This window comes from Anser brachyrhynchus, assembly GCF_964034855.1.
Source record: "Anser brachyrhynchus genome assembly, chromosome: 1".
In the NCBI taxonomy this organism is placed as follows: Eukaryota; Metazoa; Chordata; class Aves; order Anseriformes; family Anatidae; genus Anser; species Anser brachyrhynchus.
In genome coordinates, this window is record NC_137694.1 from 55,565,123 (window position 1) to 55,705,085 (window position 139,963).

The 139,963-nt window shown below is 50.5% G+C and overlaps 4 protein-coding genes and 1 long non-coding RNA gene across 10 annotated transcripts; 4 read left to right on the top strand and 1 right to left on the bottom strand.

Annotated features, from left to right (window-relative positions):
- Positions 1-267: 267 nt before the first annotated feature.
- Positions 268-43,163, top strand: LOC308188132. The gene is made up of 3 exons (XR_013945176.1): positions 268-741; positions 13,525-13,705; positions 42,935-43,163. It is a non-coding gene; the product is annotated as an uncharacterized lncRNA (long non-coding RNA).
- Positions 43,164-43,209: 46 nt separating this feature from the next.
- On the top strand, positions 43,210-51,861 carry ELFN2 (extracellular leucine rich repeat and fibronectin type III domain containing 2). Its single transcript, XM_080557867.1, has one exon. The coding sequence runs from the start codon at positions 43,594-43,596 to the stop codon at positions 46,018-46,020; it is 2,427 nt and encodes an 808-aa protein (XP_080413993.1). The 5' UTR covers positions 43,210-43,593; the 3' UTR covers positions 46,021-51,861.
- A 39,053-nt stretch (positions 51,862-90,914) lies between these two features.
- On the bottom strand, positions 90,915-110,522 carry CYTH4 (cytohesin 4). 3 transcript variants are annotated; one of them, XR_013945159.1, is made up of 14 exons: positions 110,069-110,514; positions 104,882-104,964; positions 102,510-102,607; positions 102,189-102,255; positions 99,735-99,853; positions 99,266-99,346; positions 98,532-98,644; positions 97,821-97,969; positions 95,831-95,942; positions 95,298-95,374; positions 94,870-94,941; positions 94,114-94,268; positions 93,613-93,800; positions 90,915-92,296 (listed from the first exon to the last, which is right to left on the bottom strand). XR_013945159.1 is itself a non-coding variant. In XM_080576771.1 (14 exons), exons 3-14 carry the CDS (start codon positions 104,217-104,219, stop codon positions 93,728-93,730), a joined length of 1,176 nt encoding a protein of 391 aa, XP_080432897.1. In that variant the 5' UTR covers positions 104,220-104,380; positions 104,882-104,964; positions 110,069-110,522; the 3' UTR covers positions 92,669-93,727. The 3 variants fall into 3 exon arrangements, 2 of the variants coding, with proteins under 2 accessions (XP_080432897.1, XP_080432896.1); XM_080576771.1 differs by lacking the exon at positions 90,915-92,296 and adding an exon at positions 104,160-104,380 and having other exon boundaries at positions 92,669-93,800; positions 110,069-110,522; XM_080576770.1 differs by lacking the exon at positions 90,915-92,296 and having other exon boundaries at positions 92,669-93,800; positions 110,069-110,512.
- Positions 110,523-119,808: 9,286 nt separating this feature from the next.
- On the top strand, positions 119,809-129,234 carry RAC2 (Rac family small GTPase 2). 2 transcript variants are annotated; one of them, XM_080593710.1, is made up of 7 exons: positions 119,809-120,023; positions 122,821-122,892; positions 124,522-124,639; positions 126,093-126,155; positions 126,698-126,857; positions 128,117-128,251; positions 128,980-129,234. In XM_080593710.1, the coding sequence occupies exons 1-6, from the start codon at positions 119,989-119,991 to the stop codon at positions 128,245-128,247; spliced, it is 579 nt and encodes a 192-aa protein (XP_080449836.1). In that variant the 5' UTR covers positions 119,809-119,988; the 3' UTR covers positions 128,248-128,251; positions 128,980-129,234. The 2 variants fall into 2 exon arrangements, with proteins under 2 accessions (XP_080449836.1, XP_080449837.1); XM_080593711.1 differs by lacking the exon at positions 128,980-129,234 and adding an exon at positions 128,702-128,838 and having other exon boundaries at positions 119,816-120,023.
- A 2,636-nt stretch (positions 129,235-131,870) lies between these two features.
- On the top strand, positions 131,871-137,291 carry SSTR3 (somatostatin receptor 3). Of its 3 annotated transcripts, none has more exons than XM_080593730.1 (3): positions 131,871-132,425; positions 134,168-134,380; positions 135,135-137,291. In XM_080593730.1, the coding sequence occupies exon 3, from the start codon at positions 135,190-135,192 to the stop codon at positions 136,393-136,395; it is 1,206 nt and encodes a 401-aa protein (XP_080449856.1). In that variant the 5' UTR covers positions 131,871-132,425; positions 134,168-134,380; positions 135,135-135,189; the 3' UTR covers positions 136,396-137,291. The 3 variants fall into 3 exon arrangements, with proteins under 3 accessions (XP_080449856.1, XP_080449858.1, XP_080449857.1); XM_080593732.1 differs by having other exon boundaries at positions 132,134-132,425; positions 134,290-134,380; XM_080593731.1 differs by having other exon boundaries at positions 132,234-132,425; positions 134,176-134,380.
- The last annotated feature ends 2,672 nt before the right edge of the window (positions 137,292-139,963 follow it).

The following is a 139,963-nucleotide window of genomic DNA, read 5'->3' on the forward strand; positions in this document are numbered from 1 at the left end:
CCGCGGGATCCCGTGGCTGCTGCACGCAGCTGCGTGTGCGGTGCCTCCCGGAGCTGTTGCATTTAACCCCCCCCGCCCCCCCCCCCGAGTTCAACCGGCCCCGGCAGCTGTTGCATCTCCCCGCAGCTCGCCCCGGGAGCTGCACGGCGCGGGGTGCGCGCGGCTCCCCACGGCCGCTGCTTGCGGGCGCGCTCCCGGCCGGCCGCTGCCTCGCGTGTGCGCGCCTGTGCGGGGGCGCGCAGCCCCCCTCCCCCCCCCCCCGGCGGCCGTGCCATGCCCGCCCGTGCCCCGCGGGCAGCCCCCCCGTTTCCCTCCCGCACCGGAGCGGGGCTGAGCCGGCGAGCGATGGAGAGCGGAGCGAACCCAGCGCTCGGCTTTTAAACGCCGATCCGGCCCTTTTTTCCTTTTTCGCCCTTTTTTTTTTTTTTTTTCCTTCCCCCCCCCCCCCCCCCCCCCCCCAGTGATGCGGTTGCGGAGAAAGCAGCAAATCCCCCGGCTGTGCGCGCCCTGCCCGGGATGCTCCATCCCCGCCTGTGCCGCCCGGGTGCCTGCGCGGCTGGGAGCGCTGCCTAGGGGCGGCGGGGCAGGGGAAAACACGGCTTGAGAGGGGGTGGCACGGGCCTGGGGGGGTGCCACCTCCGAGGGGCTGCAGGTGGCTTCGAGGCAGGGCTTTGGGGCTCCTGCCGCCTCGTGGGGCATGGCACGCGTGGGAGCCGGGAGCGCTCGCCCCTGCGGGAGCAGGTAGGTGCGTGTGCGTGTGCGTGTGCCACGTTTGGGGCGTGCGGCTGGCTGGCGTGTCCCCTGCTGTCGCCCTCTCCGAGAGCTCGGAGGGGGAGCAGAGAGAGAAGGGGGGAAGGACAGCTTTCTCCCCCCTGCCCGTGCCCCACGGCGGGGCGGACGCCTCCCACCCGAGGATGAAGGCGAGGGGTGAGTGCGAGGAGGTGGGGAGGAGAAGCGGCCGGGGGAAAAAAGCCCACATGGGGAGATGGGAAGGGAGAAAGGTGCTCCCCTTCAGTGTGTGTGTCTCTGCGTGTGTGTGTGTGTGCAGTGCTGGGGCTCGGGGTGCTGAACAGGTCCAGGGCTTGCAGCTGGGTTTGAGTGCTCTGCTTCTGTTCAGACTCTGCAAGAGGAGGGGATACATGCGTGTGATGGATGTACGTATGTGTGTGTCTGCATGTGTGTATACATCTGTATGCACAAATATATCCATAGGTACATGCGTATCCCCCGTATATATAGCTATGGATACGCAGACACCTATGGATATCGCTCACAGTTATGGTGGGGAGAAAAAGACAGCCTCGTCCCACAGCCCCCTGCCTCCTTGCAAACTTTGTCGGGGAGCCTTTGCAGCCGGTGATGTTCCCATGTGTGTGTGTGTGCGCGCGCGCTGCGTGAACGTCTGCCTGGTTTGGATGCAGGGGAGTGAGTAAATCTCTGCTCTGCTCTTACACCGCTCTGCTGGGAGGCTGGCTGGCTGCAGAAAAGTCATTGCGTGGCGTCTGGCGAGTGCGTGTGCGTGGCGGTGGTGGTGGGATCTGGCTGTTTGCGTAGGGGCCCAGGACAGCTACTCGGGTGCATACGTATGTGCATATGCATTGCTTGCAGGGTGTCTGCGTGCCCGGTTATTCCGCCAGGGAAAGCGTGCCCACATTTTTATGCATAAGGATCCTCCTGCTTTGGGGCACGGGATGGGGGGGAGGAGAAGCTGAATGAATGAATGGGAGCAAGAGGAGGGGGAAGGAGGAGGCGTGGGGGTGGGGGAGAAAGGCGAACAGACGCATCCTATTCTCATCCTAGGACAGGCAGGAGTGCACAGCTGCTGCTGTTCCCATTCCAGAGCTTGGATCTGGTTGGGGAAAGGCAGCATAAATCTGCTAATGCTGCAGCAGGCAGCGTATTCGGGAGCTGCTCTGCGTAATGCCCTCTTGTGTGTGTGCTGCCGTGGCTCCCCCCTACCCCTGTACGCATGCATGCATGCCAGCACACGTGTGTGCACGTGTGTACGTGTGCAGGGGCGGCGGGAAGCAGGCTGTGCACGAGCAAAATATGCCTGCAAACATCCTGATGAGCATCTGGAGAAGGAGGTGGTGGGGAGCAGAGCACCGCTCGGGCGCTGCGGTCGCAGGCATCTTGCAGCCGTGGTCCGTTTGCACCCTCACGCAGGCGCCTGCTGCTGCCGGGGGCCGGTGCGTACACAAAAAGTGGGTGCACATGTGCAAGGCCAGGCTTAGGAGCTGCTTCCTCTCCTTTTTCCCCAGAAGGCTGGAGAGCACAAGCCTTCTGCCCACCTTGGAGGTAGAGAGCTATGAAGCAGGGACGGGGAGAGTGCTGCTGATGCTGGAGGAGGAGGGCGATGGTGATGTGCAGGGGAAGGGAGTGTGCGTGGATGTGTAGGGGGGGCCCGCGTCCCTGGAGGGGGCCTGGGGGACCAGGGAGCCTGCATTGCCTGCTGCGAGCCAAGGTATTTGTCATGCACGGGGAGGTGGGAGGAAGAGGGAGTGTGTGATGTGGGGGTGCCGGGTGGAGGGGGTGGATTGGTGCTGTGCCGGGGTATGGGGGGATTGGGGGTGACCCCCTCCCTCCTGCCCCCACCCCGTCCCCGTGCACCCTGCCACTCCTGGCTCTGGGCACACACAGCCCAGCAGCATCACTAATGCAATATTCCAAGAAAGGCTCATTTGCATGGAGCATGCATTATTAATTTATTTAAATACAGCCCCCCTCCCGCCTCACCCCCCCCCCCCCCAGTGCAGACTGTACCAGCAGCGGTGAGGGAACTGCAGGGACCGGAGGGCTTCCGCCGCGGTGCCGGGGGTGAGAAACAGCCACTCCAACCCCACTGATTTCCCCAGCCTAAAAACCTTCCCCTCCAGCCCCTTCCCCACCCGCCACCCTCCTCGCTCCATTATTTCCCCCCCCCGCTACGTGCTCGCCTTTCAGGGCACCAAGCCCAGCAGCGGGCAGGTTTGCTGGGATGCGGGGAGCTGCCTTCATTGCTCTCCCCCCCATCAAAAACCATGCCAGCAGCCGCGGATGCGTGGCCTTTCCCTCTCTTCACCCAGCTCCGGGAGAAGCGGGTGTCTGGGGATGCGTTGTCTGATCTGGTGCAAAGCCACGCCGTGGAGCAGGGGCCGCTTGCAGGGTAGAGAGGGCGTTTGGGGCAGCGGGGGGGACACTGCGAGGTGTTGTGTTGGCTGTGGGGCAGCCTGCGGTTAAAATCCGAAAGGTAAAACCGCAGGCAGGGAGGAGGGAGGGCAGCAGAGCCGTGATGGTGGTCGTTCCTCCCTGGGTCGTGTCCGGAGCCAGCTGCAGCTCCGGGCAGGGCGCAGCTGCCTCGCCTGACCCCGCTGGCGCGTGGCGGAGCGTGCTGCCCACCTGGGAGCGGGGCTCGTGGTCACATCGGGGCCTGCCAGAGCCTCCCGGTGCCGTCAGCAGCTGTGGCAGAAAATATCACTACATTTGCTGAGACAGAGAGACCTGGCTGCTCTCTCTCTTAGCCCAAATATATGTATATTATATATATATTTGCCTCACGTTAGCAGAGCTGCGTCCATGTCCTGGCTTCCCTGTGCTCCCCACCCGGCGTGGCAGCTTTGTGTCCTGTTTGTCGGCCCATGGCCTCCCCTTTAATAGAGCAGACCCCACGGCAGGCTTTGGGTCTCCTGGCAGCTCGGAGGTACCCAGCCGTTGCCCCAGATGAACTGCTTTGTTCGTGGGTAGGACCGACCAAATAATTTGCTGTTGCTGAGGAGAAATGACCTCATTTGCTCAGCACTGACAAGCCAAGAGGAAGCCCAGTTCCAGCCGACCAGCTGAGGTACAGAAGGAGGGGAGGGCGGTTGTCACTCTCTCCCCGGCGTTATGAGGGGCTGGAAACAAGCTGTTAGGAGCCAGGTGAGTGACCAGAAGGGTCTGTGAAGGTCAGGCTCGTCCAGGCGGTGGTGAGCGACCTGAAGGGTCTGTGAAGGTCAGGCCCGTCCACCCTCCTGCACTGCCCCAAGCGAGGTGCCGGGGCTAGGCCTTCCCGTCTGCAGCCACGCCACGAGCACATCTCCAGCCTTTTGGCACATAATTTAGTTCCATGCAATGCTTTATGGAGCTGATGGTGCCACGTGAAGTCTCCAGAGGTGAGATGGGGTGTCCGGGGTCAAGAACCCACGTTCTTCTCTAGACAGAGGCACCCACTCTAGAAGTTAACACCTGTCTGAGCTGGTATGCCGAAGGGGAAGTACTCTTTGCAAGAAGCGGGTAGTTTTGACTCCTGTAGGTGTCAGTTATTCTGATAGCACAGAGATGGAGCAGATACTTTTGTAAGGAAGGGCCACCAGTAATGTGACATGTGGGTAAAGGGTCCCAGCGCATCAGGAAGGATCCCTCGCTCTGCCACAGCTGGCCTGTGGGGAAATCCCTTCCCCTCTGTGCTCCTCAGCACCCACATCACTTTTGAAAGGTGTTGGTGATAAGCTAATCACCACTGAAGGCACTACAGACATGCAGGCTGTGTCCCAGGATGATGTACAGGCTACCAGTTGCCTTAAGGCAAGGTGTCATATGTTTGTCTTCATTCTTTCCATGGCTCATGAGCTCAGTCTGTGGACCAGATGGGTCAGAGCTGCCTGTGTATTATAGGTTACTACGAGGGCTCTGTGAGCTATCCTTTCTCTGGGAACATCAGCATATGCATGAGAACATGTATGTGTGAGCAGGAAGAGAAGTAGTTCTTTCTGCTAGACGGTCTGTCCTACCTTCTTGCATGCACAGGTTATGTGTGTATGCAAAAAGTCTGCATGTGGCCATCTGTCATTCCCTTCTTTATAGCTTCATCCATATTATCCACATATATGAATGCCTGTGTGCATTTGTGTAAGTGCCTCTGGTAATTGTATGTGCATTTATTTCTGATATGAGTATGTGTGTAATGCACCTTTTCCATGTCTTGGACTTGATCGCTCTTCTCGAGGTTTGTGAGTGTGTAAGTGTTTGTAGCTGTGTGCCATATTCAGCTGGATGCCATCCATCCTCCCTGCCCATATATCTTCTTCTCCCCCTGTCCTTAACGAAGCTGCTTCTTCAGCTCCCCAGGGAGAGGTCCTGTGCTTTTGGAGATAGTCCTGAGTTGTATTCCCTGGTGCCACATGTATGAAGCGAGCTAGCCTTTCTGACATCTGTATGCTCAGGTACATCCAGAAACATCAAGCCTTGAAGCACGAGGCAGGCCTGATTCATGTTATTTCCAAGGCTGTAGTGAGACCAGACTGGAACACCTGGCATTCAAACCTGGGTGCTATTCTAGCTGAAGGAGGGTGATAAATTGGAGGGAGTTCAGAGAAGAGAAACAAAAAATGATGAAAGGCCTTGAGGGACTTATGAGGAGAGATTAAAAGGACTAAATATGTAGAGCTTGGCTAGATGATGACACGACAGTAGTTCACGTGTTTTTGAGGACTGTAAATACCGAGGAAAGGAAGAGATTATTTTGGGGGGCAAAGGATGGGCAGAAGTGTGAGATGAGGCTGAGCAAGGGGAAGAACCTTTGGAGAATGTGCAGATAGTGTTGTTGAGGGAGCACAGAGGTGGTACGGGGGGAATGAGTAAACAGAGTCTGATGAGCCCATCCTTTCTGGCTGGAGAGGTAGTCTAGGAAGCAATCCTGTGGGAAATGCCTTGGGTGAAAAGGGGATTTGCCACAACAGCTTTCTAAAAGAGTACAGGCTAAACTTCCCAGAATTAATGGTTCCCTCTTTCCAGGCAAAGATGGTTTGGCATGGGGACAGTGGGGTCAGGAGGATCAGGCTTCTCTCCTCTGACTCCCTAGTCACAGATGGCCCAGAATTGGGACAACAAGGTCAGGAGGATTAACACCCCTCCTTTTTTTTTCCCCCATTGCAGTCACAAGCCAGGAAAATTGAGTCAGATCATAATAAAAGGATTAGTGTAGAGAGGCTGCCGTGAATAGTGTGATAGACAGGTCAGGAAAATGGAAGGGAGTTCAAGGGGGGTTGGCCCCGTTACAGATGGTCTGCTGAAAGGGCTCTGTGTTTATCAGCAGGGAAAGGGGATTTGGTCTCACAAAGTTTGGAACAACACATCGAGGGGACTAGGCACAGATGTTATCCCCAGCAAGGATCTGTACTAGGATGAGTGGTTGAAATGACCTCAGACCTCCTTCCAGCTTTAGGGCAGGGAGAAAAAGCCCTTCCTGGAAGAGGGTCTGTTTGTTCTGTTGTCCATCCATCTCCAGGAAGACCTCATGCACCAACATGATATTGGTACTCATAGCTCCTACTTGCCCTTGGCCTCTTGGTCAGTCTTGGAAAGCCATGGGAATGTAGGAAGGATCTTCTGATCCAGGCTGGAGGTCCTTCCAGTCCAGTCCAGTATCTCCAACAGTGGCTAACACAGGATGACCAGAGGGAAGAGCATACGGACAGGAACGCTTCCTCTGACCTCCCTTTTAGCCTCTAGTGATGTGTGGCTGAAGTCTTGTGCTAGAAGATCTGCTGTACACCTCTTAGATCTCTATGGATTTTTTTCTTCCATGACTTTGTACCACCAATTTTTGAAGTCAATTCAAGTTTTAACATCAACAGAAACTTAGAGCAGGAAGCTCCACAGCTTAAAAATGCAGAGTGAAACAGCTTCTGCTTGTCTTGTGCCTGTTACATTCTTGTTTGATTTCCCGACCCTTAATTCTTGGGTGGGAAGAGACGGTCAATACCTGTCCCGTCTAACCTTCCTGTGTGGGTTTTATAGATCTCTCTTGAGTTGCAGTCTCTTATCATCTCTTTTCCAGGTCCCACAGAGGTGAATGTTTTCGAGTCAGCTGCAGGGCACGATGTGGAGGAGGGGAAGAAGCTGGGCAAGGGCTCTGAACCAGCTAAGGGTGCCTTGGGCCATAAAGACGGGACTGGGCAGAGCTCTAGGAGGCTTGGAAAAAATAGGAAGGAAAGTGTTGAAGTGGACCTCAAGATGCAGGGATGGCTTATGTGGGCAGGAGCTGTGGTGTTCAGCACAGACAGGAGCTAGGACTGGCCAGTGTGGAGCAGGTGAGGGGATTGACAGGCCAGAGGTGATGGAGATCTGGTTAGGACTCTGATCTGAACATGAGTAGGTGCTGTTCAGATCAGTGGAGAGGAAAGGGATGACTGATGAAGGGTCAGCCTGCAGACACAAATGTCTTGGGAAAATACAGGTTGGACATCCTGCTGGTGAGATGCTCGGTGAAGGAGAGTGGGAAGAGAGGGTAAGAGGATGTGGACTACATCTGAGAAAGCTCTCAAACTTAAGCACAGCACAGGGAGATCTTGACCCATTTGGAAGAGATGCCCAAGAGTCATCTCCCAAGTCAGCACTAGGCTTTTCTAAAGCAGACTGAGAGATTCAGTAACAAAACCCTCGCTGAAATTAAGATTTTCTCAGCCAGCTGATGGAAGAAAGATGAATGAAAATGGAACACCAGCCATCTTGTGGTCATTCTTCAAAGAAAATAGGTTCAGAGGGAGGAAATGGACTTATGCCAGGATGAAAAAGGGTCTGGGAGAGGGTGAAAAAACCTTTTGGACTGGAGGGTTCAGGGAAAGAAGAAGGTACCTTCTGTAGCCTTTAGGACATCTGCCGAGGAAAGCTGTTCCGAGTAAGCTTTGAATTCAGGGCTGTGGGGGACTGAGGTGAGTGATGGGAAGCCTGCTCAGATGCTGTCGGATGGGAGCTGGGCCAGGGGTGGCAGCGGGGAGACTGAGGGATGGTAATGCCAGCAAGGGGTGAGGATGAGGGGAGAGGTTTGATGTGAAGGAAGGGGCAAGAGATGAAGGCAGAGAGGCTTGAGTAGCATCGGGAGGAGAGGCAGCAGCGAGAGGCTGGGGACAGAGCAGGGCTGATCCCTGTAGCAGCCACTGATGTCCTGAGATTTCGGTCTCTGTTCCCTGCGGAGCACCTCTCGTGGGGCAGGGAGCTCGTCTCCAACTCCATCAGCCTGCTCCCTGCCCGCTGACACCACGGGGCAGTGCAGCAGCCTCACTCTTCCTCACAGACACACTGCACCAATCCAGGTGTGTGTAAGGCTCTCATACCAGTAGCCGAGAGTGGGAATGGCAAGGGAGAAGGCATTTCCCTTCTTAACTTCACTTTCTTCTGCCTGATACCCCATGCTGTTGTAACCTTACATTCCTTTCCTGCCTGCTCACTTAACACCGGCTGCACCCCGTGCCTCTGTTTGCTTTCCTTTAATCCACGGGATGGATCAGTGACAGACCCCCACTGTAATTTTTTAAATCAAAGCCCTTTATCTTGAATTGAGCAAGGTCGGGGGAAGCATCTTAAGGCATCAGCCGCATTTTCTATCTCTGCCTGAGAGCAACTTAAAGGATGGCTCAACAGGATTAGTAGAAAACGCAAGATTGGACAAATGGATTTGGCAGGGGCTGGCTGGTGGGCCCGAGGGAGCGGGAGCTTGCTGTACTGGGAAATGGGAAGGCCGGGCTCTGCTCAGGGCCCTGCTCATCCCACTCCATCCCCAGCCTGCCCGGCACTGCTGGAGGTGTGAATTAGCAGGCTGGGGGCACGGAAAACAGCCTGTCATTAGAGCCTTCTTCCTTGGCTTGGCTTCTTCTCCCTCGTTTCCTCTCCACGGCCCTCCTGCGCCAGCCTGGCCTCGTGTCCTGGGGTTCTTTGTCAGCAGAGAGCACCCCAGCCCGTGCGTGCTGCCCATGGGGGATGCTCCCGCAGTTCCTGCACAGAAAAGGATTTGCATGCATGGTGGGGGAGAGCCGGCCTGGCCTGTTTATTCTTAACGCTCTGCATTATCTCCATTAATAATGCCACCTCTGCCTCACATGCTAATTAAGACTCAAGATTGTTAATGTAATAGGGAATTTGGGCAGAGACCACACAAGAGTGGCTGGATTAAGTTAACCTTATGGACTGTTAATGGATCTCCTGGAGGGGCATTTCTGCCTAATGAGTATCCAGCTTGAATGGTAATCAGGGTCTTGCTCTGCCTGCTCAGCAGGCACCTTCAGCTGGAGGATGGGGAAAGGCATGGGCAGGAGCTGCTCACAGGGAAAGGGGGGAGGATGAGGAGGGGAGAAAGGAGCTCAGGGCTGGGGGAGAGACCTTAGGGTGAGGGAAGAGCTGAGGCAAATGGTGGAGGAGCTCTAAGCTGAGAGAGGAGCAGAAATGATGGTTTTGCTGCACTTGGGGAGCCCCAAGTGGCTGCTGTGGCTGGCCCGCACTGGTTGTGTTAAATTTTAACACAAAGCGCTGTTTTTCCTGGTCGTGATTGCCAGCAGTGAAAAGGTCACCCAAACTGCCTCAGCTACGTGCAGGGATCCTCTCTGAGAAAACCAAAAACAACAACAAAAACCACCTGGGGAGATCCTGGCCTGGCTCCCAGACACCTGCACCATGGGTCTGGAGAATCAACGAGCTGGACCTTCTCTTGTACGGTGTGGAGAAAACATTGGGGAATGGATGGGATGTGCCACCGAGCTCTCTTATTTATAAGGAATTCATTGTCTTGCTGGTGAGCAACAAGGTGAAAGGCTGGGTCTCTGTTCAGAGGAAACCTGGGGACAAAGTAAAGGAGACAGAATTGAGTTTGGAGGCTTTCAGCATACAGTGTTGGGTGAAATTTGGGGATATCAGTTTGGCGGATGGATTTTCACATCTGGCTCCTGTGTGCTAGTTTTGTTCTCCACAGGGGATGGGAGCAGAATGGGACATGGGGCAAAGGCAAAGCCCGAAATGGAGGCCGATCACTTGTAGTTTAATTTGGGGAATTATTTAGATCATCCCTCGAACAAATATATATAGCTCAGGGTATGGTGTTTGGGAGGAAGGTAGTGATCTGCAGAACTGGTTAAAGGAATAAAGAAATGGCTTATTTATTATTTACTTATTTTATTTATTTATTTTTTCTTGATAAAGCCCATTGCCCCAGGACGTCCTCCCAGTGGGCAGGCTCCGTGCTTTGGATCCCAGCTGGGAGGTTGCTCAGTGCATCTGGGATCTGGCCCTAGGTTTAGCCTTATGAAGTGGGAGCAGTGGCAGAGCAGCCAAGACATGTCCCTTTGGCTCTGGAGGCATGAACTTGAGCTGGGCTGATTGCAGTTGGCGCAAAATGTTTCCTGCACCAATCCCAGCTGTGGGTGATGCTGGCTGGGGAATTGAAAATCAGTCAGGTATGACTGCAGGAGTCACTTTATATTCTCAGATACAGGGACTGCTGTCTCCTGACTGTACCTTGGGCTGTCTTACCTGAGCTGTCTCAGCTTTAGATGGCCCAGGGACTGGATGTGAACCTCGAGTCTGCTTTGTGGTGGAAATTCAGGGTTTGGGTGAAGGCTCGCGATGCAGTTCCTGGGGGCTGGAAATGGGTGCCAAGGACGTGGAAAGGGAATGGGTTCAGTTCAGGTTGCCCAGCGAGGTTTTCCTTCCTTTTCTGGCTCTTGGTATGGGAAGATACCGGGGAACTGCAAGGAAGGGAGTTCCCTTGCTGTGTGTTGCTGTGTGGGAGTCGGTTCCCGGGGCAGAGTACGCTGCTGCCAGTGAGCGAGGGGAACCGAGGGAAGGCGAGAAAGGAGAAGCAGAGACCCGGAGGAGGGGCAGCGCAGGAGCCAGACAGACTCTTCCACCCAGAGAGGGATCCCTTCTCTGCGGACATGAGCACACCCAAGGGGGCACGTGGCACAGTTCTGTGTGCACTCGTAGCATCACAGGGATGCTCAAGCTGCAGATGTACACTAACACGGTTAGTGTATAGATGCTGCCTGCAGGAAATGCTCACGCACACAGGCACAAACATGGTCACACCACTCCCCATGATTCCTGCACACCCACGTGCACGCGTGGAACCACGTTGTCCCTCTTGTCCCCTTCCAGCATTGGCTCACACTCATGGAAACAGTGACTGAGGCACATTTTTGCATCTTCCAGGTCTCCTTGCTCGCCAGCACAAAGCAGGTATGTGAGGATGAGGCAAAACAAATCCTTTAGAGACGAACAAGACGAACACCATGCAGATGTACATGTGCAAACACTCATGCACATCCCCCTTGCTCCTGTTCACCCTGCTCCCTCTTTCCCTTGCTGCTTGTTCAGCCCATCGTGGTGCTGCTTTCATGCCCCTGAAGCGCAGGAGCAGATGGTTTGGAGGCCAGTTTAGGACGATGGTTCCCTTTTCCACCAACAGCTCTCTTCAGCTGCTTAGCCCAGTGCTAAGTATCTCAGCGATGAAGATCCTCCTTGCCTACCCACACACGACACCTCCGTGTCACCTCCCAGCTCCTATCAGAAACCCTGAGGCCGAAGCCCTCTTTAAATCACCCTCCTGACAGCGCTTTAACCCAAGAGGCACTTAAGGCCGCGGTGGCTTTTCCACCTTCAGCAGCACATGTTAGCTCTGACAAAATGAGGCAGCTCCTGCTCCGCTCCGCTCTGTACACGTGCCTTGCTGAGGCCCAAAAGGCTCTCGCTTGTCCCCTTTCAGCCTGCATTATTCATCTCCTGTAATGCACAATTGATGTTTGTGGGCAGAGGCAAGCAGGTACGGCTGAGCACAACGGAGAGGAAACGCCAGCCCTTGCAGGCAGAGATTGCCCAGCTGCATGGGCCAAGTTGAGACGAGGGAGAGGAAATACTCACCCTTTTGCAGGCACTTCTGAAAGGTAAATGGTGGTGGCGGAAGAGGGTCGTGCTGGAGGGGTCGAGGCAGTGCTGGGGGCTTCCCCACAGCTTTTTTTTTCCTGGCTCCTCGTGCGCTGCCGCCCGCAGGTGTGAGCAGTGCGTGTGGTGCGTGCGTGGGAAGGTGGGAACGCGCCCGGGGAGGTGTGAAGTAGGTGGCTCTGGGCAGCGTGCGTGGCTGAGTAACGTTGGGGAGGGTGCGTTTGCATGTGGTGGTGGGGAGGCTGGGGGGTGTTTTGTGAAGAGACATGGAAACCGGTGCGTGTGTGTGTGTGTGTGAGGGCAGGTAGCGGGCATCAGTCAATTTCAGAGCACTCGGGGCTGGTGGGACCTCGCACTCTTCTTTGCACACAAATTACGCACATCAGAAGAAAGGAGGAAGGGAGAAGGGATGAGCATTTCACAAGCTCTCTGCTCCACCGACTTTGCCCCAAGGAGCTGCAGCCCATGTCAGTGGACAGACACTTGGGCTTTGCTGGGAGGTGGTGGAGCAGGAAGAACTAGAGAAAGCGCAGAAAAAGGAAGATTTGGGGGATGGAGGCAGTAGGTGTGCGTGTGTGCACGCGTGCAGGTGCACAGCACGATGCAGCTGTCTCCAAAGTGAGTTCCAGCTTCCCAACTTCCAAGGATGTTATTATTTTTTTTGGTGAGTGGTGCCGGCTGTCTGCGTTTCGTGTGCAGTTTGTGTTTGCCTGCCTGTGCTGGATGTTGATGAGTATTTGTGTTTTCCATGTGACAGAATATGGCTGGTATTTGATGATGCTGGGGCTAGCGTTTAGGATCCAGAAGGATGGTTTGCCACTGTGTGGGCTGAGTTAGGTAGGTAACAGTGTCTGATGCTATCAGCCTGTGTGCTGCAGGCAATTTGTAAGCATAGTATACCCGTGTGTGATATGCAGCCAGCGGTGCTTGCTTGACTTATGTTCCTAAATGTGTCGGGATGTTTTATGTGCTTTTGTTTTCATATTGATGGGTGCGCTGTGATATACTGGTGCGCCGCTTGCTGCGATGTAGATGTGTGTGTGTGTGTAGATGGCAGTATTTCTGGTATTGGTACAGAGGTGGGTTTATTAAGTGACGTGTTTCTGTGCGGTGAAAATTATGGATAAGTGGTCAGGGGGTTTTGTGTGGTATAGATATGTTCAGGAATTCAGCGTGCAGGGGCCAGCGTTCACTCTGCCACGCAGAAAGGCTGCTGCTGCGTGCTCCGGAGCGGCGGCACAGGCTGCGTGTGGCTGATGTGGCTGCGTGGTGGTTGTCTGAAAGGTCAGAGGCATGCCCAAACAGCTGTGCAGCCCCGTCGGTGTGGCACACGTGAAGGAGAGAAGCCAACACCTTGCTCTTGGGGGGGGGGGCTGAGTTGGTGGGGGATCCGTGCAAGGTGGCGTGGCAGGGGTGGGATGCTGGGGGGTGCGAGTGGCAGCACTTTGAGCGTGAGGAGAGCCCGCGGGGGGCACCTCGGGTGGGAGGCTGTGTGTCTGCCAGCCTGGCCCCTGGGGATGCAGGCTGCCCTGTCTCCATCCTCCAAACCCCTTTCCGTCGGTCTGTCTGCCTGCTCTGCCGCCCGTGTCCAGCTGCCTGCTCCCACACCGTCTCCTCCGCCCCGGCTCGCTCGCACCCCACGCTGCCTGTGGACTCAGCAGCTGTGCATCTCTCCGTCCCTCCCACACACGCACATTCGCACACACACACACACCCTGGATCTTCATCTGTGGTATATTCAGTTGCCATTGGAAACCTAAGAAAGAAGTGAATCTACCCTCCAAGTCTTAAGCTGGTGTTTTTTTCTTTCTTTCTTTTTTTTTTTTTTTTCCTCCCTTTTCTCCTCTCCTCTCCTCGCAGAAGGCGAAGTCTTTCGCGATGAATCCCCGGCAGCTTCGATCGAGCGGTGAGCTGGAGCACCTACCCGCAGGCCACTCCTCGATGTGACTGCACGGAGGCCTTCGCCAGCGCTCGGAGAGGCGAGCAGAGCTGTGGATTTACCTCCCGCGCACCCACGTCCCCCCAGCACGGGCACTGCCAGGTAAGCGAGCCCTGGCTCGGCTGCCTGCATCCATCTCCCCCCTGCTTGTTCCCCAGAGGTGCGAGGGAGGGGAGAGGCAGGGGATTCTGCCACACCACGGCTGAAGCCCCAGCGTCCCACGGCCGCCCCGCAGCGAGGAGCTGCTCTCCCCCCCTCCGGCCCCCTTTTCCCCCGCATGCATCTGCGGGGAGGGGAGGCTCGCGATGGAAACGCTGCGGGGTCGCTGCGTGGGGTCCTGAGCCTCTTCCCCTCCTTCCTCACCCTTCTCTTTGCGCACACACCTGTCTGCTCCTCTCCCCGTGACATTTTTCCTCCTGGTTTCTGGGGAGAACGGGCAGCCGGGCTGATGCTGCAGAGAGGCGGCGGAGGAGGAGGCTGCTCCAACCCAGAACGGCCGGGCTCTGCCAGCAGGGCCTGGGTCCCCTCGGGGGCTCATCCTGCCACAGGGCATCACGCTGCCGGCTGTGGGGCAGGCGGGGGGGGGCCCTCCCTCCTTGGCTCACGGGTATTTTGGGTATTTTGGGCATCCCCGTTCCCCGCGGAGGGCGCTGGCCTCCATTTCCCTGCCTGGTACCTCCTCTGGTACCCGGCCCAGCCTGGCACTGCTTTTGGATGCTCTCTGTCCCTGCTTATCTGCTGTCCCCTGGTGCTCCTGCCTGGCTGCAAGGGATGTTTTCCTGCCGGAGCCTGCGTGTTTCATAAGCCGGCAACGCCACCTGCCCTGCACAGGCAGCAAAGGGGCCCTGTGCCCAGCCTGACCCAGTTTGGGGTGCAAAGCTTGGGGGGGGGCTGCACCTGAGCAGGCCGCCCACTGCCAGGACAGCCCTTGGTGCCCCCTACCACCGGTGAAGGCAGGATGATCAGCTGTGCTATTTCCACGCAGTATTTCTGTGCTGTGGCATGAGGAAGGGAAGGGAGTGAGGAGCAGCTCTTTCTCCCCCTGCCTGGGCAGGCCCAGGAGGGGAGGTTTGGGGGTTTTGGAGGGGAGGTTTGGGGGTTCACACCTGGCAGGCTGCGGTGTCAGGCTCTGCGCAGATGTTCCTCATTTTTCTGAGTCAGATTTTGGGGCTGCACCGTTTTTCCTTGGGGAAGGGGCCACTAGCCCCCCACAGATGCCCGTTGACGGTGCCCCCTCTCTGGCCACCCCGTCACCTCCCTCTCCACTCCCATCCGGTGGCGCTGGCTGTTCCTCTTCCTCTTTTCGGGTACCTCCGTGCTGCCTGTCCCTTCTTCAGCATCACCCCTTCTTCCCTCCCTCTCCACTCCTCTTCCTCCCTCGTGACCGCGCGGTTGCGCTCGGCGTCGTTACTGGGGGGTTTGCAGAAAGCAGGCTCCTCCCGGATGGAGCCTTTTTGGCGTTGGTTAAATCCCTCAGCCCTCTCAGGGCATGGCTTTGGCATGGACTCGGGGCGGACGAGACAATAAATCCAGCTCTAGGGAGCTCGGTATCAGGTCAAAAGTGCTGCGGCTACGTGGTGGAAAATGCTGATCCAATATGAACTCACTCCGCCGGTTCAGATTTGTTTAGAAAACAAAGTTGGCTTAACCGTGTGCTGGCAAGGTTTGCGTTGCGTTGGGCGTTATACGTCTGCACCGCTCTGGCTTGATGCTGGCTCCGGTGTTTTTTGTCCTTCCACACCTGGCACGCGCTCCAGACAGTGTGTGCGCACTGGAGGATTTGACAGATGCAATGGCACATGGCAGCCAGCCCGCTCCAGTCCCTCCTGTCGGGAGAGGTGGCTGGAAAAGGGGCTGAACTGCAGCGTTAGCAGCGAGCAAGCCCCGTCCCACCCCGAGAACCTGATTCCTCAACACCCCACCACGGCCCACGCCTGGGGCTGGAGTGGCAGCATCGTTCCTCAGGAGCATGGTGGCAGAAAAATGGGTCACACCATGGGCAGGACAGCCCCACAGGGGACAGGTGCTTGCTTGGGACAGTGCGGGCGCAAACCTTTACTGCTGCGTTGCGGGGGCTTTTTGCAGACCTGCCACTTGGGGGCTTAGTTGCTGAGGGTTAGTTTTGTTTGCAGGTGATGAGTGGTTCACCTGGTGCTTGTGCGTGGATGTGTTCAATCTAGTGACAAGGAGTATTTACCGACCAGGTTTTGCAGCATGCTTTCCTCTAAAGCCCAGCAGGATGAGCTACTGGGGGGCTCCTGAAATCCTGATCCCAGCGAGATTGCCGTGATGTGCCTCAGTTTCCCCTACCATTAAGTGGGGAAACCATTTCAGGCTGCAGGGAAGGATGCTGTGGGGAAAGGGAGATGCAGCCCTTCATGGGGGGCTGGATGCTGGAGGAGAATCTGTAATGCCCGGGGTGCCGTGTGCCAGGGCCGAGGCGGTGATGCACTCAAGCCTCCGTTTGTCTTGGAGGAGAAAGGGAGCTTGTGGCTCGTCACTGTGGAAACAGAGTGGGGATTCAGCGGCGGAGGGCAGGCTCCTCGGCCGGGCCCCCCCGAGCAGCCACGCCGTGCGTCGGCCTGGGTGCCACGGGAGCCAAGGGGACCCTGGTACCGGCTGTGACAGGCGGGTGGCCGTGCCCAGCCCCACGCCTCGCCCCACACACCCCACGGACACTGCTGGGCCTATCCGAGGACGGCCGATGGTGCACACGTGTGACAGAGGAGCTGGGGACTTGTGCTGGGCGGTGGAAGGTGGCCTATCCGGGATACATGTCTTCAGACCGCTTCTGAGAAATATTTATGGCCAAATTACCTCACACAGGCAGTGTCCGCAAGAAGTGAATTCACCAGCTGCAGGAGGCTGAGCTTTCTCCTTAGTTGCCCCATCAGCATCTCCCTTAAGAACGGAATAGCTGCAAGTAAAGAAGAGGAGGTTTAGGGAAGCTTCTTCTCCTCCTTTGCAGAATATTCCTGAGTACACGTGCGTCAGGTAGGGCATGTATACCAGCTCTAACACAGAGTGTGGGCAGGTTTCCTACAGATAATCCGAAAGTGATTTCTGGTGTGAGCCTGGCAGTCTGCAGAAGGCTTCCAGAAACTGCACCGCCCATCTTGGTTTGCAGACAGGCTTGCAGGTGAAATGCGTGAACATGTGCCCCCAGCTGGGCACACGTTCATCGTGGTGGATCTGGGACACAGACGTGTAGGTGCTGGTTGCCTGTTTTGAGCTTCTTCCCTGTCCCTGTGCTGTAGGATCCATGGGTCGTGTGGCCTGAAGTCAGCGGTGTCAGGGCCATCGGGCTGTGCCCTGATCTGAACTGCCATGCCTTTTAAAGCCAGCCAGCATGGGGAGAGCTATCGAGAACCAGCCCGGCACAAAGAGAGAAACACTCATGTAATGGGGCTACTTATTTGAGTTCCCCAGCATTTCCCATTGCGTTTCATGTCTTGGGGCTTATTCACAGTTGAAAGGCAATCAATGGAGCTAACAGCCCGGCATTGTTCTGCTCACCTTCTGATTTACTTCCTTTCATCCTTGCTGGGTTTCATCTCCTCCCAGGTTCATGCATCCCCCAGCACTGAGGTCGCTTTCTTTTTATCACACCTTGGGCTCTGTATAATCAAGCTAGCTCTGCTCTTGCCCTGAATCTTCTGGGGTCAAGGTGGAAATCACTATTCAGCAAGAGACCCAAACAAATGAGCAAAACTAGCCTGGTCGGTCGGAACAGGGTGGAAGTTATCCAAGAAATCTCACACTGATCAATTCCAGTCACCTCCTGTGTTTAAAGTGACTCAGTATCTCCAATTTTAGGATGTTGCTGGGGAGCTGAATTCTCTTATGATTTCTCTTATATCAGTCGTTCCTACCAACAGTGTTTGTGAGATTCTTTTCCCATATCTGCTTAGATAAGGAACTGTTGGAAACCATGCTGGCAGAATAAAGGGTGCTGGGACAAAGCCAATCATAAAAAAAAATAACAACAAAAAGCCCTCCCACAAAACCTCCCCCGCTTCCCTGAACAATAAGTTATCAAGTCCAGATGGTTAAATCTGAGAGTTTGGAAGGAGCTTAAGTGATTGAGCTGCTAACAAAAATATGCAATCTCTTGTGGGAAAAAAAAAAAAAAAAAGCTACTGATTCGGGGAATTGCAGAAGACCAAATGTTGTACCTATATTTAAAAAAAAGACTCCAGTGATGATCTGGGGAATTATAGATCAGTAAGCTTTGCATCTGTATCTGGTAAACTGGTGGGGACGATAATTAAAAAACAACACAGAAGACATCTGGAAGACTGTGGTCTGATAGGGCCTAACCAGTGCGGGTTTCAGCAGAGGCAAACTGCGTCTTGCTAATCTCCTACAACTCTTTGAATGTGTCGATAAAGTGATGGATAAAGGAGGACCGATTGATATAATGTGTTTAGACTTCCAAAAGGCTTTTGAAAGATCCTACACAAGAGCTACTGAAGAAGCTAAGCAGTCAGTGAGAGACAAAATATTGACATAGATCAAAAAACTGAGTAGGAGACTGAAAGAATGAGGGGATTAAACAGCCAAGTTTCACCGTGGCAAGAGGTTAATGTGGCCTCCAGGTTCCCTTCCAAATCCCATGTGATTTAGTGCATTGTTTAATGACTTGGAAAGGTGGGAGGAGAGAGACGCTGTGTGAAAATCTGCACATGAGACCAAGTTATTAAGTTAGCTGTGGCCAGGAAGGGTTGTGGGGAACAGCAGGGAAAGAGCTACGTTAAATGGATGTGCTGCTCTCTGGCGAACAAAATGCAGTGATGATACGATCAAAGTCATGGGTGGTGCAGGGCAGACTCTCAACCCCTTCAGACACCCCGAAAGGTCCTGAATGAAGTGTGTGCATACGTGGGCATATGTCAGGGAGCTCACTGCAGAGCTCTGCCCCACGTTCTCCTGCCCTTGAGCAGGTGAAGTAGCAGTTGGCTGCAGAGGTGGTGGGTAGAGAGTGCTTGGTGAGATGGAAAGCCTGTAGACACCCCTGAGTGAAGAGATGGGGAGAAGGGGGTTAGACAGCAGGCTGGGAGTGGCTGTTGTACGAATAAAAGAGAGATCTGTGAGTACTCTCATCACACCTGAGCGAGGCAATGCACAGTGAAATCACATTGCATGGCATTGAGGTTCACGGAGTTGGTCTATGGAGCTCTGTGTCATGAAATATTGCCAGGACCATGAATTTAACAAGGCCCATAGTTGGCTTGTATATTTTTGTAGAGAGCAGGGATACACAAATGAATTTTAATGAAGGACAAGCCCAGCCTGAACCTTCACGTTCAATCTTCAGAGCCTACATTAACCTGTAATTCCTAGCAGCCGATGGGAAAATGAAAATAGGAGCACATTGTCCTTCAATTGTCTGCCTTGATTTTTTCCACCTTTTTCCACCTAAAAAAAACCTGGTGATGACTTCCATCAGACTCAGTGTGGGTATCTCTGATCTGGAATGGTTGTTCCCCGGTGTACACCTTACCTTAAGAATACTCACTGGGATGTGAGTAGGGAGCTTCTTCTTATGTCCTGACTCTTCCTACCATCACTTGTGTTTGGGAGCATCCCCAGGCTCAGAGAAGAATGGGGTCACATTCTCTCTTCACCTAAACTGGCGTAATCCTGCCAAAGTCAATAGTAAAACAGAGTTTTCAGCCTCGGAGTTTAAACTCAGTTGAAAACCAGACAACACACACACAAATGCAACAACCGCATCAATACTTGAAATCGCTTGAGGTCACAGACCTAAGCTGGAAAGTTTCCAGACATTCCTGGCAGGTTGCCTGTGCTTCCACATCCCGCCTGAGCTGTGGCTGCGGGAAGCACAGCACCAGCATAACCAGGTATTGCAGACTTTCCGTTTGCCAGGCCCAGCAGTCAAATTCTGCTGAGGGTGAGGGGAGGAGGAGGAGAGAAATCTCTGAGCGTATAGGAACTCTGAAGCCTTACCTGATTATTTCCTCTCCCCTTCCGTGCAAAGAGGTGAGTCTGTAAGCACCTTCTCCCTGTCCTACAGAGCTGCCTGCCCAGGAGCACGGTCCCAGTTGTAGAGGTTTGTTACTGAACACTCGATACAGGATGTTGAAGTCACTCACGGCTTGGCTAGCTGAGCCTATTCACACACAGAGTTTGGTTTCTAGCTCTTTGTGTGCAGCACACACGAATCTCAGGCTCCTCATTAGTATTTCTCCTTCCTGGGCAGCCCACGAGGTGTGAGTGGAGTGACTCCTTGTGCTGGGAAATGTTTTTAAGCCAGGAAAACAAACACTGAGGATCAGCTCCGTGTGCCGCTCTTGGCTGGATCTCTGCGATCTCTTGTATTCTTAGAGCTGTGATTTTTTTTTTGGGGTAGGTAGCTGAAAGCTACACCCACTGCATCTGATACAGATAGAGTGGGGGCAGCCAGGCTCACATCCCGGTGCCGAGGAAGCTGGGGTCACTGTCACACCTTTCCATGGGGACAAAACCTCCTGCACTGCCAGGGGGAACTCTGGCGGCGTTTCGAAGCCGACATCATCCCAGCCCCTGCGAACCTCTGGGGCTGGAGCGACATCTCCAGCACCTCTCCTGCAATCCAGGAGCTCGGGGCTGCGGGGGCTGCGAGACAACTGACGTCACCTCTGCTGCGTGCCAGCAACCCCACGGCTCGAGAGACGGCTTGATCACCGCTACTCCATTACGGCACCTAAAAAGACCTCTGGGATCGGGAGATGATTGCATCTCTCTGCTCCGTTACAGCAGCCGATGAACCTCCGGGGCCAAGGGATAAATGCACCCTCTCTGGAGCGTTACAGCACTCAGAAACCTCGCTCGCTGACTCACAGCTGCCTGCCCACCCCCCCCCCCCTCCACCACCTTAACTTGTCTTTGGCACCCAGCCGCCGTCGCCGCTGAGGTGTAGCTGGATAATCCCGGCACTTTTGCAGTCCCTGCCTGCCTGCAGCGCCGGGATGAGACCCCGATACCTCCTCGCTTGTTGTGGCACAGGCGAACGTCGGTGCGGTGACGCATGTGCTACCCTTTTGTTCTGCCAGAGCAGCAAGGGACCACTGCAGTAAACAACTCCGCTCTTCATACAGCATCTGTGAACCTCTGGTACTGCTCTGCAATGGCAGATGATCTCCTCTTGTATTTTACAGGGTGGGGACTCTTCTCACACTGTTACGGATGCTTCAGGAGCCAGTTCAGCACCTGGGAATGGCCATGTCATATCAGCAACTGGAGCTTACTGACAGGAAGGGGAATACACTGAGCGTCTGGTCAGTGATACCGGCATTTAGGAAGAACAAATTAATTTCTCACACGCCCTAGAGAGGTGGAGTTCTGTCATGTTACAAACCTGACTCGTAGATTCTGGGGAAAATCCTAAAAGCTTTTGGTAATAGAGGTTTTAGTGAGTTTAATGCCGATGGAATTAAAAGTCTCTAGGCGCTCGTCGTGAATGGATTTACATCAGGGAGATTAGAAAAAGGAAAACATTATTGGTGTCCAGGAAACTCAGGAGAGCAGCTGTCAGCTGGTTCAGATGGAAGGCTCCCCAGCGGACAGCCCCGCTGGCCATCGCGCAGCACACACGCACACAACCGGAGGGTCGGCTCACATCCTCGCAGGCTGGGGACGTGTCCGATGAGTCACTTCTCACATGAGCTCTCACAGCAGGATGGGATGGGATGGTTGCACCAGCCAGCTTGTATGGACTCATCGAACGTGAGCAAGTGTAGTGATGGACTCCCCATTTTGGCCAGCATGCTCTTATTGCAGACCTATATGCCTCAGCCAAGGGCTGCTGCCTTTCCGAGGTGTTCGTCACCTTGAAGGTGTTCATCGCCTTTCATTCCTGCAGAGGACTGTGGAGGAGGACTGTGTGGCCTCCTCCCTGCACATGGGGACACGCCACATGGGAAGGACTGGGGTCTTTTTCTGCCCCCTTTCTCCTACCAGCAATATAGCTGGTGTTAAAGCTATAAACCCTACCTAAAAAGTGCAGTTAAAGGGGAGCCTGAGCAAGAACCTTACAGAAGATTTTTTTGAGGCTTAGTAAATTCAGAGGGACTGCATCCAGCTCAGGAAATCCTCAGGTTTCAACTTATCAGAGTCTGGAAGAGTGTCATGGGGAGGCATCATTGTACATTGCCAGGTTCTGCTCCTTTTTCCAAGACGTCAGTGTACGTCACTGGCATGGAGCATCCTGGGGCCAGACGGCCCTCATCTGTGCTCTTAGATAAGAAAGGTGTGATCCTTGAGGGCCTGGCCTTTCTTGGACTTCTCTGCTGGGGCTGTGGTGCTGATGCTGTGCTCTTTGCTGGGAGATGACAGAGGCAATAGAAGAAAAGACACAAAGAGACCAACAGGGAGAGTGAGAAGGGTTTTGGCCTTAAGTACATCAGCTGGTTATGCTCCTCTCGGGGCAGCTCTGAGAGCTGATTTGTGTGCTGTCCCTCTTCTTATTTCTCTCCAAAGTCCTCACCACTTGTTGGCGCGTTTTGCTGAGAGCAGAGATGAGGGTTAATTCACCCTGGTTTTCTCCTTAAGTGGGACATCATCAAGCTGAGGAGTCAATTCAAATCCCGCTTCAAGGATCTTTATCCCCTTGCAGCCTAGGAGAGCTGAGAGATGAGGATCTGGTAAAACAGAGAGCTCCCTGCCCTGGTGGGGATGGGCAGGAGAGAGAGCAGGGGCCTCACCAGGGCAGGGAGCTGAGCCGGGACAGGCAGGGAGGGAAAGGAAGGATTTGGGCCCTTGGCAGTGATATGCCCCCCGACAGCTACATCCCAGGCAGTAGCATGCCTTGTCTGTGGTGGACTTGATCAGCCAAGTGCTCACAAGCACCACCTCTGTCACACCGAGGGCAGAGTTACCCTGGCTTTTGGGTGAAGATAATGTCGTCTCCACAGCACGGAGCTGGGGTTCATCCCATCCCTCTTCTTCCTACACACCGCGGGTGGCTGCCTGCTGGCTTCAGGGGGGTGGGAGGGAAGGAAGAGCTCATGGAGTGGGTGACAGTGGCCTCAAAGCCAGGCGTCAGGTATTGTGTACCAGGGAAAGAGCAGGCTGGATGTCTCTGGTGTCCCTCCCAGTGCGTGGGTAGATGCCCTCAGGAGGTCCTCAGAGGGGGAGGAAGAGGCGGGAGAGTGGAAGGAGGGTGAGCAGTCTCAGTGCCTCCCCAGGGGGCCCTGTTGCGTGGCAGCAGGAGCCAGAGAGGGAGGGCAGGGAGGTGGGATGCTCTGCTGCAGGCTGGCACCCCACAAAGCAGCGGGGAGCCAGTGGGCATTGTGGCAGACAGCCCTTTTCCCTGGGTGCGGAGGCTCCCCTTCATCAGCTGGGAACAGAAAAAAAAAAGTCTCTTTCAAATAAAGCACAGGATTTAGAAACAAAAATGTTAATATGGTGACTGGGGACATAGCAGTGGGCACCGAGTGATCAGCACTGACATCTGGGCAGGAACTGGAGCTATCCCTGGAGGTCCAGGCCTACTCTGCAGTGGGGACATGAGGAAATCTGTTGGGGTGAGGGCTTGTCCCAGGAAGGTGTCCGACCTGGCACTGCTGAGGATATGTTTGTCCTGCAAACACATCTGAGCTGCTGGGCACGCAGGCGCCTGCCTTCGGATGGGTACACAGCAAGCTTGGGGCACACTTCTGCGCGGTCTGCATCGGCAGCGACAGCAGCTGTGCATCTCAGCAAGGGGAGCCTCTCCGGAAAGGGGTTTGCAACCTTTTCATCCTTCCTGCACCCAGATGAAAGAGTTTCCATGCTACCAATGACCTTCTTGAGGCACCTTGCTTTCCGTCTGTCTGTCCACGCAGAGAATATCAGCGCAGGTGCCCCCACTCCTGCAAGACAGCCGCGCTGGCCGCTGTAATAAGCTCATTCAGGCGGGACGCGTTCCCCCCTGTAAACAGCAGGCGACGTGCATTCCCAGGCAGAACACCGCTTCTGGAGGACATCTAGCACAGCTAACTCGTCGTGACAACCAGCAGCAACTCCGGGCTGCTTTCGCAGAGCTGTTTGTGGAATCACCCCAGCCCTTTAGCACAAGATGCGCACACACGGACAGGAAGCCCTTCCACCACAGAAGAGAAAGGTTTCTACTTTTCGGAGACTAATGTGTCCCTGGCAAGTGCTGGTCCAATAATCATAATCGTAACAATCATGAGCTGTGTTAAGGGGTGTGAGAGGGGAGAAAGGAGTTCTTCAGCTCAGTGAGACCGCTGAGAGCACACGGGCTTGGCAGCTGTAAGGACATCACGAAGCTGTCAGCTGCAGAAGTGAGCGATGGGGTGCGCTCACCTCTTTTGTGGAGGTGGGAAAAGTTATTTGAGGGCAGCCCATAGGATTTTTAGGACCTGTCAGTTGCTTTCTGGCACTGAGGAAATCTGACATCTCCCTGTTAGGAGTGACTAACATAGATTCAGAGTTCCCTCGCTTGCATAATTAGCAGTGTTCATGCTCATCATTTTTCCAGGGACTGCCCAGTGCATGAAGCTTTTTGATTGACTGTAAGATTATGGCATTGCCTGCAAAATCCATGTCAATGGTTTGCCTGAAAATCCATGTGGATGGTTTGTATTATCTGCACCATGGTGGCACCTTACATTCTCACAACATGCGAGAGGATGAGAAGGGGCAGACTTTTCATGAGGAGCCGCCTTTGGGCACTGCTAATTTTGCTTCATTTTTGGGGCTGGTGAGCCCGGTTGTGTTGCAGGGTGACATGGATGAGGAAACCTGACACTGAGCTGGAGGACCCTTGAGGCCGTATCATGATGTAGCCAACAAAGTGAGCTGCTTGTTGTTGCTTTGATGTGATCATATGACAGCTTGATGCTTTATTCAAAGCACTGGGTACAACTTCCTTACTCTCCTTTCCCAAGCACTTTGAGGCCAACCGATGTATTAATAAATTAGAGGGATTAAAATAAACAGTGCTTTGAAAATCATTAGGCATCCCAAATGCCTGGAAACAAACAGCAGTTGAAATAAAAATACAAAATGCAAATGGGCTAAGAACTGGGCCATAAAATGGTGTAGCCTAGCCCTGGGACCGCTCTGGAAAGGTAAAATGTGTTCATTCTCTTGACTCTCCGGGTTGGACCAGATGAAATAGTACTGGGGTGCAGCAAATGGGGAAGAGTCCCTGCCCCAGTTCCTGCCGTGGTACAGAGCCAGCCCCACCAGTGCCTTTACTGGCTGCAGAACAAGGCTGTGGGGAGATGAGGCCACAAGCACCAGCCACAGGGCTGGAGCTGAGGCAGGATCTGAAGGCTGCAGACTGGAGACCATCTGGGTGAGCAGCTGTCCCAGGCAGCTCCTTCTGCTGCTCTTGGTCCTGACCCTCACCCTCCAGGCACTGTACACCCAATTCTCTCCTCCTCTCAGCTCACTGCCTTTCCCACTCTTATTCCTTCTCCTCCTTCCCTCTCTGGAGATCTGGGGACTGACACAGTCAATCTGCACAGCATCCATTTCATTTTCTCTGAGTGCTACCAAGACTTGTTCCCCAAGTCCTTGGTGGCCACGTCAGCAGAGATGCTGGCTGCTGCCAGGGCGATGAGAGAACCTGTTCCTCAATGACCCTTCCTCTTTCTGCATCCTGGCCTGGGTGATGCATTTATTCTTGTGACCTGCCTTTTGTTGGCTGGCTATACTAGCTCACAGAAACACCCTAACAGCACCAGCCCAATGAAGGATCACAGTCCGCAGGGACATCATGTTGGGTATGAGTAGTGGATGAGCGTGTGGCTGGCAACATGATTGCTGTGGTGTTTTGAATGGTGCTTACAAGAGGAGTTACTTGAAACAGAGATGTTTGGGAAGTGCATTAGAGTAACACATACATCTTTAATGCGTGCAAAAACCAGTGGGGTCCTGCTAAAGAAGTGAAAGCAATGAGGGCAATCAGTCTCGGCCACGTGGCTGCAGGATGATTTCAGACCAGAGAAGCATGAAAGAATCATGACTGGCCGATGCTGCCAGCCCAGCAGGGAAAGGGGATATCCAGTTTTCCAGGCAGTTGTTAGAGATCCTGTGTTCGTGAAGGAGATACTCACCACCTGCTGACTGAGCATCCTGTCGGTACTTGGAGAAGACCGTGTACTGCTGAGGAGGAGGGGGGCAGCCGCGAGAAGCCCGCCTGATTCAGGAATTGCCTGGACCATCTTGAGTTCCTCTTGCGTGACAGACTTATCAGGCATCACTGGCCAGGGAGAAAGCCGTCAGACAACAGGAGAAAGCTGGCCTAGGAAAAGGCAGAGCCTGGCTGATAATTGAATACCTCTCCCTGCCTGGCCGGCATGCTGTGAGTGGAAGGCATCATGAGGCCAAGTGCTTGCCACTGCCAAGGGACTTTTCTCCTCCATGCAGCCACTGGGATTTCTAATCCAGGCTGGGTAGGACAATGCTGTCATGTTAGTAATAGTATAACTCTCTTAGCAGTCTACCGGTGTGACAGAGCCACAAAGAGAACAGTGTAGGCTGAATATGCACTCATGCTTGCTAAGCCTGTAATCCCAGCTTTGATTCTCTCTCCCTCTCTTTCGATTTTTTTTTTTTTTTAATAATCAGTTCAAACTTAATAAGAGTGATTCACTAGTTGCCTGTTTATCTTTCCTCAGCATGGCATCCAATTTGGATATCACAGGGGAGGAGGATGGGGGGGAGGTGGGGAGAAGGGAGAAATGGGAGAGGAAAGGGGAGCCTGGAGGGTGTCCCTGTTTCCTCTCTCCAAAGAAAAAAAGGCTGCTATCTTTCTGCGAACCTGAAATCCCAGCTGTTATTTCAACCTGTCGTCAGAAGAGGTTGGTGATCAGCCCTGTTCTCCCATTCGATTTAGACCTTTTGTAGCTTTCTTACTAAAGGTTCAGCATCTGCAGGCATCTGATGAGAGTGTTTAGTGGTCTGTGGGATGGAAGGACACAGGACACATGAGTTCCCTGGACCTGTCTGGACTGTGCCATGTTTGCTGCATTCACATGAGACAAGGCAGTGATGGGGCTAAGCCTTTCCAAGACTGTGACTGTGTCTGTACCTCCTGGAGGCTGACCTCTTCTCAGCAGATCCTAGCAGACCCTGGGATGTTCCCCAGCCCAGGCAGCTGCAAGACCTGTTCTGGGGTTGATTCCAACACCATAATGTGTTTCTGTTTTTGACTCTGGCTTCTTGGAATCTTGAACACATCTCAGAAATCACTTGGACTGGGCAGGAACACTTATAGCTGGGCTGTACTAGGCAGGTAGACAGGTAAACGCTGGATATGCTTGTGAAGTCTCTTGCCCAAGAGCTGATGTTAAGAACCATCCTGCACTGCTCTCCTTGCCCTGGGCATTTGCTGGCCTAAGTAAACCTCTGCTTGTCTCACCCCAGGTGCTCCTCCAGAGCCTCCTCCCTCCTTGTCTCCAGGGTCTGGAACAGCTCTGCTGTTCTGCTCAGGGCTGCTGGCGGCCGTGCTTTTGGCCGGGTGACACTGAACACTGGAGACATGAAGCAAGTCATTTGGAACAAGCAGTTAAGTGTTGGTTGGTACATGGGAGAACAGAGAACAGGAGAGGGCAGAAAGGTCAGAAAAACTACAGGTCTGGACAATTGTGGAGGATCACTGGAGGATTTACTGAGTTCAGCTGGCCTTTTGCTTCACCTCGGTTAAATATCATGTAACCGTGGCTCACTGGGACAAGACTGGTCCTGACTCCCAAACAGCCATGCCCAGGTGAGCCCTGCATGGTGCCGAGAGCCCGGTGAGGAGGATTCAGCTCCCTCTGAGCCATGGGGCAGTGGCAGCATGTGGGCCACCCTCTAGGGGGATGAGTGGTGGTGGGAGCATGCGAAACGCAGCTCCTCTATCAGTCTGCTTCTGCTGCTGTCTGTGAGTCTCTTCTCACTGCTTACTCTTCCTCACGTGCTCATATCCCCTCTCTTTTCTCTCCCTCACTTTCTGTGCTTGATGCATGGCCCAGTGAATAGAATCCGTGCATAACCCTCCGTTCTCTTTTCCCTTCCTCACTGCTTTTCTCACTCATTCTTTCTTCCCGTCTCTCACTAACTCTCTGTTGCTCTCTCTGCCAATTTATTCTTCTCTTTCCTCCCACACTCTGTCCCCGTTTAATCAATCTTAGCACAGGCCTGTTTTCCACCAGAGCTGCTGTTTCATGCTTACCCTCGTGGAGGGAGGGTGGGCAGGTGTGTGCAGGGAGCAGGAGGGCTGAGATGAGGCTGGTGGTCATGGCTGAGTCACATCACCCAGCCCAGGGCTTGGTTCTCTCCATCCAACAGAGGAATGTAGCAGCTATAAGTGAGTCTGCAGCACACAGAGGTTGTAAGACCAAGGCCCGTGAAGCTCTTGGAAGTGGGTTAGAGCTCTTTGGGTGCTTGTTTCTCTTTGGTACCTGGCTATGCCCAGAGCCTTGTGCCCAGACTGACACACGGGAGGCACATCTTCTGCCCTTCCTATTCAAAACGTTTGCACCATCCAGTCTGTGATGAGAAATAACCCCATGGGGTATGGCTGCCATGACTCAGTCATGGTGTGGCTGCACATCCCTGCAGACTAAGGGCAGCTCCTGTTCCTGTAGGCGTTACCTTTGCCAACCGACGACACCGATCCATGGCCTCTTGCCTTCCAGCTCTTTCTCTTGTTCTGCCTTGCCCCATGTCCTCCTTCTCCTCTTTCCAGCATGGTGTCCGCCACTCCCTCTGGGTGCTTTGTGCTCCCCATGGCAGCACACGCGTGGCGCCGGGGCCTGCACGGCCTACTGACTGCCGAGGGCTGGCAGGAGCCGCCAGATGCTTGCACCTCCTCGGCTCTCATGGGTAGGAGTTGCCATGGGAGACAGGGAGAGAAGGAAAGTGCCTTCCCCAGCAGCACCCGGAGCCAGAAGTCTTCCATTGAGTGGAGAACACCCCCCTCTTGTGTTCCTTCCTCCCCTCAGCCCCCCTTTAGAGAGCACGCCGCAGAAAGCTGCCTTTGAAGCCCCTTAATTAGTGTCCCGCGTGTCCTGAACGGAGCCCTTCATTACCACCAGCGAGAGGCACAAATTGGCGTGTGTTTCAGGCTTGGGCTCGGTGCCAGAATTTTGTTCCAGTCCCCTCCCTCGAAACCTCTCCAGCTTCCCCCCCCCCCCCCTTGGCACACACGCATGCACACACACTCCCACCGAAAAACACACATACACAAGGGATCCTGCCAAAAAAAGACCCCCCCCCTTCTTCCTTCCAGCATCTCAGATTTGAGGGAGAAAACAGAAAAATACAACCAACTAAACAGAAAAATTAAAGGCAAAGGTCACTGCTCCCTGCCTCGTCCAGGCTTGCTCTTGGCTCTCCTGACCCTCCAGCATATGTGAGTGCAGGTTGGGGGTCATTATCAACCCCAGAGTGTCTCTTGCAGCCTGTGGATGTGCTCTGAGGGTGCTAATTAGTGAGAGGAAGGCTGATTAGGTTAGAAATTAAGTGCTTATTTTCTCTCTCTCTTTTTTTTTTTGATGTATGTGTGTAAAAAATCATGAAGCCAGCTGGAGCCTCAGGAACAATGGGAGAAAAGGCAAGCAGGAAGCAGGAGTCAACGGAGGGGGTCAATGTCCCACCTCACCTGTCCTGCACACACGGGCCCTGGGCACCCAGGCAATCTGTGAGCTCACAGATCTCGTTTTACCCTTTTTATTTTTTTTTTCCCCAATGTCTTTCAAGTGTCTCGGGCCCCATGTGCACTGCCTCCATCGAGGCATCCCACCTCAGATGGTCTTGCGCTGCCAGGCTGAGGAAATTCAGTCTGTTTCCACCATGGACTTTGCCTCTCTGTTCCAAAAGTTGCAGCACAGGTGTTTGATTTCTAGGAACACCAAGGCCTGTGTGCCTGGGCAGGCAAAACCTGTTCCTGCCCTAACATCGGGCCTTGTGAGATTTTTCTCCTCTGTGCCCTTGCTAGCCTCAGTCTGTCATGGTGAGTGGGCTGTGGGATAAGGAAGAACAGATCAGGATGTGACTGAAGAGCAACCTGTCCTTGCTATAAGACTATTCTGTGCTTCCAGTTCTCTAGGCAGCAGCTCAGAGCTGGTGAGGGGCAACAGAAAAGTCATCTCCTTCCTTCCACTTGATCTGAAGGATACCTCTGGGACCAGTGCTTTGGATACGCTGGACCTTGAGCTATGCTAGACCTTGAGCTTTTCTCCAAAGGCCACAGTTGCAGTTGGGAATACTCAGGTCCCAGCTGGCTGGAGGGTAGAGAGGGAAGGAAGCAATGCCTAACACAGCTTTACAGCTTCCTTTCTGGAGTGGGAATTGTGCTGCCAGACCCACAAGGTGGTGGCATCAGGTTGGAGGGTGGTATCTGCAGCCAGCCAATTTATATGACCCGAGGCCTTGCTATGATGCTGGCAGTGGATGTCATCCATCCCAGCTGGGGACATGGCTGTCGAGACAAGGCTAAGTTTCATTTTGCAGTGGGGAATATTTTCCCAGCAGGGGTTTGTGACCCTTTAGCATCATAGCTAACTAGGGTGTATGGATCAAAAGGCAGAGGAAAGCTTTGCTGACAAAAGCTGGTGGGCCACAGACCCTTTGTTGTGCGTCAGAGCCCTGTGTGTGGGGCACAGGGGCTTTGTATCTGCAAAACAAGAAGTCTGGCTTCTTGGGACAGTGGGAGAGCAGCCAGGGGACCCCTGTGTACACACGGTGGGAGGAGAGTGCGTGTGTATGTGCTCATATTCCTTGGGCTGAGTGCCATGAATGTGAGTGCAGGCATGTTTTGGTGCTGCACAAAGGGAGGGCATATTTGTCTGGGTACAATTCAGGCCCCATTCCCTTTTCATCGCGCCGGTGTTTTTATACCATGTGCCTCCTGCAAACAGCCGAACAAACAAACAAACAAACACATGGGAACCCAAACTCCCTATTACCACCACACTGCAGATGCAGCCTGGTTTGGCCTGTATTTCTCCCGTTGCCACAGCAACGGTAAGCCAGGGAGTAAATCAAAATATCCTCTCCAGTGCTCAACACCCCCATATGGCAAAATAATAGTGACAGTGCGGAAAGCCTGGTCTGCCTCCCTTGCTTCTCCTTCCCAACCCCAGTTCAGCAGAGGCTTTCCGGAGACCTGTCACATGCCTGTCAGAGCCCCGAGGAGATGACAGGCCTCCTCTACAGGGAGCGAGGGAACACCATCTTCGCCGTGACCAGCAATCACCCTTATTCCCTGCTCTGGTTGCTCTGTCTCCCACAGGGGGGTGTTTAGGTCTGATCAATGTTCAGCCTTTGTGGTCTCAGCTCAGCTGGCTTTTAACAAAATGAGGCCCGTCAGCTCCACTAGAGACCAAACAGCATCCAAACCAGGCTTAGCAACCTGCTTCTTGCTTCAGCAAGCTCTGCTTACAGCTGGGAGAGACAGAGCCTTCAGAGAGGAGCAAAGCAATCAGAGCGCATTTAGGACTAGGACTCCTGTCCAGCTGAGCTCAGAAATATGCTCGCTGGGACAGCTGCCAAAAGGGCTCCACCAGCGACACTTTGCGTTGGCCTTGGGCACTTCCAAAGTCGGCGATGTGCTTAGGAGAGGAGATCTGTCTGCCCAGAAAGAAGAGGCCTTGAGGGGAGAGGAAGGCTTGCTGCCCCTGGAATGGGTTTATCAGCCCTCTGGAAGCAGGGGCAAGCCAAACTTGCATTTTCTACAGCAGACAACCAAGGTCTGGGTGCTATTACAGCCCTGGAGGATGACCTGCATACCCTTCTCTGCCAGCAGGCAATTAGACTGGATCCATCACTTGTGCCCCACTCAGCTCTGGCCTCCAGCAGCTTCATTAGGAACCTCTGTGTTCCTTGGCTGATTTTCCCCCAAGAGTCCGATTTTAAGGCTCCCCGGTGACCGCTAATGTGTAAATACAGTGTGCTTCAACATGGCGATGTGATTGCCCAAGTGGATTGGAGCTGTTTACTCTTCAGCAGCTAAAGAGCATCCCCACCTCTCTGTGTTGTGACAGCCACTTCTTGCACAGGGAGATGGCTGGTGGCAGCCCAGCCTGGCTCCGGGCATGCTCACAGATCCATGTGGATGGGTGGACTCAGAGTCCTTCTCGTCTTTCTGTGGAAGGGAGGAGAAGAGGCAGGAGTGGCCCATGGAATATGCAAAGAGGGCCATTTGATGATTAAATGCTAGAGCACAGCAGCAGTGTAAAAATATACATATATCACAAGCTTTAATTAACACAAGCGAAGGGAAAAGGAGGAAAAAGAGCCACTTTTTAAAGGTTTCACAGAGACTATAAACTGGCAGCAGAGAAAAAAATGTAATACATGCAAATTAATGGCATAAATTTAGGGTTACTTAACTTCACAAATGTTAACAAGCTCATAAAAAAAAAGTTATTCTTTCCCAGTTTCCTGTCGCTGTTTGTTTAATTCTTTTTTTTTCCTTTTTTTTTTTTTTTTTTTCCCCCGTTGAGAAGATTATGTTTTCAGTATATTCCTCCTAAATTAATTCTGGCTCTCTCTCTTCCTTCTCCCTTCCCTCCCCGCCTCCCTCCCTCCTTCGTCTCTGTCTCTTTCTCAGTGTCTGCCTCTGTCTGTTTGCCTTCCTTTCCTGCCTATCTATCATACCCTTAATGTCCCCATCATCATAGTATCTAGCCTTGGATACAATACCCTCTCATTTCTCTTCCTTTCTTCTTCCCTAGCTCCCACCCCACCCTTCTTCTCCCCTGCTTGCCGTCTTCTCCCTTTTTCTCCTGTATTTTTTCCTTAGCAGTCAGTATAACTCCAGCCTGGTAATGCTACACGCAGCACCACCAATTTCCAAACATGCATTGTTCCCTGCCACCATCGGCAGACAAAAGAAGGCAAGGAGCAAATTGAGCGGACTCCAGCTGAACTGCTCGTTTATCAGCCACCTAAATGGCTGGTTGCTGCTGCAGGCTGGATAGCTAGGGACATAGGTGAGGGTGTGTGGGCAGCCCATGTCAGTACAGCGTGGTCCTGCCACCGTTCCCCTTGCACCGTCCCCTTTTTTTCCAGCCTCTGCCTCCGTGCGATGGTGGATAACAAAGGGCACAGCCGCTCCTTGCTGAGCCCAGGGAGTCACGAGCCCCCGAGGTCATGGTCTCTCCGCTTCCCGCGTGTTTCTCGCTTTGCTTATGGATAAAACCAAGTTTCAAAAAGTCGGGAGATAGTCTGTTTAGCTCTGCCAAAACTCATTTCTCTGGAAGGAGGACGTGTGCCTTTTGTTCTGCTTCTTTTAAAACCACCAAGGACACCCCCAGTTGCATTATCCGTGACGTAACTCATCCTGCCTGTGATGCTACAGCACTCTGTTCTTAGGCTGCTGTTCTCGTTGCTTGAAGGGAGAGTGGTTAAAAAAATCTCATTTTGACTTATGGACCAGACTGAGTCATAGGAAGACATCATTAAAAAAAAAAAAAAAAAAAGAGGGGGTGGATATCATCATTTTTGGCTACAAGCCATCCCTGGAGCTTTCAAAGTAGCCTGTGAACATTACTGCCAGCTCTGTTTCAGTATCACAGACAGCAGCCCTGGCCAATTGCTTTTCTCCTCAACACCCATTCGGCATTTCAGAATACTGGAGAGCAGACGGGGAAGTCAGCCTTTTATTCAACACAGCAGTCTTGGGAAAAGGGAGGTGAAATTACAAGCTGGCGTCCCTGGGCAGCAGTGAAAATGAGAAAATCCAAACAAGCAAAAGGGAAAAAAAAAAAGGAAAAGTCTCAATTTCTCAAAGTGAGAGAAAGGATGTTGGTGGGTGTGTAACAAAGAGGCTAGGAAGAGGAAGCACAGAAGGAGAATCTGTTATGTTTGGAAGATGTGGGAACCATCAACACAGATGTTGCAGAAGAAAGTGATTGAGAAGCTGAATGGGACTCGCCTAGGTTTACAGTTGGGTGCAGGCTTAAGCACATCACTGAAGAGAGACCTGGATGCAGGAAAAGGGAGCAAGAAATAACTGTGCGGGAGTCCCCGTGCAGCATCAGTCTCTGTCCCGAGTGACATCACAGGCTTTCCCACTGACAGAAATCACTGCTTTTCCTGGGTAGGAAATGAGTCAGGGTGACTACAGATTTTAGGGCTTGGCCTATGCAGATTAAGAAGAGTAGTAAGGAATAAATAAAACATGGCATATGCAAGGGTGACTAAGGGCTGGAAGAGAAGCAAAGAACAGCATGGGGGAAGGAATAAGGGCTATGGTAAGGAATGAGGAGGGGCTCCCGATGAATTGCTGACTAGGGCTATCTGATGAAGCCTCTGGAGAGAGATTTAGGGGGATATGACTTCACACCGTGGTCACAGAGCATGCCCTACCAGGGTTAGTGGGGAGGACACTCTTGTGCCCCTGGTAGCTGAGTTATGTTACTTTTTTTTTTTTTCCTGTCCTTTCAGCTTGGAAACAGTCTGGAACAAAGTTCATTTCTCACTCAATGTGTTGACAGCACCTAGCAAACCAGAGGTCCAGTACCAGTTGCAGCCTCTGTGCACCCTGCTATTAACAGCATCAGAAGAGGCAGAGCAGGGAATAAGGGGAAAAAAAAATGATTGAAAACTGAACTGAGTGAGAACAAAGAAAAAGGTGGGGTCTTTTTAAAATCAGATCATTCCCTATTTTTGATTGCTTCATAGCTTGATTTAGCTTTGGCCTACATAACTAAAATGGAGGATGACAAGGTAGCAGCAAAGACAGGCATTATGGGGGGTTTGCACGGATCATCTGTTTGCTGCACGGCTGCTGTAGGAAATGCAATGCCACGAGTCGACATATATAATTGTAGAGAGGGGGAATGAATAAACGTGTTTCAAAGAACAAGGAGAATTCTAAATGTCAGCAAGGGGGTATATGACTCACTCATTGGGAAAATACTATTATTGGATACGTAAGTAGGACTGTACAAAGCACTAAGGGGAGGGATGCTACTAGAAAAGAAAAAAAAAGTATTAATAAGTATAGGTAGCATTTGGATAAGTGACAGTGAATGAATGAGGAGATGTGCCATGAGCCAACACAGGGCTTGGAGCGAAAGCAAAGGGAGAAGGCAGGGTGAGGGTGGTGAAGGATGAAAAGAGAGCGATCATGGAAGGCAAGGAGTAGCATTGCTGGAGTCTGCTGAGATACAATGGGATGGATGAGGGTTTGTTAAAAGACTCAACTTGGCTTTTGGCAGAATAATGGTGACAAAACGTTTCTGTTCTACTGAGTCGGGATTAAGGAAATAAATGAGGCGGAACTTGATGGGGAGAGAGGAAATGACTGTGCTGAGGAGGCAGGAGGAGGCCCGGGACTCAGCTGGAGCTGGCCTCTGCAGAGGTGGGTGAGGTCAGAAGGCTGGGTTGGATGAAAGGTGTGGAGGAATACCTCCCTGTGCACACAGCCAGCTTTTCAAGAGGCAGAGGCAGCCTTTAATTATAACAGCCGGTGTTGTATAGATTACGGACATTGTTGAAATGAGCAGCGCAGGATTGAGGCATTTTGTGTGAGTTCAAGCCAGGCATTGAGAATAATTGACTAGTGCCCCCGGTACATTCGCCGGCAAAGTTGTGGGTTTCTGGAGCCCAGACCACGTTTAACTCAAAACCATTTGGTCGCCAAATACAGGGCACCATACCAATGGACCAGTCCCGTAGGGCAACCCAGCAGCCTGAGGTGCTTTGCCAAGAAGCTTGCAGCAGGGGCTGGGGGAACTCCAGTCCTGGAGGAGGAGGTCTTGAGAAGTTTGGGTCCAGCTGGGAGCAGCACCAGTCCATATTTTGGTTGCAAACCCCCCCCAGTTTCCAGTGATCTGCTTTTTTGGCTGGCTTGGGTTGATTAAGTCTGTAGAGAGACAGATGTAGGTGGATAATGGGGAGAGGGGGTGGTGAGTGGCAGAACTATTGCCTTAGCGAGAGGGAAGGATGCCGTGTAAGTACTGCCAGTCCCCATTCAGTGAGCAAGTGGTGAGTCAGGGGCAGGTACTGAGTCAGCAAGAAGGCGGCGGGGCGGGCGGGTAGGTAGAGCACCCCAGCCGACTCGGCACACGCTGCTTGGCCATGCCAAGTTCATCTCCCCACAATCCAGGCAGCTGCATCCCTCTTTGTCCCCTTCCCATGCAATTCCTGCAGCTGCCTCTCCAAGCCACCGTGGCTGTGGAGATGGCCTTCGGCGGGACAAAAGCACATTTTCTCCTGGTGTGTTCGCCATCCTGCTTGCAAATGGTGCCTCTCTGCGAGGGGTGGTGGTGAAAGAGGAAGAAAGAAAACAGCTGATGGAGGTAGAGAGAGCCCTTCAGCCTGCCTCAACCCAAAGAAACCGCTCATGCAGGCAGGGAAATGGTGAAAGGTGGGAGGAGGGAGAGAGGAAAGAACGAAAGGAAAAAAGAAATGAGGTGGAAACGAGAGTGAGAGAGAGAAAATATTTGAGAGATGAAAAGAAATTACCATACGGCAGGATCCTGTTATTCAACCTAATTTTCAAAGGACCGCAGCTGTCGCACTGAGATAATCTGTTAATTATAACAGTCATTGTGTTTTGGCAATGGAAGAAAAAAACAGGCTCTAAACAAGGCAAGGTAGTGGTGAAAAGAGAGGGGAGGCACGGCTGTGTCAAAATGCGTGTCACTTGTTAGCTTGAAGTATAGGTGGGCGAGCTGGCCAGGAGAAGGGTCCCTCCCCGTGGGGCTGAGCTGTGCCATTGCCTGGGGGTGGAGGAAGGAGGGGAGGTGGAAGCAGCCGAGTGGAAACGTAACGTCCTGTCCAGCGTGGTGCTACTGGAGCTAGGCATGAGCAGAGGAAGAGCTCAGAGGGGCTGCGGTGTCCCCACTGGCATGTGCTGCCACAGCATTTCACTCTCGGGTCATCAGAAGGAGCTTCTCCGTGTCACCCCACGCCTGTCCTCAATGCAGCAGTGGCTCAGTCTCTGGACTTCTCCTGTTGGAGTTGTACCGGGGTGGCTGCTTGTCCTACTTGGAGAGAGGTGTCACTGCTGGCGAGGGAGCCTCTCTGATTCTCGCTCAGGGGAAGGCTGGCTGGATGCCGAGAGCATGTTGAAGGATGCTGGAATGCCAATGCCCAGTGAGAGTCTGTTGGTCTGAAGGTATTCTCCACAGGAAGACTGGCTGCCCATGCACCTTGCAAAGTGATTTCAGCCCTCGGCCAGCCCAGGACTTTTGTGATTCCTTATGCTCTGAATCCCTTCCAGCAAGAGACAGCGGTGAGCTGTAATGTAAGCTCTGCCCTTCCCTGCCACACCTGCAGGGTAGCATGTTTGGGGGCACTCCAATCTGGCATCAGGGTGGCTGGAGACATATTTAGCATCCAGAAACACCGGAGGGATGTTTGACTTGAATGAGGGCATCTCTCAAATTACTCGTGAACCTGCCATTCACAGCCAGCCCAGTGAAAACCAGGAGCTGCAGCTGCATGATACAGGGCAGCAAAGCCAGTGCAGGACAGCAGAGGAGCCAAGGTGACCCTGAGGGGATGGGGACCTTCTCAGGGGCATCCCATACAGCCGTGAATTTCTCCTGGCCTCATACAGGACCTGCTGCCCTCCCCTGTAGCCATGCCCCGCACACAGAGCCAGTGCTCCCAGCCTGCTCCCTACAGCAGCTCCCTCCCACATACATGTGCACGGTGCCATCCCCTGCAGGGATTCACATCAGGACACACATCCAGAACTTGCGCTTCCCTCCCTTTTCCTGCAGCGTTTCTGCCATGTACTCGCTCACACAACAATGCTCGTCCCCCGTGATCCACGCACACCCACGCGCGCCCCGCGCTCCCAGCCCGCTCCTCGCGGCGCTTTACGCACAGCCAGCACTCCCACCCCCTTCTCGCCGGTGCCTGCTTCATGCAAACACACGCACATGCACAGACCCTCCCGAGCAGCGCTTTGCCTGGTTCCCCATGGCAATTCCTCCCCCCAGCAGCCAGCACTCACTCTCGGCTTCATAAAGCGATTAGCCCACGTACACACCCAGCCTGCACACCCACCTGAGCACCTACAGCGACTCCTCCACATGCAGCCCCCATCCGCCTCGCACCCCGCAGCCGACAATGCCACCGTCTCACGCAGTGACTCACACACAGGCACACGGATGCACTAGCACATGCACACACACACACACACATACGGCCTGTCTTGCTCCCCGTGACAGATCCGCACGGACAGAAACACGGAGCCCACGCTCCCTGCCCATTGCCAGCAGGAATTATTCCTACGCCCTTCCACCGCCTGGTGTCTGGGCTCGTTGAATGGCACCAAGGGGAGTGATGTTTCCCATGTCCCCTCTCCCCTGGAGCGAGAGCAGTAGAGGGTGGCTTCATTGCTGCTAATATTTTTATGGAATTTATAATCTCCTGATGTCCTCTTATTGCTTGGAGAAGGCTGTTCCCCGAGCCTAACCCCATGCATGTGCTTGCACGGGTTGCTGCTGTAGGCTGTCTGGGTGGCACTGGCTTGATGCAAATCCCCCTTAATCTTCAATAATCATATTAATATAAAAGGTAACCATCTCCCTTTGGAAAACAAAGGTGGCTCTCTGGCCTGCCAGGCAGGAAGCAATGGCATATGAAAGACCTTTCTGCCAGTGTTTATCGCTCTAAAATAAGATTTACGCTTCTAAAGCTCTCTCTTTTCTTTCATGCTTCTGAGCTGCTTCATTTTCCTCCCCTGAGCTTTCCTATTCTCTCTTTCTTGCTGCCTAACAAATTAGGCATCTAATCGCCGCTGGGAGGGCGCGATGGGAGCGCAGGGAGGTCTCTCTCCAGCATCGTGCTGATGTGTTCATGGTTAGCTTTTAAGCTGTTTGGCCTAGCAAAGATTTGGGATTGGTGGCTTCGGTTTGCTTGAGCCTGGTTGCATGCGTATGGTGGACGTAGCTTTGGGTTGCCCAAACTCTTCCTGTGCCCCAAACTGGCCAAAGGACGGGAGGGATGAGCAGCATGTCCTTGGCAGTCCTCTGCCCTTCCTTCATGCAGCCTAGATGGTGTGTGGTTTTGTGGGCTTCCTTCCCTCAGTGTCTTGCTGGGCTCCCAGTGCTTTGGGCTTCCTCATATCATGGGGACAGCTGGAGTCTGGGAGCTTCCTCCGACTCACGGCAGGGACAACCCGGCTTTCGGAGGGATTATTTTTCTCCCAGCAGGGACTGCGGGTTTGTATGGTGAGATGAACCAGCCTGGAGTGGAACCACAAGATTTCTCTTGCAGCAGCACTCTGCTAAAAGTCGCAGAGATTCTAGCACTGAGTGACCACCATTCAGCAGGACCCATTGATACAAGTCCAGACCCTGTAAGAGGTGATGGCTTTGCTCAGTGATGTGAAAATGCCTTTTAATGCACAAGTTTCCATTGTGGCTCAGTAGCCTTTTTTTTTTTTTCTTTTTGTGCTTTTGCCTAAATCTGCTCATCTGTCCTCTAGACTTTTTGAACCTATAGGGCCAATTTCAAACAAATGTGATGGTGGTATGGATCTCAGAGAAGCTGAGAACTCATGTGTTTTGTGAAAATAGTGGGATAAAATAGATAAGAGGGAAAGTCTCTCTTCTTTTCTCTTCATAGGCCAGGTTGGATAGGGCTTTGAGCAACCTGATCTAGTGGAAGGTGTCCCTGCCCATGGCAGCAGGGCTGGAGCTAAATGATCTTTAAGGTCCCTTCCAACCCAAACCATTCTATGATTCTATGATTTTATAAAGTGAGAAAGAAACCTTCACAGAGCCCCACTAAAAAAAGAAAAAATAGGAGTGCTGTGTGAGCTCAACCCTTGGTGGACATCAGAAAAGCTACAGTGGAAGATGTTTTTTCTCTCCCTCTCCCTCTCTCTCACAAATGTCTTCCATTTGGATTTATCACAAATCCACAGGCCGTCAGGCTTCCCGCTCCCACTTCTCTTAGTTCCAACCTTCTCGGGGCTTCTGGGGTGCCTCCAGGCAAAGCCACAGCTTTGTTGCCAGGTAATTTGATGGTAACTCCTGCAATAAATGGGATCATCCCTTCTACTGCTTTTGCTAGAGCCAGGGGCAAAAGCAAGGACCACCTCTGGCCATGCTGATGGGAGGACAGAAATTTGAAGCAGCTGCAGTGACGCCAGCAGGGCAGCAGGTATTACAGGAATTATCTGGCAGCCGTGGAGAATTCCTTCAAGTGAAGCAACAAACCCCAAGCACACTGGGAAAGGCGGCTTCCCTTTTCTGGAAAGCGGTTAGAGAAATCTCAGAAGGGCTCTGAAGCCAACACAGGAGAGCATTTTAAAGGCGGCATTTGCACCCCGAGGCCTCCCGGCAGCAGGCAGCATGCTGAGCTGGGAGGGCTGATTCCCAGCTTCAGCACAAAGTGGAGGAAAGCAGCAGGAGCCTTGGCCTGGTTTCGGGGTGTCCCCAGGGGAGCCAAGAGTGTTTGGCAGGTTTTTAATGCATGCATTTCTAATGTGAGGCTCTTAGCACCGTTTAAGCAATGGTAGAATTAAGTGCTGGCTTTTTCAGTGCACTGGGCCCCAGGAGGACAAGGTTGGCAAGGTCAGGATTGCAGGCCCAAACTGCTGCTGTGTGTGGCTTTTCTGGTTGCCTTTTCACACCGTGCCCCCTTGACCTCATATCCTAGACCCCATACCCTCATATCCTCATATCCTCCCTCAGTCATGGCCTATCCAACCCCTGCACCCCTCCCCGGCCCCCAAGTTGTCCTCATTCCCCACACCATCCCTGTTCACAGTTTCAGTGTTTGTATTTGAACCTATCCTCGTCCCCGGCTATCTAACTAGTGTCTGTACTCCCATGTCACTCCCTGTGCCACCTGGATACCTGAGAATTGCAGGGGCAGGGACTGCAGGCCCCAGGCTGAGCTGAAATGGGGTCCTGGCCCACGGGAGCCACCAGGGAGGCCCCAGTTTGGGTTGGTATCAGGGCCCTTAAAATCTGTGCAATAGCGGGGAGACAGGAGCTGCTGGGGGAATGGTAAGGGCTTGCATGTTTCTTGTATGACACTCTCCATTGGGGCCTAAAAGGATTGCAGAATCTGACTTAAGGAACATTTTGGCCCTTTCTTTGGCCTGCAGCAGAGGCAAGGTTGCAGAGGTGGGAGGTGGATGGGAAGCAGGACTTCTCTGCATGGTCCCTACGTTTTTGGCACATAGCAAGGATAAACACCACTTTCATTTCCTTCCACCCCCGAACCCAGCGACCTCTTTCCTTTCCAGGCTTCTAGAACATTTCTCCTTCCAAGCCTTCTCTGTGCTACCTGATCAGGATGGGGATGTGTCTCAGAGATTGCTGGGGCTGCTGCAGAGGATTGTGGTCATGGCCTCAGTGTTGCTCCCTGTGCACCACAAGCAAGCCACGGCAGGCAATAACAACTTTAGTACAGCATTTAGAACAGCCTGTGCTGCCAGATGGAGTCAAAGCAAATGGACTGGGACCTTTCTGTATGTAGCTGGATATTGGTTTGGGGGGGTTGGAGAGGATAAAGCCAAAGGGTAATGCTCAGAGAAGGATGCTAGCAAGAGAAACCCAGGCTAAATTTTTCACTACTTGCTCAGGGGTTGCCCCTGGCCTCTCCTGGGGTGGACATACTTTGGGTACCGATGTGCCAAAAGAACGGTAGTATCTGCTGCTCATTTATTCTGCAGAGAAGACTGGGCAAGGTGGAGGAATATTATAGGAAGGCAAAGGGGCAAAGATGGTTGGGGAAAAGGTGGGACAAGGGAGGGGACTAACCCTGAGGGATGGCAGAGCTCTGTGGGTGCCAGCCTGTGGAGAGCCAGCTGTGCCTCCTGTCTGATGCATCTGTGGAGGCAGTGTCAGGAAATTGTTTCTCATTGGATTATAAGGCTGAGAAACAAAGCAACAGACTAAAAACCTCTGCCTTCTGCTTCAGTGATGGCTGATGCAAAGCTGAACACGAGGCAGCAGCTGGAGGCCGTCATATGACAATCACAACCGGCCTGAGTTTGGTGGCCTCAGACGACAAGCCGTGGGGAACAGAGACTTTATCTTTTCCATTGGTCTAGCTCTTCTTCCCCTCCCCTTCTCTGTCTTGGCTTTCCTTTTTAGATTATTGAATATTTAAGTGTTTCTCTGTGACACTATCTCTGATCCCTTAATCCAGCTGGCCTGGTAATTCCACAGACCCAAATCAGCTCAGATTTCTCCACAGACATAAGCCTTGTTCCTCAAGGGTTCACTCACTCCTCCTCCATTTATCTTCCTTCATTTTACTTCTGCCCTTTGTGTCTCTATGCTAGAAATTGGTTCAGCTTTTGTGGCAAAAGCTTCAGCAGTATCTTTAGTGAGCAGCCTCCCCTCCCCCAAAAAAAGGCGCTAGAGGGGATCTTTATTCTTCACAACTAAGAATCCCTTTTTTTTTTTTTTAATAAAATTATTTTCTATGAAAGTTAAAACAAAAAAGTCCAGTGCCCACATATTTTCTTTGCTGTATGAAATGATTTTCTCCACGCTGCTTGAGGGCGCTTCTGCCAGGTTCCTGTCTCAGCACACTGGGAGAAGGGTTGAAGCCATGGCCAGAGGGAAGGGTGCTCCAAGCTGCCCTTCCCAGTCAGGACCAGGAGCTTGCCCAGATCCCAGAGATGCATTAAGGCAAATGTCACTTTGGTGGGGTAGGTGGGCGACGTCCTTCAGCTCGGTACTGCTGGGATTGCTGGGTGGGAGAACTGGGGGCTGGTATTTGATACGCTGCCTACATCCTGCTCCCCTGCATGCTCCAACCAGGCTGGCTCACCTCAACAGCCTTGTCCCTGCACCAAGAGGCAGGAAAAATGTTTAGAGCACAAGTGGTTACACGTGGCTTGAATTATTTATCCCTCTTGCATCAAGGAGGGGAGGAAACAAATTAAAAAGTGCTTTGCTTTGTTTTTAATTTTGTTGGGGGGGGGGTGGAGGCACGTTTGCATTTTCATTGCTTCATGCATTCTGTGTACATGGTTTTCAGGCAGCTGAAAATCCTTGGCTTTGGCTGTGTTTGGGGCTTGCCTTTGTTTACACTAGCAGTTTTGAGCTGAGCGCAACAGCAGCCATTTGTTTCCCAGCCTCTCTTCCCTTCCCCTCCTGCCCCCACTCCGCTGCCTTCTCCCGTGTCCCTGGCTGTGATTACATTGCATAACGGAGCTCAGGTACACTTCTGCGTACCCCCAGTAGAAAATTATATGTCGTGAGGGTTCCCTTCTCAAAGGCTTATCAGCAAGGCAGCTGGTCCCACTCCTCCTTTGCCTGCACCCCCCCCCCCCCCAGTGCTGTCTCTTCTCCATCTCCCTCTTCTCATGAAACCTCATCATCTACACTCTTATCGCAAAGATCCCCCAACTGATGCCTCTTCTTGTCTCCCGTGTGCTTTCTTTTCCAGATTCCAGTGACAGATGGATCTCTCTCATGTGCGCTTGCTCTTTCCCTCTCTGTATTTTTGTTTTCGACATGTTTGATCTGAAGCTCTGAAGCTTCTCAGAGGGAACCCAGGAGAGAAGGAAGAGGAGGAGGAGGAGGAACTCAGGGAGCGTGAGCGACAGAGGAGGCAGCCCTGCCTTATTCTCCAAATCACACCGTGGAGGGGCAGGGGAAGACTAGAGGGGGGAGGGCTTGGGTTTGTTTTGGGGTGGGTTTGGTGTGGGTGGGGGGTGGGTGGGTGGGAGGACAGTGGAAGAAATGGGACAGTCGCTCATGAGCATCAAAGAAGATTCTCTGTCCTCAGTCTGAATTTCTGTTTAGAAAAGAAGCACAAAGTGTTCCCTTCCAGACCACTCATCCTTGGTGGCAGCTTTTGGGTGTGCTGGAAGCAAACTGCATGTATCCTCCCTGCTCCGTGCTCCTGGCTTGACCCAGAGGGCAAGAAGAAATGATGGCATTGACACCCAATAGGACTGGGGTGCTCATGCACTTCTGTTGCTAAACCCCTATTTACTACCCCCCTTTCTCTTTCCTCTGCCCCTAATTTTCCTTTTGCTGTGGTCCTGGAATTTGTATTTTTTGTTGCTTTTTTTTTCTTTTTTTCTTTTTTTTTTTGGCCTGATGAGGGCACCACTGCAGACCATGATGTGCCTGGGGTTGTGGGCAGCTGCCTTGCTCTGCTTGTTTTCCCCCGGCACTGTGCGAGCTGACTGCTGGCTGATCGAGGGGGACAAAGGTTATGTGTGGCTGGCCATCTGCAGCCAGAACCAGCCCCCATACGAGACCATCCCCCAGCACATCAACAGCACGGTGCATGACTTGCGTCTGAACGAGAATAAGCTCAAAGTGGTGCTGTACTCCTCCCTCAACCGCTTCGGCAACCTGACCGACCTGAACCTGACCAAGAACGAGATCTCCTATATTGAGGATGGGGCTTTCATGGGCCAGACAAACCTCCAGGTCTTGCAGCTGGGCTACAACAAACTCACAAATTTGACAGAGGGCATGTTGAGGGGCATGGCCCGGCTCCAGTTCCTATTCGTGCAGCACAACCTGATAGAGTTGGTCACCCCTACTGCCTTCTCTGAGTGCCCCAGCCTGATTAGCATCGACCTGTCGTCGAATCGTCTCAGCCGCCTGGAAGGCAACACTTTCACCAGCTTGAGCAATCTGATGGTGTGTGAGCTGGCGGGCAACCCCTTCAACTGTGACTGTAGCCTCTACAGCTTTCTTAACTGGCTGGCTCTCTTCAACAACGTCACCAAGAACTATGACCGGCTCCAGTGTGAGACGCCGCGGGAGTTTGCCGGGTACCCGCTCCTGGTACCTCGGCCTCACCACAACCGCAATGCCATCACCATCTTCCAGTCCATGTGCAGAGGTGGCACCATCCCCTCCCTCTCCAGGGTTAACCCCACCCCTTATACCCCCGACTCCCAGCGAGACTTGGATGAGGGCTCAGCCATCAGCCCCGGGGACTTCCTCTCCGTCAAGCCTCCAGCCTCCTCCACCACCGACTCCTCCTTCAGTCCCAGCATCAAGCTCCACGATGTCACCATCACCTCAGCCATCCTGATGGTAACCATCCCCATGCCCTACAGTAAGATGTATGTGCTGGTCCAATACAACAACAGCTACGTTTCTGACATTGCGACACTGAAGAGCAAGAAGGAATACGTCACTGTCAACAAGTTGAAGGCCCACACAGATTACACTTTCTGTGTGGCCTCCATCCGCAACAACAGGCGCTACAACCACACTTGCCTGACCTTTGCAACCAGGAGCAAAGGCAGGGAGGACCCCATTTCCAGTACTTCCACCACCACACACTATATCATGACCACCCTGGGTTGCCTCTTTGGGATGGTCATTGTCCTGGGGGTGGTGTACTACTGCCTGCGGAAGCGGAGGATGCAGGAAGAGAAACAGAAGTCCCTCAATGTCAAAAAGACCATCCTGGAAATGCGTTATGGGTCAGATATTGATACCAGTACCATGGTCCATCCTTCCCAGAAACTGGGTGAGCCACCAGTGATCCCTGTCTCACGGATGTCCTCCATCCCTTCCATGATTGGGGAGAAGTTGCCCCCACCAAAGTCAATGGAGGCTGGTATGGAGACCCCCAAAGTCACCACTAAAGGCAACTACATTGAGGTGCGGACTGGTGGTGGGGATGGTCTGGAACGGACCCAGCGGGATGAGGACCTGAGGGAGCTTGACAATGGGCAAGGCTCAGCTGCTGAGATCTCTACTATTGCCAAGGAGGTAGACAAGGTCAACCAGATCATCAACAACTGTATTGATGCCCTCAAGCTGGACACGGCCTCTTTCCTGGGTGGTGGGACTGGCGTAGACTCAGACATGGCCTTTGAGTGCCAGTCCATACCTGCCAGTTCCTCGGGTGGGCTAGAGCGGCCCAGCTTTCTTTCCCCACCCTACAAGGAAAGCTCCCACCACCCTTTGCAGCGCCAGCTCAGTGCTGATGCTGCCGTGGCCAGAAAGACCTGCAGCGTCTCCTCCAGTGGCTCCATCAAGAGCGCCAAGGTCTTCAGCCTGGATGTGCCTGACCACCCACCACTGAGCAAGTCTGACTCCAAATACATTGAGAAGGGCAGCCCACTCAACAGCCCTTTGGATCGTCTTCCCTTGGTGTCCCCGGGCGCCATCCACCACTTGGAGGTCAAGCCTTCGTACCACTGCAGTGAGCACCGACACTCCTTCCCGGCCCTGTACTACGAGGAAAGTGCTGACACCTTGAGCCAGCGCGTGTCGTTCCTCAAGCCACTCTCCCGCTCCAAGCGAGACTCCACGTATTCCCAGCTCTCCCCCAGACACTACTTCTCGGGTTACTCCTCCAGCCCTGAGTACTCATCGGAGAGCACCCACAAGATCTGGGAGCGATTCCGGCCTTACAAGAAGCACCACAGGGAGGAGGTTTACATGGCGGCTGGGCATGCCCTGCGGAAGAAAGTTCAGTTTGCCAAGGACGAGGATCTGCATGACATCCTGGATTACTGGAAAGGAGTCTCTGCTCAGCAGAAGCTGTGACTCTCCCCTATTCTTTCCAAGGAAACAATACAAAACAAGACCCCCCCCCCCCAACAACCAGAAAAAAAAATGCCACTTGACTGTGAAAAAATAAACCAACAACAAAATACTCCCGACAAATACAAAACTGACAGAATTGTTTCTTAAAGTTTACAACAACAGAAAAACTCTCACACACACAGACACACACACATATGCCGAATTGTCTCTACTGTGTTACGGGGACCATTGTTCTGCCTGCAGATGGTTGGGAAGAGAGTCCTGCTCTGACACTGTGGTAACAACACTGGAGTGCGGGTGGGTGGCACTGGGAGGGGGTGGCAGTGGTGGCAGGGGATGGGCAGGGACGAACACTCACCGGGCATGGAACTCAGCTGTGAACTATTGCTCTTTCTGTTCCTCTTGCTGCTTGAGAGATGATTTTTCATTTTAGTGGGAGGGGAGAACTTCGGTTTAGAGAGCTTCTCTGCCCACTTCTTACACCTACTTTTCCAAATTTTCTGTCACCTTAGTTCCCCCCCCCCCCCATCCTTTGGCAGTCAAGGCTTTTCTCTCTCTTCTGTCCCCTTCCAAGTTAGGTGGGATTTGTTGGAAGAAGTTCTCTCACTCCTTTTCCTTTTCCTCTTCCCTACCCATCTCCCTAGGCTTGCACTTTTTGTCTAGATATTTCAGGAACCTCCATCATCCTCAGAGGAAGGAGAGTGTGATGGACAGGAGGTAGACTTGCCATACAACAGGCTCTGTGACCTTGTTGCTCTCCCCTCTCCCCTTCTCCCACCATGCTATTGTTGTTGAACATCAGTGATCCTGGAGTGATAGGCCTGCTTAGAGCCAGTTATCTGCCAGTCACTGAGGGGGTATGTCTGTGCTCTTTTGCACATCAAGTCAGGTCCTCAAGGAAATGTAGATGAGGAGTCATGAAGGTCCAGTCTTTCAGAGGTGCAAAGGGTTCCCATGTCTTCATGGGTGTCAGTCATAGGTCATGGGTCCTACCATTTCCCACCACGCACACCCATGCTGAGGCTGACCTGAGGAGTAGGTTTGGTACACTGTTTTACCTCCCTTACTATGAGGAAGGGACCTGGAAAGGAGCTAAGCAGAACAACTTGTATGTGAAGCTTCTGCAGTTCTTCCCAGCTGACTTGCATCATGTTGGGAGAAGGGTAGAAGAACATCAGACATCCTCCTTGCTTTCCTCAGGAGAGTTGAGTGCAAAAATAGGGTTTCTATTGCTTAGAAAGCACTGGGTTCATAGAAAAGACACCGAGAGGCTTCCACTTGCATAGGCCATGGATACTTTGGCATGAATAGGAGATAGCGTAGGGTGAAGGCAAAAGCACAGGAAATAAAAGGGATGTGAGAGTGGGCCTGGGAGCAGCACAGGAGGGTTGGTTCCAAGAGAAGCTCCCTTTGTGTGTGCAGCCATATGGTGTGCTGGGATAGAGGATGCTAGCCTCTGGATAGCAGTGTTCTTCTGAATACTTAAGAGGCCCTTAATACTTAAGAGTCAGAACAAACTTACCACCTCCTAAATCCTCCACCTCCTCACAGTTAGCTGTGACAGACTTTTCTTAGGGACTCTTTAACATCTTGTCAAAAAAAACCACAAGTTTTCCTTGCTAGGTCCCAGCCTCTCTCCCTTGGATAGAAGAGCTGCCACAGTGTTGGGAATGAGCATATTGCCCTCTCCACTTCATCCTGTTTCTGAGCAGCCCAACAAAGCACAATCGTGGCACCCTCTCTCCCAGAGTTTCCTTGTCAGGCAGGGGTGGCTGCCTGCTGAGTGCATCTTTAGTGCATTTTTTATGCAGCACTGTGGGCTTCCTCTCCATGAGCTGCACACCCCAATCGCTCTTGGCTATCGTTCACACCTACCAGGATGAGAGTGAGGGCCTGTGTTGTGTTGGCCTTTCCCAAGTGGCTATTTCCTTTCTGAGGTGCTCCTCTGGAGCGCCAATGTGTTTGGGGGCCCTGGGAAAAGGACGAGTGTGAAGTACCTTCTCTGGGAGTTGTTTATGTGCTGCCTGCACATTATCAGTCAGGTAATAGTGTTGCCAGCTCTGACAGCTGGTTTCAGCGCTGGAGGTAACATAGCTTCATCTTCTAAAAGTGAGGAGAAGCAGTAGGCAGAGCCTGGTGTGCAAAAATCAGAGTGATACACCTCAAGGTCTAAGCTTGTGAAGATCCTTAGCATCCCTTCCTTGTAGGGATGCTGAGAGTAACAATCCTAAGCCAGCTCTGGATCCCATAGCCGCAGCCTCCTTCACTGTCAGCCACATTCCCCACAGCCAGAGCATCATCTTGCTTTGAGTCCAGAGGTATCTGTGGTACTGACTCCACCCTGTAAGAGTCAGTGCAACGCAGCAGAAGGGGTGTGTGTGTGCAGAATGATGAAGGACATCGCTGCTGCTGGGTTTTCCTCCATGTTGGGGCAATGCAGCAAAGCAAGGCGGGCAAATGCTGTGAGAGGTGCTTAGGCACAGCAGAGACCTCTCCAGCTGCCATGTGGAACAGGCCCAGTGGTCTTCCAGAGTGGCGGCTGTCCGAACTGGAAAGACTAATGGCTGGGGCACAGAATTGGATGGGAAAAGGAGGATGTCAGGCACAGGGGGATGGAGTCCTGTTCCGCTCCCCACCTCTTCCCTCCCTGTGCTTCTCCTCTGCTTTATGGTCTTGTAATGAGTTCTGCTCATATAGGTTTTTGGGGGAAGCCTTAACCTGTAATGGTTTCTGCTCCCTCTGCTCATCACCCCAGCAAGGCAGAGTGGTCAGGAATACAAGTGTCATCAAGCCCTTCTTTTGCCTGTGGTAGGGTAAGGCTGGGTGCGGGGGATAAGCCATTTCTCTCCCCATTGTAGCCCCCCACTCCAAACCAGTGGGTGAAGTTTGCACAAGATGGACTGTTCTGTGGGAGGAAGAGGGCAAGGAAGGGGAACAGTGTCCCACCTTCCTTCCTCCTCCCTTCTTCCTTGTCCTGCTCCTTCCCCAGGGATGAGGGCTCACGAAGTGATGCCAGCCCTGTTGGAGGAAAGCAGATTTAACGTTATATTTGCATGATGATTTTACTGTATTTTTCTGAGCAAACACCTGTTGTATATGTGCCAGTTTGTTGGAATTTAACCTCCTCCCCAAAGTCTCACCCATCCTTGTCCCTGTTTTCCGTGCTCCTTTCCTTCATCCCCGATGTGATTTTATGAGAGACTCCTACCAGTTTGGGAGGGAACACAACCGCAAGAGATCCCAACCTAATCAGCCTCATAAAAAACTCCCCCTCCTCTTTTCAGTGCCCCTTCCCCTTGCCCTGTATGTGGTCTCTTAGCTGCTTTTCAGGGTTGCGTGTATGAAGGGGGATGTGTTATATACCAAAGGCCTGTTCTTTCTAGTGGTCATCATTTCTCCTAATTATTTAGAAAAAGGAGTGAGGTCCATGGAGACAGATCTCATAAGAGAAATGGGCATCCATCTGCCCTGGTTTCACCTTCCCCAGATCTTCAAGCAAGGCCATTCTTGGGGGAGCAAGGACTACCTCACCTGAAGAGAAACCTCTGTCACAGTAAAAGCTTGATTTGGAGCCTGGTGCAGTTGCTGGAAGACCTCCCACCACCTTCCTCTCATTGGTTGCAGGAGGCTCTGGGTTAGGTCTGTCCTACTCCTCCTCTCCTGCGGGTGGCCCTGGCAGAGGGCAGGGCCTGATGACAACTCTAAGACCTCCATGGTGGGAAAAGGCCCAAAGAGAAGCCTGAAGTTTCTAAGCCCTCTATGGCAGGCTCACCCCTGCCTTCTCCCAAGGCAAAGTGAATCCATGGGGCAGAACCAGGATCAGCCCCCTTCACATTTTATTACTGGGTTGGTGACTCCCAAAAGGGAAAATCAAGGGTTTAGTTTGCCTCACTGAGAAGAGCGGAGGGTGAGGAATGAGAAGGGATGCTGACCTGCCCTTTCCCCCAAGAACAGGCCCAGGGGAGCTGTGCTAGATTCCCACACCCATAATAATGAACGTGAGACCCTAGGTGTGCTGTTCCTGTGGTGCAGAGCCCTTCCCCACCCCTGCGGGTGCTGCCCCAGCTCCTGCTCCAGTGCCACGTTCCCCTCGCCCGCTCCCCACTCTTCCGTGCTGAATAAATCCCTCCTGAGGCAGGTGTGAAATATTCATGACTGACAAATGAAGATTTATGTCAGGCTGAGGAGGCTTCTGTGTGTTTGCAATGCTAATCAGCCTGCCTTCCTGGAGGAGGCTCTGCCAGGAAGGCTTGGGGGAAGGAGGGGGAGATGCAGGAGGGAAAAAGGAGCCAAGGAAGAGAAAGAAGGGGCAGAGACAGCAGGGATGAGGAGGGTCTGCTGTACTGAAGGGACCAAGGGATGGGGAGGGCGCTAGGAGGAAACAGGGAGAGGGAGGGGACAGAGAAGAGGGTTAGGATGGAAGGAACAGGGGAAGAGATGGACGCACAGGAAAGAATAAGAAAGAAAGGACCAGTGAGAGGAAGGACTGAATGCATAGGGGGAGAGGAGGTGGGGAGTAAGTCAATGCCTGAAGAGAAAAGCTGGACAGACTTCATGATGAGCTGTGGCCCCTCTCTGTAGGGCAGAGCTCAGCGCTACAGGTCGGGCAGCTGCCACACGGGCAGGAGCTGGAGCCACGGCCCCGAAAGCACATTTGCCATGCTTGTTGCTGACTGGAGAGCTCGGCTGCGTCTGGAAGCACACACGGCCTCCGGGAACCTGGAGAACTCCCCTCTTCCACAGCCACCACCTCCTTCAGCACAAGCTGCACTCATGGAGCCACGTCCTCCTGCAGGAGCCAGCCTGCTGCTGATGTCCCACCGCCTGAGCCGGAGGGAGCATCTTCGGGGTGACTCAGTGTGGGACAGACACTGAGCGCCACCCTCCACCGGGCTGCCGGGGTCTCTCGTAGGGCTGGAGGAGCCTGCCCCACCTCAGCTGCCTCTCCCCTACCCTGGATCAGGCAGGTGTTTGGGTTTTTTTCCCCAAAGAAGGGGCAGGGGGGGGGTCTGTTGCCTCCCCCATACACACACACGCACCCTGTCCCTCCAGTCACTTTGCTCTTGTGCTGTGAGGGGCTTTCTTGATCTGCCTCCCCATTTCTTCCCCTGCCTCGTGCTGTGGGAAGCTCTCCCTATACCTCTCCCCATGCAGCTCTGCCATGGCAGCTCTAACCCACCCCGTTCAACCCTTCTCCTCTTTCCCCCTCTCACGGGTCCCCTTTCGTCCACCCCATCCTCACGCGTTTGGCTTGGCCTTCGCCTCCCCGTTACCACCACCGCCACTGTGAGGCCTTGCTCTTCGGTGGTCTGCTCCCACCGCCTGCTCTCCCCCTGTCCCTGGGGGGAAGGAGGAGCCGGCTGGGTCAGGCAAGGTCCACCGGGGCTGGTACGGCTGGTCCATCCACAAGCACAGCACCTGGGGCGAGGGGGTGGGAAGGGGTGGGCAGCTGCGGGGGCAAAGAGCCAAGGGGGGGGCTCCCCTTGAATGTAAAGAAGGGCCTCGGAGGCAGCTGCTGGGACTGGCTCCTTGTGGCCTCTTTGGTGTTCCTCTTTCCGCGACAACCCTGTGACCCCCCCCGGTTGTGTATGGACACATTTGAGTTGGAGTTATGTTCTTTTCTCTGTTCTTTTATTTTTTTCTTTGCTTCTTTTGGATTTCTCTTTCTTTCTCTTCCTTTTCTTTCTCTCTCTCTTTTCTTTTTCTTCTTTCTTTTCCTGTTTTAAAACTGAATGGCACGAAATCGTTTTTCCTCAACTCGGAGATTCCTGTATGGAGAAAATCAATTTCTATATTTGCAATAAATTTCTTATTTAAAAAAAAGCAACAAAAAATCCAAAAAAAAAAACAAACAAAAAATATGAAAAGCTGCTTCTGAGTCCGTTTGTCCCAGCCTTGTCTTGCACAGGAAGTGGGATGGGATGGGAGGGAACGGGGTAAGGGGGAAACTGAGAAAGCTGGGTGAGGGTGTGGGAGAAGGATTCTGGACATCTGCTCCCCACTAATACACTTTTCTCTGCACTTGAAAGTTGCCTTATTGTGGAGCACCGTTTGGATGCATCCTCAGTTTTGCTGAGTCCTCAGTTCTCTCATGATGCTGGTCCTCTACTGCTCAGCACCCAGTTCACATCCCATCCCAGGCATGCATACACCACTGCCTGGGTGTAGGACAGAGCTTCCTCACCCATCAACAACACCACAAATCCTCAGCTGGTGGTAAGAGGCATCCTCTGCCAAGCTCCAGAGCTGTCCAGAGAAACTCACTCCAAGCCAGGTGATTTGGCCATGGGTAGTGACTAAGCAATCTGTAACCTAATCCACCAGCAGATATCCTGATCTCAGCTCTTCCTAAGCATCAATATTTCAAGGCAAGAATGCAGCTAGCAAATCTGTGTGTATTGGTGCATTTATACACATAATTAGGCCAATTTGTTCATGGTGACATAGCAGCTATTCTCTTAAATGTCTTCTCTCTTCTCCAGCTCCTGATTTTTTCTCATTTCTAGTCTCTCCAAGAGTGGTAGTGCTGTCTGGCTCAGAGATTTATGTCTTTTGCCCTTGCATGTCCAGCTTCGATCAAACAGGTCTAACAGTGGCTTTTGAGCTTCCTTCCTGGAGGCAGCTGCTAGGACTAGCTGTTCACAGCCTCTGTTCCTGGAGTAGAAAAGGGCAGAAATAAGCAGTCGGGGGTGGGGAGGTGAATGTGAATATGGACACAACAGTGACTTTCAGCTCCTGGATATATATGCCGCAGAAGCTGGCAACTCTTATTAATGCTTGAATTGATTTTAGAGCAGCCTTGGGGGCAGCTGCCTACTACAGGCAGATGCTTTACAGTCTAATGTGTTCTTCCTTGGTCCTGGGAAGGATGACTGAGTGTAGGAAGGAATGGTTCTGGGCTCTGCGTCTCTAGGGGATGGACAATAATGCATAACAAAGAGGAGCTCTGCTGGGGTTAATCAGAATTTCAAGTGCTTGGTGGAAAGTTGGATCTTTGGGTCAAAGAGGAATTCCTGACACCTGCATCTCTGCAGTGGAGGGATATGGGCCGTCAGAAACAGGGAATCTCAAACCTTGAGAGGAATTAATACACAACTTTTAAACTGGTGTAATCTAATCAGTACAGTGCCCCCATGCTGTTTGTTTTGTTGCTAAATTCAATTTTGTCTCCACAGTCCCTGCATTTCGTCTGGGTGCTCTGCCACAGGGATGAGAAAGGACAAGATGTATTTGCAGCTGCTGTGTGGGGGGAGCAGAAAGCTTTGGGAAGGAAAGACTGTCAGGGCTGGAGAAGTCACGAATGTCCTGCAGCCAGGCAGAGATTGTTACATCTCTGTGTTGGGGGGGCACATTGAAGGACAGTAGTCAGCCCTCTGGGTCAAAAGGAAAGAGTTAAGCAGTACTGGTATTTAAGTAGCCTTTGGCTGACTCCAGAGACCCTGGGATTCCTCTGCTCTCCACAGGGCTGTGTGAGTCTGTGTGCCTCTGGGAAAGGGACGAGGTGTCAGCAGCTTCTGAGAGTCTGCGTTGTTCTCCCAAGTGCCTCTGAATACGACTGTGTCCAACTGATGCAGTCCCTGCAGCAAACCACGGTGACCTCTGCCTCCTGAATCCGCTTGGTGCACCACGGCAGCTGCATCAAGGGGTGGGAGAAAGGCCCAAGTGCTGTGTTGGGAGCAGTGAAGTGGCTGCAGGAGACTGTGATGGACAAAGTCAGCTGGGTGGCCAGTGTGAGCTCACTGAGAAGAACATTGCAGCTTCATAAACCCATGTTCTAGGCTGGCTGCAGACTCAGGAAAAACATACTGAGTTGTCTTGTGCTTGGTTCCTGCTGTCTCAGTTCTTTATCATCCCCATGAAGTTCAGTAACTTATCCAAGCAATCATTTGCTGCAGCACACGAAGGGCTAACTTAGCCACAGAAGCTTTTGCTGGAAATCATATCAAACAGCTGGGATCCCTTTGTGTACATGTGTGCGTACACATGTGCATATGTGTTGTGAAATGTATAGGCATGTGGGCAATATTGCCCTCTCCTGGACTGACTGTCTGGACTGGAAGAGCACCACTGGTGGTACTGCAGCCTGACAGATGAATTCTGTTTCCCTGCAAGGGTAACGTCCTCTGTGAGCCTTGATTTCCTATCCACATCCTGCAGGCTGTTATAGCCAGGTCAGGTTGGGGACTAACTGTTCTCTGGAGCTCCAGCACCTGGGCACCCTGAGCAATCATGGCTCCTCAGGGTCAGGTAAGGTCTAAGGGAGCATGATGAGGAACCTGCCCCCTCCAAACAATGTCATCTCCAGTGGAACCCGAAACCAACAGCTCTGAAGGGCAGTGAGGAAACAGATGAGGGTATGAGGGTCACGCTGCTGCTATTTGTCCCACTGCTGATGTATTGTCTCCTCAGAGGGAGGAGAGCATTGCAGTCTGGGGAACAGTCAGGCCCACATCTCTCCCCAGGTCTTGGGTGTGCTCTTAATTAACACACAAAGCCGTGGGTCTTGTAGAGCTGGAGGACAGAGTGAGATCTGTATAGAGCCCAAAGGGATTTTGGAGGGTAATTGCACAGGCCATGCCCACCCTTATCAGGGGAACAGAGGGTGTCACTGAACAACCTGTACATCTCCTTCCTCATCTGTGGAAGAAGCACAAAGAGAGAGAAAGCAAACATGAACAATATGAGTGAAAGATTTAGGAGTGAAGGGATAAGGAGGATGGAAGGAGCACTTGAATACCCAAGCTTCACGTACATATTTACAATGATGCTCCATTCCTTGGCTTCCCAAGTACAAAACAAGAGGCTGTGTCCTCCCTTCCCTCATCGAGCTCCCTGGGACAGGGTCTGTCTCTCACAACATGGTTGTATGATGCCTGTTATAGTAGAATTGCCAGACTAGTCAGGGACTGATAGCACACATCTTCAAAGGAGGAAGGAGCATCACTGAAAGTGAGTCCGAGGACCTGTGACTCTTGCTGAGCAAGGCAGAAGTAAGCAGGGGCCCAGCCAACATTACTGTGGAAAATGGATCAAAAGCCTCATCATTTTTTAAATAAGAAACACTTAAAAAAGAAAAGCATTCAGCTCCATCTCTCTGTATATGTCGCCAGAAAGGGCATCATTAAGAATTCATTGCAAATTCTGAACCCAATTTTCCGGCCCAGTGCCTTGTCCCGCTTGTCTTGCTCCAGCTCCAAAGACAGCGGAGGCACTGCCATAAGTACCGAGGGACAAATGGGAACTGAATAACAAGATGGAGCTTGGAGAAAGGACAGGGGGAACTGAGGACCTCTGGTGTGAAGTGGCTGAAGGAAGGAGAAGCACAGCTAGGCAGGAAGAATGAGGAAGAGCCAGGGTTGCCCACAGACCTGTGAGCAAACAGGCATGAGCCAGCCCCAGCTGCTGGCTGTCATCTGCTTGCACAGGCAGGGGGATTTCCTTAGACTTTATTTTTCCCTACTCAAATGGCTGGAGTTTATCCAGAGGTGGCTCTAAGGGTGTGACTGGGGATTCCTAACAGCTGGAAATGGCCCACGCGCTGTCCCGCCAAGGTCTTGAGCTGCAGGACAGGGATGCAGCTGCCCAACAAAAATGGCCAAGCCAAGCCAAGCTATGTCATAAGGTGAATTCATCAGGGCAAGGAGGTGCTAAGTCTAGCAGGTTAAAGCTATAAAGGCTGAAAAGGCTGTACATGTATTTGAAGGACTTCAGTTGAAGGAAAATGGCTGCTTATTCCCATACTATCTGGAGGAAAACAGGCTTCATGCAGGGCTTTGCTCAGATTGGGCACTGGTCCAGAAGATGCATGAGATCCCAGCTTCTCACCCCCTCCTCGTAAGGTGGGCAAAGATCTGTTGCCTCAGTTTCCCTGCAATACATTTTCTCTCTCTGTCATTGTAATCCACCAGGCTTCCTGCCTGTGACACCCATTTCTCCTTCTCTCTGCTTCTCAAGTGGCAGCCAGGGAGATAATTGGTATTTTTGACACTGTCTGTTGAGCACTTTGTGGCAGGAGCTGCCAGGATGAAGTGGTGAATTAGATAATTAGGGTTAATTAGAGGCTTTACAGGGCTTTGTTACCATACTCCATGAGAATGATGCAGTCCTTTCAGGGCCGTTACATGGAATGGTGCCATCGGGGCAGAGGGGAGAAGTGAGGAGCTGCCAAAGGCATTGGCGGTGGCAATAGGAAAAGGGCAGTCCTGCTTCTTAGTGGCATTGGAGGTGCTGTGGTGGAGCAAGCTGCTCAGAAAAGTGAGAAGCAAGGCTGGACACAGAGCACATATAAACAGAGGCCTGAGTGACCTTCACTAGGCCCTGAAATGCACCTGGTCACCCACTACTGCTGGTGGCAGCTGTGCTCTGTCACGCAGATCCCACTTCTGTAAGAAGAAGTCACGGGCCCTTCCTGACCCTCTGAGAAAATCAGTCTACCTGGGGCTGAAGGTATGGTGGAAAAGGACACCAGGCTGGTGGTGGAGTGTGACAGGGATTGTCATTGTTATCCCAGAGCTGTGCTGTCTGCACCTCTCCTTCTCTGCCACTGTTTCTCTCTGTGGATGGTGGAGACACTGCTCTCTCACCCCCACCCAGATCCCTGATGGAAAATGGGGCAATGCTTTCTTCAGCCCTGTTGTGCCAGCCTGGGAAGGAGGTTTAGATGACAGCTCTCCAACTTGCAACTGTTGGTATGCAGGGGACCTCTGAAGAGGTCACCTTTGCCAGCTCGACCTCTCTACACACCTGTACCCTCTCAGAGGAATATGCAATTGGTCTTGTTGCTAGCAGGCTTTGGAGTGATCAGTCCAGCATATTAGGGAGTCTTTCCACAGGAGAGTATAAATTTCAAGGTCACTACTTTGCTGCCGAAATTACCCCAGTTGTGACACTTCTAGTAATGGCCTTGATTGTACAGTAGGGGAGGCAGGGGCAGGCCACTTCTATCATGGTGGCATCCCATCGGAACCAGGAAGCTTCCCTGGAAAATACTTCCATGAGGGATTAGGTGCTTCTCCCTGCAGACAGTCCTATCAAGTGCCCAGGTCTCTCCTGTTTCCTTACTGAATTCTCTCAACTGTAACCAGCTTCTTCCATGCTTTGGTCCTAAAGACAACCTACTGCAGTGTCTGGGCAAGACCCACAGGCTGGAATTTCTTTACAAAGGGCACAACATGGAGGAAGTCCAACAGACTTGAGCAGAGGCATCACCTCAGAATTGACCGAAGCAGAGGAAATAATTCTTGCAAGCAGGGGTCAGACTCAGCACCTATAGTCTCTAGTGAAGGGCAGAGAAGAATTTGACTCCACACATAATAGCTCAGTTGGAGAGTAGCTTTGGGCAGAGAAAGAAAATCTCAATGACTCCCTCAGACTCTTGTGTTGCAGTGATCTATTAAACAAACAAACACATCTCTGCATAGAGCTTAATCCCATGTGATTCTGGTATTTTTAGCAGCTTGTTCATGGATAGGTTAACCAGGACTTTTTCTTGCTTCACTTGCAGGAGCCCTGAAGCCAGACTCCAAAGATTCCAGTGGTGACCACTAAGTACGATGGCATGAATGTAACCTAATGTACTGTTATAACAACTGAATTAGGCCAGCACAAAAGTATAACTAGTCCAGTATCTTGTCTTGCACAGAAAGAAGGAACTGAGGCTAAGGGTATTTGAATATTAGAATAGGGCAAAGATGTGGTTGCACTTTTTTAATAGGCTGCCCATTGAATTATATCCAAGTTAGAAAGATGTATTTGAAAGTGTAATGTCTTTATATCTTTCTTTCTTTTTCTCTTTCTTTCTTTCTTTCTTTCTTTCTTTCTTTCTTTCTTTCTGTCTTTCTGTCTTTCTGTCTTTCTGTCTTTGTCTCTTTGTCTGTCTTTCTTTCTTTCTTTCTTTCTTTCTTTCTTTCTTTCTTTCTTTCTTTCTCTCTCTCTCTTTCTCTCTTTCTTTCTTTCTCTCTCTTTCTCTCTCTCTCTTTCTTTCTCTCTTTCTCTCTTTCTCTCTTTCTCTCTTTCTCTCTTTCTCTCTCTCTTTCTCTCTCTCTTTCTTTCTCTTTCTCTTTCTCTCTCTTTCTCTCTTTCTCTCTTTCTTTCTCTCTCTCTCTTTCTCTCTCTCTTTCTCTTTCTTTCTCTCCTTCTCTCTCTCTCTCTTTCTCTCTTTTTCCTGTGAATTTATTCAATTGGCATTTTAACCAGATGTCTGGAAGTCTTTAAACTGATGATAACCAGAATCAGGGAAAATAAAACAGGGAAGGCTCATGCCCTGTTCATCAGAGACAGAACGCTGCGACAAATATACCTTCATGCTGATCCAATACATTCATTTTTCTACATTTCTACACATCTTGTTCAACATCTGGCAGCCTTGTATCAAGGTCTATCCAGCAAGGCTGCTGCAGCAGTCTGAAATGCTAGATAACTCTTAGCCTGATGCTAAGATCATCTGACAGACCTGATGGAAAAACAGCTGCATCTGAAGCTTCCCAGCATTGCAGCAGTGAGACTCATGGTTTCAGAACAGGGCTTCTGCAGCTGCTGTTGACAGTTCTCCCAGGACACAGCAAGTGCTTGAATAAAACTCTGGCCTTGCAACTACTTGGCATGGACTGAAAGGGCAAGTGGGATGCTCTGATAGAAAACAAACAAACAAACAAAAAACTTAAATGTACATGGCAGCAATCAAATGAATGGGAAAGAGAGCTGCATGTAGCTTGGGCTTCTTGTCAATAAAGCCATATAAGTCAGGACAGTCCTGGAGACCTTGGGCACCAGAGGATTCACGATTACCGTCACCAGAACCTTGCCAGGTGTTGTGACCGAGGCCAGGTATGCCAGATCGTATGAGAGAGGGAGAGCCACGGCACTGGGGCAGGGGAATTCTCCTAGCAGCAACATTTGCCTTGTGATGTCAGTGACTGCTGACAATGAAAGACACTGGTGTATGTGGGTGGAGTGGAAAGATAAGGAAATCAGGATTTTTTTTGTGTGTGAAAATAGATCAACAAGAAGAAGATGAAACGCATGTCCATGACCTAAAGCCCTTTCTGAACCAAGATTGGTCTTAAGCCAGGAAAGTTCCTGTGGAATTGATCCTGGGAGATGAAGATCTATGATAGATGTGCTAACGACTTTGTTTGCAGTCAGCTTCTCATCCTTTCTTGAGCATATGGTAGGTGTGCTCTGTACTACTTGCCTATGGGACACAGTGCTGAATATCTCTGGGTAAGCCTCCAGGTGTATTCTCCATGGCTGTCCAAAACCTTAAAACTGACAAAAATATACAAAAGTATATGTGGTAAAAGGAATACTTGTGAAAATGTGGGCTGAATGTGGAATGTGCTTTGGTGATATAGGACATGGAAAAGGCTGAGATACTGAACGCCTTTTTCATCTCAGTCTTTGCAAGCAAGACTGGCCTTCAGAAATGCCAGACCCTGGAGACCAAGGGGACAATATGGAGCAAGGAAGACGTAACTCAAGTGTAAGAGGATCAGGTTAGAGAATATTTAAGCAAACTGAACGCTGAGAAGTCCATGGGCCCTGACGGGATGCACACAGGAGAGCAAAAGGAGCTGGCTGATGTCTTTTTGAGGTCACTCCTGATAACCTTTAAACAATCACAGTGACTGGGAGAAGTGCTTGGGGACTGGAAGAAAGCAAACATTACTCCTATCCTCAAGAAGGGCAAAAAGGAGGACCCAGGGAACTACAGGTCAATCAGCCTGCCTTCAGTCCCTGGGAAGGTGATGGAGCAGATAATCCTGGGAAGCATTTTCAGGCACATGAGGGACAAGAAGTGCCACTAAGATGAAGGGACTGAAGCACCTTTCCTGTGAGGAGAGGCTGAGAGAGCTGGGACTGTTCAACCTGGAGAAGAGAAGCTCGAGGGGGATCTCATCAGTGTGTATAAGTTGAAGGATGCTACCCAAGAGGATGGAGCCAGGCTCTTCTCGGTGGTGCCCAGTGCCAGGACAAGGGGCAATGTGTGCAAACCAGAACGTAGGAGGTTCTGTCACTTAGAACAGCTCTACCGTTAAAATGTAAATTCTTATTTTCACAGAGACCTGGCTGTAGAAACGATAACATACCCTATGCTGACTGGTGAGCTGGAAGGAAAAGGAACCAGAAGACTAAGGAATTGTTTTGATGATCCATTTGCGTATGGGTACCCATTGTGATAATCCACACCTGGAGTAAGGAGGAAGAGGGTTATTTCTTCTACCAGGTAGCTGAACTGCAGTTTGACACTTGGTTTTCAGAGCTGTTCTTTGCTACATGTACTTTGTTTTCACATTAGGTTAACCTGGCATTCAGGCTGAAGCATGTGAACCTGGCACGTGCTGTGAGCATCGCTTTCTGATACAGCCAAACAGACCTGGCTCTAAAGCAAAACCCTCATGCACCTGCAAATGAAGGCATGTCTGGTGAATCCTAGGAACTGAGACGTGTTTCTTGCTAAGCCATAAGAGTTCGTGTTGCTCCTTGAGGGGAGGGAACTGAGCCCTAAACAAAGGAAGTAGTAGTAATACATCAAAACAAATGGTACAGACTAGCAGGGAGTGAGATACTGTGAACAGAGGGAATAAGACACAGCCTTGTTCCTTCAAACTCCCACCAATGCCAGAAAGAAGACGAGGCAGTAGAAATAGAGGTGCATGCAGGCATGGGTGTGAGGGAGAGAGACAGCGTGTGTGAGACACTGTGAAGGAGCAGGTTCCTATACAATGTGTGAGAGACATATATCCTATATCTTTTGTGTTTGTGTTAGAGGTGTGTGCTTGAGAGACTGACTGTGTGAGAGAGCCCAAGACAGCTACAGCATGCATGTGAGAGGGAGCATGAGAGGCAGACAGAAGGAGGGAGGTGAGCTGGAGTGCTGCTTTCAGGATCCTCCTCTGCACGGCCAAATGGCCAGCACAGCACAGCCAGGTCCTGCAGCTGGCCAGGCCCAGCCTTGTTTCACCACAAACTCCTGGTGTTTGGGAGATGGGAGCATCATGTTCCTTTCCAGCACGTGCTGGGCTGGAGCACATCATCTGTCCTGCTCCTGTTGCCTCTGCAGAGATGATTGCCTGCCGTCCATTTGGGCCTGTTCTTTTCCCCAGTCAAATTGCACTACTTATAAGGATGAGGTTAGGAATTATTGCACGTGGTATTCAGGGTGTTGAGGGCCAGTCTTTCAGTGCTAAGCCCAGAAATCTGTCCCACCTAAGTTTGCTTTTTACAGTGGCTAGCAGAAACGTGATCCTTACATTGTCTTTTGCATGAGGCATCCCAGACCCTATGGGAGCAGAGCAGGCAGAAATCAGAGGAGAGGGGGGGAGATGAAAGGATTGCTCCTCAAGCCTCTGAGCATAACAGCTGTTTGCCTTGGACCACCCACCGATGTGGAGGGAGAAAACCTTTTTGGGGAGAAGCTGGAGACAAATGGCAGGCATTTGATGCAGCCTGTGGAGTGAGTTAGTGGTGTGTTGGCAGCTGTGTTCACCTTCCCAGCGCAGTGCTTCCCCAGTGTGTATGATGCAAAGACAGAAGTTCTCAGGGACTCAGAGGTGATAGAGAGAGGGAAGATGATGGACAGAGGTCACACTCAGGTCATGGCTCTGGTCCCTCTTTCTCTGCCAGTGCTGACAGCTCATGGAGGTTTAAGGATTCAAGTCTGGTGCTCAGGGACTCATTCATTTTGGCCAGGGCTCAGCAACAGATCCCTCCCAAACCCTGCAAGGGCAAGGGAAACTAAAGCGTGGTGACAAAACAATGGTTTCTGCAGTGCTCATGCACTGTGAAATGCAGCTCAGCTCACTGCCAGCTGGAGGAACAGCAGCACGAGCCAGGTGGTGGGAACAACCCTCCACATTTGAATGGTTGTCCTCAGAAGAGAAGAAAAACTGAAGGAAAGGCATCCCAGCAAGGCTCTGTAGATGGCAGACAGCACCTTTGCTGCAAGCCGCAGGGAGATGGAGGGTGAGATTCTGGCTCCCAGGTCCATTTTTAGTGCCCTGCGTTATCTGAAACATTTGCTCAGGGTTGGCAAATGCCACGCAAGACCTGTGGGAGATATTCTGAAGGAGAAACCGAAGCCAGGTAGGTGACCTTGCACCGAACACCAGTTTTGGGGCCTCTGACTCACTCCTTGACTGACATCATTTCTGCTAACCCTTTAAACCAGGGCCAGCATCAGCACTGCAGATTTGCAGAGGCACCATGTGACATCATCCCAAAAAGCTCTTCAGAGCCTGGCTGATGTCATCACTGCAAAGTCCTGGTGCAGGGCTGACGAGCCCGTTCTTTCCTGGGGACAGAACAGGTCTTTCCAACGCTTTTTTAGCTGGTCACAAATTCACACGTATCTTATCACTGCACAGCAATAACGCAAGGTGAAAACATCACGTGGCTTTTGGGTCTGGTCGGGAGTATGGTTTGTGAGCTGTATCTTCGATTTGAGACTGTGATGACACGTGCAAAGACTCTGGTTTGTGCAAGAGGCATCTCCTGTGTTGCCCAGGTGCAGGTCTTTTGAGGGTGCCACATTTCTGTAATATGTCCCAGGCACATGAGCACTTGCAGGTCATACCCAGCCTATGGGCTTTAGAAAAAAAAAAAAACAAAAACACAACAAAATGAGGTCATGTGTGGCAGCCCTAAGGGTGGCTGAAAGACAGACCATCAGCATGAGCTTTCTAAGGAAAAGAAAGACAACATCATACCTTCAATCTGCAGTAAGAGATTCCAAGAAGCAACTTTTAATAAAAGGCAGCCACATCACCCATGTGAGCCTCCAGAGACGCTGAATGATGTCACCGACTTGCAGTCAATTGCAAGGTCAGAGCTAGAGACCAAAGACTGGTGATCCACTTGAGCACAGTGTAATGCCCAGCTGACCACTCTGAATAAGGATGATGGCACTAATGAACACGTTATGATTACTGAAGCAGAGCTAGCTGGGGAATTTGAGCTCCTGCCTTCCCGTTGTACTGCAGGGCAAGTGTCTGAATGCAGCTACCAGCAGGAGTGCCTCGAGAGAGAGATGTGGTCCTAGATAAATGCCTGTTTCTATGCCTTCCAGAAATCATTGGTTTATGCAAGATCCACGTTGCTGTACCTCACACCCAGAGAGACAGATGTCCCTGGGTTATAACTCTTCCATCCAAACACGCATGTTGCTGCTGTCCATGGGGTGAAGGAATTTTTTCTCATCACTGCTGCCGCAAGAGAGGAACAGTATCAGTACCTGTCAGGCTGGGCTGTGGGTTAATTCAGCAGGGCTGAGATTTTGATGGACTTCTAGGGATATGCAGAAGTGCCCCTGGAGCAAAAGCTGTACCCAAACAAAAAATCAGACTAGCTGTCTGTATTCAGCTCTGCATAGCATGCGTGTGTGCAGAGGGAGGTAAGGTGCTCCTCTCACAGCCCCCACACTCTCCCTGGGGTGCTTGCTGCAGTAACTTGCCCTTTACAGCAGCTCCTCTCCTTGGAGCCAAAACGTGTGTCGTGGTCTTGAATGTTCCCACCGTGCACTTGCTCTCTGGTGCCCTGCTCCACTACTTCTCCCTCAGTCTGGTGCCTCCTCCCTGGTCACATTCCCGTGCCCGTGACCTCCATCAGTATTACCTGTCCATCCCCATCAGCCTCCGAGCACAGAGACAACAAACTGACAGGCACGAGCCAGCCCTGATGGGAGAGAGAAGATAGTTCCCACCACTCTCTCATCAAGAGGCCCCTCTAAAACCGCCCTAATGAGATTCTCCTTGCGGCCCCTGTCAGCTCTGCCTTTCTTTGCTGGCTCCTTTGACAGATGGATGTCAGTTCGGGGAGAGCTGTTTGATGTTCTTCGTCTTAATGAAACTGATCCTTGGGCAGGCGCTGTCTCCTCTGCCTCTAGGTACCTGTGGTCTAGCGGTGTCAGGCTACTCCGTGCTTTGTCATACTGGCTCCTAATTAGTGGCTGGCTCCCGCTGCCACTGAAGTCAACAGGGAAAACATCCCTCTGGGTCCAGTGGAGCAGGAGGTGGCAGATAGGAAAGTCGGTGCACAGAGAAATGGCAAGGGTCTGTCTGATCTTCCCATCCCTTCCAAATATTACAGTCATCTCCTTCTTTCTCTCTGATCATCCAAAATACTGGGATGGATACGTAGGCAGCTCTGTGTCTGCTCCCTGGCTGCTGCTGACCTGTTGTGCACACACTGTGCTGTGGGGGAGAGAGAAAGAGCAGAGCTCCCCCCGGCCACTGACCTGGGGCTAGCTAAGAGCTGAGAAGAGATGAAAGTAGGGGATAGACAAACAGAATGGGAAGGAATGCCGAAGGAGGACAAGGGCAGGTGGAGGACAGACACAAGTACCAAGATGCTGCCTTTATGCTCCGGGAAGGAGGAGCCAGTTCCCTGTCTTTAGAAACCCTTGAGCAGAGCTCACAACTTTGATATTTCTCATTCCCTGCCAGCAGCACATATTTTTGTTTTGTAAACAATTCCTTGCCAGATTCAGCTGAAATCTTGGTCTGTTATTATTAGCATTTGTTATTACACAAATATGGGGAAATGTAGATGACCTGAGCTATACAGGTGGTCAAGATAAATCAGGGTCCACAATTTTTATGCTGCAATTGGCACGATAAAAGTTACAAGAAGTAGCCCACATTTGATAATGATGGGTGTCATCGCTGGCACCAGCAGCTCCCAGCTCCTTGTTGAACGCCCACTTTTTGGATGTATCTGCAATCCCACTGATGGGAGATGTGTGGTAAGGTGAGCAGACATACATCACAGGGTCCCTGCTCTAGACTTATGCCCAGAGACTGTGCTGCATCTTTTTCAGTTAAGTTGTTGGCTGAAGTTCAAGCTCCTGTATGTTGTTTTCCGCTAAGGAGACAAATTAATTATGGATCTAGAAAGTTCTCTGGGGATAGCCTCTGCTTCCCAAGGAAGCACAAACTGCTCCTTTGATAAGCCAAAATCTAGGAGGCAATTTCTTTGCTTAGAACTCCAAGTTGATGCCAGCCACTGTGATGCCCCCTCAAATTTCTTCAGGCTGTTCTTAGTGCCGTTTTGCTTGATGTCTTTCTTCTCTTCTTTTTATCAGGATGCATTTCCGCTGTTTGAATGCTTTCTCATACTCTTCTTTCACATACATCTTTGTTTTGGGCAGTGATGTATGCCTGTGTGTAGGTGATGGCCACCATTGCCTCATAGAGGAGGTTAATAGCATCCCGGAGCTACCTAAAACGACAGCATCTAAATCTACATGATTAAAGGACATTCGATCAGATCGTAGCAGAACTTATTCAAAATCCAGTCAGATCATCCATCTTTATCCATAAACAAATGCAGGCTCCTTAGTAATCCTTAAACCTGCAGCATCTTTTTTATTCATCCCTGGTAGACATGCACAGCCCCGTCCTGGATTCCACCCTGCCTTTCCAGTAGGGATGCACCCACTGAAGCACGTGGCACCACAAATACTGGGGTATAATGGAAGGTCTTTGGGTTCATGCAACTGAGCAATGCTTATCATAATGAATTTTAAATGATAGTTAGATTACTTGGTGCTTTTTGTCTTTGAGCTTTGTTTGTATACAGGCTTCTTATTGCCAAACTTTTCACAGCCACAATTTTTCTTTTTGTTTTACAGAAGTACATATGCTCTTAAATATACTTCTCAAGAGCTCAGCGTTGTCCCCTCTTCATCTGACACAAGGAATTGGTTCTTTAAAGGAGAACAGCCATTGAGAGACTTGGAAACAAAGTATAAAGCTCGGCACAAGCCATAGAGAAGGGAAGGGTAGAGATTACAAAACAATATCCATAGCTGCTGTTTGGAGAGGTGGAGCAGAGCAGGAGAGGGGAGGCAGAGGGAAATGGTTATCCTTGAAGCAGAGAGCTGCTGGCCCCTCTCGGGAGGGCTCTGCTTGGCTGGGCAGCTTATTAACTGAAATGGAGAGAAAATAGGGAATATTCAGGACAGAGCAGCAGATAGAGGGGCAAAGGAAGGCCTGATTGATGAGGGAAGATTAAACACTAAATATGTTTAGCTCTACTAAGTGATGACTAAGAGGATGTGTGATAACCATCCTTCCCAACTGAGAGACGTGAATAATCATGTGCAAGTGTGTGTGTATGTGTGTGTGTGCATATGTATGCTTAAGGAGAGTGATAAGGACAGGGCATTGCTTAAGAGAGAGACTGCACTGGCTACTTTGCCCCTGTGCAGGCTCCAGACAAGCAGAATCACCCCACAGCATCAAAGCAGAGACCAGTCCTGCTGGGAACCAGAGGAGATGGGGGGGGGTGGGTTTGCGTTCTGTCTCCAGATACAGTTCTCTCCTTTGTCACTCTGCCCCTCTGTTTTTCGTGTTGTCTTTTACTCTTCTGGGTTTAGTTGCTCTGCCTCATTTAGTCTCCAAATACCAGTCTCTTTGTCCTGCCACCCACCCTTCCCTGCATATCCTGTCTTCATTCTTGGTTGCTTTGTTCATGATCTCTTCTCTCTGTTTCATATGCCCCTCTTCTCCTTGCTTTTCCCTTCTCTTGCCTCTCTCTCTCTCTCTCTCAGCAGGTGGATCTGCATCTGTGATTGAAGGTTCATTTTCCTTTCATTGTGTGGGTGACAAATTCTGACTTGGATAATCACTTATGAAAAATCAAGAGAGAAACAAACAGCTCCAGTGGCACAGAAACTGGCTGTGATGTGCATGAGTGGAGGGGTGGGAGAGGGCGCGGGGTGGGAGGGTGCTGGGCAGGGTGGGAAGATGTTTCAGTTCTCAGTATGGGAGGTGGGGGTCAGGGATGCCGAACAGATTTGGGGCAAATAGGAAATCTCTTCCTTGGCAGCTTTGACCCAAGTGAGCAGAGTGGAATGTGTTTTCTGAGCTCTGGCTTCCCAGAGAAAAACTGGGTTCCAATCTTCAAACTAAGAGTGAAGTAAGCTATACTGGTAGAGCTATGTAGAAGTTTGACCACACTGAGGTGCAAGGCTGGCTCTATTTATCCATATTTCTAGCTCTAGCTTGATTTAATAACCCCACAGAGTGCTTAGGCAAAACCCCACTCTGTGTGTTGCTGTTACACCATGTTACAGCAAGCATTTGGACAGGTCCCACTGCATCCAAGCTGTGTGACCACGGGCCTGTTAAGGCACCACCAGGCAGGTTCATTCCTTCCCCAGGGCTCCAGCAATCCCTCAGCACTTGTGAGAGTGGTTCTGATGCGGACAGGATGTGCCTTGTTCCTGTTCACGGGACTTTGGCAAGGTTGACTGCCCACAGAGTGCATCTCTATGTAGTAGTATGATCCATCCTTCTACCTTGTAGGAGCTGAGTCAGTGCTGCTCACACAAAGGGGGAAATCTCCGTGTCTCCTGGCACGGTGGTGCTCAAAGAAGCAGAGTCGTGATGATGGCACAGCCACTCTCTGATGCTCTCCTCTCCCCAGGGATGACTAGTGTCAGACAGAAGATCCAGGCCTGATAGTATGCCACTGTGAGCCTCAGCACTATCAAATGGAAATACTTACTTCGCTACACACGTAGCTGATTTGGATTCACTGGAAAGCCACAAAGTTCTCAGTGTGAATAAACCTGCTGCAGTAAAGTGCTCTTGTTTCTCTCACAGTGCCTCCCTTTTGCTTTAAGATTGTGGGACTTTCAAAGTCAAAGGTTCACCATCTTGTTGGTGAGCAAGAACAGTCAGGGCTGGGGTATTAGGAGACCATGGCAGATCCAGACAAAGTGAGGCCACTGATCCACTCATCTATCTTTCTGCACAGTCCTTAGAGACCCCAACCTGCAGGCCCCAATGCCAGGGCAACACCTATACCCTCAGAACTGGTATTTGTCTGAGAAGACATTCCCCCATGCTCTGAAGGATTCTTTCTTCCTGGGACACAGGGGAATGAGGTGATTGTGGGACTTGGGCTGGTGGGTGTGTGGAGCTGTGTCTGGCCAGGGCACTTGGGCAAGGAGAAAACAGAATTAAACAATACGTGAGCACGAGCAAGGCACAATGGCAAAAGTTAGGGGAGTTAGAGACCACTGTCCTGCAAGGGAGACCACAGCACCTTTGACTTAAGAGGTCATGCCCTTGAATCCTCTCATTTCATCTCACCTTAACCTTCTCGGATACAGCTGCTTGACCAGGCTCTCAGACCAGATGGGTGGAAGGAGCAACTATGTTGTTACGGGATGCATGTGTGCGTTAGCAACTGGGGCTGTAACAGCCCCATGTTTGATGGGTTCCTGGAGTCTCAGTGGAGTTCCACTGAGAGATGCCAATACACAAAACAGATCCTGTAAGGGGCAGAGGCTGGGGTAGGGGTTGGTGGGCTGTCCAGACAGTGATCAGCGAGGAAGAGAGAGTGGGAGAGGGTAAAAGGTGAGCGAGAAACTGGAAAAAATGGAGAAACTGGAAAAAATGGCTGTGTGTCTTTGTTCATTCTCTTTATTGGTTTATTAGTAACAAACTAATGACTTGGTGCCCCCTCTCCCTCCCCACTCCACTGGCTGCCTAGTCCCCAACTCTAGTAGGACAAAGCTACTGAGGGTGCCTAGGGAGGTGTCAGATGGGCTGCCCTGGCCGTATTGCTTTCCTTCACTCCTCCAGCCGCCCTGTTTCACTCACCAATATGGCATTGATCTGGCTCAGTGAGAACTCCCATTTATATTTCAGCCTTGCCTGCGACACCATCCCCAAGTCCCTGCAGCTCCGACGTGTGCTCGCCCGCTCTGCTTTGCTCAGCCCCTCCTCCTCCTCCTCCTCCTCCTCAGCCCTTTCCTTCCCTCTCACACAGTCCTCCCCTCTCCCCCGACTGTCTCTGCATGCCGCCGTCTGCCGTCTGCTCGCTCAGCCACTCCATCTTCCCCCGACATGGCTCGGCCCCTCTCCCTCTGCTCCCAATTAGCAGGGCTGCCAGGTTTAGCGGGGCAGCTGGCGCGCCCGCGTCTGCACGGTGAGAAGATGGGGACCGTCGCTTCCGAGCAGAGCTGCGCACGGGCTCGGTGGTACCTGGGACTGCTCTCACGAATGCAGAGCAGTCTTTGGTCTCACAGTGAACAAACCCTAGCCCAGGCTCCTAAGGAATCCAGGCTCTCCAAAAAGCAGAGTGACCCCCACCTCCCTGGTCACGTCTCCCCAAAGGCCTGCCCTGCTCAGCTACAAGCTGACACATCGGGTGTCGCTTGCTAGGGCACAGACCATGAAACAACCTGGGAAGGGTTAGTAGGACAACCTGAGCATCACGCCCTGAACACCCCAAGATTTGGGGCCAGAGGGACCTTTGAGTTTTGCAAGCCTCTTGCACAAATAGCAGCTCATGCAACATCCTGTTGCAGTGGCTCACCCTCCGCACCCAAAACCGTCCTCCAGTGGTGTCTGTCTGTCCTTCCACTCCGTCAGTGTGCTCCTGTAACTGGGGAATGTTGCTCAGGGATTCAAATGAGGCTGGGAAGCAGGTGCTGCCCTCATTGGAAAAGAAAATATAGTACAGAGAGAGAGAGAGGAGGAGATGAAAGGAGCAGGGAGATGGAAGCCAAATGTTCTTGCTGCTGTCAGGGAAAATGATCTTGGTTTTGGAAAGGGCTGGGATCTTCCCATCCCACCTCTCTCTTCATCAGGATCAGAGCAGTGAACAGAACAGGCAGGCAGAACCCTGAGATAAAGAGGAGTGAATCGGGCTGTGCCATCTGAGCGTGGGGCTGATTACACGCAGCCGAAGGGGAAGGGGAGGCACTGACTTGGAAGGACGCAGAGATCCCGCCTGCCACAGCACATGGGGAGGAAGGGAAGGCAGCTCTGACACACACACTGGCTGTCCGGGCTGTCCCTCCCTGGTAGCACTGCCACCCCACAACGCACAGAGATCCAGCAGTCCTGCCCTGTCCCTCACACACACCGAGGCACTGCTCCCACCCCTCTCTGCACCGCAGGAGCGAGGAACCATCTGAGGAGCCCCTGGGCAAGGCAGATGATGCATCAGGAGACTGTAGGAGTCCCTTGCTGCTTGCAGAACAGATGGGGCTCTTGTTGGTGTAAGGGAGGGTGGCTATCCAGTGAAAACAGAGCAAAAGGGAGGACACTGGGGCCCAAAACCTTAGGACAGCCCCGCTACCTGCAGGAACCATGTCAGCGTCTTCTTTCTGGCTCTGCCTCTACCTGCTGTCCCATCCTCCAAAGCAGCCACTGAAACAGAGGAGATTGGAGGCTGCAGCATTTCTAAGTCACTCTCTCTTCCTCCTGTCCCAAAGCATGGTGCTCCCTCCCTCTCCCATGGCCAAACTCAGCACGGCAGCCCTGCTCATCCGCACAGCCAGCATTTAGAAAATGCCATAGCTGAAATTATCCTGTCCTCGGGTCCCTCCACGGGAGGGCTGATGTCACTGTGCCTGCCAGCAGCCAAGCAGAGAAGCCAAGCAGCCGTCCTCCCCAGGCACTCCTTCCTCCTTTTTCCCTGCTTCAGCCCTCCTCCCTCTGCCATTCACATCTAGCACAGCTCCTTGCTCTATTCAGCCTTCCTGCTGTGAGCTCTCGAGGAGCCTTACATGTCGCCTGTTGCTGCTATTTCACCAGATCTCCCCTGAAGCACCTGCAGGATAATTCAGCGCTTCTCCCCCTCTCCACCCCACATTGGGAAACCCTCATGGCTGCGTGCCGGGGGCTGTGCAGGGCAGCAGTTCTGGGAGCTGCGTGTTAGAGATGCTGAACTCTGACTCTGCGTTGTCCACAGAGAGCAAAAGAGGGAGGAGGAATATCCACTCAAAGCTTTTGTTACACTGGACAGGGATGAGCCAGAGGCTGGAAGTAACGTTAAATTCCTACCACTCTACCTGAAGAGTTCACCCTGCATCCTCACCCCAACTCCCTGACACTTCAGCAAAGAGCGTGTCTGAAAAATGCCAAAGGTGCAGAGAGAATTTGTGAGATTAAAGTTGGAGAGCAGGTGACTGTCACACGCGGTGTCTCCTACTGGGGCACTGGAGTGGGTGGGATTTCTCCAGCTCAGTCCTCAGTTAAAGCTTGGTCTGGCTGCAATCCCTGTGTTCTTCCTGCCTGCCTGGGCTGAGAGCTGGACAGGCGAGCTACACTGACCTTTTGGGTGCCCCCAAAATCTTGTATCCCCAGCCACCACGAGGGAAGCATACTTAATGCTCTCGGTAATTAATGAGTCCTGCAAACTGCAGGAACAATGATGCAAAGAACAGAAGGGGGTTTCCTTGAGGAACATCAGGAGAAAAAATACAGTGGGAGCAAACTGGGAAAAATACAGCAGAGGAATCTGAGAGGGGTGGAAATGAAGGTAAAGAGGAAGGCAGACATTGAGGAGCGGTGGCACAGCAGGGGATGGGGTTCTGGGAGTGAAAGGAGAGGAGCATGACGCAAGGGGTAAGAGTGGAAGAGAGAGGGTCAAAATAACAGGACTAGTGAGGCAACTCAAAGGTTGCACACTTGGTGCTGTGCAGGCACAGGTGACAGAGCAGAGTCTGCATGCCAAAGTGTCCGATCCCAGAATGGAAGTTAAAAAAAAAAAAGGATTTTCATAGTATTGTGGGATGTTCTGCCATCATTTTGCACTTAGATCGCTTTGGGGTAGGAAACACCACCAAGCCAGGCAGATACCTCCCGCAACATTTCTCCCTTAGATCAGCAAACAAGACTGAGAAGGGATGAAGCCAGGGATTCAGAGAAAGCTTCTGAGAAAGGCTTAGCCTGCTCCCAGCAATGCAACCTCCAGCACTGGGTGGTCCTTTCCCTTCTTTTGTCCTCCCCTGCTTGAAGAGTTTCCAAGCCGAGCATTGATGCTTCCAGGTCTCCCCGAGGAGCATCTCTGAATGTTGCAGGCGGTAACCCGGAGAGCAGTTACTTTCTGATTAAAGAGATGAGGCTCCATTAGTGGAGAGAGGGAGCAGAATGTGAACGAGAGAGGGAGCTTGCCATTGGCAGAGTCCCCAGCCAGTGCTTTAGGCTGTCCCCATTTTTGGTGCCATTCATCAATTTAACCCAATAATATGCTGTGGTTTTAAGTGACTCCAGCACTAGAAACTCTGACAGGCATGAGATTTATGGGGTGATGTGCAACAAAGCTGCTCTCTCTGCCAAGTCACGCATTGTGCTCTTTTCCTTGTCTTTCTTTTCCAGCCTTTGTGGAGCTGGGAAGCTGGGGCCTCACCAGCTCCTCCAACTGGTCTCTGAGACAGGAGAAAAGACCAGCATTCCTGCACTGGACTGAAGGAAAAGAAAGATACTGCATAAAAAAATGATCAGTATGGGACATAAGTGGGGCAGAAAGACATGAAGCAGACTTAGGATGGTTTTCAGGAGAAAACCAGAGCATTAGGCTTTCTCTGCCTGCTCTCAAGCCCTCCTCCCTGTTACCTCTACCTATCCACAAGAATGGGCTTTATGCTGAGGTATCGTAGCACCTTTGGATCTCCTCAGTAGGCTCAGAGCTGTTATTGTTTCCTCCCTTATTCATAACATGAGGCTCACCAGTGCTGTCAGGAGACCATTGGGAAGCAGAGACCAAGCATTTTTTTTTTTTTGTGATAACTGGCAAACTGCCCAGCTCTGGGGCTCCCAGAGTGGCTAAGGCCAGGGGTGCTGAACAAAGTGCAGCAACAGTAGGGGAATCGCTGTAGTCCCCTCTCAGATTTCCCAGCCAAATGGCAACCCAAGGAGCAGTCCAAGCCACACCAGAGGCTCTTGCTTTGACAGTATCCTGAGTGGGTGCTCAGTGAGGCTGTGGTACTTGGGAAAAGGCAAGATGGATGTGATGGAGGTGGGGAGGAAGAGCTGAATTAGTAGAAGGTAGAAGGGAAGAAGGGTCCTGGGAAAAGAAGCAAGCATGAGAGAAGAGTACTGTTTATCAGTAGGGCATGAACCAGAAAGTGTGCACTTCTTGAGTGCTTTGCTTTCCTGATGCTCTTCTGACTAATGCACTCTGTGCTTATCCCCTTAGATCCCATTGCTGTTGGATTTAGCAGCGGCCCTATTAGCCTCATGCTAGGTAACCAGTTTGTGGTGAAAATAAGAAGAGAGAAGCCCTCAACCACCTCTGGCAGAGCAGCTGTCACAGTGCATTGGCTTCCAGCCCCTTGCCAGCTGCCCCCAGCACCGTCTGTCCGTGCGAGTTAAGAGCCTTCTCCTGAGCTGCTGAGAACTGCCACAGCTCGCCTGTATCATTCACAGCATCCATGAGCACAGAGCTGCTGTCCGGACATCATATGCCCTGCAGGTCCCCGGGCACTCAGCTGGTACAGAAGAAAAGCAGCGTGTATTTGCACGCACGCACACACTTAGCTGCACTAGTGTGCAACGGCAGCCTGGCCCAGCGCCTTGCAGGCACAAACCCAAGCTGCCACCTGGGCTTGCATCAGACTTGCACTGAGCAGCTGGATACACAGGGTGGGTAAACATGTGCATGCACACATGTGTGCGTGCACGCAGCCTGAACACGTGGGCAATGAGGTCTGTATGTGTAGGTGCACGTGGCACGAGGGCACAAAGCAGTATATGCACACACAATGCACAAGCATGCGTAGGCACATCACAAAGTGTCTTCCTTACCATTCTTATCCAAGGGCTGGAAATGGAGTTTGTTTTCTGTTGTATGACACTGCATCTCCCCCCTGCCACGTCATGGATTTTGTCACCCATTCACTCAGCTTTATGAAATGGCATGATTTGGTCTTCTCACACCAAAACCTCCTGTCACCTGCATATGGCTCCTCCATTTGTCTTATGTTCTCCTCCAACCCAGTCCTCTCGCCCTCAGCCAGGTATAAATCTGTGGATGCCAAGGCCCAGCTCCCCAGACCTATAGTGGGATTGCTCACCCTGTGTCGAATAAAAGCCTTGCTCCTGAATTCATCTAAAAGGGTCAGAAATACTTGTGTGCTCCACTCCTCCCCAACCAATCCCCCACATTTTTCATGGGGCCTGGCTGCTTCTCTTTGCTTTGAAGGCATCATTACCATTACAAGAAGGGCTGTCACTTCACAATAACCAGGTGAAAAACAAAGTCACTGCAATTAGGAATTTATTAGAAAAAGTACCCATAGAGTGATGGAGAAGCAGTGTGCTGCCCTTACTGCCCTGCCTTCCTTTCCTTGCCTCTCTTCTCCTTCTCTCCCTCTTCTTCCATTTGTTTCTCTACCCTCCTCTCTTTTCCTTCCCTGTCTGTTTGCCTCCCTGCCATGGCACTGCCTGCACATTACCTGGGTCCTGCACAGCCCTGTGGATGAATGCTGCTGTCAGCTGCAGCATGGCTCCCGCCTCCCCCAGCTCCACACACACAGGCTCCTGCTTCCTCCCCATCCCCTGCTAAACGGAGCTGTCAGGAGATCGTTTATCCATAATGGCCCTCTGGGAGAAATAAAGAGAAGGAAAAAAGAAAAGAAGATGGCCCTATTGAGGTAGAAATACCAGCTCTATACCACGTTGGGTGATGGCTGTGGGGAATACCGTTGGGTGTACAGGCATGAGAGTCAGAGTGGATGAAACACAGGAAAGGCCCAAAGGTTGATGTGCTGTGCTAATCCTTGACTTCCTTTGCCAGGGAATCCTTTTCCCACTCTGGATTGGTCCAGACACCTTACAGCTTGGCAAATCTGTTACCCCGCTGGGATTTCGCAGTTGTTCCTGCACAACAAGCAGTAGCACAACTGCTCACACGATTTCACAGTGGCGACAAAGCTGGTGCTCATGCCCTCTTCCCCTGGAAGGGCCTATGGGGACAAAAGAAACAATCTTTTAGGTTGAATTTGAGCTTTAGTGCTCCAGAACAGTTCTGGCAGCAGCTATGGCCGCTGCTCTGCAATGCAGCCTTGTCCTGTACTAAGACCACATGCACTGGGACCATGCCATCCGTGCCTACCTGATGTGGCAGGGCAGGAAGGCAGAGCCATGGCACGCTACAGACAGGGCTCCCTGGCTTCACAGATATAGGAGGAGAATAGCAGGGTATGCTGCAACCTGTGTTTTATACCAGTCTATACCAAGCCTGTGCAGGAGCACAGCTGAGCCTCGCAGAGGAGGCAGCCCGGAGCCTGCAGCAAAGGCTGGTGATGCACAAAGAGCATGTCTGCGGATGGAAGGGGTCCTATTCCTGCCATCACACTAAACCTTTACGTGTCGTAAGCTGGACTCACCATAAATGACTTTATTTAGTGCAAGTGGGGCTGTAAGTATGATCCCCTAAGTATAACAAAGAGATAGGCATGACCTAGCAAAATTACGCAGGAGCACAACTTCTCTCTAGGGTTAGCAGACCCTCCTTTGTGCCCTTCGCGCGCCTCAGCCCCCATTCATCTACCAACACGGACCAGTTCTCTTTTTAACATCTCCATCCCTTCCTTCCATGGCTCCCTGCCTTCTCACGCTCCCTGCCTGCCCATACCATGTTTTTCACATGAAGCAAGCTGTGCTCTGGCACCCTCCCCTCCCTGCTGCCCTGCCCTGGATAGCCATTCATTACTGGCTGAGGACACCGGTCCCCAGAGCACAGGAGTGCTTCCTCCTCGTGAAATATTGACACAACCCTTTGCCTTTCCATGCCCATTAACTCCCCTCTCCCTGCCTCTCCTCACGCTGGCTCTGTTTGTCAATCCTCTCTTCATCTGGCCTTCCTTTTCAAAAATTCTTTTTCATCTCTCGGAAGCTTTTTATGTTTCCTTTTCTTCCCGGGGAGGGGAGCAGGGCAAGATGGCATGCAGGGAGGGCACTACCCCAGCCGCTTTTAGAAATACAAAGGCAGATTGTGCATTGCACAGCTCTTAATTGGCTGCATTCTGGCATTTCGGGGCCCGTCCTTGCTGATGAAACAGAGATGAGCAGTTCCCTTGCAGCAGAAAACATTGCAAGGGAAGAGATTCCTGTTCAGTGCGGGAGAAGCAAGGTCAGATGCAATTTGTCCAGAGTGACCCCAACCAATGTGAGTCCCCCTCTCCTCCTCCTGCTCCAGTGGAGCCAGCTGTTTGCCTTCCTGGGGCTTTTCCCTCCACCCCGTGCATCCGATGAGAGCTCCCAGCAGGCATCGTCATTAAATGCCAATGCGGAATGACGATGAGAGCCGTTAATTGGCTTGCTTGTTGTATAAACAGCCCGGCTTGAGCTGGCGGGGCTGTTTGGGCAGCGCATCTCGAGTGCCCAGCACTGGCTTTTTGGTGAAGGTTTTTGGGGAGCGGGTCTGTGAGGCCCTATGTGAGATACATCACTAGAGGGAGTCAAAGACCTGCCTTGTGCTGCAGCTCGGTGTCACCCAGAAGCCTGCGGTGAGGGACAGGACCGCTCAGCTGCTGGTATATGCTGTATGGTACCCCCACGGCGGGCACAGAGCTGTGGTGCTAAGGCTCCCCGTCCCTGCCATAGGACCTGGAAAAGGACACTCCTGACAGTTTAAACTGTGTGTTAGGGAATAGATATAGACCCCACTTGGCTGTGACACAGGGCACCAGAGGGTTATGATGACTTCCTTCCTGCCTGTGACAGCCTGAGTTTCCCCTCACTCACATGGATCCCGTTTGGTCTGCTATCCCAAATTCCAGCCAGGAATTCATTGTAGGGGAGAAGAAGAGGCAAAATACCTTCAGTTCCTCGGCCCTTCCCTTTCACAGCACATGCTACCTGGTGGGTACTCTATCCATGGCCCCAGACCTGGCAGCTCCTCCATCCACCATGCCGCTTCCCCAAATGTTTTAGCAAATGCTTTTCAAGGAGCTAGGAAACAAAGCGCTCTTTTGGGTCAGCTGAAACAGAAAAATGACCATCGTGAAGTGTGAGGAGTGCTCGCCAGCTGAGGAAAGGGAGGAGACACCTTGTGGGGTATGGTCTCCCAAGGACCATGAAATATGGCAAGGTGGGAGGGGGATTTGTGGGGGTGGGAGGGGATGCCTCAGGAAGAGTTAGCAGGGATCTGTGAAAAAATAAAAAAAAAAAAAAAGGGGGGGTTCAAAAAAGCAGGTGGGACTTCACGCCTTGTAGGACCTAGGCTGGGGTGTTTATATCAGCTCGCCTCGCCTGGATTTTTATTCCGCCGGTGAACGTGTTCTGAAAACAAACAGAGCATCGAGGAGGAAACTTGTGGAGTGAATGTGACTGCTTTTTTGGTTGCTAAGCCATCTGTTCTGCTCCGGCAGCTCACGAAGGGCCCTGCCACCCCTTCTGTGTCTGCACGCGTGTGTTTCTGCGTGGGCGCCTGGCGCTGGCTGGCGTGGCGAGAGGGAGTACCGGGGCGGAGGGGGGGATGTATGTATGCTGGGGAAGCCGGTTGTTTCGAGCAAATTTGCTGGGGAAGGGAGGAGGGAATCTGGCTGTGGCAATGTGTGCAAACAGAAGCAGCGGAGGGCAAGGCTGGGTGTGTGTGTGTGTGGGGCTGTGCTTTTCTGTGGGACTGGGGAGGGTGTGTGCACACGTGTTGGGAGCTAGGATTGCAGGATTGGGGTATGTGTGTGATCAGTGCAAAGGACCGCATCTCCACGGCTCTGCAGCTGCAGGGCTGTGTGTGTGTGGCAGGGCTGGGCAGTGCACTGTGAGGCTGCCTGCAGGTGGGGGCCAAGACGTGTGTCTGTGCACACCAAGGAGGAGCACTGCTGTGGAGATCTATCCTCACACCCTTTCATGTCCCAGTCTCATCCTTTCTTGCTCCTTGCCAGACGAGGCAGGTTTCCATAGCAGCTGACAACATCCCTGTCTCACCTCTCAGGGGAACAGGCCACAGCAGTTAAAAAAAAAAGATAGGTTGTAGGGAAGAAACTACAGGGAACAGCAACTGGAATTCATGTGGTGGCCTTCTGAGGCTGGTGGTGGTCCCCTCGGAGTTCAGAGCATCCAGGTACTGTTTTGAGGGAGAGCTGCCAGCGTCATTCTGCTGAACGTCATTTCTGTCTACTCTAAGCAGCACCACTTAGGGAACTGACTTGAATGGTACCAGTAAGAGGGCTGGTGCTGCTTTGTGCAACAGCTGGTGTCCTCTGACAAAATGATGGTCTGTCCTGGGAATAATATTACCCTGTTTTTAAGCAATCTTTTCTTAGGATGGGATTCTGGATGTTTGATCCATCCCTAGATAACCACAAACCTACCCCCCCAAAAAAGAAAACCAGCACCTTCAGATTAAGGAGCATCGCAGCCCTGTAGGATTTGGGAGACCATAGCTCTGTCAGAGACTTGTGAAGCAAACCAAACCACTCTCCTTCAGCTTTAAAACAGAAGTGGCAGTGCTGCCTCTCCATCCATGAGTCCTAAGCTGATGGATGGGGTGTTAGTGCCTGCACTCAGCTCCCCCCTGCCTCATTTGAATGATGTGTCCGTATGTGCCGCTGGAGAGAAAACAAATAAATATCTGTAGCGTCTAGTGGTGATATATCAGTGCTCAAGTCTGGGCAACTATTCACCTCAATGGTCAGAGACAGAAAAATGCGAGTATCAGAACCAAGGTTTTTGGCCAGGAGTCCGTGCAGGACAGCATGTAATTGGGCGCAATCAAAAGCAGCCAGGGTAACAACAGCATCAGGTTCTCCTACAACTCTTGTTACAATGCTTCCAAAATAAATAACTCCCCAGCTTTGACTGACCACCAAGTTCTGCTTTCAGCATGGAGATACCTTTGGACAGTTGCATCACAAACATCTGGGCAGGGAACTGCAGCCCACGTGGCAAACAGAGCTGGCAGTGGGACGGAGGCGACCCTCATTAGAAAGTTAGCAGAGTTTTTCATTTTCATGTGTCAGGACAGAAGAAGGAGACCCTTGAGAGGGCATTTGTACCAGCTGTGAGCTGCGTCAGTCTTGGGAATGCAGGCAGAAAAATAGGAGATTGCACAAATCAAAACTGTTAATGGGGAGACTTATTGACTTCAGCACCTGAGATAGGGATGTAAAAATAGATATAGGAGAAAGCAGTGGGAAAAAGAAAATAAGTGGGTTCTGCTGAGAAAAAGAGAAGAGAGAAAAGCAAAAGAGGAAGAGTTTGGAAGAAGGAAACCCATGAGAAATGGAGGGAGGCAAAGCATATGTGTGTGATGGGTACTTTGTTTAAACGGAAATGTGTAATCTCCCCATGTATAGGCAGTGTTTGAGAGAACCTGATAGGGATTTAGTAGAAAATAAAAACGGCCTAATTGAAAGTGAGTGGAGACAATTTGTATTTATAATAAGAGAAATCATCAAATAATAGAATTGTTTAAAATCTATTAGTTTGCTCCACACAGTGAGAAGAAAGTGTTGATTATCTTGCTATAGAACTTATTAACAGGAGAGCCCAGCCTGCTGGTCCCCTATGCAGATTAAAGACATAATTTCTTGAAGCAATTTATTTTCCGGTAGGGAGAAGAGGGGAAAAAATGGAAAAATATGATAAAATGTGCAATCAAGGCTTGGATTCTTAATTTGAAGACCTGCCTCTTATCTGCCTTCTTTCAGTCATTAGAAAAAATTATTTGTTCCTTGGTTGGGTTTAAAGGTGCAGGAACAGACAGGGTGGCTGGGGAAAGAGAAGTTATCTTAAGGAGTTCTGCTATTCGTCTCTTGAGGTTTAAGTTATTGACAGCTGTTGCTTCAAATCCAAGGCAAATCAACAACGGGTTGTGAGGAGTAGCAGCAGATAGAGCTTGCAGCTCGGCATGGAGGTGCAGTCTATCTAATCCTTCACGAGGACAAGAGGAACGTGTTGCTAAACTGGAGATTAATTTGGTGCTGAATAATTCATTCATTCATTCAGTTTATGTCTATGTTAATCTGATCCTTATAAACCACAGCGAGGTGAAAAAGAAATGTCTCTAGTATTCACACTTAGAGTCCCTTACAATCAATGGGAATTTAGATGACTACATAGAAATTTGGCAATTAGCAATAAGTTTGGATCTGGAGTTCGCCCTTGGAATATGATTTCCCTGGCATGCCCACTGAAAAGGTCCTGCAGGCTGGTGTTTATTCCTGTTCTACACTTTTCTCAAAGAAAGGTCTAGATCCCGTCTTGCATATTTTCTGCTGACTTCATTGTGAACCACCTAAACCCATCCACTATAGTCACAGGGATTTGACAGGACTCCTCAACACTTTCAGCCTACTCCATCCTCGTATCATCTGCTTCCACTCTTCTTATTTTTGTAACCAGACATCTCTCACCCCACAGACAAAACTTCGGTCTCAAAACTGAACCAGAATTGAGAAATAGAATTAAGGTTTCAGAAGAAAGAGAGAGACGAGTTTCATTTGTGGTGGGACTGACACTGGATATCCGAAGAAGAGTTACAACAGCCAAGAGATCCATGCTAAGAGCACTTTTGTGGTCTTGGCCACAGTAGAGGTTCTTCTTCTCAGCCCATTTTCTGAAGTAGCTTTAGTTTTGGTCTTAAGAGACAGCCTAGATGTGCCATTGAATTTGTTCTGTAATGGGCCTGCCAAAGCATTGTGTGCTTAATTGGCACGTCTTTGTGAGATAATGACTATTCTTATATTTCCTTAGGATATATATTTACATAGTAACACCTTTTTAAGAGGCATTTTCTGTTTGTGAATTTTTATAAATCCTGATGTCCATAATTCAAGCTTTCAGTCAATTTTTTCCTTTTCTGCACCAGTGTTGTTTTCACTGTTCTTGGCATACCTTTCTTCACTAACACTTGTTGATTTATGTCCTTCCTTTCAGTTTCATTCTTTTACCTTTGCTCAGAATATGGACAATGTGATAATGTCACTTTGCAGTGAAGAAACTTATTTTTCCTTTCAAGCCACTTCAAGGAACATTTTCTTCACTATATCCTATTACAATTGATCCCAGACAGGGAGTGTGTCCCCACCTTCTAGAAAACACAAGTAATTCTTTTCCCACTTTCTAGCTTAGCCAAAAACTCTTCAACAATCTTCACAGTATCTTTCAAATAGGGGTCACTCAAGCACATCCATGTGGATCCTAGCACTGATCCATCACCTTTAACTAAGTTTTTTAATGGGTCTTGTTGCTATCACAAGCCCTGCTCATGTAGTATTGTATTGCACCCCAATCTGTGAGATATTGCTCTTCTTGGCTCCTGAATCATCCTTTTTTGTGGAACAGTCATGCTCTTATTGCTTCCTGACAACTAGCATGCATCTCTTTCCAGCCATTACAAATACGTATTTGCCACTTTTAGCTGTCTGGTGAGGATAGCATCACCTGAAACTGAGAGCATACAAGAGGAAAGAAAACTGTGTGACCAGAAACACATCTATACTTGGTTTACTGCAAACAGGTAGGTATTTATTTGTTAGAAAAACAAACATACCTAAGTACAAAACACTGTACTCCCTCCAAATCCTTTTTCCATCATGAAGCACATGCCCACAAACATGTTCCCTAGCACTTCCCCAGCAGGGTGGCATTATGCCTGTAGAGTACTGTGCAGGGGATGCGGTCCAGCGTACCCCTGACCAGATCCCTCAAGTACCATCACAGCCCCTCTACCCACCCAGCAGCCCTCACCCCCTCACTGCTCACCCCACCTTCCTTCCTTCAAGTGGCACCTGTAGTTTGATAGCCCATCAACTAGTGTGACTGGGTGCTTCATTTCTTGGCCTTGTCTCCCAAGTTAGAAGTCCTCATGTTGATTAGTGTGACTGACCAGACTTGTTTCCCATCACTGCCTCACTTTCTTACCATCCCTTATTGCATTAGAAAAGGTCCTTGACCAGATACCTTTAAAGCAGCAAACACTCTACTTCTACATATCCTTACACTTCCCTTTTCTCTCAAGCTCTGCAGGTGGGAAGGGAAAAGAAGAGGGAACTTGATAGCCAAACCACAGATAGGTCAAAATGGCTGTGGGCAAAGGCACATGGGTCTGCAGCAGCTCAGCTCCCAGCCTTTGCGATTTCTTAGTTATGTACATGCATTGGTGCTAATGGTTACCCAGACAAAATGGGAATCCAGACATAATCTTCCTCCTGCCACTGATATTCGGCATCATCTCCCCGGAACAAACTGCATTGCTCCCAAAATCACTTCCTTTTTTTTTTTGCTTGACTTGCTTAAAATCCTCTTTGCAGAAAGTCGTTTGCAGAAAGCACTTCTCTTGGTTGTCCTTCTCTACCCTGCCATTTTCCCAAAATCTCTCTAATTCCTAGAAGACTCCAAAGCCCCATGGACACAGCCCTTTGGGGTTACATTTGTCCTGTACACATCCAGGACAGTCCGGGCACTATTCTCAGACTATCTACACTGCAATTTTTAGCCCACTCCCCTGCATGGCTGTGGCTTGTGCAAATCAGCAATCTGCTACATGAGGTTCATGCCTAGTTTGAGGGAGAGCCCATGCCAAGGGTTATTTATAAGGCACTTCAGTTCTGCTAGAGGGGAGGAGAGTTTAACCACATAAGCATGAGCTGTTTCAGGCCACTTGGATTCAGCAATGAGCACAATGAGCCTACAGCACTTTAACCAATGTCTAGAAGACCAGCTCCATGTTCTGACCTGGTCACAAACATCCAGAGCAAATCTTTTCTGCTCTCCTTATCTCTGTTCACCCCTTGCAGAGAGTCAACCACCCTGCTTTTGGATGTTCAGTAGCCCTAGCTAGTGGAGGGATGGCAAGGATGGCTTTGACAGTGCCACAAAACCAAATCTTGGCAGGGGATGCCACTGACCTCTGCAATGCAGCCAGGAGAGAACACCAGAATCTGTATTTCCAGCTTTGTCCTTTGCTCCACTTCTTGCTTCATGTATGTTTCTTGGAGGCAGAAGAAGGTAAGCCTTGCCCTCTGTCCCTTGCTAGGTACATGTGTGGGTGTGGGGCTGTGTGCATGGTGTGGACAGACTTTCCTCAAGAGACAAAAATCCTTGGAAAGGAGATGAGAGAAAGATGTCAGTGACATCTTTGTCGAGGGGTGGGGGATTGAAGAAAAGCTGAAGTAACTGGGAACAGCAGCCAGGCTGGGCTGGGGAGACAGAAGAAGGGATGGTAGGGACTGGGGCTAGGGATCAGGCAGAGAGCAGTCGGTGTATCTCAGTTAATGCTCTCTGGCAGAGTAGCAATGCTAATGGATATTAAAAGTGTCAGCTTCAAGATTTAGCAAAATGGTACCTCTCCTGATGCATCTCATCCTGGCACACAGAGCCCAAAGCAGAGGAGAAATTAGGGCCAGCAGACTGTTCGTGCTGAGTACAGGGTTACTTTCCTCTTGTCAGGGAGCTTGTTCCCGTGACTCCATGTCTCACCGTGACAGTCCTGTGCGGTGCTGTTTGCTAACAGCATGCCTGTTTCCAGCTGGGAAGCCATGTGCCAACGCTCACGTGGATCTGCTCTCCTCCTCTACGCCCAACGATGCCTCACCCTTGAGAGGGAAAACGGGAGACAGGTCCATCCCTCGAGGGGAAAGAGGAAGCGTGGGTATGGAGCCATCTTCCCATGCCCCATGGAGTGGAGTGAGGTGGAGATATGGCAGGGGTGGCTGGTTGCTGGCTGGAGCCCTGTGGGTTGGATATTTCCAGCTGCACTTAGTGGCCGTCCTCAGCCAGGTATTGACTCACCACTTCGCTACTCTGCCACACAGAGCTTGTGTGAAGAGGATGGAAGGAAAGGAGTGACCTGCCCCTCCTCACCAGGCAGACGGGAGACCACAGCACATAGGGTACCAAAAGGAAAAAGGTAAAGAAAGGAGGTTTTAGGGAGAGGTGCCGTAACGTGCCCTTTGTTAGTTCCCACCCCCTCAATCTGATCTGCCCTTCCCTTGCACCTGTGGTGGTTTTTTTTTTTGGCACAATAATGGTGACAACTGATTTCTGGTTTGGGTGCTGGGATACCTTGATGTTGCTTGGGTGCCATACCCAGATCTCATGCTACAGGGTGCCAAAGTAAAACCCAAATGAGCTTCGTCCTACTGCTAAGCAGCCACAGCCTGGTTCAACAGAGCTGGACTCCATCTCTCTCTCAAGTTTTTCTTGGCTGTGTTATGATTTGATCCATCTTTTCGCTGAGTGGCTGGCTGCCTCACTGCCAGCCCTGCAGACGGATGCTCTTGTTACCCAGCCAGCTAGGGAGCACTGCCCCTGGGGCTCTGGCTACTCGAGTTGTCAGTGACCCAAGCCACGTGGTTTCCCTTGCAAACTCACTCACAGCTGAAGAGCAAACCTTCAAGCACCTCCCTGGCTTTCTCTGGGCTGGAAAGGAGCAGTGTGCACAGAAATGCCTCATGCCTTCCTTGTGCTAATGCCCACTGTGCCGGAGGTGGGCACCTAAATTATACTCCAAATTACTAAATTACTGACACTGACAAATATTCCCTTACTTTAACACGCATCTGTCTCAATTCCACTCAGGCTTGTATTTGGGGTTGTTGGGTATGGAGAAGCAGGGAGGCTGGCTCTGACTCTGCGTCAAGGTGAGGTTACATGGACTTTTGGGGCATGCACCTTGATGTAGATAACCAAAGCTAGTGTGGCAGGATGGTTCCCCGGTGGCAGCCAGCCTGTTCCTTCTCTCCTACACTCCCTGCCTACGCCCTTATGGTGGTGAAGGGGAAGCAAGGCTGGCCAGGACACAGCCAAGCACAATCCCCCTAGGTAAGGAGTAATCATGGAAAGAGGGAGTGGGCAAAACCTTAAAAGAGTGAAAATGCAAGGTGGAAATAGAAAGTGTTATTTCCAGTAGCCCCAATAAGAATAACATTGACATTGACATTGACATTGACATTGCACGCAAAACATTGACATTGCATGCAAGTTCTGCACAGCTACAGCAACTACTTCACCCCCAAAAGCTTCCAGTTCAGTACCTGAGGCAACCCGTGAAGAACTGAAAGGGTTACTCCAGTATAATGTCCCATTTTACAGAGGCAACATAATGAAAATGAAAAGACGAAATAGATAATGTCTGGCAACATTGGAGGCCTGAGGCTCAGCTCCCCAGGAGCGAATTCATTGCCTTAAAATTCAAGGTGCAGTCTTGGCCTTCAGGTACTTAAGGGGTAAGGGTATGAAAAATCTTCCTTGTTTTTAAGAGTGTTTCTGAAGGAGTTCTTGTACGTTAGTTCCTCCTGGGAGTCAAAACCTCTCTTGAAGACAGCCTGGTGTCTTCTTGCCTCTAGTCTATGATCCGATGAGCAGACGATCACTGGTCAGGCTAAAATGATCAGGCAACGAGGGAGCCCACAGCAATATTTCTAAATAAACATGAACACAGACTGCCCTGGTGCATCTCCCTGTGGACCTGCCTGCTTTCTTCTCACTTAGTCATTTTTTCTTCCTTGCTTATCTTCTTCAGTCCTTATTTTGTCTGTGCTTTTTCCTCCTTTCTATCCTGGACTTCCAGGTCTAAACAGACCTATACTTCAGGTCTAAAGAGGTTCCCCAGCCCTTGGGCATCTCCCCAGAGCCAGCCCTCTTGGCCAGAGGCTACAACAGTGCCTGAGGTGAAGAATCCCTGATCCCAAACACACTAGAGATTAAAGCAAGAACAGATTTACTAATCAGGCTTCTCCCCAGATGCGCAAGCCCTGCCACCACCTCTTGTCTCCCTGATGCATAGGGATGATATGTGCAGAACCTGCTCCTTGCACAGTCAGAAACCTCAGAACTGGTCACCACCGATGGGAGGCTGGCCTCCTGAATAGGGTGAGAGCACACAGCCTTGCAAGGTGAATTGAGGGTTCTTTCTCACATCTGTCCCTGTATTTAATCTAGTTTTTTTCTTTCTACGTATTATAGCCTGAAACGGGGGTGAGATAAGGGCTCTGCAACAGTAGGAAAACAGCTTTGCCAAGTGTCTATCCCCCAAAAGGCATTTGACCTCCTCACCTCCGCCAGAGCAAGGGATTTAACAAATTGAAGTCTCTCAAATGGTTTGCAGAGGAGAGGCACATCCAGTAAAGCAAATCCCAGCTTTCTGATTACAAACTGGCTTTTTTTTTTAAATAACTCTTAATGCATGTTCCCTCCAAATGTACCTGCACACCCCTGCACTGCTCTGACCATAGACTGCAAACCCAGTTCAGACCCAGTGCCTGTCTTCTCACAGCCCCAGTCCCTACATACCCTCTCCCTGAATCAGATGCCCATCCACACCCCCCTCATTCTGAAGTCTTCCCCTCCCCAAGCCATTCCCAGCTCGTCCCCTGCAGCATCCCTGCTCCCAGTCTTTCTTCACAGACTTCCTTCATGTTCATTTCCAAATTTTCAAAAATTTTCAGATTTGTCATTTGACTTGTCTCTTCCCAAGCCGTCTATTCACATACTTCTGACCCACCTCCTCAGAAACTCACTTTCTTGCTTCTTCTTCCTCGGGAGCAATTCTGCCCTTTCCCCTCCACCACTGACATATTCTCACCTATAAATGATGCTTATCGCATCCTAAAAGGAGCAGAGGAAGAAGCCAGCATATCTATGGGACTTGGTGGCCACAAGGGGAAAGCCCCCCTTTCTGTTCTTTAGTAAAACATTTTACCAAAGCCTTATGAGTGGGACATGCACTATAGGTAGGGGAAGAGCAACTGGAGCAAGAAAGACATACTGAAAGCATGTCTGATGAGGCGAGATGCTGAGCTGGTTTGAGCATTCTGGTCGCAGCAGCATGCAAAATCCCATTATGGCTTTAGTATGGTGAGTTTAATACACTGAACCCTTCATTGCTTCAGCTGCCCCTGCCAGGCATCTCTGAAATTCGTACCAACAGGTTTTCAATCTTTTAGCAATCCCCAGCTCACAGAAGCAGCCTGCCTGCACTGGGGAGGGGAGAGGATATATGCAGCAGCTCCCAAACCAGACTACAGGACAGAGGGTTTGCTAGGGGTTATCTAACCAGCCTGGATGACTTAGAATCTCCTAGCAGCATTCCGAACTATTTCTAGCACATTCTGAGTTGTTGGTCTTTTTTCTTTTTTTTTTTTCTTTTTTTTTCTTTTTTTTTTTTAATTAAAAAAAAAAAATTCTGTGTGTTATTACAAAGGATTGAGCAAAACTGCAATTGGTGCAGAGATATTTTGATCAGGTGCTGGGAACACAGGAGAGCAAGCATTTAGGGGAAGAAAGAAGTCTAAGAACACACTTTACAGCAGAAGTTTAGGCATCTGATAGGATTGCATGGAAACGATGCAGATTCTCACCATTTTGTCCTAAGCATCGTGATACTTAACACAAAGCCCCTGCACCTGGAGCTGGGGCAATCAAATGACAATTTCAATTCTCACATCAAATACAAAAAAAGGAAGGAAAGAAGCAAGTTACTTTCTCTTCTCCGGAGGGGCAAAATAGCCTCAAAATGTAACCAAACAAGGGTCTCTTGGACATTCAAATGAGATTTTGTGTGTTTTTTTTTTGAAGTCCAGTTTTCTGTTTGGGAAGTTTAGTGATATTTTGGTCTAGCTTGGGATAGAGAAGCCCTTTTCCACTGCCTCTGTTGAAGCCCCTCCAGCCCCTTGGTGTGTGAAGCACACTTTCCCCTGCTGAACGCCTGGTGGAGAGGAGGCCAAGCAGCACATTAGCTCCTGGATTTTGAAATCACAGCTCCACAGCACAGTGGCGGAGCTGGTGAGGCAAGTCAAGGGCTGCAGCAAGGAAAACAATAGCCAGATACTTGCAGAACAGAGCCCTCTTACACGATGATAATGGCTTCAGGCTTCGAGCCCTCCCTTCCATCCCTCCCCTGATACCTTGCTGTTTATTCTGGGTCTGTTATTGGCTCTCATTTTGTATTTTCCCAGTCCTATATAAGCTCACACACAATCACATGAGAGGAAAGGGATGTCTGCGGTGCAAATACAGGGGGTCTTCTCCCACCCTGCTACTGAAATCACAGGATCTTATCCATGCAGAAAGTGCAAACGTGGCCCTCACTGTGCAGCGCTGCCTCTGTGCTCTCCCTCCTCAGGGCCTTTCCTGGAAGCCCTGGGGAAATTTTGGATTTTTTTCCCAGTCAGAAGGCAGCAGGCAGGAGACAAATCACTGTTATCTGCGCCTCTTTCTTCTCAGGGAGGGCTGCGTGTCTTTTTCATTTAGGTAATAACAGGCTTTTGGCAGAGCCTCCAGCACAAACCCAAGCTGCAGGTGAGCAGCGGGAGCTGGAGAGCTTGGCTCAGGTTTTAGCAACTGTCTTTGCACAGATAATAGGGGGTTTTCCCCAGAGCTCTGCCAAGGCAGGCTCTGAGCTCCCAGAGCAGAGCCTGTCCAGGAAGCAGGAAGAGCAGGAGGAGCAGCACTGCAGGCCAGGAAAAAGGAAAGGGGGGTTGTTGAAGGTGGGAGGGCAAGTGGCACCTTTATGGAGAGGACCCAGCTGAAGGACGCACCACGGGAAGGAGAAGTCAGAGGCAGAAGTGAAGTTAGAATGATCAGAGCAGGGAGAAAGTCATTCTGAGGGATCGTGGAAAAGAGAAAAGCTGAGAAACATCAAAATTCTGATGATCGCAGAAAGTCCAAAAAGTAGTATTTCCCAAGGAATCAAAATACTGGCTTTCTATGTATTTTATGCCATGGTGGGTGAAGGGTCAATGAAAAGCTCCAGGAATGTCCTGACTGCTTTGTGGCTTTTCAAACAGGTGCAGGAATTCATATTTCTCTCCTTTTTATTTTTGCTCCCGTGTTGCGTTAGAAAATAAATGAGCACATGTGCACACACCCACACTTACACATACAGAACAAGCTCAGACTCAGTCACAGGTTAAGTTTGCTAATATATCAGCAAATGTCAAGGTGCCTTTCCCCAGATAGACAATTTTTTAAAAATATATATTTTTTTCTCCTTAAAAAGGGTTTGAATAAAATTTTGAGGAGGTTCCTGTGCCTGCCACAAGCAGCGGGATGGTTATACCTTTTGGGCCTTTTGCATCTGTGAACCCCAAAGTAGGCTCCGATTTAGCTGTGAATGTGACTCTGGTCTGATGGGGTTTCGCTGTCAGTCAAGTCAGGAGCTTGCTGACTAGCAATAAATATTCATAGAACTGATTAGACATTAATTGCACAAATCACCACCTCTTCAGCCATCCCCAGGAACCTTGCTTCCACCCACCATGGTTAAAGGAGCAGCAGAAAATGTTTTTGTCGTGTAGGTGCCTTAAGGTCAGCCTAGGAGCTCAGAAGAAAGGACTGTTACATGTCTCACCTTGCAATGTGGCTTAATACAGCCACCACAGTCCTTCCCCAAATTCTGCTCCAGGTTGTCTTCCCATAAGCATAGCCCCCATGGGATAGGAGCTGTCCCACTCCACAAGGACTGACCTGCCCTGCTCCTCTCCTATCTCCATCTTCTCCTCAGCCTGTTTTTCCTTCTGGAAGGAGAGATAGAGGAGATGCATTGGGACGGGATGCACGTGGTCTGTGTGTGTACCTGCGTCTGGCTCCCTACCCCTCATGGGGAGAGGAGAGCCCCTGAGATATGAGTGCCCCTGGGCAGTGTGACACGGTGGCTGCACTAAAGGTCGTAGGCTGTTCAAGGGATGTCATGGTGCACTTAGTGCCGACATCTGTGTCACCCTTGCTCCAGAGTTGAGGTGGAAGACATGCTCTTGACACTACAAGCCCTTATTTACCAATGACCCACAAAGGACCCGGTCTACTCCATGCTCCCTGACTCCCTACAATCCCCCCCGTCCCACTGTACAAGATGTCCCTGCAGTTAGCCCAACAGCATCAGCCTTCAAGCACAAGCTGATGTCTGTACACAGGCTCACACACACAGAAATATGATAACCTGGGACAGGCCACATTCATCTTCATCGCAGGGAGGCAGCAGGATTGGAAATGGCACGGTGAGATGAGAGTGCTGCGCACCCCTGTCTCAGGCACTTAGAGCAGAGCCGCTACAGATGTGATAGTGGTGACAGTCCAAGAAACCCTGGCCAGGTCTTGACCCTGATTTGCTCCGGCTTCCTCCAGCCCCTCAGGCTGGCCCACTGTCAGGAGGGAGGCAGAAATGAGGCAGAGCAAGGCACAGCAGAAAGGTCGTGGTGCTGTCGTTGAGAGCCATGCTGCCCTTTGCCTTTGTGCTCTGCATCTTCTGTGTAAAATGCATATTCAAGCAAAGTTTTAAGAGGGTGGAAGTAGAGCAGTGTTTTACCTTATTCCTCAGGTAACCAGTGGCATTCCAGCCACCAATCATAAGGGATGGGCGACGGGAAGAATTGCTCCTGTTGCCCCCCATAAATCTGACTGCATCATTCAAATACGGCAGTGATGTGCCTCTTTCCATACAAATGACTGATCCCAGAGGGTATAAGTCTGGCTCCCATCCCTCTGATGCTCTTGTAAGAGCCTTCTTTTTCTCCAGGTTTATGGTATGAGCTGGAAGACCTGTCAATCCCTCTCGGTTGCAACCTCTGCATTGCTGCAGCAGGTTGAGATGTGGGGCTCACATGGCGTATCACAGCCACAGAGGGAACTGAAAGGTTGCAGTTCTGCTCCAAACCCCCTTTTTAGCTAGCAGAAAAGAGCCACTTGATTTTCCCTTTGTGTTAAAGGGTGTGTGACACACAGCTGAGCAGCTCCAGGCCAGCCAGCAGTGTATGCCAGATCGGTGCTCCCACCCTGCCACTACCCACCACCCCAGCCACCTCTCTTGCAGACCCTTGCTGTCCAACAAGCCTCCGTTTGCTCATGAGCTCCTATCAGCAAGGGCAGTCACCCCTTGGGAAAAGACAGGTTCGACCCACGAGCTTTGATGTGCTCTCAGTCCCAAATGTCTCAGTGCCTTCCACGCTGCCCTCCCCTCCACCTCTGAAAGGTTTTCTCTACCCTTTGCTAGGTATATAAGCAGTGCTGAATTAGTCTGCTGGCTCCCTCACAGCTGCTCCATCTCTGTTGCTTGCAAGCAATTTCTAGAAAGCCTTTTTAAAATGTATTAGCCTTCCAAAAAGGAGCTGATAAACAGGGACGGGAGGAAGGGAAGAAGGGGGAGGAGGCAGGATGCAGTGATGTGGTCTAGTCCACACATCCATGATATTCTCTTCCCAGGCCTTTTGTGAAAACAGACGTTTATTATGAAAACAAATTACTGGGTGTGCACAGGAGTCCTTGGGCACACAGAGAGTAAATGCCAGTCTTCTGCACGTATGTCTGTGTGACCCACGTGTGCTGCCTACGAGCAGAAAAAGGAACACATCGACCAGGTAGCAATCTGCCAGGTTTAGTACCTGAAGGTCTGTGTGTGTGTGTTCGTGTGTATGCACCTGTGTGTAGTGCCCTCTGAGAAGGAAATCTGTGATGGTGACCAGCAGCAACTCATTGCCCGGTGGTGCTGTTCCAGTTATACAAGTTGTTCCCATCACGAGTTTGCAACAGCTCCAAGCGTGGCTGCCAAGGCACACTGATACAAGTGGATTGCCAAATTTTATAGATCTGGCCTGAGACACCCTGGCCAATTTTTGTCATTTTGCTCCCTCCTCATACAGACACATTGGTAGTCAGCAGGCATGAGGTTTGGGATAGCACTTGGCGAGCGTACATGTTGCATTGCTGGTGGGCAATATCAGGTACCACTGTGTTCACTCAAACTTATGGTCTCTGTCTCCCTACCTCAGCCTCTACAGAGAGAGGAAACCCAGTCCATCTTCACCTCATTCTTGTGGTTATTTTGATCGGTGGAAATGACACAACTGCCCTTCTCCGTGTTCTGTTTTGCTTCTCACAAGGGATCCTCCCTCACCCCATTAAAAATAATTCTAATTTGCAGTGTGGGTATCTGGGGGAAGGAGGGACAGGAAGGGACGCAGGCAACCTGAAGAGAATTTCAGGAATTTGGGAACAGGAATTGCTTGGGAAGTCTCTGCTGCCAAAGGAATGAACCAGGTAAGCTCCAGGAAGAGTTTAGCCTGAATTCCCTCTCCCCAAACCAGAGTGCGGGCAGAAGAGCTACATTTGGGTGCCTTTTGGCACACAGAGCACACGGAAACCCTGAGAGGCACTAAAATAGACATTTCTCACCCAAATCCTAGGCTCTGGGGCATCTTGTACATTTCTTTTATACATGCTGGAGATGTCGCCAGCATGAGGGGCCAGATTCTGACTTCTCCTCCCACCTCTGGACGTGACCTTTCCTCCTGCATTGCACCCAGAGCGAGAGCGGATGTGTGTGTGCAGACGTACTACATAGCAGTGGGCAAAAAACTCACTCCGTATCACATCAGTGACAAAGAGATTCAGCACGGGAGACATTTGCAGGCGCGAGCAGAAGAAAACCTTCACGTTCCTTCTCCAGGGTGCGCGCGTGCTTCAACTCCGAGACACACTCCCTGCCTCCCGAAATTAATTCAACGTTCCTGTGGCTCAGGCAAAAATAACTGGAATGAATAATCAGGCGGTGCAGGCTCTGCTGCGGATTTCCTGGTGGACAGAGCCCTCTGCAGGAAGAAAAAAGGCAGAGACTTGAGCCCCGGTGTTTACTAGGAGAGCCCTGAAATGTAAGGGGTAAAATAGCAGTAGCTTATCGAGGCCTTTAACCCTGCAAGTGTAATTTTCCATACCGGCTCTCTAGTACTTGCATCCATGCCATTCCCAGCTCTCAGTGTTTCCATTCCCTTTTTCACCTTTCCTCCTGTCCTGTTTATTTCTCCCAAGAGCTGCCCGCCTGTGCCAGCGCTCAGCCCTCCTGCATCTTGGGTGCACTGCAGAGCTGCGGCGGAGCTCCGTCTGCTTTGCTGCACACAGGAACACGGCACATCTTATCTCACATCCTCTGCTTTTATCACGAAAACGATCGCACTGCCCTGAGGTTTCGGCTTGTTTCAGACACTTTTATTTCTTCACACAAGAGACAAAAGCAGCAGGCGCCAGGTGAAACCAGTCTGTGAAGGTGGGAATGCCTCTGTGTGTGTGCATGCCTGTCTGTATGTGCATGTGGTTTATATGCACCTCTGATTTGTCATGCCTGCTGGCTGCAGACCTTTCAGATACACGGTCTGGGCCTCTGGGGTGGTGCAAAGAAGCAAAGTTTGCTGGGAAGTCATCAGCCAGGAGGAGAGCTAGTGTTTGGGGTTCTTCCCTGGGGGGACCTGTGGTGGTCCCTGAGTATCAAAATAGAGAGACAAAGACCCAGAGCTGCTTCCCTGGCCCAGCAGCCTCTATACACTCAGTGTACACCTTATCTCCCCATCTAACAGCAATTACTTCCTAAAACCTATGTCTCAGCTGCAGAGCAGGGACTTTCCAGGATTACAGCCCTCATGGCTGTAGGAAGAGGTAAGGAGGCTCTCTTCTGAACAGAGAGCTTCTTATTTTCCCTTGTCCTCTGATTTCATCCTGGAGATCTTAAATATCAGCTGCACGTTCGCCATAACCACTGCACTTCTGTTCAAGGAAGAGAAAACAATGGAGCTTTTCTACTCTGCAACTGACTGGACCATGCTTTGCTGGCCTGAGAGCACCCACATAGTTCCTCAGAAAAATAACCAGGCCTCATCTGATAGCTGGAGGGGTTGCCTGGGGGCTGGAGACGTACTGGAGACATTCTCTTCTCCCCTCAAATCTTGTCCTTCATGCCTGGAGCTATACGGAAGAACCCAAAGGCTAGACACTGTGCAGCCTTTGTGTTATGACATGGGACATGCTGTGCCCACAGCTCAGACAGCCCTCAGCGGGTTGCACCCAGTGCCTCTGCCTTCAGGTTGGAAAGGGAAGAAGCAAATCTGCTAAGTTGTCCTGTCAGTCATCTTCCTACCATGTGGGAGGCAGAGGGAGCCAATGCTTCTGAATTTCTTCACTGGAAGTGCCCCGCATGAGAGGGAAGCTGCCCAACAAATACAGTTTCCTGCTGCCAGTGACCAGCTCAGGGCTCAGTTTTTGTTGGCAATCTTTTTCTTTCGGGCGGAGACCAGATCATAGAAAGGATCCTGTGTTATGCTGGTCCTGGAAATAGAGGGAAATGAGAGCAAGAGCAAGAGATTTAATGCTGGAGGACAGCACAGGCAACCTACTTGAACCTGCCCAAGAGAGCTCACCAAAAAGCAGGACCGGAGGTTTGCAAGTAGAGGAGAATTTAGCTATGGTTAGATTCTCCAGAAGGGGCCTTAAAACCCCTTGACATCAAGCAGTTGTTAGGCTGCAAACGTTTCTCCCCGCCCTCTTTTTCAGGCTGTATTCCCTGGTAGCCAAATAAATTGTGTGACTGTCCCAGGGCTGGACAAAGACAGGCTCAGGCTTCCACTTCTGGTCTCCTCACCTTATTGCCTCAATCCACTCATCACGTTCTGCTGGTGTGGCTGCTGAGATCTTGTAGGACTGATGCTTGCCTTCAACCACCTTCCCATCTCCATCTGTTTTGCAGGCTTTGATCTTCTGCCCTTTGCAGTTGGGATTAAAGAGCTCGAAGCAGTTCTGTCAGAAAGGGAACAAAATGGAATTGCAGCAGAGGACAGGGGGAGCAAGGAAGCTATGCCACGGGTGACAGGGTCAGAGAGCTTTCAAAAGGGAGGAAAGCATTGACTGTCTTTGAAATGCAATAGTCTCACCTTCCCTGCCCCAAGAATCCCCTTATGTTAGATCTCCGAACCATGCCTCTGAGGTAAACACATGCCTCCTATGAAGGGCTGGACACTAAAACAGCTTTCATGGAGAGGTGGAGTATCAGCAGTTATCACAGAACACCTTATGGGATCTGTCACCCTGCTTCATACATAAAAATCTCTCCCCCTTTTGAGTAGATGCGACATCCTCTCTTTTGCTTGCTACCACAAAGATGGAAGAGGTATTTCTCACAAAGTCATGCCATATCAGGGGAGTGGCTTTGCACAGAAGATGCACAGAGAAGAAAAATTGCCCCTTCCTGGGCACGTTCCCTAACCCCACAGCACTACCCACCTCCCCCAGAGCCAGAGTGTGCCCCCAGCCACCTTGGCCCTCACCAGTGATGCACCCTCTCTTCCCACTGAACACCCGAGAGCCTGCACTGGCAGAGTACCAAGCAGTGGAGACTTACTGGCTTTTTGGGGTCATCCACCTTCCGGACTGATAGGTTCTCCAGGGGGATAATGCCCAGAGGCTCTTTGTCCTGCAGGCAAGGAAATATAAATTAACACCCAAGATGTTCCCTACATCTCTGCCACTATACATAGCCTCTCTGATTTCCCAGACGTGTGTCTTTGTGGAGGTGACAAGAGCAGTGTGTGCCTGCATTAACACTATAGGGAGCTTATTTACAAGAGGCCACAGCAATAGCTTCAGTGTCCAGCCTCTCCCATCATCCAGACCAGAGGAAACAGCATAGGAGAGAAGGGAGGTCTGAGCTCAGACTGGGAGCATGGGGTTGAAGGACAGAGCTGCCCCCTACCCTCTGCTCCTCCCTGGCCTCTCAGGGGCTTGTAACCACCCAGCACACAGTTTCCCAACCCAGAGTTAATCCTTTACCGTGGTGTATTCAAAGTAGTACAGGCAGTTGTCAGTCAGAATGAACCAGCGGCGCTTCCAGGTTTTCACACGTCCTCCTAAAGGCAGTGAGATTCAAAAGCCATTAGTCCCACACTTTGCCATCCTCCCCCCAGCCCTGCTCTATACACACACATGGGCAGGCTGATTTGATCCCCAAGGAGGAAACCGCAGTGCTCCCCACCGAGTTGATGCCATATGGAGGACACACACAACACACAGGGAGCCAATTTTGCTGTGGTGGGGCTACGAATGGGGAGGGGTAAGGGATATCTTTCTGGGTCCCCTTTTGGAGCAGAGAGACCCTGTAGGAGAGGGGCTGGGAGGAGAAAGCAGGCTCAACAGCAGATTTCAACAGCAGGTGTCAGCCTCACCCCACTGCAGCAGTGGAAGGACAGTGGAGATGCTGGTGCCCGGCTGGGTTTTTGGATCCCGAGTGAGCTCCTGGGGGAGATTTGTGATGGGCGGCATGAGGGCAGGGAACTCAGAGGAGCTAGGGGAAGCCTGTCCCTTACCTAGTTTCAGTAGCCATCCCTCGCGGCTAGGGTTGAAGAAAGTATGCGTCAGATCATTCCCATCATCTTCTGGTATGGAGAACGGCTCGTTCTTTATGCTCTCAAACAGATTCTGCCCCGGAGCATTGGAGGGGGGAGAGCGAGAGAAAGAAAGAAAGACACACTTCTGACAAAGCTTGTACACAGCCATCCCAGGCCCTTCACGCTACATAGGGGCAGGTGAAGGGAGAGGAGGGTGGACAGGGAGTACTGGGGATGCAACAGCCCTCAACGTACACCTCACAGGGTCTCAAAGGTGATTGCAAATTTTCTGCATCCTGTGTCAAAAAAAGAAAGAAAAAAAAAAAGAGAGAGAGACCCATTTTGGAAACTCACAAAACCACGTGCCTATATCAAAAACAGGCTGCAGTGACTGACCTCAGCATGTCATGCAAGGACTGACTGCTGTGGGTGGCAACGAGGTAATACTAAGGAAGTGTAGGGGTGGGAGGTGGGTGACACAGACTGCAGCCCCATTTGGGCTCTGGGTTGGTGGTGCACCATCCAATGATCAAATACTCTGCCGAGAACTTGTGTGCAGAGACCAACGCGCGCATCTGCATGACCGCAAGGAGACATATTTCGCAGAACCATGGCATTTGGCATTGATGATTACACAAAATGTGACTTTCATAACAGCAGAATTGACAGAGAGGCAGGTTACTAGCTTTCAAAGGGTACCAAGATTTTGCTCACATCACTGGCATTTACCATCACTTATTACCCAAGTCATGAAAAAAATTAAAAGTACAGGCTCCTGCAACTTTCCCCAGATTGCGTGAAATAAATGACATACTGGAGAAAATCTAAAGCTTTTATCCTGAGGAGATGCTGCTCAGCAAACCCAAACACAGGGTGCAGGCAGCCTCTTTGATGCAAAGCATGAGTTATTCCACCCAGGTTGGCTGAGTGAAACCAGACAAATGTCATAAGCCTGCCGACTTCCACCTTGCCTAAGAGGGCAGGTCCTGTGCCTGCACAGTCCCTGGAAACTGGTAGCTCCAGCTTTTGTAATAGGTGCCTCTCCTATCTCTGTCTCCCCTTCTGCATCTTCATCCTCTGCGATCAGAGATGCTATGGACATACTAAAAGCTTTATAGATGCTGAAAGAGACCCTGACACTCAGCTGGGGCTTGTTGGTGCTACTTGCACAAAGATATATCCTGCTGTGAGAGAATTCAGGCCCTGACTGATGGGAATACTGGAGAAAGCTACAGGTATTCATTTAGGTATGAACAAGGGGAAGGGATACATACTCTGGGCTACATTAACATTGCCACAGAAGCACACATCCTCAAGAAACAGCCAGTTCCCTAGGAAGCTAGGGCTTTCTGAGATGGCTAAAGGAGCCAGGTGTCCAGCTAGGTCCCAAAGAGGCGGGTGCCCCGTTCACACAGCCTCAGACCTACACAGCACACAGAGACCCGCCGCTCTGCCCCCGACTTCCTCCCACAAAGGTGGTGTTGCACTCCCTGGGCTGCTCACAGACATCTTTTATAGGTTGTCTTTGTCTCACACTCCCTGAGTACTTGCCTGCACGCCACATATTTAGGCCATCTCTTACACACTTGCTCTGTCTTTGTGTGTGTCTCTCTCTCAGTATGTCCTCCTCTGGCTCACAGTTACAATATCTGTTCCTCTCTCACACAGACACGCTTAAAAAGACAAACTTGCTTAAACCCATACTGCTATTCACTGAATGTCTCCAGACATGTTTCTCTTGTCCTCATCAACAAGCATGTGTACAGCCTCTCTCCAAAGATGTTTCCATGTTTTCCAGATTTGTTTTTGTACCTATTTCCCTTTTTCCTTGAGTAGCCCTCCCCCTTATAGGGCAGAAGGTCAATAGACCTGCATTACACTGAGACATATGGACCTTTGATTCTCAGTGGACCCCAAACCAGAGAGAAAACAGGACTGATGGAAAATGGGAGGCCAGAGCGTTTCTTACCTTTAAGAGCTCTTCTGGCAGGTCTGCTCCATTGTCAATGCCTCGGTTGATGGATACAAATCTTTCAAATGGGGGTTTATCTTTCACATTGGGATTGTGCAGGCTAGTGTTAAGCATGATGATAGAGAAGGAGAGTATATAACAGGTATCTGTCAATGAGAAAGGAAAAACAGGACTGATGGCATTTGTCTTAGAGGACAAATCAATCCCCATTCTAACAGGTAGCTGGGCTCCAGTTGCTGGTGAACAGCCTCACCCCCTCAGCTGTAGGAGGAACAGGGAGATTTCTCCTATGCTAGACGAAAGACAGACAGGGCTAGAGGAGAGTTGATCTCCTATGATGGCAAGCTGGAGAGATCTGGTCAGGTAACAGCTCTGCTAGCAGGGAAGTTTCTACAGACCCATGTCTGTAAGTCCTATCCTTGCTGTGATGAGGTGCACTTCACGTGGGGCTGGGAGCACTTCTCAAGCCTAATCCCTGTTGGGATGGGATGGAGCACAGTAGCAAAATGAGGACTGAAGATCCCTCAGCCTACTGAAAAGCTTCACAGGAACTGGTCTGCCTCTTTTAACTTAAGGTAAGAGAATATGAAAGACAGCATCCACACTTCCAAGTGATGCTTTCTGTGCATTGTGAATTGGAAAGGAAGGCTCCTCTCTCTAGGAAACAGTGGATCTCAGCTTCACAGGCCTTCTCCTCCCCATGACTACCTGTGGACTGGAATACTCCTGGGTTACACTTGCAGTACCAGTTGGCAAAGGCCTCCATCATGCGGTCAATCTTCTGTGCTTCCCCAGGCAGCCGGAAGCTCCATAGGAACTGTCTGTCAGGAGTAGCATGTCAGAGGGTTAGTCAGATGGTCTGCAAGGGGCTTTTATCCCTTCTCTCAGCCCATGAGACACCACGAAAATACAAGAAGGCATCCCATCACACCAGGGAAACAACACAGCACAGGAAGCAGGAGATCTGTTTCTCTCTCTACAAATTCCTTGGGTTCATCAGCCTTAAACTCCCTAAAAGGAGGAAGCAGAACTGAGCATACTGTAAACATCCTTTTCCCTAGGGAGTGCTCTGCTGGCCTGTAAGAGAATGAGTTGCTCTAAGGCAGAATTCACTTTGTCACTGACATAATGGACACTGTGGACTGACATATTTCCTGGTACAAAAAATAAGTTACCCCATCCACTGAAGCTACGAATGACCCACCTCGCTTTCTCCATCTTCCCTGTAAATGGCTAGAACCTTCTACAGGCCATGAAAGAGGTCTTCCAAGGAAAGTTATGTTAACACCTCGCAGAGAAACAGGCTTAGAACCAACACACACAGCAGGGCCTTGGGATGCCCCATCTCATCCCAGTGTGGCTTTCATCACCTTCCTGGGTAGTAAGACCCAGTGGCTGAGCAGGTTCCAGCTCCATCTGCTACTTCCTACACGCTCACTCACCTTAGTGCCTGCACCAGGTTGAGATTGGCAAATTGGTGACATGCCACGAAAGCTTGGAGGATCTGAATGTTTGTGGGGTCCCTGGGAGAGGACAGAGGGAAAAGATTAGAAGAGAGCTTTGGCCCTGCTCAGTTTGGATGCCCCATGGTGTGACGACATGCACCTGGCCCCCTCCCAGCCTCCCCATCTCCTCTACCCAACAAGGAGCCAAGATGCATGGGCAACAGTCTTGTCTGGGAAGACTGACTCCAGTACAGATGGAAGGACAGGTAGTCCATACAGCCAGCCTTAGCCACACTCCAAAGGACATCCTCCAAGGTGTCCTGCCCACCGAGCCCACTGCAGTGTGAGATCACATTCAGTGATCTCCTGCCTGTGGTCTCCCAGGGGTCATCTAAAAGGGTGGCTGAGAGGGGCCAGGCAGGACAGAGCCTCTAACAGGCCTCCTCATCTGGGCTGGGTAGCTCACCTCCCACCCAGGTAATCCCCAATGGCTGTCTTGTTCAGGCCTTCACCCTTGTGGAGGAATTTGGCAATTTCCTGCAGGTCTGAGGATAATAGCTGTTGCTCAATCAGGTACTGGATCCCCTGGGAGAGGAGAAGCAAGACAGCAAAGTTAGACAGATTTTTGGGCTGGTGCAAAGGTAGGACTTCAGTATCCTGATATCAGCTTTCCCTAGTTTTGATGATTTTGCCTCCTCTGTTAGTCCCCAGCCCCTCCATGAGAGGACACTGCCATCTCCCCACCCTTATTCCATCCATCTTTGTCTACTGCAGTGGGTCAGTCTCACACCCAGTTCATCTATAGACTTGGAGAAATATTTCACTGAACTGGAAACTAAAGCAAACAAAAAAGGGCAGTGTAGGCCAGAAGTCCAAACAGTCAGGTAGATTTAAGGCAGTCAAAAGTGTTCCTTTTAATATTTTCAATCAAAGTATTGTAGTGTTCTGTCCCTAATTGCCATTTTTTTTCCAAATCAACTTAAAGAAAAATGTTTGCTTGAAAATAAGAAGACCTAATTAAAAAATATATTCAAACAAAAATGTGGGCTTGATACTTTTTTTTTCCCCCAAATTTTCTTGTAGGCCACAGAACAGAAAAGTCTGTAATCTCTTAAGCTCCATCTTCCCAAGCCAGTAAGGATGGAGGGTGTTTTTTAAAAAATATAGAGAGCCTGAGATGGGCTGTGCAAACAGCCAACATTCTATTTTAGAGAGAATTTTATGATTTTCAAAGTTACAGAAAGTTGCGGTTTGGTTCAGATTCATAACAATATCTAAGAACACTGCAATTCTCCAGACCACACTGCAGTTCTCCTCACAAAATGCAATAAAGGAATGAAAATTGTTTTAGATCCATCAAAACGTTCTACTTCAACAGAATCAATTCACTTTGCCTTGTAATATATAAAAAACTATTTCTATTATGCCCCAAAGAAAAAGCAGTTTCAAAAGAAGAAATTGGAATGTTTGGGAGATTTCTCCACACTATTTTCCTTTCTTTTTCCCCAGATGAAATTTCAGTTAAATCAATTTAATTTTGCAAATTATTGCAGTGACGGTGGAGCTCCATTTTCCAGAAGAAAATATTTTTCCCAGAAGATTTTGTTCAGCTGTATTCCTAACGCTTACCTCCCCTAGACTTGGGAACTTGCCCTGAGCACTTGGAGATAGGAACTCATTTCATCAGCATTGCCTGGATGAAATACAACCTTAGCAGGAAGTAGCAAAGAAAGTTCCCTGCACTGCAAGACTTATCAACCTAAAGTATGTAGAAAAAGGGGAGCAATAAACAGAGATCTGGGTGTGCTTATTCTAAATTAAAAACAATATGGACACATAGTATAGGAATTTGACCAGGCTGATCAGCATTGAACTAATAACGCTAAAACAGTTTGGAGTCAGAATTGATTTGGGCATTTCTGCACAGCATGGCACAGTGCTATAGAGACATACACCTCTGGGGCCTCAAACCAAGGTCAGACAAAAAGACAGAAAGGAAGCCTGCTCTCACGTGAGCTGGAAGCACCATTATCAGTCCTTTAAAATAGCTCCTGCTGGCAGAGGTATGTCCAGGGATTGACATGCACTCCAACTGCAGTGTGGGCTGGGGAAGGCATCCTGATGGTCTCAGCAGAGGAGGAAAGGAGGCACGTAAAGTTGACACTCAGACCAGCAGCTGTCCAAGCTGCTAGCTGTGGTTAGCTGCTGATGAGCGGTTGTTCAGTGCAGCTTGTGGTTTTCTTTATAGAGCTCAAAAATTGGCCCACCAGTAAGGTGGAAGGAAGACAAAACTGTCTTTCTCACATCTTCTCTACTTAGTCATGCAGCTTTCTGCAGAGGGCTGAAGGCTATGGGGTCTAGACACCACTGGCGAGAGTCTCAGAAAGTGGAGCATCTAGACTCGCTCCCCAGTCCAACTAGTACGAATGAAACCAAAACTAATTCCTAACCAACAGAGGCAGGTTGGCCACTTCTGTTCTGAAAGAACCAAGGAACCTGACACACTCTCAGAACTTCCCACCTTCTCCTTACTTTATCCCCCTCCATCACATTACGGGCAATTCTTAGCCTCATACGGGCAAAAAGAGCTGGGCTGAGGAATAGAATATCTCTTGATACACCAACAACGTTAAACCATCCTCCCTTTATTTCTTCTAGCTTTGGTTTGCATCTGATAGGATGCCCTATGTGGGGAGTGCCCTACTTGACATGGCGAGGCAAAATAGCTTGATCTTATCAAAATACCTTATTCAGGGATAGGAAGGAAGGTGCTACTGACTGGAGCCTTAGCAAGGTAGGAAACCAGCCCCACACTCTCTGGACATAGTTCCTTTGGCATGGGCAGCTGCAAGTGGACCAGTAGCCATGAGAACCTCTTCCTCACAGCTTTCTCCTCATAGCTGGAATGAGCAAATCCTACCTTTGCAGGGTCCATGTTGAATTTCTTCCGACCCAGGGACAGAAGTTTATCCCTCTGCGATAGTTTGCTGCAAACACAAAGAAGAAGGGAAGTCAAACTTCTAATAAAGGTGTTTCACTTAGGACACTCACAAGGCAACTCAGATATCCCAAGGTAAGATGTCTAACTGCCCAGAAAGAAAGAGAAATCTCAGAGCAGAATAGCATTCCTGTCATCATTTTCCTGTCCTTGTTGTGATCCAGATCCCATTGGTGCTTTTGTTTTCTCAACATCAAGAGGGAGACTTTATAAACAAAGGAATACCCATCTTGTTCCACTTGCCTGGTCTGCTCCCCAGGGTTATGGTCTGTCTCTTGCCTTTCTTCATTTTGGAAGCATTCAATCTCTGCAAACACTTGGGCAATCTGTTCCTTCAACTTCTGCAAAAGAAATATCAGGAGAGTGAAAGTGATTGAGGGAAAAGCAACAGATGTAAGGAGCATATTTTACTTCTTCCCTCAGTTATAGGAGAAGGCCAGGTCAGCTAGTCAGAACCAGGCAAGGGTGTCTGTGAAACGTGCACAACTTCGATGTGACCTTGCCCATCCAAAAGGGATTCCAGCTGAAAAAAATAATAATAATGGGATGAAGGCGCAGAGGATATTCCCATGTCTGCTGTCATTCAGGGCTGGGTAATCAAGCTTAGTCAGCCCAGATGAGTCCAAGAACTCATCCCAGTGCTGACTTCAATTCTTCAAACAATGTTAGATGTGACTCTTTACATCATGCACATTTCCTTCTAGTTTTTGCTTTGCATAGCCTAGTTACACACCCAGGATAGGGGAAGTGGAACCAGTAACTGGGAGGTCAGTGTGGACCAGAAATGGCCACGTTGAGAAATACAGAGTTTTTAATGCTTCTATCACTCAATACCAGTGAGCTGATACCTGTCTTAGGTGAAGAAAGAGAGGAGGACAAAAAGAAGAGGAACCACTGACAAATTTTAAGAGTCAGTTGCAGAATCCAGTTTCCTTTAGGTTTGTGACAGGCCATAGCCTTCTTGGCGGGATATTCTGTGTTACCAAGGAAACCACGGTCTCAGAATCTCCATGTTTCCCTTCTGTAATTTGGGTCCCCCTCAGAGCCAGAGTGCATCACAGCTCTCTTCCAGGAATCACTCAAATTATTCCTTTTGCAAACCAGAATAGGCAAGAAAAGAAGAGTTGTTATATGAAAAATTTTGCCTCAACTAGGAGTGACGATACAGTGGTGGTGTGCACCCTAGCAGAGAAACTGAAGTTCTCCAATATCCTACAATTTAAAAGATCTTCTGGACTTCAGTTTTGCTCTGACCTTCATTTTGTTTTGCTTCGTCAGTTTGCCAGAGCTGGGCGTGTTCCTTAATAAGCGTAAGATATTGCACAACTGTCACAAATACGTGATCTTAGCTCCTGAGTTTCAAATGATTATCAGCTTTGTTATTTTCTTTTCTACTGTCTTTTGGCGGTGTAGCAGGCAAGATTAGGCCTGTCCTCTTTCCTCCTCTTTTTCCCCCACCAGACAACAACCCCCCTGTCCCCAGTCTTTGTGTTAAAGGGTATTGCTAAATAGATTCTGAAGAAATCCAGATGGGAAAAGATTTCTATTTCTAGGTACCTGTTCACCTGAACTCATCCTGCTAAACTGGACAATGCACACCCGACTGGCTAATGGCTTTAGGATTTAGAATAAGGGTCAGTGCAGCCTAGCATCTTTTCTCTGTCCATAGTGGGTAAAAAATGTAGTATTCCTGCTCAAATATCATACTTCCTACAGTGCCCATTGCACATCCTGAAAACCGAAGAGATAAAAAACAAGCACAAGCAAACCACGTGCACATATATATTCACAGTCTGTTTTGTAAGAGGAGGCAAGACACCATTCTGATTTTGCAGCAGAAATGTTAAGTCTGGAAGCCTGAGAAGTGATAGGTAGTTTGGCTTAATCTTTTACTCTATTCAAGGAAATACTGCACTCATTCTCCAGGTATCCGGACATCCTCATGCTGTGCATGCAAACTCAGTGCAAGATGAGAGCACACATTCCATGGTGATGGAGGCAGAAGAGCAGAAGTTGTACAGCCCCATGCATGACTGTGATGTGGTAATACGGACTGATTTTGAATCTGTCACTTTCAGACTGTTTAGGAGTCAGTGGAGAAATGTTTGGGTCTGCTAAAAGAAAAGAAGAAAAGCAAATTCAACCATGGAAGCTTGTGTGGAAGGATGTTCCATCACACCTTTCAAAAGAGACTGGGTCCTTCAAGGAGGACTTAAAGGTTCATGAATGGAACAAAAATTTGAAAAAAAAGATGGATGCAGCAGGTAACTCAGACTGATATGTCATTATAAGGTAATCAATAATTTGAAATAACCATAAATGCCAAGCCAGATCCCTGCCAATATGGCTTAGTAAAATCCTACTCATTTCCTTAACCCTAAATATACAATCCCAGTTCATCCCCGTTAATGAGCTGATGACAGTACCACAGGTTGGATGGATGCTGGTGACAAATATGCCAGGGCAGCCTGCAGCTCAGAATTCAACTTGGATCATGCCAAAGCAAGTATCTCCTGCACAGGAGCACTTCTGCATGGCCTGAACCGTTACACGTAGAGATTCCTTGGTGAAGAGTTTTGAGGTTAGTCAGACAGGAGGAAGAGGATGGTCCTTACCTTAATGTCCTCTAAGAGCTCTTCTCTGTGCTGCTTTATTGTCTCTATTTCAGCCTCTTCAGCCTCGCTCAGGTCAGATGACCCTGAAAGAGCAAACCGGTGCCTGTGAAAATAGTACTGAGGCCAACATAATCACAGGAAAAACCATCTCAATTTCTCAGTGCCTATCCTCTCCAAGGGTCACGTCACAGCAGCTCTGATTTCTATGCTCCAACATCTATGTTCCATGCTGTTGCAGCCACTGTGCCTGAGCTTTGCCTTGCAAAAGTTTATCAGTCCAGAGCCAGCAGCACAGCCTCATATATCCCGCCTAGTAGCCAGCCTCTCTGCTGGTAAACCTCTAATCCTGCAGCAACCCACCCACCCACCCACACAACCAGTTTTAGTCATTGCAAGCACAATGAAGAGGTCTTACCAAATGCTCTTTGGTGTTTTTTGTGTCAGTCACCCTTATGTACAAGGCCTTTTGGTTCAAGCAACCTGTGACCTAAATACTCCATCTAACTCCAAGCCTCCCATGAAGAGACACTTGCTTCATTGATTGATCCACCACAGCTAGAGACAAAAATGGGTTGAGAAAGAGAATCAAGATTTTTCAAGTCTGAGGGCAGGATCTGGGGAATGAAAGCCTTGCTGAAGAAGAAGCATCCGTGGGAGGCTGTTAATCTGCTTTCCTCCCCACTGTGGACTACAGACAATACAGAAATACAAACAGGCTTCCTTGCAATGTACAGGAAGTCAAACAGATAACAACAGAGCCAAGGAGACCACAAAATGATTCATAAAAGACCTAGAAGAATTGGGGTGACAGCACTGCTGCTAAATATAATCCTGCTGAAGCACAGCCTCTCCAGCAAGGAGAAAGAGGAGGTGGCAGCACAGAGAGGCAAAGCAGATGGTAAGCCCCAGGAAAACACAGGGGGCTCACACAAGGCTGAGGGCACTGGAGCTGCTGGGAGCTCACTGCAGAACTTGCAGCCAGAATCCTTGCTGCATCTGAGCACTGAGAGAGAGATTCCCCAGCAAGTCAGGGCAACTTAATGGATGCCCTGCTCCATTGTTTCATAAGCCAAAATCCCCTGGGCCTCCCATCTTCCTGGAAAAAGAGGAAGTGGAACCAGCTGCCTTGGAAATTCTCTTAGTGTGGCTCTCACATGCAAAACAACTGCTATAAATATGAGTGGGGAAAAAGGGGAAGGAACCAGCCAAGAGAGACAAAAGGAAAAGAGGACAAAGGCAGTCATCTTGGAGTCCATATTGTTCTTTCCTGCCATGGACACAACAGCCGATAAAGACCTGCCTTCCCTGCTTCTGATCTTTCCCCCATCCTCCTGGCTGGTTGGGTTTCCATGAGCTAAGTCACACTAAGGTGTTCTCTCACCTTTCTCAGGCTGCAGCCTCTCCCCATCGCTCCTGCAGCTGCTTTAAAGCATTGCATTCCCAGGGGAGAGGCTGTCGCATTGCTGGGGGGAAAGCACCGGGCAAGCAGACAGCATGAAACCAGGGATGGCAAGGGCTCACGTCCCCTCCCAGCTCTGTGGGCAGCCCTCACGAAGAGCTGAAAGAAGCTGCCTGCTGCTGAGGACGGTCAAGAGAGGAGGAAAACCCGTGTCACTCGGCAGCTCGCAGCGCAGCGGCTTTGCTGCTCATCAGGCGGGTCGCTGACTTCCCCTTGAACGTCTGCCCTGCCTGTGAGCAGCGCCTGGGTCTTTCAGTTTACTTTGGGTCTGGAGTCTGCAGGAGATGAAGCCAGCCTCTCAGTCTCCTCAGCTTTATTTCCCTCACCCCTGTAGGGTCCAGTAATTATGGAATTATTTGTCACATTCTCGCTCAGACACTGTCACATATTTCTTTCCAACGAAGCACTGCAGCAGGACTTACCTGAGGAACCTCTCCTTCCCCCCACCCCGTGCACAGTGTCTGTGGTGTGGCTGGTTGCTTTGCTTCAGTTGTTCCCTGTCTGCCGAAGCAGCTCAAAGCATCTCAAAGAGACCTGAGGCTCCCAGAGGGCACCATCTCACCCGCACGACCCCCACTGAGATTGTAAATAACTCTGTCCCCCTTCCTCCCGAACCTCTGAAAACCCCAAGTGATTTACCTGTCCAGTGTGTCGAAATGAGAACCATGTGGGAAAGACTGTGAGTGGGGAGGGTGGATGAGACGAAGCATGTGAGTCACGAAGAAGGGGAGGGAATCAAGAGATAAGACAGGGTGAAATGGGAAGGAAAACGATGCCTGGAGCAAAATTTGAGAGTGATTTACACAGAGTTGCACAGAGGGTCCTTGTAAGGTTTCCTAAGCAGCTTAAGTCCCCGATATCCTCAGAAAATAATTCTGAGGTCAGTTCCTGCACGTTACTCTGCTTCCCTAACAGAAGGCCTAATGCTCTGCTGAAGGCTATTTTGAGGCTGTTCATCAACTTTACTGTATGCATTGGGGTCTACAATTAGGGGAAGTGAATGCAAAAGGCTCATTTGGGGAACTGTCCACAGAAAGGCACAGAAAGCAGCAAAGGCAGCTGGGCAAGCAGCAGATGAGTGAATAGGAGCAGACTGCCTTGCCTCTCCTTCCTTCTCCGCTTTCAGAATGAGCCACATCAGTAGGAGAGGGAGGCTCTGAGTCAGCCACCGCCTGGCTTACTCCAGCCCCTTGCAATGGCACAGGGAATTCAGCCCTGCACCTGGGTGCTGGGGAACGGCTTTCAGAGCTGTCAAAGTCCTCACGACCACCAAGTTCCACTTCCCTCTAGGGCTAGATCAGGACACAGATGAAGCATAGCCCTTGTCAGGCTTCTCTGCACAAGGGAAATTTCACACTGATGAAGAACACCCACAAGTTTCAGGGGGATGCTGCTACCCAAACCAACTCTGAAGTCTTTAAGTCCATGCACAACATGCAAACAATGTTGATACTGGTTGGCATCCTCTCCAGAGAGGACCTGAAGTTGCTGCTTGGAATTTATTTTCAGAGAGTGAATGTTGAAAGGAATGCGCATGAGCATGGCACTTGTGGGACTTACGCCTTGAGGCTGAGGTCATGAAGACCTGCCAGTTCTTCATGAATTGCCCAGGCTTGTATTCTTAGTGCTGTTTCTCAAAACAGAACACAGACTTCAGTTCCAGTTGTGGAGACTTATGGCCTCAGCCTCCCCATCTGGAGGGCAGGCTTAAGTTACCCAAAATTCTGGGTGACCAGCAAAGAGAAGAACAAAGAATTCATTTCCCATAGCCATGGGCTGTGCAGAGCTGTCCACGTGCTGAGTCTTCAATCCCAGGCAAAAGTATATGAATGGAGAATGTGGCATTTGGAGAATAGAAGTGGGAAGTGAGCACACAGGAGAGCTGGAAGGATGGACTGCAGAAACATCAGCAGAAGGTTATCAAGAATGACTGTGTCTGTAGCACCGTTACAGACCATCCATGTGCTACCCACCCACAGCGTGACAGCAGAGGTTCGGCTGGCCCATTTGCACGGTAAGGTAGGGCTCTGAGTGTGGCTGCTGAAGGGTTTGGGAACACCTACCCATAACGACACACAAGCAGAGCATCCTGGTGGGCACCTCCTGCATGGGTGAGGCTGTCTGGTAGAAGAATTTCACCTCAATTCTTTATTTATTCACTTATTTATTTTTATTAATACAGATTCCGTGTCATCTCCTGTGCAGACCACCACCTACACTAGTGCCAGGTCGGTAGCAGGAAGCTCTCCAGCTCCTCAGTCCCCTCCCACCCAATCTGTCTCTCTCTTGCAGCTACTCTACAGTTCTCCACCAGCCGCTGCCAGAAGAAATTAAAAATGGACCTCACAGAGGTAGAATTTGCACAATCCAGATACAGGGGGGAAAGGTGTGAAGAAGAGCAGAACCCCACTGCACTACTGCAGTGTGCAAATTTAAGACGAACAGCTTGGCAATGCACAACTTGAGTGAATGAGTGTTGCACCACCTGTTCTGAGGACCTCCACTTCTGCAGAAAGCACACCCCAAAAGAAGAAGCAAAACATGAAGTATCCCATCTCCTCCTGCCCGGTTTGTCTCGCAGCAACTTTGTCCACCATGGATTTCAGGTGGTGAGGGCCAGGTGACTTGAAGAGCCCTGCTTTCACCAACATGAATAGCCAGTTGCTGGCAAGAGCTCTGCCAGAAATTGGTCCTACCAATTTCCCTGCCAAGCAAGCCTGGTATGCAGTTTGATCATGCTCTTTTTTTTTTTTTTTTTTTTTGACTAAGGAGCTAAAAGGTGCAGAAGAGTTGTTCAAAGCGGGCACTGCTTTTTTCCACTTCATTGTCTGTTCCACTTCCTACACACAATAGCTGGCTAGGACAGGGGGTCAGACACAGCAGGGCCATTCCACGATGATCCCTTTTCTTCCTGGCCCTTGTTCAGCCTCAGTCCTTCCCACTCTCAGACATACGGATGCATAGATCTTCAGAAGAAGGCTGAAAATGTTCAGTCCAGTAGTGTCCCTTTCTCTGCTGAATCCCTACCACTTTATCCACCATCTGCCGAACTAGGAAATAAAACCCGAGATCTCTCTCAGTTCCTCAGATGTGGCTTACCTTCCCCACCCACGCCTGCTTTTTTAGATTATTTCAGGACAAGGCAAACCCACCTGCAGGTCACTTTCAGGTGTTAGAACCCGAATATAGTCACTAACCTTTGACAAACATAAGCAAGAGAGGCTACCAACGCCAAAAGACTAGCGAGCTTGTTGCACTGGGACACCCAACTGCATGAGACACTCTGCAAATGCAAGCCAGCCTCTGCAGGCTGTAGGGAAATGTCACAGAGGAGCTTGCAAGCCATGCCAAAGTTGCATGGTGAGAAGCCAAAGCTTATAGGTGCTCATCCCAAGTGTTGCATAAACCCTTGATATCCCTGAGTCAGCTCAGCTTAGGATCACCAGCACAGTAGGAACTCTGAGCACAAGAGACATTCAGGTCAGTGGGAGCATTTCTCCTGAGCTGAAAGGAGTTTCCTCATGAAAGAGCAAGTAAAAGCAAAACCATGCCTGCTGCTCAAGGCTGCCAAGCAAGTAACTGTACCACCAGGGATCTTCCACCATCTCGTTTCTCCTGCCACCAGCAGCAGCATTCACTCACCACTGGGATTTCATGGTGTGCTCTGCCCCATCAAACTGGGTGCACAGCCCTCACTGAAAACAATACAAAAGGCGGTTGAGGCTTACCAGCAGGAGAAAAGTCCATCCTGAAGAGCCCAACGTGTTTTCCACAAAGGTGTTGTTCTTCCTTGCTTTCTGCTTGCTCAGATGCTTCACAGAACTGAAACAACTTGGAGCCAGTGACCAAAACTGCAGCAGCTTTAGGGGGGGCGGGTTGCCCTCTGGCTCCTCCCTTCCCCTCCTCGTCCCTCCGACCACATCTCATGAGCTTGTATCAGTGAAGGAAGCTGTGTGTGCACGCTGCTCTGACCTAGCAGAGGCTCCTTGGCTACTTCTGCAGTGCAAATCCACAAATATGCAATGCAAATCCACCCCAGCAGCTTTTGGGGAGAACATCTGAGCCCACATTTGTGTTTGAGGGGACTGAAATGAGCAGTGACAGTACCTTGGGATTTTGTCTGGGACACTCCAGTGAGAGAGGAGGATAAAAGGAAGTTCCTGATTCAGAAAACCCATCTAATTCAGGAAGTGGTTTCATTTTAAAGGAAAGATTCTTCCTGTGTTAATTCTGCAGCAGGTTGTGGGTGGGTGAACGCTCCAGAACTGGAGGGTGGTTGATGGAGGCCGGGGAGAAGAGCGTCTTTTTCTTCTTTTCCCTCCCTCACCCCCCACTATGTGATGTGTACTGTAGGTCTTGCTCCTTCTTCCATTAACAAACTGAACCAAGGAGGAAAGAAGTCCTCTCTCAGGTTTAGTGATACTCCTGCTGATGGAAAAGCTGGGTTAAAATGTTTTTAGAGGGAACCTGTGGTTCTCTCTTCATCTGTGAGACAGGAGAAACGTTCCATTCCCCCAGTCCCTCCCACACATACACGTACACACAGTTCCAGAAAGCTGTGTTCCCCTCACTTCCCCTTGAGTTAGTTGTATTTGGTTACCATGTACACTCTCATTCTTGCTTTCCGTGGTAGATCTCTGACATTGGCAATGTGGGGAAAAAAAAAAAGGAGAAGTGCGCAAGAGAGCACCATGCCAGAGCCAGAAGAATTGATGAATAAATAGGTCAAGGTAAAAATCAAACCAGATGTAATGCCCAGGCAGGACTCTTGCTTCCTCTAGCAGGACTGAAGCTGTTGAGGGACAGCTCCTGTCCATGTGTGAATATTTGCCTCTGGAGCACTCTACATTCTTAGCATCCCCAGCTGTTGCTGTACTCACAGCAGGCCTTGAGCAGGACAAAGGAAAAGTGCTCTAATGAACTTCCAAACAAAAGTAGGAGATATCCCAGCCTTGAAGGCATTGTGTCAAGAGGTGGCAGAAATTCAGGATGGCTCCACGCAGGCAGCTGGAGGCGAAGCTACAAATAACCTGTGATTGTTAGGAAGAGTTAGTGGCAAACATTCACCACTTACTTTCCATATTCAGGGTCAATAGTTTTAGAGAAGAATCTAGAAGCTAATTTGGGAGGGATAAAAGGAAGAAGAGAGAAAGCTGTATTATGCAAACTGATTTCAAGTCATTGTACCCATGTCTGCCCTGACTTTTAGCATACGCAATTTCTGTTTTTAAAGTTTATCAGAAGCTTGCCTTTGGATCACAGCTTGCCAAGAGCCCACCCTTGAGATTTTTTGTCTGTCTTGAGATTTTGGGCCACATCAGAGGAGAATTCACTAGCACACAGCCCAGCCCAGTGTCCCAGTTCCTGCACTGGGGATGGGTCCAGCATATCACCTCCAGTACCGCCATCATTGTTTTCCATAAAAAAAAAAAAAAAGATGCTTCAGCAGATGTTTCAGCTGACATCAATCAGACTTACCAGCTTAAGGCACTTCTTTGGAAGACCTGATTTGCCTGCCTCAAGGGTAGATGATATATATAGACAGCTTGATCAGAGCTGTTCCAATACATGTGTCTCTAGGCAGGTCAAACCACAAACACCCTGCAAACACTAAAATGGATGTCGCTGTACACTGCAGAAATACTCCTAGCCACTCCAACGGAGACCAATGCAAAGCCTGTACCTGTGTCTTTAATCCATATATACTTCATCTCTTAACTCCTTCATGCTTCTTTCTTCCATATCTTTGCCTGTCTCCTGTTTGGAATCCCTGACTGCCCTATTCTGGGACCTTGCCTACTAATTCTGTGCTCCACAATACAAAAAGGTTGTTAAGGTACTTGGAAGAGTCCAGAGGAGGGCAACAAAGCTTGTAAAAGGGCTGGAAGACATGTTCTGTGAGGAAATGCTGAGGGCACTTAGTTTGCCTGGTTTCGAGAAGAGGAGGCTGAGAGGTGACCTCATTACCCTCTGCAATTTCCCAAAGAGGGAAAATGGAGAGGGAGGTACCCATCTCTTTTGGTCACCAACAACAGAACACGACAGAATGACATAAAGCTGCATTGGGAGAGGTTCAGAATGGTTATTAGGAAAAATTTATTTACCATGCAGGTGATCAAATGCTAGAACAGGCTTCCTAGAAAGGTGGTTGATGCCCCATGCCTGACAGTGTTCAAGAGGCTTTTGGATAATGCCCTTAGTAATATGTTTTAACTTTTGGTTAGTCCTGAAGTGGTCAGGCAGTTGGACTTGATAATCTTTGAAGGTTCTTTCCAACTGAACTCTTCTCTTCTCTTCTCTTCTCTTCTCTTCTCTTCTCTTCTCTTCTCTTCTCTTCTCTTCTCTTCTCTTCTCTTCTCTTCTCTTCTCTTCTCTTCTCTTCTCTTCTCTTCTCTTCTCTTCTCTTCTCTTCTCTTCTCTTCTCTTCTCTTCTCTTCTCTTCTCTTCTCTTCTCTTCTCTTCTCTTTAGTTCAATGCTGACTGCTACTATTTTCATTCAGCTAATTTTGGTAGCTTTATTTTTAACAGCGATTGTCCTTGATACACTTTAAATGCTTTCACTTATATCAGCTAGAGGAGTCTGACTAGGGTATATACCATTAGAAAACTGCATAATTTTATTCCATGTAATAATGAAACACCTGCAAGAGATGTTTCTCATGAGGGAGCACAAGAAGCAAGACAGGATCATGTGACTATAGTAAGCCTAGAGCATCTCCCACTCTTTCCAAAGTGCAGGGTAATTATATCTCCCCCTCCATGCCCTTATTCCCTCACCCTTTCACATGGCACACAAACTGATATGGTTCCAGGCTTACCCTGGAGCAAACAAGTGGTTCTTCTCTTTAGGAATCCTAGACCCAAATGATAAGTTAACAAGCTTGAGCACCCCAGACCAACAATAGAGATTTGTGGTGAACGCACGTGGTTAGTAACGCTATCACAACCAGCAATGCATCTGGAAATGCCCTTAAGTATGTAACACATCTTCTGTGCTCGTGGCATGAAAATACCATGAAAGAGCTACAACACAAGCCTTTCATTATTTCAAGTGAAAAAAGAGTGGGCAGACAAAGGGAAAAAACAAAAAGAGAAAGAGTGAGAGAGACGAAGAAGGGAGGAAGGAAGCAAGTAAGCAAACAAACAAGCAAGACAGTAAGCATGTGATAAAACTTAGCTTTACCCCAGGGCTATAGAAACATCAAATGGATCCTAGGGGAGATGAGAATTAAATGTTTTACTGTGTGGTCAGAGCTATGTCATAGCCAGTGGCTCAGAGTACGTGGGTTCTCCCACTGGTGTTGTCAGTAAGGTCAGCATAGATGCAGCCTGGCTCACATACAGACTAAGCAAGGAAAATATGACATGCAGCAAAAATCAGTTTATGCTGGAAGATACATTCAGGGCATCAGCTTTTACATTGGGCACTGATTCTAGCATATTTCTCCTAGAGAAATCTAGTGTATGTGGCCTATACATTCGAAGAAAACCACTATGATGACTACTGCAACATCTGCGAAAAGAGTAGCCCAGATCACATCAAGGGCATTTCTCATCAAGTAATGCACTTCCTGGAAAAACAGGAGACTAGAGGAAGAACCAACGAACATTTTCCAGGCAGCAGAGATTATTTTAACAAGGCAAAGAATAGAGATGGGACTGGTGACTCCTTGCTCAAAGATAGGCCTGACCCAGAGGTACAAAGTTTTCTTAGCCAAGCAAGAAGAGGTGTCAATGAGGGAACAAGACTGGGAGGCAAGGGGGGTATTGTGGGGCCTACTTAGTATCAAGTTAAGGGGACTGGGACAGGTCGGATATGTCTTGGGTTGGGTTGGGATTTGGCCCTTTTTGTCCTCTCCTACCACTTTTCACACCTACCAGCCCACATGAGAAGCAGTTCTTCTCCTGAGCTGCTGAGAACAGGGAGAAGAAGAGACAAATCCCTGGAAATTAGCACTTTTGATAGCAGACTGGGGCTAGATCCAGTAATTGCTACTGCCAGTGCACATCCTTTCCAGCCATGGTTATATCAGGCTGGGGCTGTGCAGGCAAGAGGTGGGAGAGTTTGTAATGGGGCATCCCAGCTGGACCAGCAGTTCTCATCTCATCAGGCCTGTTACATTAGGCAGACTATTGATATAAGCTTAAAATAATTATGTAATACAAATAATTCCTACTGCTTTCAAGGGGATAAAAAGAGTGACAATGCCAATGCTGTATATTTTTCTGTGCTGACAATGTCAACTATTACAACAACCATGCACAGAGGGACAAAGTACAGGTTTGTACAACTTCAATAGCCTCTTCAGGAGGTGATCCAAGGTAAAGCAGCACTAGAGAAAAGACAAAAACACAGTTTTTCATATAACAAATAGAATAATTGCAAGAAGCAACACAGACTGACAGCCAGAGCAATAACTCAGGATGGAAATGTGAAGGCAGAAAGTAAAGTTACTATTGCAGAGTACCCGAAATAGGCTGTTCTCAAATGCTTTTACTAGTTCAACAAACTAGAATTAATTTATTTTTGAGTTAGAAAGATGGTGATTATAAAAGGCCATGGGGGGGAAAGAAAAGGAAATAAAATGTTATAAAGATTACAGGAGGTTTGCTTGGTGTCCGATAAACTTCAATGATGAGCCAGAAGTATATTTTCTTGTATTCAGATGTGCAGCAATCTTAAGGCTTTACGCCTTTGCAGAAATGTAGAAGTCAAGTGGAAGATTTTATTTTTGTAGTTCAGGAAATATTAGTCTTGTAAAAGAGTAGCTATAGACCTCCTTAGTACTCTGAACAGCTCTTTTCACTTCCCTCATGCATCTTTCCTAGAAGATTCTACAGCTTACCATGAAAAGACATATTAGATCTGGTTTTACAAAACAGTTTATCTAACAACTGATAAAGCATGAAGACTGCTAGCACGCAAGAGATCTAAGTCAAGCATTTGACACTAAATTAGAATTTACACCTCTACTCTAGTCTCTGTTACCTCCCCACAACAATAGACAGGTGAAAAATTCCATTGAACCACATGAGCAACTAGTGAGAAAAGATGCTCGGTCAGATATTGATCTATATTTATCAGCATTAAGTAACAGTAGTATCAGTGATGTGGAGGCTGTCACCAGCTGAAAACAAAGTGTCTGTAAGAATGGAAACTGATATCAGAATCACCAGGGACATGCAAAAATACAGAGAAGCAGATAAGGCCAAGCCATAAAAAATTCAGTGTGATTTAGGAGTCTGCAAACAACTTCTCAAGTGAGGGAAGTGCAAGTACGAATCAGCCCTCACAAGGACCTTGATCCTTAAAGGTCTTCTGCTTACCCAGGCACACAATGGAGAAGAGATGAAGGAATGGAACCCCTCTCAGTGCTCCAGAAAAGAGGTTGGCAGTGGACCAACTATTTTGCCCCAAACCAGCAAAGCTGAGAGTGGTCACAGCCAGAAGACAGACCAGCCTCCACGATAAAATGTATGGACCAGCTGCCCCCTAGCTTCAGTAGGGCTGGTCTTTGGGAAAGCCCACGAACATGACAGGTCCAAGACTAAATAAACACCATTTGCAAGTTGAGTTACTTCTGAGCTTGAGTTACTTTTGAGTTATGTCATAAATGTAGGCAGTTTGTGTTCAGTGCGACTGGATTGGAAACTTCAGTTTTTTATCAACTTTTGCTTGACGGGGTAAATTTAGGATAGAGAACCCCTGGTATGGCCATATCAGAAAGAGCATCATGGCCTGAGATGCATCGCCCTGTTCCACTTATGATCTGAGCTCTGAATTCAGGGCAGGCTCTCAAAGAAACATGGCAGTTAGTGGGAAACCACAGAAGTGAGGGGAGAGGGGGGCAGCAAAAGGGAGGGGTGGGAGCTTTGGAGAAGAGCAGAATCAAAGAAAGAACTAAAAGCGGGAGACAGATGGTATGAAGCTGTGTGAATGGGGAAGTGGGAAGAGGCAAAAGGGGAATATAGTAAGAGGGACAGTTTGCAGCTCAGCCAGGCTGAAGCAAGCTAACGTCTTCCTTGGTGGAGGCCCAGCACACACAGAAAACATCTCTTGGCCACACAGAATTGCCTGAGCAAGAGGTCACATAAAATAATTATATCTGGGCCCAGGGTAATAAGAATACCTGCTGAGGCCATGCCCTGTGTATGCAAAGAAATGAGACCCATGTTCCCCCCAGGGAAGGGTTTCCCTGCCATTCCTTCTGTGCTGAAGCACAAACCTCCTGCTCAGCTTCTGCCCTCTCGTGCAGGGCTGGGAAGCACAAACAGCTCTGAAAGAGGCTCCTGATCCTTGTCGTGTCCTCACCAAGAGAATAGAACACCACAGGAAAAGGGGGAGAGGTGGAATGATCCAAATTCCTCTTTCCTTTGCATTTTTCTGGGGGTAAAGTGCTAATGTTACGCATCTCCCTTGCCCACCATCCCACATGGGTGCTGTGCACACCCAGAGCCCTGGAAGTGTCTCAGAGCAGAATCATCCCACTGAGCAATTCTTTCCCATAATGTCTTCCTCAAACTCAGCAAAGGGAACAAGAAACCCCAGAGGGGTGCCTGCCTTCCCTCAACCCCACTGCATATGCAGAGGGAAACTCATGTCAAGAGCACCTCTTGGTGGTGTAAGAGCACATCAAAGCAGCAGCAGCAGCTCTGTATGTGCTCACTTAAGGGTTACAGGGCTATTTCCTGCAGTTTCCTTCCCTTTCCTTCAGCATGCACAATTTAGAGGTTTCAATGTAGCAGGTACTAGTTGTTCTCAGAGCTGTTATAAGGCATACTATTTGAATGTAATATCCCATTTTTAATAATTTAAATATGATAGAAAGAAAACCCTTAAAAACCTTTATGTAAAACCCTATTGTTCCTCTACGTAGCTATTGGCAGAGGACAGATGCATTTAGATTCAGAGCACAGATCTCCGACTTGGAAGAAAACTGGCTATCTATTGCAGTAACAGGCAATTGTCTTTCAAAAGTGATTTGCTCAGGAGGGGGATGGAGATACACCATTTTACCAGGACTTTCACTGCTCATTTTTGGCCACACAGAACTACAGTGTCCATGAAATGGGGCTCACCTGGATGTGAGTATCAGCAGTCCCTCCTCCTTGACTGCTTTTAACACGTCTTCTTCTTACCCTCTCCATTCCACGCTGCCAATCCCACAGGTCCCCGTGCAGGACTTCAAGGACAAAAGCCCACGCTGGCAGTCAGCAGGTCACTCTGTCCCAGGTAGCACTCAATATATTCTCCATCTCTTTCCATGCCTTTTCTCTTTAGCCCCCATCCTTCCCACCCCAGGTGTCCACTTTCTGTTCTTTCCACCCTACATCTACCCAAGCACCTTGGGGTTATTTGAAACCTTCAGAGAAAAGCTCTGTTGTAAACAAAAATGTTCTTCTGGATAAGGTGATTCCAAATGCAGTTTCAAAAATGCACAGGAAAGAATTTGTTTTCTGTCCCAGGCTGTCTGCCCAACCTAGAGCTCCCTGAATCCCTAGGGTCCCCAGCTCCCAGGACCCTCAGGATCCCAGAGACCTCAGTTTTCACCCAGACATCTGCCACAGAGAGTTCCCAGTGTGTCCAGTTGCCCGGGGAGCAAATTGCCATCAGATGTCCCAAAACTTTCCAACTGAGATGTGTCACAGCTTTCCAAACCTTTTTGACAAATGGACTGATGTCAAGCTCAGAATTTCTCTCAGACAACTGTGCCCCGTGTGCCAACAAACTGCGCAAGGGTTGCACTTCACATTTTGCTGGTTTTGCAGGCTAGCTACAGTCCTTTTTCTACAGCCTGCACACCTACCTTGACACTTGCTGGGCAAGAATCTGGGGTTAGGATGGGATACACTACTAGCTCTACCAGCAGGGCTTCATTTGAGAATCCCTGTCCTGATTCAAGCTCTAAATATTGGGTATTTTTTTTTCATCCACCAGTATCATTCTTTAGAACTAGGTATACCTGCCTTCTAATCTGACAGAGTCCCTACCTCCTGGCCCACTATATTTCTGCACCTGCCTGCCCTTTCCAGCTCCTACTGCTAGTTTCCTGATAGCAACCTTTGTGATTCTCTTCTGTCCTTCTCTGACCTGTATTCCCCTCATTTCCACAGCCTGTTCCTGCTCTTGCAAAGGAGTCAGTGGGTTTCCTTTCCCCCCCCTTCCCTACCACTCACTGAGGGAACACCTAGTACAGCTGGCAGTTTTGTGCTTCTGAAATAGCCGCAAGACTTGGAAACTTTCCATGGTTAAATGTTTTTGGGTTGCAGCCAGCACTGTGTGACGGATGGGAGAGCTGTCCTCCCGAGCAGGTCAGTTCCAACAGCCTCCCATGGCTGCTTCAGCACAAAGGTCACCAACCTTTGAAAAAAGCACTTTCCCTCGGCATCCCTTCCTTCAGGAACATCCCAACTTAATGTCCCCTGTTCTTGGTCTAACTGACTTCCTGACAAAATTGGAAATTCTAATTAATTCTGTGTCACCATATCCCTTCTTCTCTAAAGCGCGTCTCCTGCCCATCCGCTCATCAGTTTGCGGGGCACAGAGGCATATAGACACGTGCTCTTTTCCAGGCTTAGCATTGCAAGGGAGAAGGAAGGAGAAGCTTACAGACCCTCGTTTTCAGGGGCAAAAGGAAGGACTAGAGCCTCCTAGAATGATCAGAGCCACCTTTCTGCTCCATGTCTCTTCTTTCTTCAGGCTTTGCCTCTCCTTATTGCTTAGCTTTAAACTCTTTTATCTGAGCACAAGATGAAGGAGGTCTAGCAGCAGCTCTCATTGGCTGCTTTTGCACAGAAGTTGCAGGGAGGGTTGGTAAGGAGAAATTGGCTTACATGAACTTCTCTGTTCCACCAGTCTTGGCTTTTATAGTAGCAGCAGAAGAGAGAATATTCATTGCATCCTCTGATGTGTTTGCTCCACTTCATGGTGAACACGTAGACAGAGCCAATACTTCTTTGTACTAGTAATCTGGGGGCAGGTGGGGAGGTGCGACAGGACCTTATCGCCACAGGAGTTGTGGGACAGAGCAGCTGTGGGGTGGCTGCTGCTTCCCAGAGGCCACTTAAGTTCCTTGTTCAGCCTTCCCAGAAATTATTATTCCTCATGACATTTTGTTGTTGACACTCACAGATTCTGGGAAGACCTGAGAAATCCTCATTGCCCCAGCTCTTCATTCCCCCCCAGCTCCCATTGCAGACCTCCTTCCCTGTTTACACCTCCTCCAAAGTCTGGATGATGAAGGAGGGAGGGGGAAGTCCACCCCTCCAGTCTCACCCCTCTCTAAGCTTTGTTTGGCTCCCATGTAAAAGCAGTTTGGTGCCCCCAGCTGTCCGCTGGGATGGGGCAGGAAGGGAGTGGGTTGAGACACGCGGGGTGAAAAAAATGACAGCAATAGTCTCCCAAACCACAAAGTCATGCACGCCCCGCCTTCAGCTAACGGCCTGGGCTGCAGAGCGGCGGTGGGAGGGGAGGAGGGACCAGAGGGCGATTGAGTAAAGTTCCCTCTTCCATTTCCTCCCTCCCTGCAACCTGCCACTCGCCTCAGCTCAAGGTCTGATACTCACATTTGCCCGTGTCTCCCCGCTGTTTGCCTTGGCCTGACTTTCCTTTGCCCCAGGCACTGTCCTCTGCCACGGGCCCAGGGACATGCAAGCCATCAAGTGTGTCGTGGTGGGAGATGGGTACGTACCCCCTTCTCTTTCTGTGGGTTCAGGGAGGAAGGGGTGGTGGCAAGGGGCGAGGAAGAAGGTCACTGCCTGGTGAGACTTCCCCAGGCTTGCTGCTGACCTCTCGCAGCCTTGCGTTGCCTTTCTCACTCTCTGTTCCTTCACCAGGGTGAGGAACTTACCTCTGAGGAGGCTGGGGGAGGGTGGAGGAGAGGACATTTTGAAGGGCATCTGCAAACGGGCATGGAAAGTGGGGCCGTCCTTCACGGGCCTGGCAGATCTGGCCCACACACGGGAGGTGGTGGCATCGCTGCCAGGCTCAACCTGTAGGCAGGAGTCAGATTGAAAACCTGAGAGGTGCGAGTGCTCTCCTACAGGGAAATGGCTCCTTGAAAGCCATCTGCTCACCGGGGCTGGGAGAGGACAGGGCACTGTGGTCCTGATCTCTAGTGTCTGTGTGTTCAGCTTTTCTCGACGCGTTGTCTCTGCCTCAGGGTGTCGGGGAGAACATTTGGCAAGGGGTTTCTGTGGGCACCAGGAGGAGGAGGTGCTTGCACTGAGGTGGGCACAGGTGTGTACCCCTTTGGGAGGGGGAGGCAGCCCGACCTGGCCTTCACAGCACTGTGGCGGCTCTGCCCACATCCTGTGGTCCTTGGAAATGGCTCGATCTCGGGGGAGAAGAAGGGAGGTGTGGGGGACCACGTCTGCGGTCCCCCTGCCCTGTGGGATGAGTGGATGAGGGGAGCAGAGCCCAGCAGGTGGGCAGGACATTTGGCACGGAGTCGGTTAATTCATTTCCCAGCTAGGAGCTGGCCAGACTGTTATCTGGGGCAGCTATCAGGTAACAGATGAAAAGACATTTGCAGCAGCCCTGCTCCCCACAGTCACTTCCTCCTTCAAAACTACCCCGGGGAGGAAGAAGTCTTTAAACATAGCAATAAATGTCAGACATATTTTCAGGGGCTGGGGGAAGGGGACAGGGCAAAGGGAGAAAGGAGGAGGAAGGAGACAGCCCCACAGAAACATCGTTACCTCTCAGCAAAGTCCCCTGAAAGTTGCAAGCTAGAGCTGGATGAATAAGGCCACCAGGCATTTAACCATTGCCTTGTTAACCCCCGGCTTCCCCTTCACCCATTGCCACAACTCTTGTAACCACCCGTCAAGGCACCATTCCCTCATAACAAGGCTAACCCCACTACGTGTCCTGCTCTCAGACCCTCTCACTTCAACCCCTCCTAAATCTGTCATCTACCCCATCAATTTGTTTATCTGCACGCTGCACCTCTCCACCCTCCATCTTGCAACACAGAAGTCCAGTCATCCCCCATCGCTCTGAGGTCTCATTTCACCTCCCTTCACCTCCCTCCCAGCCATACCAACCCTGTCACCCTGCCACAGACCAGCCTTACTGACCACAGGACCTTCTGCCATCACTTAACTAAAACCCCTCATGTTCTCCCATAGCTGTTCTGGCCCCATAGGCCTCTCCATCACATACCATCAACCTCTTAGCGCTCCCTGAATTCAGTCCCAGGAACCTGCAGGTGTACAGATCACTAACCCCACATCTCCCAATAGCTTTGCCATAACCTTCACCCCTTCACTGACTCTTCATATTCCTCTTGGTTCAATCAGACTAATTCAGAACTGTTCTCCCTTCCATCACTAACTCACACCCCCCAAACCCATAGATCTCCTGAGCCATTCCCTACACAGTTTCAGGAAGCCTCCTTCACTTCCTTCACTCCTTCAATATCTCTATAACAAGAGGAAAGCAGGGGAGCTGGGGAAAGAGGGAACTCGGAGAGGAGGAGCTCCGAAAGGGAGGTGGCAGAGGGAGGAAAAAAGAGTCAGGGCATGGCCAGCAGGAGTGACTCCACCAGAAGGACTTGGGCTCTTCCCCCAGAAAAGGCATCTCCTTGATCCTGCAGCTGTGGTCACAGGCTGAGGATGGAGGTTGCTCTTCCCACTTCCACTTTGCACATGCTGAAACTGAAGCCTGGCCAGGCTTTCCCAGGCCACACAGACCTGAGAAATGACAGCTCAGCAGGAAAAGGATTCTTCTTCCCATACCTGCCCTGGCTGCTTTATCTTCTTGGAATTTCCCTCTACTTTTTTTATGCCTCACCACAGGCTTCGCCTTGCCCATGACACCTCCTCCCCTTGACTGACTGCCCATTTCCCTTCTCTGTCACACCAGTGCTCTCACCCAGCCTGGGCTGTGCTGCTACCCCATCTTATTTGCTCTCTACCCTGCTGCAGCATGTGGGTGGGGGAGGCTGAGGAGAGAGGAAGCACGAGCTACATGCGCAGAAACACCGCAGGCAACCACAAGGAGAGGCACCTTGCTGGCTGCTGGTGGCTTCTGGTGTGGGTGATGTTGCAGCTTGCAGCAGCCCGTGGATAGTGCAGACAGGCAAGGCTGCAGACTGCCTTAGCTCTGACACTCCTGCACCAAGTCACTACGTGTATATCCTGGCTATGGGTGTGCAGCACTGTGCACGCTCTGGAAAATGGTCTCACCCCCAGGAGTGGATGCATTTTGGCTGAGTGATCTCTGTACCAAACCATAAAAACAAGCCTTCGTGCTTAAAGTCAACAACCAGCTCTGGGTGACATCCTGTCTTCCTTCCTACCAGTTGTCTGTCCTATGGCTACACGTTGTCAGGTCCTGTGAATGTGTTTTTCCTTTCAGGGGTTTTCTAACAGGGCTAACTTTGAGGCATGGAAGGATTCCCCCATCCTCATCTCACCCTAGCAAGACTGATGGCACTACCATTATTCCCTGCTATGTTTTTTCTTTCTCTTCCAGAGCTGTGGGGAAAACCTGCCTCCTTATCAGCTACACCACCAATGCCTTCCCAGGAGAATACATCCCCACTGTGTGAGTGACACATGTGCAGTCCTGGGGTGGGTGGGAGGTGGGAAAGCAGGGTGCAGAGCGGTGCAGAAAGCCCTGTTCTGCACTCTGAAGGCAGGGTTGCAATTTCCAGGCCAGCAGAGGAAGAGCTGCCAAACCAGCGAAGGTGTCTCTGCACTTCTGGGCTGTCATGCACGTTTCAGCACAATGGCCTTATAAAACCCTAGTATAAATGGGATATTTGGGAAACATAAACCAACCCAAGGGTCTACCTGCCTGCTAAGTTTACAAGTAGCAGGTGGAGTCTTGCTAGGCGAACCAGTCAGGCAACAGGCTACAAAAATGGGACCAGACCCAGGAGAAGGTGACTGCCTGGACAGGGGTCCACACACCTTCATTGTTCAAGGTAACGTTATTGGAGCAGGCCATGATAACCCTGGTGGTAAGAGTACAGGATTCAGATAAATGCCAGAGCAGAAGAACTGTGCAATTCAGCAGATGTGTGGAATACGTAGCAAGCTTAGGGCTGCCTTTGGCTGAGTGGTCAGATGCATTTGTCTCCCCGCATCACGTGGGATATGTTTGGAGATACACACCATGCATACTCGTACCTTACCGCTGGGGTGTGGAGTATGACTACACACTCCCTGAGGAGGGAGAAAGAGTGTGTCACACTGCCAGTTCAGGTGCAGGAAAACCTCAGAGCCTCACTTTTTTTTTTCCAGACCAGTTTGCAACAGAGGCTGCAATAATAACCGCGACAACAAGAACACATCTCACCTCAATCTCATTTTTGCAAGGACATCATCCCTTCCTGGCAGGTGGCCATGAAGTGGACATGCGTTTAGTGGGCCACAGACCATTTCTCTTTATGCCTGAGACTTGTGGCTGGAGATGGGGAATGGAGGCCATTTTACGCCACTGGGCAGTATGGCTTATCTTACAATGGCAGTGTGTGCCATGAGCACATTCAAAAGGTCTTTGCATTTGTTCCTTACTATCTGTTTTTCTCCATGAAGCTTATGAAAAGATATAGCAAAAAGAACTGGAAAGAAAATTTTCTGAGAACCCAGGGCAAAACACCTCTGTGGATGTAAAAAACATTTTTGGCAATATGTCTTTTTTCCCAAGCATGCAATCCTGACAGCTGTTCTCAAATATTTCATTTTATGCTTTCAGAGAGGAAGGGAGCACACCTGGGTATATTGACCTCTGCTCCAGCAGAGGTGTTGAGGAGTGCAGGGCTTTGGGACAGTTACAGAGACATGTGTTGTTCTTCCCCACTCTCAAGGATAAATCCATGCTTTAGAGCACAAATGAAAAGCACGGGGACTTGGCTAGAGCGGGAATGGTTGTGGGAAGGACATTGAGGAGATAAGCAGGAAACTCACAAGTTTATTGATCAGCGTGCAAGATGGAGAAGGTGGAGCTGCAGCCAGGCACCTGTTGAGGACAGCTGGGTGGTGGGGAGGAGGCTGATGTTGAGTGGAAATTCTGTCAGGTAGAGGTTCACAGGAAACCAGCATCAGCCATGTCAGCTGGGAAGAGGAATCACTACGCTTTGCCCTGGGGTGCACACAGTGAGTTTTTTGCCCCACAGGAAGAGCTCCCTCTTCTATTTTTTGATCCATGGCGTATGTCTCTGCATTTCAGGTTCGATAACTATTCCGCCAATGTGATGGTTGACAGCAAGCCTGTAAATCTGGGACTATGGGATACTGCCGGACAAGAGGATTATGACAGGCTGAGGCCTCTTTCTTACCCACAGACGGTGGGTCACATTCCATGCTCCTCCTCCCTTGTTCCTCTTTCAGATATATTTCCTTTCCCTGCTTGAAAATCAGCATTTGCCGTACAGCAGTGACGGGTTTGTTCCCTTCTCTTTCTGCCCTTTTCTGAGAATATTTATGTTGATACACAGTGCCTGGAAACCCTAAAGGTAAAAGGCATTTATGGGAGTTTTGGAGCCTTCATCTAAATGTCATTACTGGGATAACTCAGCAAGAAAACAGATCCTCAAAGATACTTTTGAGTCCACCCGACACTGATTTCAAGGTGGGGTTAGATGCCTTACACAGCTCTGGTGAAAAAATGCCCTTCTTATGAAGCCCAAGTGGCTCAGGGAATTTTGGAGCTGAGGCAGGAGCTTTCCACATTCCTATGAACCCCTATGCTGGCCTCTGACCTTTACAAGAAATCAGGTGTGTGGATATATGTATTTGATCCACTGGTGCCTCAACTCAGCCCAAGCCTCTAACAGAACAAATGGATGGTTCTTATCAGACACCGTGTTCACCAGTTTTTCACCACATTGTCAGAGTGATTTTAGGATTTCAAGGTCACCTCCCCTGAAAGATATTGTTCCAAGCAGTCTCTTAGCAAGTGCAGAAAGACCCTGCTGCCTCAGGCATTGGTCTGAAGGTTGCCATTGCAGCCAAAAGGACTAGGAATTGAGGGCACAGTTTGTTTCAGCTCGGTTCAGCCACCTGAAAGTCAGATGCCTGATATAAGCTGCTTGCCTAGGCTCCTTCTGCAGTCAGTGCATATTTCTCAACATGCATATTTCTCAACAACGTGTTTGCACCCACTATGGGACACGTGCCAAGCACAGGTAGGGAAAGTTTTTCTGAGCCCCTGGTGGCTGTAGAAGTATGGCGATGTTGGGCCTGACACTCTTGTTTAAGATAGCTGAAGTTGGATAGAAGAAATATAACCCTGAAGGGTTTGGCTTAGGGGTTTGGCTTTGTTTTGTTTCTAATAGAAGCCTAACTTCTGCCATGCCTAGGAAAAGTGCTTATGTGGATAACATCCTCTGCCTCATTTGCCTCCTGAATGTGCACTGTTGGGGTTGAATGCAGTTTTGTCTCAGCAGCAGGCAAAATTTTTCTGTCCTGAAAACTATCTGGCTTTCTATGAGAAATGAACAGGACGCTGTCAGACCGTTTCCCATGAGGATGAGTGTGCCTACCACAAAAACCCCATCCTTGTAGTTAACATTTTGGCTCTTCTGATAGCGGTGGCTATGGTTACCATGAGTCAAGGGAGCAAATATTCTTCTCTCCTCTAGAGACAATCAGCAGCAGTCTGGACTGTGTTAGTGAGAGACAGCTTTCCCCAGCATGACCCTCTTTGGTGCCCACTCAGTTTTGCTGTCCCTTCCCTGCCTCCTGTATAGCAATCCCATGTGCTCATCCTAACTCTGCACCATGGTTGTATGTCTACAGGACGTTTTCCTGATCTGCTTTTCCCTTGTCAGCCCAGCATCTTATGAAAACGTCCGTGCTAAGGTGAGACGGTGTATCCTGGTCCTTCAGGGGTTGTGGAGGGTGAGCTTGGTGTTGGTCTTGCAAAGAGAGTGACTGTGGGTGGAGACTGCTAATGCGATGTCTAGACGTAGAGAGGTAATGTCCTTTTTTTGTGTGTCAGTCAGAAGGAATTAAAACGTAGTATTTCCTTCCTACACCTTTCAAGTTTCTCCTTGGGTTTCAGGGAGCTGTGACTGATGGCAAACAGTTTGTGCTTTTGCTTAGTAGACTGTGCTCAGCACTGCCTCTCCTTTCACCCCTCACTATTCCCCTGCTCTGATGTTTCAGTGCCTGAGGGACTCAATTCATGCTTTGAGCTCCATGTGAAGGATTATGTCTGTGGACCTGGAAAGAGGCTGGTCTGGGCCAGGCTGTAGTGTCCAACACTGGATGGAAGGGCAGTGGGGAAGGACAGGGTGTCAGCTATCTTGCTGGATTTCTTTCAGGGGTGCCTCTTTGTTTCCCCATGCATGTGAATACGTGTGGTTTAGTCTCTCATCTCTGCCATTTTGCTCCCTCACTAGTGGTTTCCTGAGGTGCGGCACCACTGCCCTAGCACTCCCATCATACTTGTGGGCACAAAGCTGGATCTTCGTGATGACAAGGACACCATTGAGAAGCTGAAGGAGAAGAAGCTATCCCCCATTACGTATCCTCAGGGTCTTGCCCTGGCCAAGGAAATCGGTATGTGCTTGCAGGCAACATCTTGGGCCTACTGAAAGGAGAGAGGCAGAAGATAAAGGCTTCCCCTCAACCTACTGTGGCTTCCTTAGAGATATTTCTGAGGGAAACAGGGAGACACATGAAGGGCAAAATGCACTTCGGGAGGCTCAGGAAGGAGATCTGCTCCTTGACAAAACCTCAGCACCTCAAAACTCTGCCCCTCTCTGGCTGCCACCCTCCACACACATGCAGTACACATATGCAAGTGCCTACATACACACTTGCATGCTCTGCTCTCCGTTTACTCTGCTGTTTCTATCTGGGCCAATACTTTTCTGTGAAAGCCACAGCTGCTCTGTGGGCAGAGGCCTTCCGGAAATAGGTGGAAGACTGAGTTTTCTAACATCTCTCAGGAAGAGCTGCAACTGCAGCTTCCTGTTCCTGCCTCTGATAAGCAGGGTTTATGCATGCAACCCCACATACTACATGTATCTCACCCCATCTCTGGATGTCAGCCCCCTCCTGCTTTCTGGGACACGCACCAATGCCTGTGCCTGGTAACCCCTCAGACACAGCAGGCAGAGAGAGCAGAAAGGGAGAGAAACACAGTTTGAGGGAGGAGTTTCCAAGTGGGAGTTTAGAGGAGAGGGTGGCCAACCAGGATATCATAGCCAGCCTCATGCGATGGCTCTGCTTTGACTACAGGACTGGGGAGTAGGCAAGCCCTGGTCTTGTACAGCTGGAAAGATTTGCCCTGAAGTCACTAGTGCCTGAGTGAGTGAAGTGTTTCCTGCCAATGCTTAATGGATTTGGTCACACAAGACCTATCTATTCAGTTTGGGCAAGAGCCAAGTGCCTCGCGTGAGATCTCTGACAATTCTGGAGCCCAGAGTCCCAAAAAGGAGGTGCTATGTGGTTTAAGATGCCACCGAAGGTGCTTGAGGCCAGGCAGTCTGAATGACACTTGAAGCCTGTGGAGACTTGAGGCCTTGTCTCAAGATGAGATTCAAGTGTTGTTCAGGCATGTGCCTCAGGACCTTGTCTGCAAAACAGGCACTGAGGGAGGAGGGTGCTGTGGCTGTGAGGTGATCGGAGCCAGAAATGTTCACTGACGCAGGCACGTGCATCTCTCTCGGCTTGACAGCGACCTGTGGTATTCCTCCTCCTCCTGCACTGGTTCTCTTCTGAGTCAGGACCCTTCACAGCAAACTCCCAGATACCCCCACTGCCTACCCCAATCTTCTTCCTCCTCATTATGGCACCTGCTTTCCTCCCAACAGACTCTGTGAAATACCTCGAATGCTCGGCATTGACGCAGCGCGGCCTCAAGACGGTGTTTGATGAGGCCATCCGAGCAGTCCTCTGTCCACAGCCCACTCGGACAAAGAAACGAGCGTGCAGCCTCCTCTAGGAGAGTAAGTGTGAGAGGGATCTCTGGGGAGGATACCAGTGGCCCTTTCCTGCTCATGGGCCCAGATGCTTAGGACCTGCTGTGCCTGATGGGATGGGTCACCCTCAGAGAACAAGAGGGAAACAGAAGTCATGCTTCGGGACAGGACAGGACATGGTGGGATGGAGAACATGGGCCCCTTGTCCACTTCTTCCTTCCTGCCCATGTGCAGGTTTGCCCCAATCTCCGGGTGCAGGGAGGCCCAGGATTTCCTACCCCTGCCCTCACAGAAAAGGACTGTCTGTCACCTTCTGCCACTGAGGGAACAGCATCCGAACTGCCCTGGGCATGGCTAGCTGTGAGCTATGCAAAGCTGAAGCCTTTGCCTATAAACAAGGAAGAAAAAAAAAGAAAAAAAAAAAAAAGCTGTTCCTTATTCATGGTAAATTGCCTAAATGGCCCTTCCTCTTACCAGAGCCTGCTCACCTCAGGGGATGTTCTGTACGGCTTCGCATTGGCAAGCAGCAGCTGCACCCCCAGGACTCCTTTATTCCTCATATTGTCCCTTCCTGTCCTTCTCCTTCAACTCAAGGAGACAAAGCTTTGGCCAGAGCCTGAGGAGAGAGAAGAGCGAGAGCTTTCCATCCAGGGGCCTGGCCCCCTTCCTTCTCCTACCACCACTGGGGCCAAGGGAGGGAGAGCAGGAGAACAGCTGAGCGGGTCTCACAAGGTCTGTCCTTGTTTTGGCTGCAGATCCCGGCCCCGTCCTGATGCCAGGCTGTGCCCAACATGCAGGAAAGCGATGACTCCACCATCCCGGAGCTCAGTAACTTCCAGCAGTCACTGCGCTTCTCACTTCTGCTGGCTTGAAAGACTGTCGTGGGTCTGTAGCACTGGTTTGACCGTTTGCACAACTGCCCCACACCCCGGCTGCCCCTTCCCTTCCTCATCACCCCCCTGAAGTCACAACGTAGCAAGTAGGACACAATAAAAAGACCGTACGTCCTTGCCATGCCTCTGGTGTGTCGCAGCTCGGGGGACAGTGGGACGGCAGTGAGCAACATTTGGAGGCACTCGCTAACCATAACCATCCTTTGGAAGGGGATACCCAGGTGGTACCACTCTGAGCTTGGTTCTGGGGTGCCCAGGAATTGCAAACATGGTGCCACACAAAGGCAGCAGGGCAATTGCACCTTGGCTTTTGCCCTTCTCGGGCTCCGCGTGTTCACTTGAAAAAGTTTCCTCCTCCCCTAGCAAAGCTTTGCCTCTTCTGCAAGCTTAGGGAGGGGACACCCTTACTCGGACTGCTCTGTGTGGTGGCTGTCCCTGCAGGGTGCTGGGGAAACCCTTCCACCAAAACATTTCTGCACGAACGCTCCGGAGCTGGCGTCATAGGCGGTCATATCAGTACCCGCACTTGCTCACGCTGCCAGGCACAGGCAGAGCGAGAACAGGAAGGGGGAGGGAAGGGGAAAAAAAAAAAAGAAAAAAGCGCGAGAGAGGAATGAGTCACCAGTCCAGACAAATTGCCTCCGAGTCACTAAAATTAAGCCGGAGAGAGTGGTCCCAGCGGTACGATGGATCTGGCAGCTGTGAGCACCTGCCTTGCTGATGCATTGCAGGGACTCGAGAGTCAGAAGTGCTACAGGGTGGCTGCCACCGCCACCGCTCGCAGGTGGGAGGAGGGCTCCGGGTGAAATGATTGGCACTGCAAAATCCTGCAGTCCTAGGAGGGCACGGGGAAGCCGTGGAGTTGAGCCAGCTCGCCTCTCCTCGCTGCAGCGCTGCCGCTGAGCTTCCCAGGCTGCGTCCTGCACCGAGGGGTGGCGTGGGTTGTGTCGGCATCAACCCACCACAGCGCAGCCCCCGAAGTACGCTGCTGCGGGGGACACTTGTGCAAGCGCAATGCATGGCTGGATCTGCCTACAGCAGTTCAGTGATAGGAGACACTATCCGCTGGTGTCTGCAAAGCAACCCTGGAGGACATCCTGCGGCAGCGAGTTCCACAAATGCCTGCATTGCACATGAGCTGCCAGACAAATTTCCCAAGCCCCACAAATGCAAATTGTGCCAGCACTGCTCCAGAGGAGCACAAGTCTCAGGTGAGGGTACGTACCTGTGGGTGGGCAAGGGACAGAAAGCCCTTGTGACTGGGACCCAGCTTCTCTAAAACATTGCAAACATCACTCAAACCACTGAATTCACAGCAAGTTGTTATTCCTCCTCCAGTTGCAAAGCTTTTACCTCCTCAGTGTGTTCAATGCCCTGTCCCCTGTCACACACAGCAATGCAGAGAAAGGAGAGGCTCGCCATATGCATGAAACAAAATCGGTGCATCTGTGGAGGGGCACGAGCTGAGCTCCCCTTCCAACACAGCTCAAGCAGCTTTCACAACCACCGGTGGAGCTGCCTGAGGCTGAGAACGGGGAAGGACTCCAGGCATTGAGGAAGCAAGCTGGAGAAATGGAAGTTGTGGTCCTGTGACTGTGCGTATGCTAACAGGTCCTACAAAGGGTAGCTGGCGTGGGCAGACCTCTGCTGTTGAGCGGCTGTTTCCAGGCACGAGCCCTTGGGCTCTCTGCATGGTGCGGTGGACACAGCCCTGCCATGACAAAGACAACCACTGGGTGCTGCCCATGCCATTTCTTCCCCAGTGAGGCCTCATCTCTCCTGTGGCTCCAGACAGTATGTGGCCAGGACCTCAGCAGAAGGTGTCCTGACAGTTTTCTAACCTGCATTCACCTGTTCACCTTCGAGCAACACTGGCTGGACATCAAATTGCACCAGCAGTTATGGAAGCCCAGGTTTTAGCCCATGGCTATGTTCGTCTAACAGAGATGCTCACTGCTTCTGTTGAGGCTGGAATTGGCCCTAGGAGCTCAAATGCTCAGAACAGCAGTGCCAAATGCCAAGAGCTGGGTGACTGCACAGTACAAGGAGTCATCGCGGTAGGCTGCAGGGTAGGGAAGGGGTGAGGAGTATAGGGAAGCACTCAGAGCAGGGAATGGGATGGGGAAATCCTAATTTCCTTCCTGGAGAAGTCCAGTTACAAATGAGCTGAATTTCTTGCCCTGCCCCATTTCTTCTGGGTCCACCCCTTGCAGCACAGATGAAAATTGATGGGTGAGTTTGGGGCTATGTAGTTTTTTTTTCTGTTTTTTATTTTTTTATTTTTTTTTCCCCAAAGAAGGTGTAAAAGACATGAGATTCTGCAGGGAGCCAGGGGAGGGAGAAAGCTGAGACAGACAGCCCCCTGTTTGCCCATCTGCCCCCCGCTGGAGGTGCTCGAGGGGCAGATTAGAGGGCAGCAGGATCTGTGTGCTGAACACCACCCCTGCTTCCGAGCATCTTACCAGCCAGAAGGCTTTGCTGTCAGCCTGCAGCTCCGCGCAGCACCGCTCCTGCCTGCAAGATGCTGGGAGCAGGGAGCTCCCGGGGAGGGGGGCATTTGCAGAGCGCTTTGCATCACCATCACCCCTCGCTGAGGAGGCCCTGGCGGGGCTGAATCCCCCCCTGCCACACCACTCTCCCACCACACAGCTGCTCTCAGCATCCCTTTCTCCCTTCATCTCCCCTCCACTCCCCTCGGCTCCCTCCTCCTCCCACCCCGCTCCTCCATCACCGCTCCTGCCGTCTCCCACCCCCTTCCCTGCGCTCTCCCCTCGCTTCCCTCCTGTATCTCTCTCCCCCCTTCCTCTCTCCATCCCGGTCGCTCCCCTCCCTTTCTCCCTCTTCCCATGCCCTATCGCTCATCCTTTCATTCTCATTCTCCTGCCGCTGCTCCTGCGCCTGGCGCCCATTGGTCGCCAGGATCCGTCCCCCAGCAGCTGCCACCCCTCTCCATCTGCCACCCCCAGCCGCCGAGCCCCCCTCTCCTGCAGATGGACAGGGGACCGGGGGGCACACCGGGGTCCGCTGAGCCACCAGTGTGGGGATGAGGGGTCTGGCATCCCTGCACGGCCACGTCCCCCCCATGAGCGGGTCCTGGGGCTGAGGAGGCGAAGTCCCGCAGCAGTCAGAGAGGGGCGATGGGCAGGCCCAGGAAGGAGGACGTGCGTCTCTGCTGATGGGACATTTTAGGACTTGCTCCCTCCTGGGACTGCTTTGCTCAGTTGCTTTTAAGAAAGCACAGGGAAGGGGAAAACTATGACACGGATTCTCCCCGGTGAAGCAGAGGAAAACATGCATCCCAACGACACGTAAGTACCCGGCGGCTCTGCCCGCTCTTCCCAGCTGTCTCCCGCGGGCGTGAGTCCATGCAGAAGTTAACTCCGAGTCCCAGAGAAGAAGCCTGCTGACCCCCCCTGCTCTGCCAGCACAGCCTGGTCCACACCATTTTGCTCAGCCCTGCAGGGAGGCAGCGGCCGTCCTGAGCTGGGATGGGACCACGGGAAAAAAGGTGGGCAGGAGGGGAGGGTGGCAAGGGGCTTGCAAGTTTCTGGGCTCAGTGGTCTCTCACAGCTTTTTGTCCTGTTTTGCAATCAGGTTTTAGTATCCCCCTCCTCCTCCCAATCAATGCAGAAATATAGAAAAAAAAATACATATTTTTATCCCTAAAAAAATCAGTGGCACCAATTCCCTGCCCCTCCCTACCTCTCTGCCCACGCCTGCTCTCCAGCTGTATGGGCCAGGAGCATTCTGGCAGCACCCGTTAGGAGATCCCAAGCCTCTTGCAACAGGTGCTGTTCACATCACTAGGGACAGACCCCAAGCAGATGCACACTTTCAGTCTGAGGCCAATTTTCCTCACCACTTTCTACCTACGTGGGTGCTGCCAAAGCAGCCAGCAGCATGGATCCGACCCAAATGAGGCACTGATGTCCTGTGGTTGTTCTTTAAAACTAGCCAGAATATCTGCTGTGAAGCTTGAGCTGGTAGATGGTACTCGACAAAGTTAGAGGGGTGCAGACAGACCATGCCTGCTAAAAGACAAAGTTTCTCCACCATAGCTGTTTGAGCAGAAGAACAAGATTGTACAGAATTTGTGTTTTGTGCTGTATGCTTTAGCATTTTTGGTAGGGCTTTTGGACCTCTGAAGCTGGCTTTAATGTATTGCTAAACAACAGCCTGAGCAACCAGTTTTGAGGTCTAGACCCCAGACACTTCCCCATATGCTTTTCACCCCAGCATGAGTGTCCTTATCCATATTTGACATCCATGGGGCTCTTCTCCAAATATCTTTTTGGAAATTCCTGTGCATGAAGGAGGAACACCCACAGGGGTTCCTAACGATGTCCTCGCATTTTAGAGGATCATCTTTTTATGAACACTTTGTTCTGGTCTCTGCCACCTGTCACAGGGATCTTTCTCCCTAGAGCAGCCACTGCTATCCCCTTTGCAACAAGAGCTAATGGGCACATGCGTCATTGGAACAGCAGTGGAAAAAACATCAGAGGAAAGATCCTGGAGCTTAGAAACTGAGTATCAAATCATTTCCTACTCCGCTTATTTATTGCATCCACTCATGACGTGTGGGACAACACAGTACTGCAGAACCCCAAGAGATGGTCTTCCATTAAGACAGTGCTTTACAGCCCAAGGAACATGCAAAAACATCCTAAAAAATTCCAGTCCTTCAAAGCCCATTTAAGTATAGCAGGAAATGTTTATGCAATAGCTAATAGGAATGAGCTTAAGATACAGTTGCCCAGTTGTCTTTTTGTGGGACCTGTCAGATGAGGTTCTTTCAGCATAAGATTTGGTACTTTTGTGGAGTCTGTTGGGTTTGCCTATCTGATATTCAAGGAATCCATCCAAAACTCAGGTCTCCCCTGAGGTTTCCAGAAGCTGAATGACATCAACAAAAAAGACAAAAAGCTGTACTATCAAGACATGTGTGAACAATGTTGGGATGCTCTGTAAAATGCTGTCTTTGAGAAAAGTTTCTGGAGTGTTTCTAGCCTCCTAAAAGTTGTTAATATTGGGAGTCCTTCCCTTTGAGATCCCCAGGTTTCATTTCAAGAACAAAGGAGCTTCAGGGCCCTAAGAGATCTGTCAGGATGTGTAAAAGTGAGCCTCAGGGTCCCTGTACTCTTCCACCAAGTCATCATCATTTCCAAGGAGCTGGTGCATCAAGACGGTGACCCTGCCAGTCCAGAAAAATTCACCAAAGCTGGAGTGATCGGGAAAGCATCACACGTCTCCCCTGCCTAAGGTATGCCAGGGTGTCTCTGGTCTGGAGTATATGCTGGGCACTGTTACATGTCTGGAGCCTTGACTAAAGACAGAAGGCACGTCATTCCCTTATCTGTCTCTTCTCTCCCTGCAACTTCTCACCCAGTGTCAGCAGAGAGCTGGTGGAGAGCTGAGAGCTTGTTTGCTCAAAGCTCTCTCTGAGTGAGCTGAGAGTGCTGTTTCCATGCCAAACCCTGATGTGACGGGCAATTGGGCAACCCACATTAGGAGGGCTGGGACACTGTTTTGGTGTTGTGAACAGCTGGGGCAGGCAGAGCCTCTTCCATTAGCAGTGTGTAGCAGGGTGCATAAAGAGAGAGAGAGAGAAAATGAGAGAAAGACAAGAGAGAGAAATGGACCGATCCCTCTTGGAGTACCCAGAATAATCTAGCTCTCCCTTTACTTTCAAACTAGCGTGACACAAAAGAGCGACTCTCCCTGTTCCAAACCCATTGCAAGGTTCTTCCCCTGAGGATCTTTCCCTAGAGGAGAATCCACTGGCACACATTGAGCCATGTCCCTGTTTATCCCTCCATGCCCACTGGGCCTCCCAGGCCTGGATGGGATCGTTTTTGTCCCACGTGTTCCCATGGCTGCCAGCATCTGCAAACCCACCTCGACTTCCCACACATGTCCACACTCACAGACTGTTAATGTGGAGATTTGATCTGTGGCTTGGTCAGCTGTCATATCCCCAGTGTAAATACTCTTTCTTCTCCTCCTCTCACATGCAGGTTGCTGACTGATCCAACAGGGAGACCTCCCCTCGCCCTCTGCCCTGCCTCTGCTATGGACACTTCTGCTTTCAGCCTCCCCACGCCGGCAGTGTCAGAGGAGGGGAATGCCTCTGGTAGCTGGGCAGCCTTCGCCACCCCCAACAGCTCCACCACCGCCAGCCCCGGTGTGGTTTTCAGCGGTGTCCTCATCCCCCTGGTCTACCTCATTGTCTGTGTGGTGGGGCTGGTTGGGAATTCCCTGGTCATTTACGTGGTCTTGCGGCACTCGGTGAGCGAATCAGTGACCAACGTCTACATCCTGAACCTGGCCCTAGCCGATGAGCTCTTCATGCTGGGCCTGCCATTCCTGGCTGCACAAAATGCCCTGTCCTACTGGCCATTTGGGTCCTTCATGTGCCGCCTGGTGATGGCTGTGGATGCTATCAACCAGTTCACCAGCATCTTCTGCCTGACGGTGATGAGCGTTGACCGCTACCTGGCCGTGGTCCACCCCGGGAAGTCCTCCAAATGGCGGACGGCACGGGTAGCCAAGGCCGTGAGTGCGACCGTGTGGATGTTGTCATCCATAGTGGTGCTACCCGTGGTGGTCTTCTCAGACGTCCCCTTAGGGATGAGCACGTGCCACATCCAGTGGCCAGAACCTGCCTCGGTGTGGAGAGCTGGCTTCATCGTCTATACTGCCACCCTGGGCTTCTTCGGGCCGCTGCTGGTGATTTGTCTCTGCTATCTCCTTATCGTCGTGAAGGTCCGCTCCTCCGGCAGGCGGGTGAGGGCTCTGTCCTCCAAGCACAAGCTTTCAGAGCGCAGAGTGACTCGCATGGTGGTGGCTGTCGTGGCCGTCTTCGTCCTCTGCTGGCTTCCATTCTACGTCCTCAACATAATCAATGTTGTTTGCCCACTGCCAGAGGAGCCATCCCTCTTCGGTGTCTACTTCCTTGTGGTGGTGCTGCCATATGCCAACAGCTGTGCCAATCCTATCATCTATGGTTTCCTCTCCTACCGCTTCAAGCAGGGCTTCCGAAGGGCCATCTTCAGGCCATCCCGCCGAGTCCAGAGCCAGGAAGTGCCAGCATGTCCGCCAGAGAAGACTGATGATGAAGGGGAAGAGGGAGAGATCAGCAAGATTGCCCAGAACGGTAATGACAGGAAGGAACGACCACTATGCCATGGGGCAGGAGAGAGCAATGAGCAAAAACCACTCCCTGAGCAGCCTGTGGGCTCTGAGAAGAGCAACAAGCTGCATGTCAGTTATTTATGATGAAAGGGACGGTGCAGGGGAAAGAGACATTGAGATGTGGGATCCCCTTCACCCTCTGTGCTATTCCACCTCAAACACAATGGAAAAGGTCAATACAAGGGAGTATTAAAGGTCAAGATTATGCTTAAGGATGAAGAGGGCTCCATGAGCTTGTGGAAAAAGCAAAGCATTGCACTTGGCTTTGGAAGGGACACCTGAGGTCTGTGTGGTACCAGGTAAAGGAGGGGCTGGGTCCAGGGAGAGCTGCAGAGGTGATGGGCACTGGCAGTACGGAGAGAGCAAGGTCAGCCCTATTCTGCATGATCTAACCTTTGACCACCTTGAGCTGTGAAGGGCATCAGCTACCATGCGTCAGGCACTTCAAGGAAGTCTTCAGATAGGTATATGTGACTTGTGCCTTTGAAGATCTGTAATAGGCATCACAGTGCCTCGGTTATCTTCCTTACGAACACGAGAAACGATTTGCCCTGAAGGAAGAACAGGAAGGAAAACTCTCTGCAGCTAAGACACGCCAGCCAGTTATATGAATGGCTGACCCTTCTCTAGCTCTCCAGCAAGTCTTAGGGACAGCTTATGCTCCTGCACTGGTCCTGGCTGGAGACCACTCTGACTACTCAAATCCTGCTCTTTCTTCCTAGGGTTCTCATGGACTCTGGGCAGGCTGATGAGAATTACCTGGGACAGCAAATGGGATGTTTCTTTCCTGAACCCTGCAAACTTCAGGTTTTCCTGGTGACTCTGCACCCTGGTGGATGATGTAAGAAGGGTAGAAAAGAAGCCAGCGAGGCATGGGTTGGAGGCAAGGTTTATTACAAACTGAAGCACCCTTTCCCTTCTCCTCTCCCTCCGCCTGACTGTAAATAAACAAAAAGCCTTTGGACTTAAAGGCCAACTGAGCAGAACCACTCTGTGTGTTAAGAGGAGGGGGGATGATATAGATTTGGCTCTCCGGGGAATACACAGTGTCTCTGATCTCTGTACGGAGGAATGTTTGACTGGTACAGGATATCAAAGCACGTATCAGTACAGAAAGGGGGCAGGGAACAGAGGGGTCTTGGGAGATCTCCAGTGTGTGAGATTTACGGTTGCAGGAGTCTGGGAAATACTACAAAGTGATTGTTCTGGTGGGAAATGAGAGGGTATTTGGCTCTGGATGGAGAAGAAATGAGGTGTCTGTGTGTGCAGGAAGGTGGCTGTATGTGAAAGTATGCAAGTATATATGGCAATGTGTGTGTGCGTGTGACTAGCTGTGTAAGAGTGTGAGAGGACGTGTGTCGCTGTGAGTGCTGGGGGAGAGCTTGCTTCTGTGCACATTGTTGGAGGGAAGCTGTTGCTGGCTCTGAGTGCGCAGGCTGGAGGAGCAGCAATGTACAAGGGCAGGTGGGATGAAGGTCTCTCCATTCACTTTGGCTTCACTCCTGCAGGCTCTGCTGAGCGTCTGTCCCCACACCTTGAGCTTCTCCATGAATGCTGTTGCTAAGCTACAGCCACCAAGAAGATTCTCATACCAATGCCCTTGGTAGTGTCTGGGCACTTCCCTCCACAAATAATTTAGAGGAATGGAAGGGAGGGACCCATCAAGAGGAGACATGCCTCCCTTAGCTCAGGAGATGTTGAAGGAGGAAGTCTGTGGAGGGTCAGTGACAAGAGCTGGCTGGGTAATAGAAATGTTTCGCAGGTCTTTTAAGAGAAGTCACGAGGCATGAAGGGATAGCTTGGGGCAGGGGTGCTGGGTCGGAGGACAAAAGCTCTGAACTGGGAAGCAGAACAAGCTGCAGTAGCTGAGGATAAAGTAAACAGAATGACTTTGCAAGGAAGCATGAGACAAGGTCACCCAAAGATTTTGTGAGAAGACGTGAAGGTCTGGCAGGTTTCAGCGGAATGGAGTGCAGGACACCTGAGTTTGGGAGAGGACTGTAGCAGGGCTTCAGGCGAGGAGACATGCCTCAGCCAGGCCAGAGAGCAGAGGAAGGGTGGGAAGGGATGGCAAAAATAACCAAGATGAAGACATTTAGCTGAGCTCTCAGCCACTGGTACTGCCACCACCTCCCTGACCGAGAACACTTGTCCCTGTGACTCCTCCACCCTCTTGTTTCCTCTCTGAGCTTGCGACCCTGGTGCCAAGCCATCCACGCCTGTAGGTTCAGCCTCAGAAGCCAACGCTGAGCTACCAGTGACACCACACACCTTCTGCTTAGCTCTTCTGGCAAAGCGCACTTGCTCCCCTGAGCGTGGGCAGTCGTATACTGAGGAGTGTGGCTCAGCTCCTGGGGAAAAAAGAAAGTGCTTGGTAGCCATTTTCTATCCTCTGCTGCATCTTCACATCTCCTCCTCCTTCCATCCATGCACCAGCTCCCCACGCTGTGGGCCCCGGTGAGAAAAGCAGCCAAATTATTCATGGCCGTGGGATATACAATCTGTTGCACTAAAAAGGCCTCTTTTTATTTTTTTTTTATTTTTTATTTTTTGGCTTGGGAAGCTCCTGCAGCATCCACTGGATGAAGAGCAATGAATAAATCCTAGCAGAATGAAGATGAGCTGCAGAAGCTCCTGCCTCTATAAGAGGCAACAAAGAGTAGAAAGTCAGAAATGTCTGGCTACCAAGTGGCTAGATACAAGGACAACACAGCACTTTAAACGGGGGCCTGCGCTGTGCCTCTTGCAGTGAGGAGTAGGGCGAGGGAAATAAGGGTCACAACTGGCACAGAAATACCTGTAGGACAGAGGAGAAATGGTGTCAGCTCGAGAGCATGGCGGTGGTTGATGACCAGGCTCTGAGGAAGGTGTGAAACAGGGGATGAGGACCTTGCAGGAGGCAGCTGAGCGGGATGGGAGGCAGATATGGGAAGGGTTTCCTTCTCTGGAGCGGCTGCACAGCTGCCCGGGGAGGTGGGGGGAGCTCCCCGGCTGCCAACACTTAGCAGAGATGCTCTCCTTCCCCACCGAACCGAGCTGAGGCTTCGTTTCGCACGCCTTTGCAGGTCCATCTGCTGCAAGTCACCAGTCGAGAAACTCCACCGACTGTTTGGCTTCTTAAAACACCTACATCTCCGAAGAGCTCAAGCACTGCAACGCCAAAGAGACATCATGTTGGTACAGGGAATGTGAGCCCACTAGAAAGGTACCTCTGCAGGGGAGCCAGCTGAGGAAAGCAAAATTGGGGGTCTTTAGTCTAAACAGGAGTTTAAAAGAAAAAAGATCACAAGTGCCATATTATTCTGTCTTTGGTTTCCTTCTCCCCCCTACACCACAGCTTATATTTCAGTGACAAACTTGGGGGGCGGGGGAGAGGTAAAATGAGGTAAACCAAAAATAAGATTAGGGGGCAAAAAAAAAAGGTATTTTTGCCTGAAATTCATGAGGAGAAAATGAACACTACAAAACTCTGCAAAGTATCGCCATCGATTAAAAGGCATTTGGGAATGACAAAGGTTACATCCCTGTCTCCCCACACTGGCCTTTCTCCTCAGCTCTTTCTCCCCCCTGGTGTGTCCCCGGCTCATCTCTGTGACAATGGCACTAATCCGGGTGCCCTTGTGGTTCTCCTGAGGAGAGCACGGCTGGCTCT

Coding starts and splice junctions, on each gene's coding strand:
- ELFN2 (XM_080557867.1), top strand. CDS start 43,594: ATGAGGGCACCACTGCAGACCATGATGTGCCTGGGGTTGTGGGCAGCT.
- CYTH4 (XM_080576770.1), bottom strand. CDS start 110,267: ATGAGATGTGGTCGGAGGGACGAGGAGGGGAAGGGAGGAGCCAGAGGG. Junction 99,347..99,734: donor GGGGATTACCTGGGTGGGAG/GTGAGCTACCCA, acceptor GTCCTCTCCCAG/GGACCCCACAAACATTCAGA. Junction 98,645..99,265: donor AACCTGGTGCAGGCACTAAG/GTGAGTGAGCGT, acceptor TACTCCTGACAG/ACAGTTCCTATGGAGCTTCC.
- SSTR3 (XM_080593730.1), top strand. CDS start 135,190: ATGGACACTTCTGCTTTCAGCCTCCCCACGCCGGCAGTGTCAGAGGAG.
- RAC2 (XM_080593710.1), top strand. CDS start 119,989: ATGCAAGCCATCAAGTGTGTCGTGGTGGGAGATGG. Junction 120,024..122,820: donor TGTGTCGTGGTGGGAGATGG/GTACGTACCCCC, acceptor TTTCTCTTCCAG/AGCTGTGGGGAAAACCTGCC. Junction 126,156..126,697: donor ATGAAAACGTCCGTGCTAAG/GTGAGACGGTGT, acceptor CTCCCTCACTAG/TGGTTTCCTGAGGTGCGGCA.